The sequence below is a fragment of the Astatotilapia calliptera genome, chromosome 23 (genome assembly GCF_964374335.1).
Source record: "Astatotilapia calliptera chromosome 23, fAstCal68.1, whole genome shotgun sequence".
Classification (NCBI taxonomy): Eukaryota; Metazoa; Chordata; class Actinopteri; order Cichliformes; family Cichlidae; genus Astatotilapia; species Astatotilapia calliptera.
The window spans coordinates 4,048,801-4,171,536 of NC_137443.1; the positions used below are offsets into that span (position 1 = coordinate 4,048,801).

At 42.7% G+C, this 122,736-nt stretch overlaps 9 protein-coding genes across 17 annotated transcripts; 4 read left to right on the forward strand and 5 right to left on the reverse strand.

The window, feature by feature from the left end:
* Positions 1-17,857: 17,857 nt before the first annotated feature.
* On the reverse strand, positions 17,858-30,212 carry LOC113016774 (C2 calcium-dependent domain-containing protein 4C). The gene is made up of 3 exons (XM_026159882.2): positions 28,453-30,212; positions 25,235-25,501; positions 17,858-24,371 (listed from the first exon to the last, which is right to left on the reverse strand). Exon 3 carries the CDS (start codon positions 24,320-24,322, stop codon positions 23,066-23,068), a length of 1,257 nt encoding a protein of 418 aa, XP_026015667.1. The 5' UTR covers positions 24,323-24,371; positions 25,235-25,501; positions 28,453-30,212; the 3' UTR covers positions 17,858-23,065.
* Positions 30,213-31,707: 1,495 nt separating this feature from the next.
* Positions 31,708-45,517, reverse strand: cdc34a (cell division cycle 34 homolog (S. cerevisiae) a). 2 transcript variants are annotated; one of them, XM_026158850.2, is made up of 5 exons: positions 45,063-45,517; positions 36,441-36,527; positions 36,144-36,241; positions 34,787-34,921; positions 31,708-34,632 (listed from the first exon to the last, which is right to left on the reverse strand). In XM_026158850.2, exons 1-5 carry the CDS (start codon positions 45,243-45,245, stop codon positions 34,404-34,406), a joined length of 732 nt encoding a protein of 243 aa, XP_026014635.1. In that variant the 5' UTR covers positions 45,246-45,517; the 3' UTR covers positions 31,708-34,403. The 2 variants fall into 2 exon arrangements, with proteins under 2 accessions (XP_026014635.1, XP_080152896.1); XM_080296770.1 differs by having other exon boundaries at positions 34,787-35,038.
* A 4,014-nt stretch (positions 45,518-49,531) lies between these two features.
* ap3d1 (adaptor related protein complex 3 subunit delta 1) lies at positions 49,532-75,629 on the reverse strand. Of its 7 annotated transcripts, none has more exons than XM_080297516.1 (35): positions 75,293-75,629; positions 71,875-71,970; positions 70,899-70,979; positions 70,605-70,685; positions 70,378-70,485; positions 70,080-70,209; positions 67,993-68,132; positions 67,785-67,858; positions 67,619-67,668; positions 67,176-67,225; positions 66,890-66,938; positions 65,028-65,173; positions 64,557-64,705; positions 64,215-64,445; positions 63,688-63,919; positions 63,406-63,551; positions 63,051-63,192; positions 61,884-61,955; positions 61,682-61,757; positions 61,297-61,496; positions 60,935-61,008; positions 59,759-59,782; positions 56,684-56,852; positions 56,359-56,502; positions 55,720-55,773; positions 54,009-54,113; positions 53,572-53,727; positions 52,814-52,861; positions 52,373-52,393; positions 51,876-52,065; positions 51,278-51,366; positions 50,938-51,023; positions 50,455-50,576; positions 50,202-50,281; positions 49,532-50,099 (listed from the first exon to the last, which is right to left on the reverse strand). In XM_080297516.1, the coding sequence occupies exons 1-35, from the start codon at positions 75,386-75,388 to the stop codon at positions 50,004-50,006; spliced, it is 3,807 nt and encodes a 1,268-aa protein (XP_080153642.1). In that variant the 5' UTR covers positions 75,389-75,629; the 3' UTR covers positions 49,532-50,003. The 7 variants fall into 7 exon arrangements, with proteins under 7 accessions (XP_080153642.1, XP_080153639.1, XP_080153643.1 ...); XM_080297513.1 differs by having other exon boundaries at positions 61,297-61,520; XM_080297517.1 differs by lacking the exon at positions 59,759-59,782.
* Positions 75,630-75,899: 270 nt separating this feature from the next.
* On the reverse strand, positions 75,900-85,266 carry hdgfl2 (HDGF like 2). Its single transcript, XM_080297519.1, has 16 exons — positions 85,016-85,266; positions 84,332-84,408; positions 83,683-83,824; positions 83,122-83,337; positions 82,545-82,667; positions 81,558-81,626; positions 81,274-81,454; positions 81,034-81,118; positions 80,611-80,908; positions 80,399-80,532; positions 80,229-80,296; positions 80,032-80,102; positions 79,835-79,936; positions 77,935-78,094; positions 77,708-77,825; positions 75,900-77,027 (listed from the first exon to the last, which is right to left on the reverse strand). Exons 1-16 carry the CDS (start codon positions 85,085-85,087, stop codon positions 76,928-76,930), a joined length of 2,016 nt encoding a protein of 671 aa, XP_080153645.1. The 5' UTR covers positions 85,088-85,266; the 3' UTR covers positions 75,900-76,927.
* A 991-nt stretch (positions 85,267-86,257) lies between these two features.
* Positions 86,258-88,517, forward strand: fh (fumarate hydratase). Its single transcript, XM_026158728.2, has one exon. It carries the CDS (start codon positions 86,463-86,465, stop codon positions 87,960-87,962), a length of 1,500 nt encoding a protein of 499 aa, XP_026014513.1. The 5' UTR covers positions 86,258-86,462; the 3' UTR covers positions 87,963-88,517.
* Positions 88,518-88,604: 87 nt separating this feature from the next.
* Positions 88,605-91,566, reverse strand: fam32a (family with sequence similarity 32 member A). The gene is made up of 4 exons (XM_026158731.2): positions 91,230-91,566; positions 89,760-89,904; positions 88,914-88,967; positions 88,605-88,787 (listed from the first exon to the last, which is right to left on the reverse strand). The coding sequence occupies exons 1-4, from the start codon at positions 91,301-91,303 to the stop codon at positions 88,719-88,721; spliced, it is 342 nt and encodes a 113-aa protein (XP_026014516.1). The 5' UTR covers positions 91,304-91,566; the 3' UTR covers positions 88,605-88,718.
* Positions 91,475-94,706, forward strand: mrpl54 (mitochondrial ribosomal protein L54). The gene is made up of 3 exons (XM_026158730.2): positions 91,475-91,702; positions 91,891-92,047; positions 94,054-94,706. The coding sequence occupies exons 1-3, from the start codon at positions 91,576-91,578 to the stop codon at positions 94,184-94,186; spliced, it is 417 nt and encodes a 138-aa protein (XP_026014515.1). The 5' UTR covers positions 91,475-91,575; the 3' UTR covers positions 94,187-94,706.
* Positions 94,707-94,970: 264 nt separating this feature from the next.
* On the forward strand, positions 94,971-103,883 carry malt2 (MALT paracaspase 2). The gene is made up of 17 exons (XM_026158727.2): positions 94,971-95,112; positions 95,563-95,717; positions 95,891-96,057; positions 97,176-97,306; positions 97,466-97,610; positions 97,692-97,879; positions 99,014-99,110; positions 99,317-99,367; positions 99,662-99,751; positions 99,842-100,045; positions 100,189-100,366; positions 100,448-100,522; positions 100,653-100,780; positions 102,302-102,451; positions 102,539-102,696; positions 102,859-102,996; positions 103,174-103,883. Exons 2-17 carry the CDS (start codon positions 95,581-95,583, stop codon positions 103,615-103,617), a joined length of 2,481 nt encoding a protein of 826 aa, XP_026014512.2. The 5' UTR covers positions 94,971-95,112; positions 95,563-95,580; the 3' UTR covers positions 103,618-103,883.
* A 389-nt stretch (positions 103,884-104,272) lies between these two features.
* Positions 104,273-111,934, forward strand: safb (scaffold attachment factor B). Of its 2 annotated transcripts, none has more exons than XM_026158888.2 (21): positions 104,273-104,784; positions 105,082-105,178; positions 105,432-105,496; positions 105,581-105,796; positions 105,883-105,942; positions 106,029-106,068; positions 106,876-107,302; positions 107,689-107,732; positions 107,818-107,927; positions 108,027-108,176; positions 108,490-108,578; positions 108,803-108,852; positions 108,954-109,039; positions 109,156-109,298; positions 109,448-109,598; positions 109,739-109,935; positions 110,037-110,205; positions 110,589-110,662; positions 110,745-110,803; positions 110,886-110,940; positions 111,032-111,934. In XM_026158888.2, the coding sequence occupies exons 1-21, from the start codon at positions 104,632-104,634 to the stop codon at positions 111,150-111,152; spliced, it is 2,556 nt and encodes an 851-aa protein (XP_026014673.2). In that variant the 5' UTR covers positions 104,273-104,631; the 3' UTR covers positions 111,153-111,934. The 2 variants fall into 2 exon arrangements, with proteins under 2 accessions (XP_026014673.2, XP_026014674.2); XM_026158889.2 differs by having other exon boundaries at positions 109,448-109,553.
* Positions 111,935-122,736: the final 10,802 nt, after the last annotated feature.

Below are 122,736 nucleotides of genomic sequence, written 5' to 3' on the forward strand. Positions count from 1 at the left end.
ACTGCACATGTATTCAGTCTGCAGGTGTTTGGTTTAGTATGAAATTTTAACCGTTCTGGATGCCTTGTGAATTAAATAGAAGCCTACACAAGTTCCAGAGCACTACGGTTTGCTCTTCCAATTCCTGTTTTTACTTTAAGGTCACCTCCTTTGTGTAATGTTTGCACAGGAGTATTATTACAACCTGATGTCTGCGTCTTTCCTGCCTCATTCCAGAAAGGAGAAAGAAGGAGGAGGTGGAGAACACAAAACCAAAAAAGGTTGAAGGTGCTCATTGTCATTATCACATTATCATCACAGTACTTCTGTGTTTTTTGCAAAATATGACAGGTTTGTGGTGAAATGTTAACTTCACAAATTACAGGCACGGCGTGATGGCATGGGATTAAGATTGCAGAAAACCTGATAAATTACTAGAGATTCCCAGATAAGAGTAGTCCTGTGTGAAGAGCTTTTATCGCCACATCTCCTCTTGTTTTATTTGTGTGCAGCAGACGTTTGGAGAGATTTGAAGTGTGCTTGCAGTAGTCGATAGATGTTTCTGGGTTGGGCACAGTTTGAATTTTACTGTCACAATCTAGTGGTTTCAAGAAAAATAAAATAGAAAAGAAATGCTTATAGAGTGCTGTGCAAAAGTTTTGAGCCACTCCTTTCTTTCTTTTTTTGTTTTCCAGGCTTTCTGGAGCTCTTTTTCTTTGGACATTGGCTGCTTTTTCACTCATTTTAAGTCCAGTCTTTGCACCTGAACATTTTCATTTTTTGTTTCTTACACTACTTAAGACTGACCTGTGAATCATTCAAGTATAAAAGAAAAGCACCATCTGCTGTTCACTGAAGCATCATCTGAAATAATCTCACAGAAGGGTTGCCTGTCAAGGAGTCGTTCTTAAGGAGGGTGTAGCGGTCGCAAGGTAACGTGAAGGGGACCAGACGGCAAAAAATAACTACACGAGCCCTCAGTCGTTTTTCAGAGCTCTGATTATATTTCTCTTACAGGTACACACGGTTTCACACTCTCAGCAGCAACACATCAAAACACAAACAACCCAGCCCCCCAAGATCCCTCCTCCTTAAATAGGCACCGGTCATACCACCACCAATAAAATTTAAACAATTTCCCCCAACACACTCCAGCTACAAATAAACATATACAGTCAAACACTACAGTCATTTTAACACACCTCACATACATCTGACTACAAACAAACCCCAGTTAAATAATACACAAACTAACTAAATCAAACTAAAGATTCACCCCACTCCCACCCTCAGCCCTCATCTGATGGTTTACCCCACTAACAGTGGCTAATTAGGGAACTCCTTTCAGGTGAACATCATTAGCCTGTAATCATGGGTGAACTCCATGAATTAGACCTTCAGGAAGTTGACCTCAAAAGAGAGAGAGGACTTCAAAACAAAAACATAACAAAACCAAAACTTCCTGTTAGACATTGCAGGTGTGTGCTTCACCTTAGTGAGCAAGATGCTTCCCAGCACCCTCACACTGGGGAAACTGGGAGAAAAGGCTGGGGTATGGCAAATTACAACTGGACTGAAAATCAGTGGCAATGGGATCAAGTAATGAGTTAAAATTTACACGGAGGAAGTCAGGAGAAAGATACAACAGCCATCTGTAAAATAAGCTGGAGGCTCTGTCACCAGTTTGGGGCCAGTGCTGCTGGGAATCTTGTCAGACTTGATGAAACGCCAAATTGATGGTACCATTCGGTTTTTAATCGACCATATTTTGTGGAAATTGTCTGACTGGCAGTGGCTTCAGTCATCCTAAACTGTCAGGGATCACAGGTCTAGAGACGCTCAGGGTAAGACTCCAAAAGTCACAGTTGATTGTGTTTATTTACTGTGAAATGTACAACACAATATGACCAACAGTAGTGACCGTCCCCTCGAGGCAGGGTTTTCCACAGATCCATTTGATTCGACAGACACAAAACAGCTCACTGCTCTCCAGCGCATGCTTCTCCTGGAGGATCTGTACACAGCGAAAAGGCTGGTGAGCAGTGACATCACAAAGATAGAAGCTGGACTTTACCAACTGCAGCAATTCAATGATTCAGCAAGGACTGAAGGTCTGAGAAGTGGCAACAACAAGTTTGGAGGCAGAGTCCTGGGCCCTGTTTCAGGAAGCCGGTTTGGAAAACTCAGAGTGAAAAACGACACTCACGGTTGAGTAACCCCGAACTGTCCAACTCGGAATATTCCGTTTCAGAAAGGCTGATAACAAATAGTTCAATCAAGGCGGAGTTGCTTTAACCCCAAGTGAAGCGCGCGGACGAGGATACATAAAGCCCTGATAAGCGGAGCACAGATTAAGCGAGTCACCATGGAGACGGAGGGAAAGAAGGCGCGGTCAATGTATTTCACAGCGCTTGAGGCCGAAATTCTGATGGCAGCATATGCCGATAACATGCAAATTCCGTGGAAAAAAGTAACACAGCCACAGCTGCAAAAGAAAGGGAGCATGCATGGCAAAACATAGCCGACAGAGTCAATGCGTGAGTGTTAATATAAACATTGATCTAGGGATTTCCACCCATTTAACACGTTATTTTATCATATGTTATTTTATTTGTTATTTTATACATTTTATTTTGTGACGTGATGTGAGCGCAGGTGCAACCCAACAGGCCCCAAACGTTCCTGGCAGCAAGTAAAAATGAAATATAAAAATATAGTCCAAACAGGTAAGGTGTAATTGTATTATGAGCCATAGTGCTTGGTCTGTTTGTCCCATGTAAATCAATTGCAGTTAGAGGCTACATTAATTTTCTTTCTGTAAGCACTTATTGAAATTATCTGAGCACATTACAAGTACATATTTGCTTACTCTGTATGCTCAAATGTGACCCGTTATAGCCAACAGAAAAAAAGCGGAGGCCCGAAAAACAGGTGGGGGTCCTCCACCACCACCACTCACAGAGGCTGAGCAGTTGGCCCTCAGCCAAAACAGTGGGCGCCCTGTGGCCGAAGGCATCTCTGCGGGGACATCCTCTGAGTCAATAACCCCGCAAGACACAAGTGCCTACATAGGGGGTAAATTCAAAATAATACATGATGTGCATACATCCTTTCTTCACAGTCACCTTTGCAGTGCTGCTCATTCATTTGATAAACTCTTTACCATAATGGATTATTTTGTAGTGAAGTTATTTTCCTACTGATTTTGCCTTCCCTCAGTCTTGGTTGTCTTTGAGAGCATAATGACAATGAAGTGTAAGGTGATTGGTATGTTTGTTAATTGCCATTTGGTCCCTTGTAAGTTATAAGTGACCTGTATAAACCTCATATTCTATCAGTTGATGGTGGTGGTGTACTGCATCTGGTGCAGCCTCCTGTTGAGCCAGACCAACATGCAGTTGTGAGTAATACTCCACAGATTACATGAGTTTACAGTAGAACAGCAATGTTGTTTATTTCTTTACTACAGGAAAATAATGAAGAAACATTGACAGCTGTTACAGAGGAGGAAGCAACAGAGACACTTTATGAGGTTTACATCTTTTAATACTTTGTGTACAGGAAATACAGGCGACCAATAAAGCCAGTTGAACAAAAAATCTGTTTTTTCGTCTTTCAACATGTTGAGATGATGGGTCAAAAGAAATGATTGTGACATATGGTGTCTCTGACTGCGCTTCCATCTTGTATGTCCGTGGGAGGGTCAGGATGTTCATGGTTTGGATCACTGCTGATGTTTGGTTCAGAAGGACAGTGTTCTCCTCTAATTGTGGCAATGTTGTGAAGAATCACACATGCCACAATAATGTCACATGCCCTTTCTGGGGTGACCCTGAGTCTTTGCAGGCACTGGAACCGGGCCTTAAGCATTCCGATAGTCATTTCAATTCTGGCTCTTGTCCTGCAATGAGCCAGATTATATCGCTGCTGTGGGCCCGGTTCAGGGTCAGGGTAAGGGGTAAGCAAATAGGGTAAACATGGATACCCCCTATCACCAAGCAAGTAGCCAGTGAACTCTCCTAAGACAGAAGGATACACTTCAGTTCAAATGTCCCCGAAGCAATTGGTCTTTATATATTTTAAAGTATTCTCAACTCACCATGTCCAAATTTTGTGCTCAGTGTACATTCACGGAATATTTGTGAGTCATGGACAGAGCCTGGCCACTTGGCTTCCACATTTGTGATAATGTTGGCAGCATCACATATGATCTTCACAGTGCAGAGAACACAAATTAGCATCCATTACTATAATGAAATAATTTGTTAGTTTGAAATGCTACAGGGAACTATGTACCTGTACATTAATGCTGTGGAAAGACTTCCTGTTCACATAGTCTCCTTCATTTACTGAAGGAGCAATGATTGGAATGTGAGTGCCATCTATACAGCCAATCACGCCTGGGAACCGTGAGAATAAATGTAAAATTTAAGTAGTAGTTCAAGTATCACCACATCATAAATTAAGTTTTGGTCATCCTGATACCTGCAATTTTGTGGCATCCCTCTTTGATAAATCTTGTGGGTCTATGACCGGGGAACACCACAAACGAGTACAGGAGACGTTTCAGTGCAACTGTAACATTCCTGACTGCCCGACAGACGGTAGCCTTGGAAACGTGCTCAGCGTCACCAATATTATACAGAAAGCTCCCGTTTGCAAAAAACCGAAGTGCAATACAAATAATATGTAATGGACTGAGCGCATGTCCGCGATGTGTCACATGCGTAATATATGGCCTGAGGATGTTATTCAAATAACTTATTGATTGTGCTGAGAAACGGTGACGTTCGCACAGGAAATCATCAGGAAATGATAAAATGTCCAAACGCGCTCTGATCACTCTCTCCCGGCGGAGAGCTCTGCGGAGAATTTGGGCTTCACGATCTACTGGCTCTTCAAGGAAGGGACACGCCATGTCCGACACTTCCTACTGTCAGGTTTCCGACAAAGGGGCGGAGACAGTCAGGGTTAGTTGTAGTAAACCTGCTAGGGGGCAGGTTAGCTTCACGGAGTGTGTCGTCATAGTGACTCACTGAGGCTTCATCTGAACTCGCTTTCTGAAACCGAAAACCCAGAGTTTTCGTTAACTCACGGTATACTTACTCAGTTTTTCCACTAAACCGGCTTCCTGAAACAGGGCCCTGTTTCAGGAAGCCCTGAAACAGGGCCCTGTTTCAGGAAGCCTGTAAGTATACTTACTGTAAGTATATACTTACAGTATATATATACTGTATATATACAGTGTATATATATATATATATATATATATATATATATATATATATATATATATATATATATATATATACTTACAGTGTATATATACAGTATATATATACTGTAAGTATATATATATATATATATATATATATACTTACAGTGTATATACTTAAGTATATACTTACTTTCCTGTAAGTATACCTGTAAGTATACCCTGAGTTAACGAAAACCCAGAGTTTTCGTTAACTCAGGGTATACTTACTCAGTTTTTCCACTAAACCGGCTTCCTGAAACAGGGCCCTGCTTCTGCACTAAAACCAAACCCCACACATACAGACACGCATGAGTCAACCGGTGAGGACAGAGGGACTGTGACACAAACTCACTACCATGGTCTGTGGGAGTGTCTGGGAGGTTTTCCACCTATGGCAGCTGGTCCTTCCCTTTTTGCATGGGACCTCCAGCACCTCACCTGCACTTCATCTCCAAGCAATCAGCAGGAGAGCTTCTTAAACCTGTGCAACCTCCTTTCCCTTGCCAGTAACTAGGCTGACCTCCTGAAACTCTTTCTAGTTGTCTTTCTCTGTGTTTCCCTGTGTTCAGAGGTGGTTGCTTCCACGGTTTTAACTCACCTGGATATCTGTTTCATCTCCCTGCCTGCTTGCCTGCCCGTCAGCCTTCCATTAAACCTCGGACTCTTTGGAAATTCCCTGGAACCTCCCCTCCTCAGAGCTTGTAAACCTGGACCTGGATAATCACTCACCAGTAAATGTCTCCTGCAGTAACTCCCTCTCCGTCTGTTTCAGAATCCCTCAGGTTCCTCTGTCTCTCGCTGTGACCACTCCAGTGACCCAGTTTGTTTGGACAATCCTTCCCCCGCTCCAGTAGTTGATTCCCCGTGGCCCTTATTAACCTGACTCTTAACCTGTTAAGCATTTTCTGTTATCAAAATAAACTTTCTTGTAAATAGTTATTTTACGTGTGATGGTGTCTGCATTTTGGTCCATTTTGAACCTTGAGTTCATGACAGGAACACTAACAGGCGTGGATTGGGAACAAAACAAAAGTCACTCAACTTTTACTGTTGCTCAAGAAGCCTGGAGAACTTTCCCAAAGACTGCTTTAAGAAATTATAAGAAAGCTTAAGAGAGTTCAAAGTTCAATTCATTGACTTTTAAGTTCGTTTTAAATATACAAACTTTTTCTTTCCCGTTTTCTGAGTAAACTAGAAACAGTTGAGGAGTGGCTTGAAACCTTTGCACAGTATTGTTAAATTTTTTTTTTTCGAGAATACTGTGCACATGTAATATCTTTAGAGTAATCAGTTACAGAGCTGGTGTCCCGTTGAAAGCAGACAGCCAATTAAACAGGCGATGAAGCTGAGAGTCTGTATAGACCTGTAGATTTTTCCACAAAGAAAACTGATCTGTTATCTATATACCAATGGAGTAATATGTTATCCATTTCCATTCACAGTAAAGGGCAGCATTTTTCCTTCTGCTTCCACTTTCTCTAACTGTAGCATCACTGCAGCAGCATCATCTATGCAGACACCACACAAAGGCCAGCTGCAGCAGTTCAGCAGGGTGACCATCACACACACACACAGAGGTAGGTGGTGTGACCCTGATATTGTTCTGTGCATTTCCCTTCCAATCATCATTTCCACTGTGTGTCCTACATGCCTTCGCTATCTGGCTTTTTTTCATTATCGTGAATACTTAAGTTTGTCTACATGGGGCGACCGTGGCTCAAGGGGTTGGGAATCGCATCTGTAACCGGAAGGTCGCCGGTTTGATCCCTGGGCTCTCTGTCCTGGTCGTTGTGTCCTTGGGCAAGACACTTTACCCTACTTGCCTACTGGTGTTGGCCAGAGGGGCCGATGGCGCGATATGGCAGCCTCGCTTCTGTCAGTCTGCCCCAGGGCAGCTGTGGCTACAACCGTAGCTTGCCTCCACCAGTGTGTGAATGTGAGAGTGAATGAACAGTGGCATTGTAAAGCGCTTTGGGTGCCTTGAAAAGCGCTATATAAATCCAATCCATTATTACTTTTACTCCAGTGTTTAAGTTTCCTGCCTCGACGCGACTGTTTTATCAGCTTAGAATTAAAGCTTTTTAATATGTACTTTGATGGTTAAAGGATATTTACACAGGAAAAGATAAAGAGTAATGTGGTGACCGTGCCATGGGAGGTCAGTGAAATTCAGTGACTTGTAAGAAGTGAGCATATCCAAAGGTAAACTTTTCTAGGCTGTGTTTGCCCAACATTCACTCTGCAGTAAATCACAGGTTGGCAGGTCATTATATATCAACTGTACTGACTTCAGCAACCCTACAAAACCTCCATAGACCCCTAGAAGGAATGCTTTTATTAAACACCCAGAGAGAAAAGCTAAACCCTCAGCGCTGCCACAGTGTTCACTTTTGCAATCTGAAGGAACATTTGGACTCCAAAAACAGCTTTTACATCAGATTTGAAAAGCAGATGGACTCTATCACACAATTTAAAAAAACAAAAGCTACTTTTTATCTGGATTGCACAATTTTGTCTGTGCAGCAGCTTTTGTCTTTGAATATTCTGTGCAATCAAATGCGCAAAAGGAGCCTCTTTTATCTCAGCTTGTGCGGACATGCCCACAGCTTACAGACCGGCCTCAAAGTGTTAATCGGAAAGCTGTCGTTCTACACGGTGAGAAGAAATAGAGGTTTAGAAGAGGACGCATCGTAAAAGGTTGAGGGAACAAGAGTTGCAGAGATGAAACTGTGTAGTGTGCTTTTGTTTATAAGGACATCGCGTCAGGAAGAGGTGAATAATGTGCTGCTTTGTGAGAGAACAAATGCTACAGCACTCCCCTTGATATCACCCTAATATGATGAGAGATTAAGGAGGAAAATAGCCCTCGCCTTGTCTCCAGGGTGTTGATGACTATTTAATGTAACTGCCTTCATTTCCTTCCATCCAGTTCATTGTGTTTTCTTAGTGAAAGGGGAAGCTTCGGCCGTTTTGTTCCCTTAATAAAAATCAATACTGGCTGTCAAAGAGGTGGGCATTTCCTGTCTTTTATGACAAATAAAGGAAGATAAATGCAAACATTGTTTTTCATCACTGCGCCACTTTTATCCCCACAGCGATGTTGGTAAATACAGGAGTGGGATGGATGCAGGAATACTGATTGCGCTTTCTTAAAAGTTGTAGCCCTCAGTCGTCAGATTTCACACATGCACCTTATTAAGTTTCATCATTTTACGAAACCTAAACATCAACATTAAAAATTCCGTCTCCAGCTTCTCAAATGTGAATATTTAGATTTTTTGAAACTTGCATCAGACATTTTCCATTTTAAGAATTATTAATAAAAACACTGATTTATTCTTTTATTTTCTTTATAGATACCAGATGCAAAACCTGCTACTACAAACTAATCACTCACACTGACCGTATGATGGGTTTTCTCTTGTTCTTTTTTTTTTTTTTAAACAATCTTCAGTTCCCTCTCACCTGTGACAAACGCTCCCCGTGTTGCCATGGAAACAGTGACATGGTAGGTTTGGTTTGACAGCACATTTTCTCCAGTTTTCACCCTAACAGAGTGTACAGCTAAAGTGCCTCTTGAGTTCACGGCTGCTGAGCCACAGCGCTTTTGGATCAGGCGATATAACTGCTTCAACCAAGTTTGTTGAGTTAGTTTTTAGAGACCTGTTCTCATTGGCTGCCACTTTTAAATCTAGTTTGAATCAATAAAGGATAAATAAAGAAAAAATGTGCACACACACACACACACACACACACACACACACACACACACACCTATAAACAAGCAGCTAATCAAGACAAAGCAGACTTTTATTACAGATCCACCTACAGTAGTGTTGGTGGATCTGTAATAAAAGTCTGCTTTGTCTTGATTAGCTGCTTGTTTGCTTCCAAGACTTTGTGCCGGTTAAAGAGACGATAAAGGAGCAACGTTAAGGCCAGATTTATTGTGCATACAGTAGCCAACAGTTTGCTCATTCACAGGCCAATCAGGGTAAAGTTTTAAGAGAATCACGGCAACAATCAGTAAGACCTGATAAAGGCTGCGATTTATGATGCAGTGTTACAGCATGATGACTTACATAACAGAAAGATCCTAATAGCTTTTCACTGGCACATGGTCTAAAAAAAAGCATTTAAAAAAAATAACAGACTAATAACCGGGTATTTTACTGGAAGTGAGAACTAAATGATGCTCAGAACATTTTAAAATAGGATACAGTAATGGGTAACCATACAGAAACTTGGGGGAAATGATGTTAACAGGATTGACATTCTGCAGAAAATCACAGGAGCAATATAATGTTTTTCTATGGTAAGATTGCTGTAATTACACATGTGGGAAGTCGTTTTTGACTTTTGTTTTTCCAAACCAGAACGACGATGACGTAGCAGCTCAATCGACTCATCATCCATCACAATTCACAGGTTCCTGTCATGTGAGAAGTGCAGGAAAAACAAGTGTTCTTGTCCTTGGCTGGCTGTATTTCACAAACGGCTCACCACCACACTGAGATTTAAATAAACACAGCAGCCAAAAACGCCCCATTTAAGTGCTACTATAAGCACTTTTATTAATTATATCAATAAGTAAGAAGTGCAACTTGATTAATAAAATTAGAAAACAAGACGAAAGGTAAAAATGCAGCACTGTGTGAAGCACCATTACGATTCGTTTTATGAATCATTGCATTAATCTGTGTACATGAAAAATAAGCAGCAAGCCCATTAGCACTAGTGTTTAAAACTACATTTCATAGCATACATCTGTGGAACATTCAGCCCCAAGTTATCAGTTAATCAACTATAACAGCTCATGCAAGAGATGCATTTGTTTGGCTTTTGAGGACAAAATGTGATTTTCCAATGGTACATTTACAGCTTGGAGGACCGTGTTGAATCAGCTTCCTTCATTTAACAAGACAAAGAGGCCTACTACACCTGGTGCTTCGTCTGTTATTACCTGAACAACCACTAATCCCAGTACTGCTGAACCTCTTGAAACCTAAGAAATCCCATACACTACATAATGAGAATGAAAATCCCCTGGTAGGTCAAGAAGGCTTATTCAGTTAGAACAAAAGAATCTTGTTCACCACCAGATGGAAATGCGAAAAAGCGTGAAAATATGGGAAATCATCAGCATTGACCGTATTACTGATGTTAGCATAACCGTGATAGAAAGGACCTAATCACACCAACCAACAGGACCACTGCCTCCAGCATCCTGATCAATAAGATCCTGATCAGGACTGTCTAACAGCATGTAAGTGTGTGGCCAAGTGATATTTCAAGCTATCACATCATTTGGTATCTTATGGAGTTCTTTCCTCGTCATTTTGTGCATTTAAAATTGACCAAGAATCTCATATTAGCGACTCTGATGTTGCTCAGTGCTTTAGGAACGAGAATTTGTGAGTTTGAGAGCAAACAAACGCAGTGAGCCTGTAGTGTGATTTAACTTGGGAAACACACGTATAGGCCAGCTGTGTGCAAACTATTCTGTGATGAACTACAACATGTTGCACATCCTGAATGTGTCTCGGTTTTGGAGCTTTAACCCAGTGTTTAGAGTTCATTATTTTGTTGTTGTTGTTGTTTTATGGACCGCTTGTGTCTCAGTTTGGTTCTTTAAAATACTAGTAGCATAGTTATGTCATTATTATAACCTCTTTTTTTAGTCCAGTGTGTTTTCTTTCTGTCCTGTCCCCTTGTCTCGGGTCGCTGTAGTCAGTCTTGTTTCCCCGGTCTGGTTATCTTCATGTCTGAGTCAAGATCACATCTTAGTTTCTGTTCCTGTGTTTCCTGTTTTATTTTGCAAAGTTTCTTGTCGTGGGTGTGTGATGTTCACTTTTACTCGCTCTGTCTCATTGTCCCTCATTTGTTCCTGTCGTGTTTCCCACCTGTTATTCCTTAGCCTCATCACCAGCTGTGTCTCCCCTTCTTCTCTATCACGTCCCTCTTCTGCCTGTGTGCTTCCTCCTTCCATGTCTTTTCTTAGATTATGATTTGTTTTGTTTTTTTTGGCTCCATGACACAGGTCATTTTTGTATTTTATTTCCCCTGAGTGTGCCAGCATTAAAGCTAAAGGTAAAAGGTCTGTTTTCCATGCTCTGCATTTGGGTTCACACTCTGCCTGCCACACAGCAACACACAACAGAGTGGCTGATAAATATTTGTCCTTTACGTTGTACATTCAATATCAGACATAAAGGACATTTTGGAGCAAAGTGTGTAGAGCAGTCGGTCTTGATTACGAGATCAAAAATTACAGCCTTTATTTAAGGTTACTGATTTTGGCACTTTGTCTTAAAATTCTGGGAGTGTCCAGGTATCACTCCCAGAATGAGAACCAGGAGGTGTAAGCATCTCTGCTTAGACTGCTGCACCCAGGAAGTCAAAGACCTTCTCGATGCTCCATCTATCCATCCAGTTAACCAGTCATTCCTCCTAACAGACCCCTCCCTTGTCAGATAAAAGGGCACAAAGCAGTGTGAGAGCCCTTAATACATTCTGCACATATTTGTGCATATGGTCACAGTAGTTTTTCTCATAGTTTTGTCATAATTCTAACAGAGCAGAAACAGGAAGAGTGGGGCAGTTGATGACAACTCGACAGCCTGCAAAAAGGCTTGCAAACAAGCGCTGAGACATAAAAAAATGCTGTTTTCTTTTGCACAGCATAAAACAATGAAACTAAATTTAAATTAAACAAAAGTGTAGCCTGAAATCAAGTCTAACAGTAAAAGAAGCAGTACTTACAGGACGGTGCTTTTGTGTTACCTAACAGCACTGGATCTGTGGCCTTTAGTTTATGTTGCTTGTAACTTTTGTAGGCTTGTGCAGTAATCTGAATCTCCACCGAAACCCTACTGTACATGTGGAAACTGAATCCAAACAAAAAGTTATTTTATCTGCACACAAGCATCTGCAGAAACCAAGGATAGCATGTTGTTCTCATGATACTTTTTTTTGTAATTCACCTGGAAGAGACAAGCATAGTCGTCGCAGTGTCCAGAGGTGAAGGCCATGCATTCAGGCTCATCACTAAATGGGAAAATCTTCCAAAAACCTGTTTAACTGTTGGACATCATGAGAAGTCATTGGCAGAAGAAATTAATGATCCTTTTTAATTGTGGCTCGTTCAAAAGTCCATATATGACAAACCACAAGGAGGAACACAAAACAGGGATCCGTGACAAAAACGAGGAGCACGAGGGATGCTGGGAAAACACAGACCAGACAGAGAAGAGGTTCAACAAACTCTAACCATAAAGTCCGAGTGCTGAGATGAGCCAGTCTGAATTTCCAAGAAGGCTGACCGAAGTTAGTTCAATCAACTCTGAACACCGTCAGCTCGAGTTAAAGCCATCATCGGTAGAGCTCCAATACCACGATCCACCATGGCAACAGGTACATAAAAAGCAGAGCCTCCATTTAATCTAATGGAGCGAGGAATATGAATGTGTGTGCGTTTATCTTTTAAAAAAAATAGTGGCGTGGAGAAAAGAGTCATTTCAGTCCGCTCGGTCATTCACAGTATAAGATTTCCTTATTCTGTCTGTGCTCGTCAGTTCATTAGATAAAGCTGTAATCCTAATTTTACACTCGATTTTTAAATGTAATTATTCAGCTGTAACCTGACAGGGTGACAGAAACTGAAGATAAAATATGGAGAAGCAGATGAGACACGGTTTACTGATGGACCCGTGATATTAGTCAGACCAAGTAAACAACATGAAAACACGGATCCATCCTGCCTTGTATCAAAGGTTCAGGCTGCTGGTGGTGTGATGGTGTGGGGGAAACTTTGGGCCTCTTAGTACAAACTGAGCTTCGTTTAAATGCTACGCTCTACCTGAGGATCAAACTGGCTTCTTGCACGATGAGTTCACTACTCAAACGGCCTCCACAGTCACCAGACCTCCATCCGACGCAGCACTTTTGGGATGTGGTCGTGGAACTGGAGATTTACATCACTGCTGTGGAGTCATAAATCTGCAGAAACTGTGTGTTATCATGTTAACATGTTAAAAAGATGAAGAAAAGGGCGCCTGACCCACTGCTGTCGACGTTGCTCTAACAAAGCGTTCAGCGCACAGAAGCTCAAGGAACACGGTTTCATGTTGTTTGGCACTTAAACTACAACATTGTGCAAACAGGTCACAGTGACTTGTGGGGAAATTTATTGCAAAAGAAATTCTGCTATTTGATTTTTATACTAGAATGACACAATTATAATCATTTTTTAAAAAGTGACCAAACATGAATAACCTTTAATCTGTTTAAATGCCAAAAAACTAACAGCTTTGTTTTGACACAACAACAGAAAAAGGCTAAAAGCATTGGAAACAGCAAATGATGCCAAACCGTCCACTAAAAAGAATAATGTATGTACTAAAGCACAAACAAAAAGATTCAAAAAGCTTTGGTGACCCCACAGTGCTCGAATCCAGTATTTAGTTTGATATATCCTTTGAACTGACAGGAAATCGATATTTGGGTATAGAAGTGTAATCGCACATCATGCGCCCCTTCCAGATACAGAAACTACACAAAAGTAGCCAGACAGGCGCAAATTTAAGACTTCACTAAATATTTCATTTTAATGTGGAAATGAAAAACAGAAATACTAAAATCCCCCCCCACACACACACACACACACCCACCCATTTCATTCCTTCACTCAAAGAGGGCTCTCCTCTGTGGTTGCCATAGTAATCCCAAAGCCAATAACAGCCCTAACCCTTTCCTCCTTCCAGCGAAGAAAGCCAGAGATGAAAATTGCCCCAATCAAATTTGCCCCAGCAAGCGTAGGTTCTCATTTCTGACGCCATGTCACACCCTGAACCTTGCACCCAATACCAGACCTTTAGCCTGCACTGTGTCTCCGCCATCATACCCCCACCCACCTCCACCCTTATTCAGGAGAGGACAGCATTATAAATCAATTTACAAGCTGGGAGAGACATTGGGCAGACGATGGAAACGAATGATGGCAGATGAAGCATATTGGAAAACATTTTCTTTCCCCTCACTGTGAGCGGGTGAATGCGTTGGTACCACCTCGTGTGCAGCTGGCCAAGAGAAACCTAATCGTATTTTTGCGTGTGCACGTGCGATGAATTAGAGAAAGGATGGGAATAATAAGGAGAAAGGAAGGGTTAGTGTGAGTCTGCTGCTTGTGTGGATTTGTGAATAATAACTAGTGGAAATGTGCAATCATAGCTGGCAGAGCTGTTTGCGCTAACTCAATTTCTGAATGAGGTGGTGGAGGAGAGGATACAGAAAGTGCTTACACTTGTGATTCTCCATCAGTCACTCTGACACCAGCTTACATGAGTGGATATGTGTATGTCAGCTTGGTGTGCTGTGGCTTCTGTGAATCTCTCCTTAAATCATGAGCAGATGTTCTAGAGCCGAAAGGAGAGATGCTAAAAATCAGACCTGTGACCACCGAGACGTACCGCTCCACTGATACATGCATGAAGGGATCGACCATTAATTAAACAGTATAAAAGGCGGGCGTAGCCACTATGCGATCACCCACTTATTTTAGACTTTTTGGAAATCACCGTGTTTGTTTTTGAGGTCTGAAGTTGGCTTATATGGATAAAAGGGTGCTAATTTATCAGCAGGCTTCATTAGCAAACTGAATTTATAAACCATATGGGTGCAATAGACAGACACACATGTGCTAATTCGCGCTAAGTAAACATAAAGGCAATTTTAGAATTTCACACACCAAAACCAAACTACAAACATCTGGGATTGTCTGCACCGTACAGCAGGATATAATATTATTCCGAGAATCCATTCAAATGTTCCAAAAGGCGCTGACAGCACAAACACAGCGAGGAGGTTTAGTTCGGTGACTCGAAGCAGCAGATGAGCCCAGCGCACACTAATCGGCTCCAACTGCCTTTCTGAGGACACCTGTGATTATCCAGGTGGATGATTTAGGTAAAAACACAAATTCACAGATGGCCAAGGCCAAATCTGTTGGTTAAGACTTTTGTACTGGGCTATAAAAAAAGTATTTTAATGCATTTTCATATGGGAGACTATGGAGATTTTCTTTTAACCATATTAACATAAAGAACTAAGTAGAAAACTTTGGTTTTTGAAGGCTCTCAGTTGGTCTAAACCAGGGGTGGGCAATTCCAGGCCTCGTGGGCCAGTGTCCTGCAGGTTTTAGATCTCACCTTGGATCAACACACCTGAATCACATGATTAGTTTGTTACCAGGCCTCTGGAGAACTTCAAGACATGTTGATGAGCTAATTTAGCCATTTAAATCAGCTGTGTTGGTTCAAGGACACATCTAAAACCTGCAGGGACACTGGCCCTCGAGGCCTGGAGTTGCCTACCCCTGGTCTAAACCATAACAAGTATAAAAGACGAATGTAGCTTCTGGATCTTAAAAATGAAGCTGTAGACAAAATGCTCCTTAAACCTACATCTTTTAATGACCAGCAGGGAGTCACTCCTTAGCTCCTGTGCTCGGTGACCTCCGTAAACACGCTCCTTGCTCATCAGGTCCAGCTTAAAAACACCAGCATGGTCACAGTGATAATGCTCAGCTCAAGCATTCACAGGGGACTTTATTAACTGCTGGGTGATGTCACAGTGGCTACATCCTTCTTTTAAACTATGTGTGAGCCAGGCTTGAAATGATACATCAAACTGGTGTTTGTGACCTGAACAGGAGTTTTAGTATCACCACAGTAATAAAAAGCAGAAACCATTAGTCACAGCTCAATTTAAAGGTAACAGTGATAAGAAAATTGAAATCTAATAGGCAAGAGAGAGAGAGTAGTTTAGATAGCTGCCATAATCCAGACTTTAGTTTATTTGTCTGTCTGTGCGGTGGAAACACCTCAATCGACAATATTTGCTTGCCACCTCCAGTGTCCAGTTACACTTTTCACACAAACACAGCAAGGGTGGCACCTCGACAGGTAGGCAAACAGCTCAAAACAGAGCATGCAATAAACTGAGATGCCTCAGCATTTCACCACTGAGGCCACGGATGTGCTTCTGGGCTTTTCCTTTCATCTTGTATACCTGCCTTAGAAATGCAATGGCAAAAGAGTTTTTAAGAAAACACAAGTGACGGAATAATAAAAGACCTACCAGGCAACAGGTTTGCTCTAATCCAGTATTATTCAGGTTGATGGGTAACCTTCTTGCAGGTTGTTGTATTTCTATAATGTCTGATCTCCCATAATTATCAGGAGTTAAACTAAAGAAATGCTTCAGTGGCTTTTCTCCATCCTGCACTGTTTGTAAGCCATGTCGGCTAATGTTAGCCATTAGCTAAGCCTTGTGTCATAAGGTTGCCAAGTTGGGCGTTTTTTGTTTTTGTTTTTAAATTAGGCAATATAAATTTGCATTTATTTATTTTTTATAAACACTCAGAAATAGCAGTTATATGTCAGTCAAATTATTTAAATGACACGAAGCTAAACAAATTCATTTAAGTTTATTAAAGTACAAACATTTCATTGCAGCTCTGTGGTAAAGACCTATAACACCTGCACGCTTTTTTCCCCAGTTTTGTAACAGACACTTTGATTTACTGTTAATGCTGAAACATCTCTGCAACTATTGACTTAATTATAGGAAAGAATTAACAGTTACAGTGCAGATCTCCTTATTTATGGCATCTAGCAGTGTGTGGTGGTTGGAGCACTCCTGCTCTACATCATTAATTACCATGAAAGTTGCCTTGGTCCTCAGAAGATTCGCTGACTTCTTCCTTCAGTTTCTCAGGGTACTTTTGATGATATGTTCTCACTTCGCTCATCACATAAGATTCAACCTTTGCTTCACTTTCACCAGTTGGGGTGAACAGAAACTTCTAAAACCATCCCACCAAATGTAAAAAATAAATAAATTACTGACAGAAAACTATTTGTAGAGCTGAGGGCAGCTGTAGATTTGTCTGTTGACTCATTCACTTTGGGTTCATCACAACAAGCGACCACTAAGCATGCAGAGGAACACAAATGTGACATTAGCATCACTTATTACCGGCGTATGTAACAGCTCATGTCTCCGAATGTTTCCCACGTGCTTCCTCTCCAAACAAACAAATCCAAGACTGACTCCTCCCTGAGGATAATGAAGATGGAAAGATTGTGCAGTATTTTTACACTGCAATTACAGACAACACGTCAGAGATAAGAGGTTTAATGTCTCTTTCTATATATACCCTATGCCTTCACATATTGCTCATTCTGAATCATTAAGAAGATGCATACAGAGCAACAACTGAGCAAATACGGAGGCTTGAAATCAGGGATGTGGGATTTTAAGGAGGAAAATTGGGATTACTTTGAGAAAGCAGGAGAGTTGGGCACATGCCTTTCATTATTTCATTATTGCATTATAGAGCATTTACTTTGAGGGAAAACTTCAGGACCGTATGGATGCTTTCATTCTTCCAGTCACATGCACCTTGCAAATGAAAGGTCTGTACAAATGTATGAACATTTACTACATCTACTGTAACTAGAGTTGAGGTTTTATTGATCAAGAACCTCAGCCCATGCTCAAATATCACCTGAAGTCAGAGCACTCATTAACATCAAACCAATAACAAGATAAGAAGGAGAATTCATTGAATTTCACTTTTAATTAAAGTTTTTCACACCCATTAACACAGCAACTGGAGAACATCTGTAAGTGGCTGAAGCGTCACAGTATAAAAATCTCTACCTGCACAGGTCCAGAAACACAACAAGAACAACAACTGCACATGGAAACCAACTTCCACCAGAGAAATGAAGGAATTCGATATCAAGTAACGGACCGGCACTTTGCAGCTGCATTTTCCAGAGCGAACCTGTCAAGACAGGAAGACTTGAGAAACACAGTGTATTTAAAATAAAATAAAATAAAATAAAATAAAATAAATATATATATATATATATATACAGCATATTTTTCAAGCAAATCTTAGCAAGAAGTGTGACTAAAGTCAGCGTCAGTATAATATTCAGCTCAGTCTCTCTCTCTCTCTCTCACACACACAGGTATTGACACTTTTCTCAATTCTCATTTTAAATGTCATCAGTCAGGCCTCTCTGGCCTGTGTCTAATTAAACAGCTATTGAGTGCAGAAATATACAGACTGATTTCCACCACAACAGCAGGGTGGATAATGGGAAAGTTAATTGTAGTAAGTTGATTCTGGTAATTCCTCTGCTGATGTAATAAAGGTTAGCTGCACAGGCGCAGTGGCGATTAGAGATGCTGTAGTTTAATACCCTGACAGCTGCTGGGTAAACTGTCGTAACATCTGGTACGTATGGTGTGTTCGAGCTTATTACTGTTGTTTTTTCAAGCTCCATCATCAGCTAGCTCTTTCCTGGTGGTTAACTGCTAAGTTGTGACATCAAGGAAGAATTCAAACAGTGGTCTGACATTTTCCCTGAATGTCAAAGTTAAGATGAATAACTCGAGTCCTGTTGGCCTCAGCTCTTGCCGTCTTTAGGGGTCCCCATCGCAGATCATCTGCCTCCATCTCACCTTATCTCTGTCACATCATCTTTCTGCTTCTCCTTTACTACATCCACGAATCTCCTTTGTATCTTCCTCTTTCCCTCCTGCCCAGCAGCTCCATACTCAACATCCATTGTCCACAATATCCACTATCCCTCCTCTGCTCATGTCCAAACCGCTCAACCCTCTGCTATACTCATTACTAATCCTGTCCATTCTGATTACTCCTAATGAAAATCTTCAACTCTGCCGCTTGTCTTTTTGTTAGACCACACATCATAGCAGATCTCGCTACCATCTTATAAACCACTCGTCTCCACCATTTCCACCCCGGCTCCACGCTCTTCTTCCCCTTTCTTGTGCACCGTTCATTGTTTTGGATGACTGACCCCAGGTATTTACACTCCTCTACTCCTCGCGATTTCAGTTCAAAATATCATCCAAAAGCTGACAAGAAAATGAAGCGAGTCAGATGTGAATAATAAAAGATTCGGGTAAAATATTCTTCAGAAAAACTTTTAAAACCCCAGTTTGTACTTTGGTTTGCATTCATTGTGATAAAAAATAATTAACTGGTTGAATTTATTTAAGTTACAAGATGTATGTACTGATGAGGGTCTATCTCACAATTTGCAGAGTATGAACCTGTGACATTAACCGAGAACAGCACAGCCCATCCAAGCAGAAATACCAGATTAAAGGCATTGTTTTCAACTCTATTAAAAGATAAACCACATGAAAACAGTTATAAAAATTGAACACACTCAAACACACCCTCCATATATTAGCTGCAGTTTTATATACACATTAGTGTCTGCAGGAAATCCTCACCTATAGCACAAGGAGAGCCACAACAGCACAATAAGAATCCACTGAGATTTAGTACTGAAACTACTGGAACATTTTAGGCATGCAAAAGAAACATCGACAACCAAACAATTTGGAAGTTTGAGTAAAAGAAACAACAACAAAGTCTACAAGCAGGCACTGTATGTTGCACACAAGTATGCAGCAGGGATTGCAACAGATCACAGAGTTTCACGCCATAACAATCCAACCAACAGAGTCACTGTATATGAAGCACAACGATAGTGGTGCTACAAGTGAGCTACAAACACCAGGTGAGAGCGGTCCTAATTAAACGAAGCTTTGGGTGGACGTGTGAGGAACTCTCAGTAATTTGCATCAGTCTGATGTCTCTGACTTATTTTCTTTGTGAAGTCGCTCTCCTCTGCTGGGCACTCGAGGTTGCAATCACTTCCAATTTCTTCTAATTCTTCAGAAGGACGACAGAGAACAGCAACAGAAGGCGGGGCGGCTGCTCCCGTTAAAGCACACAAGGTTGTTCTCTCGACATCTCTTTCCTGACTCGTCTGCTTCCTCCCCATCGGACTTCATTAAAGATGAAACTGTATATCTGAAAATGTCTGTCATAAGCACTTCTCCCTCGCTGGTGCATAATTAGCATTTCACAGACAAGTGTATATACACAATACAAACCCAACATACATCGAAGAGTCGTTTCAAAGCATTCAGTTTACAAAATACGACATAGAAAATTAACAACTTTAGACGAAAAAAGGAAAAAGAAAGGAAATCAGGCTCAAAACACACACTCACACACACTCACGTACACCCACAGTGTAAGGCTTTAGGGTTTAATTAATCCTTGCACACATCATGCAAAGACCAGCGCCATGTTCACACTGTGCAGCTGGTACTTGCTGTGACACAAGTTTTCTAATCTGCTCAAATGAGACATTGAATAAAGTTACACAATGCACAATGGTATGATCGTTTGTCTACTGCCAACAAGGCAAATGTACAGTACAGTGCAAAAGTCTCAATCCACCCTTCATCTCTTTATTCATTTGCTCCCAAGGAGACAGGCTTTCGTGTCATTTTTAAGGTGGCCTTGAGCAACAGTTTTCCTTTGGCAGCTTTTTCACTCATCTTCAGTCCAGTCCTTGTACCTGACCATTTTCAGAGTCTGTTAAGCCACTGACCTATGTGTCTACACATAAAAGACGAATTTAGAAATGAGCCGATTTTAAATAAGTATATTTTGGTACTTTGTTACTAGCGGCTGATCACACAAACCATCGTTTGCTCACATCTTTTTTAGTTGAAAGGCATACTGTCCTACTGGGCATGTACGGATACGGGGCTACGTTTTAACTAGGATCTTGTCAAAAATGATGGAAATGTGAACACAGAAAATCACCACTAGGTTTCAATCCACCGTACAGTACTATCTGGAAAGCATCTGATCGTCAAGAGCTTCATTTTTCTACATGACAGTGATCCCAAACACACCAACAACGCAGTGAAAGCATACTCGGGTAGAAAATTAAGCTGTACTATCAGTCATGGGTTGGTCTCTCCAGAGCCCAGATCAGAATTAGTGAAGCAGAGTGGGATCAGTCAACATCCAAAGGAGAGCTTTGAATGTCCTGGAGAACTATTCCTGAAGACCACTTAAAGAAATTAGCAGAAAGCTTGGCTTTGAGAGTTCCGGCTGTGTTGATGAATATAAAGTGTTCATAGCAAATATTGACTTTTAAGCTCCTTAGAATTGCACACTCTCAGTTTTTGCCTCGTATACTGTTTTTCCACTTATGTTTGCACGTTTTAACAAATCGCTGCACTTATTTCCCATTTTCCTTAAAAGGATAAAGAAATGAGGGGTGACTATTGGACAGTACTGTGTTGTTGCATAAATTTATAAATTAAAAAGTTAAAAAGTTCGACTTTCTTGTCCTGCTGCAAACAGCAAATCAACACTTTGTCCAGTGTAAACCTTACATTCACTTGTAATAATCAAACTAGAAAATGTCCTTTACATGCTACTATATTTAAAATGAGTCCTTTTTTCATATCTGTTGAGATTTGGAGTAAACAATGAAGAGTGAAGCGACCTGGAATGAAATTTTAAATGAGGGAAAGACCATTTGAGTATTTGCCTGCGTTTTTTATCTTGTAGTTCAGAATTACCAACTGGTCTTGGAGTCGATGTCGATGTTTAATCAAGGTGCCCACACTGGACTTGACTGCATGTTGACGGACTGTTATTAACTGGAGTGCCCACACCGCTATTTCATCACAGTATAAGGATTTCATCAACCAGATAAATATGTATATCAAATATACTGCAACCAGTTTCCCTTGCTGCTCCACTTTCATTAACTCATAGCTGTGTTTCATACGGTTACAGACATGACTGGAGGCTATTAAAAATATTAAAATCCAAAAACATTACTGCTCACTAATAAAAATCTCATTTTAACAAGTCATTTCTGTCTATAATTAAGCTTTAGGAATATTTTAAGGTGAAGAAATCTGCTTCTAACATAAGATTTTTTTCATGGATAGTGTCCGAATCTTGCTCTGCAATCAAAATAGATGAGAAATGATTTGTTTACACCTAGGCTATTTTTCATATTTTGCATGCTTGTAAGAATACAGGTGGTTTTGCTCTGTTTTGTTCAATGACGTGTCAAAAAGACAGCGACAAATGCTTTCTTTAAAATGTTTGATGCTGAAGGAAAGGATTAAACACGGGTGGTTATAAACTCTACAGACATCGTTTCCCCACATTTGTAAATGTTCTGTAACGTTCAGTTATCCTTAATTGTATCGTTATAACATAGACTTTAGTGTTTCTTACAAGATCAATCGTATTATAATTGTACTTTTTGATGGGCATGTAAATGTGGGCTGCTCTGGCAACTGGGATCAAAGGGTCATTTGCACATCAGGCTCTAGTGCCACTTCAAAGCTCCCACCGTTTCACAAAAGCATCTCTGTGCCCGTGCAGCACATGGCAAGATGGGGAATCGCATCCAGTGCTGCTGCGGATTTCTGCCACATTACAATAATAAAACCGTGGCACGCACAGATGAGCGCAGTGAAGCACAGGTGTCCTCCAACCTTTGAACCGGAGCTGGCTGGGAGACCCGGCCAGAAAGAAAACCTTTCATGTGTCAAATTCAACCGTTGCTGTTCAGCCCAGCTTGGTTTAATGAGTGTTCATTAATGGGAGAGGGAGTTAGGCAGAGCTTGGGATGATAAATCCTTGAGGTGTCCACATATCGGCTACATCTGGGTTATTTAGTGCTCTTAGTGTTTATTTAGATTTATTAAAGCTGATGTTCCTTATGGGATTGGTTTTCATTCTTGGAGGTCCTTCCCTGTCTTCTCCCTTTGTCTTTATGGTCACTGTTAGAATAAATAAAACATAGAAACCAGTGCAAACATCTAATTTAAGCTTAATCTGTATCCTCGCTCTTTGCCCCCCTTTGACCTTCAGTTCCTGGAGCTTTAAACCCCTGAGAGCAACTTCCCCAGAGGCACCTCTCGCTCTCCCAGCAAGGTGTCCCTTTTGAGGCTGGTGCCTTTATTCACCACCTTGAACTTCACGGAGAGGCTCTTCACCTGAGTCGAACTTATGGAGTCGAAGAAGAAGTCCTCGTTAAAGACCGGGTTGCGGCTGTTCTTGATGATGTTGCTCCTTTGCTTCTGCAGCTTGCCCGGGTTCAGATAGACAGACACGCAGCAGTTGATGCTCTTCATGTCGAAGTGCTTGTCGTACAGACTCTCCGCCGCCAGGACGCGGATGAGAAGGCGGGAGGTGCTGGAGTCGTAGTTGACGCTGATCCGCACTGTCCCGCCTTTGTGCAGGTTGATGGTGTGCTCCCGATGGAGGCCGTGGTCCGAAGCTCCAGCGCCGCCGTGATAGGTGGGGACGTGGAGCCGTCGCTGGACGTTGGGGCTGGGCTCGGCCGAGCTGCACTCGTCGGTGGAGAGGGAGCTGTGGCGCGCGAAAGTCCGCTTGGCTTTCACCACTTTGGCCTGCGTCTCATGGGTGAAGATCTTGAGCAGGGACGCGGAGCGAGAGAGCAGAGGGGAGCTGAAAGGGGAGGACTCGGCTGAGGAGCAGGTGTCGCTCTCTCCGCCGCTGAAGTATCGGTAGGGATTCATGTGAGAGGTGTTAAAGTCAGCTGGATTCAGGTGGTTTCCCGTGTCGCTGCTTCTGCCCGGAGTCTTCCTCTGCGTATTTGGGGAGGTGATGGGACTGGTGAGCTCGCAGTGGAACAGCGACTCTTTACGGCGCGTGTGGGGGCTTTCCTTCAAGGTAGCAAACCCGTAGGACGTCTGGGTCTTGGGGACATAAGGCAGAGACATTGCAGTCTGCGACTGGGGGTCTGCGTTAGTGTCTCCAGCCACCACATCATCAGCACTCTCTATCTGTATAATGTGGCGGTTTGCAGCTCTCAGCAAGTTCTTGGTGTCTCCTGCAATCTTGGCTACCAAACGTGGGCTTCTCGGACTGCTGATCTTCCCACTACCGATGGTGTGCTCAGAAGTGGACGGGTGCAGGCCTTCTTTGGGCTTTACGGCGGGGATCTCGGGCTCTGGGGGGCAGCTCACCAACTTCGGAGGAATGAAAAAATCTGGGATCCTGTCGGGGGTGAGGACGTTGCTGTAGGTCGGGGTGCCACCCTTCTTGTCCCCGTTCTCCCCCTGTCGCAGAACACCACTCTCCACCGACCCGCGGATCTTATCCAGAACCCACATGGTCCCCACTGGAAAGTGGGATGTGTGGAGTAGGTGCAGTCAGGTGTGTCTGCAATTAATAACACACATGGGTGGGCGGGGAGAGGGAGAAGGGGGGGGGGGGGGGGGGGGGGGGGTTAAACGATCAGAGCGTCACTCCACGGAGAGAAGAGGGATAAAAATATCACCTGAGTGCTTTCGCGCTGAAACGCAGTCTGTGATTAGGACCGCAGGCGTTTACAGGAACAAGACTTGAGTAAACAGGAAATATTATAGCGTTATCACACTGAACCTGAGCTTAACTTTCTGTTTAGTGTCGAACATACGGACAAACCCTTCTTTAAAAAGGTTTTCTAGGCTTATAAACAATAGGAGAGAATCCTTTGAACGGACAAAAGACAGAGCATTACTAAAAATAAAATAAAATAAATCCATCTACATTAAATCTCCAACACATGGAATAAAGTCTTTGTGTAGTTTTTAAATAACAGAGTGTCTTTACGGACTAACGCAATCAGTCTGCGGATAAATCAGCAACAAAGGATTTACTTCTCGATTTCCGATCGCACGGTCACGTTTTAATGAGCAAAATTTAAAAGTGCATTCTTTGAATTAGAAACTCTCCCTAATGATGTAACTGGAAACTTTTAATTTGCACTTATGCTTTAATCTAATTTAATTTCAGTTCCGGGAAGACGACAAGAAAAGAAAAGCTCACAAATATAAATTATTTTACCAAATGCATTAATAACGCTCCTGCATATAGATATTCGATACGTTTCGACATTGAACGATCACATGAACTCGTTTTTTAAGAGAAAAACTCAGTAATGAAAAGACAGTTCAACAGGTGCCTGCATGTTTCCTCTGGTCTGCTTCGAAAAGCTCAATAATGTTGATATCTGTGCTATGTAATAAAATTATGATACTTACAGCAATACAGAGGAAGACGCAGTCCTCTTTTTTTCCACTTTGCTTTCGTTTCTTCAGTAACAGGTGTGCTTTTTTCCCCCTCTCTCTCAACCTCTCACACACACCTCGGATAAGTCTGTGCGCTCCGTGGCGCTACTCTGCGCCCTCAGACGGTCTCGGCTCCGGAGCGCCTGTGGTGCGTTTTATAGATGGCACACAGATGCAGCTGACCAATAAGATCAAACTGTGCGTTTCCGCAGAACCAGCTAGAAAGAACACCAGTTGCTCCTGTGAGGAAAGGAATCATACAGGTTGGGTTTACATGAGTCCCCAAGAGTCACTGCAGTTAACTGCCGGGGTTTTCTTTTTAACCTTTGCGCACAGCACTGAGGTTTTATGTTCCAATCATTCATTCTCTCTCTCTCTGCATATATCCATATCTATCTCTATAGAGATAGATATGTACATGGGGCTGTTTGACCAGAAAAAAGCACAAGCAGACAATGCAACGTGGAGCATATGCAACTGTGTGCTGGTCCAATTAACTTTAGACTGACCTTTTTTTTAACTCTTCTTTTGTGTGTGTGTGTGTGTCTCTCTCTCTTCGCGTTTAACCCGACCTATTGGTCTCCCTGGAAACTTTGCTATGGCAACAAATACATTTGTCTAAAATAGGGCTGACTTCATTGATCTGCAGCACAAAAGGCACTTTATTTATCCAGATTGCCTGGTTTTGAGTCAAGTGCCATACAGCCCGTGGACTGAGAGGGCTACGGCTGCTGCTGCTTTATCAGAGATCAGTAAATAGGCAGCAACACTAGACTGGCTCGCCAACTTAGAAATGTGCAGATGGAGAGTGTCCGTGTCTGGTGACTCTGACAAGCGCTTTGCAAACAAGTGATTAGCCAACATTTACCGCGCGCAGACCTGGAATAGGTGTCAGCATCTCTGCCTGTCTGTGCCTCAGGCGCATGGAAAACGAGCTTGATTGCCATGGGTCGTGTTGTTGCCCTTCTTGTCATAACTAATTGGGAGCTCACTGAGGGGAAACAGGCGCTCTACAGTAAACTAACAGCTATATTTGAACTCCGCGCTGAGTTCAAAGTGCATAAAAGGTTCTCCGTAGCCTGTCATGGATACATTATTTCTCTTCAACAAACTCAGAAAAAAGAATAATAATAATAATTAGACTAAATTCTCTTGCAATGTCGGTTCTTAATGTGCTGAGGAGAAGCAGCCAAACATTAGCATGTCAACAAGTTCACGGTGACACTGAGGACACAACAGCAGATGCTTTGCAGACAGAGTTCAGCAGATATGAAGTCAAATGGATCTTACTAGCCGTCGAAGTGCTTCCTCAAATTACAGGTCATTTTTACCTGGTCTATATAGCATAGGTATGGTTGAGGGTGACGGCAATCAATAGTTTAGTAAACAACGGATACAATAAAAAAAAAACATGCAACCTTTGCATGGCAGCTGATAAAACGCCGAGGGCATCATCAGATATTGTATTGAATAGTTTTGGAGTGGATGACGCACATTAATCCCCCTGCAAGGATTCAATACCTCATCAAATGTGTGTAATCGGAGTTGTGCAGGTGCTTTTGTTTTAAAATCAGAATTGATCGACACTGGTCTGTCAACATGTCGTGACATTTGAATTTAAATATTGCGGAATCCTTTTGAAACACGGGTGCAAGAAACCGCCATTCTTACTCGAGTGTCGGAGTGGACATAATTATACATCTCGTCTTAGGAGGTCCAGCCAGGGGTCACCGGCTGATGTAATCTGGAGGGGGCACTTACCATATAGATTGCAAAGACACATTTGAACCCTCATCCACTGCATGCCAGAGCTGCCTGATCACCATAGAGACACTTGATGCCTCTTTAAGCAAAGCCCGTATTACAGTGGGAGGCTGTCAGTTTAGTAGGTGCGTAACGGAGAGCGTCAGAGCCTTAAACTACTTTCGATTTATTTTCTTTCTAAGAACTCATGTCTGTTTATAAACCAAACTACATGTCTGCACCATCTGGCTTCAGAGTTTATTTAAATGATTAACCAATTATCACATTTTCTGTCCACAGACTAATCAGGTAACCAAGGTTTGGACACTACAGCATAAATTAAAATGTGAATATATTACCTTAAAAGTGTAATAGAAAACGAGGCTCATTAAAACTGAAACTACCTCTTCTGAATGTGCTACTACTCTGTGCACAACTCCAGCCTCACACTGCGAACAGCTTCCTCTACAAAATAATGAGATCAATACACCAGCGGCGGAGAATCTACTGAGAAAAGGTTAATGTGTCTGTTCTGCTCTCATTAAGGGGCTGAACCCTACAACTCTGTCAGAAAATGTGAGGAACACTGAAGCTATTACAAACCTGACTGTACCAAAGTGGCCTGCCCCACTGAATAATACAGAGCTGAGTCAGTGTGATCGTGTTTGCTTGTTCTCTCTGTGGATGGACAGATGTACCGCCGAGGCTGTGACTAAAGGACAAACCCCCGAGTGTGTTTCAACACTGTGGCATCCTCTCTGCTGACGCTCGACTGGCTTCCTAGAAAGACGGGAGGGAGAAGTTGGAGCTGGTACACAGAAAGCTGCACCAAAGCTCTGCAGGAGGTTCAGTGCTCCTCCTCGTAGAGTCGCTTGTTCCGTCATCGCTTTGAGTGTGTTTACTCTTAGCATGTATGGCAACCCATTAGTGCCACAGCAGACACGCAATAGTGCGGTATGCTTCATCACTGTTCTTTGCGTGAAAAGGTTGCACAGACCTCCTTTTCACTGAAGAAGAAAAACAGCCATTCCCTGTTATTCATTCATCAAAGCTCTGCTGTAAAAGCTTTCAAGCCATCTCTCATACCATGTAAATCAGGATCGAGGAGATCGCTAACATAAGATGCTGCACTACCTTCAGTAGAACTGGCTTCAGATACCATAGATTAGATTTGTTATTTCCTCTAAGAAATGCTAAAATCTCACAATGTTGTTTTTAATACTTTTACTGTCCTCTTCTTCCTGCTAATTACATTCTTGTTATGGTTTCTGGTCGCAGGTCTCTCTTGTAAGAGAAATAAGATTAAGCGGCCCACTCTTTATTGTCGTCATCCATCTTTCTTCCCTCCTGCCAGCCTCTTCCCACCCTACAGACAGCTTCTGCCGCCTTATGCACAGACATAGCATCCCAATAACCAACTCTCTATCCTCTCACTCTCATTTCGTCACCTCCTCCAGGCTGTCCATGCAGGTCACAGACGGCTCGAGCTCAGATGCTTGCCAGTTGGAGCAGAGCAACTGAGTAACGCACGTGGCTCGGGGTCACAGCGTGAAACCAGAGCCACTGTTCGTGGCATCCAGCTCCTGCTCAGCAGCCTGCTTTTTCTGGTCCACTGAACTGGCATTTTGATTGGGTGGACGCAGGGCAAAAGGTCATACCCGTCGCCACAGGAAACACATCTGATCGGCTCGGCAGAAAAAATGGTGTATCACCGTCAGAGGACATCTCGTGATCTAGGAGCATGGGAGAGCGTTAGCACATAAATGAGAAAAGTATACTCCTGTGTGCACTACTCTATTATTGATCGACATTTTTGTCAGCTGAAAGCTCCCGCATGGCATTTCAGATTCATGATTTTCATTTTCAAGCAGCATATTACAGACAGCCAAATGTGGGTCAACTTTACCAGAAAGCATAGCGTGGAGATAATAAACCATATAACTCAAGTGTAGGAAGAGAATAGAAGGGTAGAGCATGTCAGCTATACAGTCCATTTCAACAGGCACGCTGGTTGATGAGAAAAGGGAAAATGACCAGATGATGCATTTGCACTTTTTTAAAGATGGTGAAATATTGAATATGGCACAGATTACTCTCAAGGATGCAAAGTGCCTCCAAGAAAGGTAGAAAAAACATGTCAAAAAACAAGAAGGAAAAAGACAACAACAACAAAAAAAATCAGTTATTTAAAAACAAAAATCTCCCTCAGCTTTGCGCAGACCACTGAAACGGCTCAAAGCTCACAAGAAGCAAGCTGATGCTGCCCCCTAGAGGCATTAAACAGAAACAAACTGAATTCATGGTGGAAAAAATATTGTTCAGATCTGCAAGTGCAGATCTTTATCCTCCCCTATTTGAACATGTGCAACTAAGACAGAAAACCAATGCAGGCTTGAGAGAAATACATCCACCACCACAGGCATCACTGAATGTCAGGGTGTTATTGCCCCACAATGAAATAAAACACCAGAAATAGAGCAAGACGTACTCACAGGAAGCCAGAAAGTAATTGCACTCTGGAGCAGGCACAATTACTGAGTGATTATCAAACACCATTCAGGTACGTGATGCAGTATAAATAATACTGTGATCTGTTTATAAATTAGAAACGTCGTCGCTGAACTCCAGCTCAGGAGCAAGTCAGAATACTTTTATTTCTGGGTTTTGGTTATTTGCACACCTTTCTTTACTGACAGACCAAAGTCCTTGGTCTGAACACTGAATTATTCTCTTTCAGTACGACTGCAGATCACAGTAAACTTTTGAATACAAAGATTATAACATCTCAACTCTGCCAGTAAAGATTCTGCAAATCAGCCACACATGCTTCATATGACCACGGCATGAAAGGATAAAGAGGCACAGCCCTGATATTCCTGAAAGGTTTTAACACAAAAAAGTAAAACCAATTTTAGCCAAAAGCTGAAAAATTACCCTCAAGACATGTCTTATGTCACTCAAGTGTCCTCGTCTTGAATAGAGTGGCGTCTTTTCCTATTAAAAATGACAAACGATCTCAGTCAGTCCCAGAATTTATCAGGTTACCAGAACCGTATGGAAACATTTTATACACTGGTTAAAAAAAAATTAAAGGAACATTTTGAAAGCACATTAGATTTCAATTGAATTTCCATCAGTTCCAATGAAGAACTAAAAAGAATCCACAGATATCCTCCTCACCCTGTGAGGCAGGTGCCGAGCTGAGAGGAAAAGAAGAAGAAATGGGACAGAGAAAAGGAATTAATGGTTCACTGCAGAACTTGTTTGTTTGATGGAAATGAAAGCAAACCTACAGAGGGTTGAATTCAAACATACCCCAAAAATTACAGTTAAAAAATTGACGTGAAAGGCTAGTCCATTTTGCTGAAATGTCATTGCAGTAACTCAGAATGGTACTTACTAGTTTGTATGGCCTCAACATGGCTTGTATACATGCCCATAATGAGATGATGGATGGTGTCCTGGAGGCTCTCCTCCCAGATCTGGACCAGGGCATCACAGAGCTGCTGGACAGCTGAGGTGCGACCTGGCAGCATTGGATGAATCGAGACGTGGTGTTCCACAGGATTTAGCTCAGGTGTAGGGGGTCAGTGACTGGTATCAAACCTTTCATCCTCCAGGAACTGCCTCCTTACTCTCGCCACATGAGGTTGTACTAGGAGGAAACCAGGACCCAGTGGGGCCAAGGATTTTATCCGACACACAGAGCTGTGGAAAGCTGTGCGCCCCTCCATGGGTATGCCTCCCCAGACCATCACTGGCCCACCAACAAACCAGTCATGCTGCACAATGTTACAGGCAACATAATGTTCGCCACACTTTCCTGCTCTCATCTGTGAAAAATCACTGGTTTCCAGTGGTTGCCAACTCTGGTATTCTATGGCAAATGCCAATCTGGCTCAGCAGCCAGGCAGTGAAAATAGGGCCCACAGCCCACACTCACCAAGTCTAATTGTTTAGTCAGAAACATTCACACCAGTAACGAGCTGGGGGTCATTTTGTAGGGTTCTGGCAGTTCCTCCTTGCACAAAGGAGCAAATACCGGTCCTGCTATTGGGTTAAGGTCCATCTACGCTCCTCTCCAACTCTCCTAGAGCAACTGCCCGTCTCGGGAAATTTCCACCATGCTATTGAGCCTGTGCTGGGAGACACAGCAAGCCTTCTGGCAATGGTATGTATTGATGTGCCATCCTGAAGGAGCTGGACTACCTGCACAACCTCTGTAGGGTCCAGGGTCTTTCATGCAACACTGAGCTAAGTTTAAACATAATTCACAGAGCATGCAGCTGGACTCTTACCTCAGTTGGGCTAAGATCCAAAAGGTCCTACACAGAAGAAATAAATGAAAAAGAAAATGCGTCCACTTAGAGGAGACGAAGCTCAAACTCACGTTTGTAACACAAAAACACAGAAAGCATCAGGAAATCCTTTAAAAGTCTCCACCACCCTCTGAGTGTAGCAGGGTGACTACGGGGTACACGCCTCATCACGTGCTTTCCTTACACTTCAACTCAAACAGAAGTTTTAAAATGAATTAAGAAAGGAAACAGGTCTTACCTCTGCAAGACAACTCTGAGTTTCCCTCAAATGGTATTCACTATCATCATTTCAGTGACTGCAAGACGACACAGAAAATGCAGAAACCAATGAGACCGTGAAAATCTCCAACGCACGCACACAAATAAAATAAAAATCAGCCAATATCTAATAAAGAGCTTTATTCAGATTTTAAATAGATTTACAAACCATAAGAAAAAAAAGAAAAGAAAAACGAGGAAAAAAAATATATCAAGTGATCGTCAAAATATCCACATGTGCATATCAAGGTAGATTGTAAACAGTCCTTTGAAGCCAAAAAGTGAGACTGCCAGGGGTCAGGTTCACTCAGCTGGAAAAGGGTTTGTTTATTGGTGGTTGTTTTGTTTTTTTCCTGAGGTTCTTGTTGTTTTCTTAACTGCTGGGTTTCCCTCAGTGAGGCTGCCACCAACCAGAGCTCAGAGTGTGGGGAGCAAGGACGATAAAACAGTAGTTTGACCCAAAAAAAAAAAAAAAAAAAAATCCCATTCTCACAAACCATTACAATAGAGAGGCAGGGGTTCATTCATAAACTATGTAACAAACACTGATCAATTATACAGTAATGACAACTCTGTGGCGTAAACAGTAGCGGGTAACGATCCCTGCATGGTGTGCCGACTCAGTTTGGCTCTGTTCAACTTTTCCGTTTCATATCTGTGTAACTGGTTCATATCTTTACTCAGTCTTATATGAACAACAAAAGGGCTCTTAACAATAAAGTCAATACATATAAGAGAAAACATTGCAGCCTTTACCACAAATTACAAAGAAAAAAACCAACAACCCTGAAAACAGAAAAGCAGCCCCCCCCCTTCCAAATGCAGCTCAGATAAAATTGAGTTAAGAGGACATTTTTCCTTGGACACAATCCCAACCCTTATAGCAGGTCTAAAACCACAAACACATCATAACAGCATGCTAGTGAAGAACCACATTCTCCTGTTCATGCTTAGAGATAAACCCCATCCCAGTACCTTCCCATTTTTGCTTTTCTTTTCCACATATTTCAGCTCATCTAAAAAATAAAATAATAAAAAAAACCATCAGCAAGTATTCTCTCTCTCTCTCTCTCTCACTCACACACACACACACACACACACACACACACACACACACACACACACACACACAGAGTCAGGATTTCATCAGAAATACTGTTGGGTGGTGGTAACGGGGGTGTATCAGAGCACTCTTGGCAGTTAGGAGAGGGTCTGATGGTGTACAGTAGACTGAAAACAAGACGCCCCCCCCCCCCCTCCTTCCCCCATCTGTCTCCATTTTTAATTCTTCTGAATCACATCCTGCATCAAGCTGCCACCCGTTTGCCTTTGAGGTAACAGGATTCATTGATACTGATGAGTCAAAATGGCTGGCGCAAAGAAATATGCCAGTACACACAGCCGCCAGCAGGGGGCGAGCTCTGTGAAGGGCAGTGAACAATGCAACTCTTCAGCTCTGGAGACTTGTACTACTCAGGAGTTGGGATCTCAAACCACAGACCGACACAGCTTCACATGTCCGTCTCTGACCAAGGACACGTGGCTGGCTTGTGAGACTCGAGCTGGAGTTTGGGACACGCTGCAAAGCTCAGCTTTACTGACACGCTTAAAGCACTGCATATTGAGTAAGTTCAAGCACTGACTGCATAGGTTTGTTAAATACAGTACGTTAAATTTCACGAGCAGCAGTGAGCTGGGCTGGCGGTTTCTTAATGCATCCGAGCCACTAGTAGCGCGTGCTTGTACGACGAAGGCCGTGTGGCAGTCGGTAGAGGACGTTTCTGGGGTTCTGGTCTACATGCCATTCTTTAGTTCAGCTGTTCGATCTTACCTTCCTCACTCACACCTCGGACAAATCTGACAGGTGCCGCTATAAATAAGTTCCCTCCATCAGGAGGGCGCCATTTACACAATATCGCCACCTGAGAATTAAAAGAGCAGGGAGGAGGGGGGGCTGACTGACTCCTTATGCCACTTTCCTCTTGCCTGGCTGACTGGGGTTTGACTCATGGATCCCATTGGACAGTCACATGTGGAATATTAGGGAGTGAGGGAAGGCACAAGAGAGTGTGAATGGCAGACAACTTTCATGTGTGGAGCAGCACAAGCCTTGCGGCTTAAAAGGTCAGAGGTGAGGCATGGCAGGGCTTTGAACAGCCTGCAAACTAGAGTAGAGTCACACACACATCCGGGGCTCAGAGGCGGAAACGACTCCGCTTTAGAAAAAGAAAAAACAAAACAACAACTCGCGCAGACACACATACGCACAGCAGGCCAATTATCCTACGTTAGCTTTCTTCACAAATCTTGCTTTACTCCGACCTGAACCTGTCTCCTGATGACTGTGATTAAGAGCAGGTGTGACCATTCTGCACCAAAATTAACTCAGACATCAGATTTGTTCCACTCAAAGCCTGCAGAAGAAATAGGACTCGAAGCTAAAAGGCTAAGCTAATTTTTAGTAAGTGCAGATCAACAGGAGGTGAGGAAACCAAAACTATTACTTTGAAGATTTCCTGCTGAGTGTGCATATTGTGTGTAACCTTTACTAAGAACAGATAAATAAAATAAAACATGTAAGAAACAAGCAGAAAAAACTCTGTAGCCTTCTTTTCTTCAATGCATCGGGTTTTAGTGCGCACGCTGTGACTGCACATGTAACAGAAGGTGGACGGGGGCTGTGCTAAGTGAGTACTGGGGAAGAAGGGGGGAGAGGGGGATTCAAAGTTCAGTTCATGACAGAAGAGGGCGGTCAGCGGTGGGATGGGGGTGTTGAGAACAAGAACAGCGAGCAGGGGGACGATATCGCAGGGCGGGCGAGGTCAGGAGTCCTCAGTGCCCGAGTCGTCCTCATCATAGCAACAGTCCTCATCGTCATCCTCGTCGTCATCATCATCATCCAGCTCCTCGTCATCGTAGTAGTCATCGTATAAGAGGTTGGAGCCGTCGTCCGTGGGTGGGACTTGGGTTCGGACGCAGTACTCGTCCAACGTGACAGGAACCTTGACACCGTCCCGCTCTGCATCCGCTTTGGTAGCCACCACCTGCTTTCTGTAAGACGCAAGGAAGAAACAGAAGAGGTGAAAAAAATAAATAAAAATGAGGCTATGAGCAAGTTCAGTTGTGGCGCTCTGTTTCTACTGTACAGACAAGCAAACGTTTGAAGTGAGGAGACAGCCGAGTGCGTTTTTCTTCCTTCCTGTACCTGATGATCTCGATGTATTCTCTGTCCTTGCCCTTGCTGTCCCTCCACTTTCGGTACATGACGGAGGCGTCCACGTTGGCGGGGGAGAACGTGTTGGGTTCATTCAGCAGAGAGATCACACTGAGCAGGATGGTCCTGAGAGAGAGGCCGACAGCGGAACGAGTGATTAAAATAGTTGAAGGCAATACAGGATGAGGAGAAGGAAACGGGGCGGAGAGTAGCAAAGATGGAGGTAAGACGAGACAAGAGACACTGAGTGCAGGAAGCAGAAGTGTACAGAAATGGAAAGGCAGACATACACAGACAAAAAGAGGGAGAGAGGGTGAGGGAGGGAAGGAGGGAGATGAAGGTCAGGGTCAGACGAGCAGCCTGTTAACCCTCTGATCATCTGCCTCTGCTGCTGCGTTTGACTTTATTGGCCTAAACACAGCTGTGATTAAGAGACCAGTCACACAAACATGGGTGGGCAGTTTGTTTTATCCTCCAAAACATTTTTACACACTCTCCTCCTGTAAATAATATTAAGCTGCTTTTGTATCTGTCGCTTCTGTCTGCAGCAGTCGGAGGATCCTTTATGAAAGACACATCCGTAGTAGATTTTGTCTACGCTGAGCACAGAAAAAAAAAAAAAAGACAACTGAGAATCTGGAGGGACCAAGTAATTCAATCTGTGTCACGCAAATATCAGAAATAAAGACGTATGAATTAAACATCATGTTTGGGTGTTTGCTGCATTTAAACTGCAGCAAGCTGAGAAAAGGCCTCAAACAATCATCCTGTTTTCATGCTACAGGATCTGGACTCAGCCATCTACATTTTCTGCTCTGTAGGCAAAAATGCAGCACTGCTTTTGTAATATTCAGCTCTGAGGCTTCATTACTGTGGACAAAATTGCAGTAAAGAAATTCATTTTCCAAAGTACATAATGTAGCTGCTGTCTTGCCACCACACTTGAGTAATGGTGAAGCTGTTTAGAGGCTCACAAATGTACCCATAGAGCTGGTATTACATCCAGTAGCAAGGAAAGACAACAATGCCGCCCGAATGTAAGAAAATGTCTGTGCCCGGCTACAAACATTGTCTAGCTCCTCCCCTGATCCTCCATGATCAGCATGACTGGCCACGGCCAATGACCTTCTTTAGCAGGTGCACAGCCAGTGCATCTCCAGATCTGTTCAAACGTTCCCACTCTATGATTAAAGCAAAATCCCGACAGACACAAAATGCATTATGCATCTAAATGAATCAATTAAAAATTCATTATGGTCTCGCTACAAGCCAGAAAAAAGAAAAAAATCTCTGCAGATCATCATCTTTTTTTTTTTTTTCTTGAGTTGTTCCAGAGCCTGACGTGTACCTGACGTTCTGTGTGGGGTTCCACCTCTCCGATGGCAGCTCACCGCTCTGTGGGTCGTCCACTGGTGGATGAAGGATGGAGATGCACACATCCCCGTTCTAGGGACATGAGACAGTAAACAAGCATGTTCAGACAAGCAGTCACCTTTAAGAAGCGCGAAAAGATTCAAATATTAGGGCTACATGTTGAAAAAAAAAAAAAAAATCTACTTCGAATCACAAAAATGTCAACGTTTGACAGTCACTTCTCTCTCTCTCTCTCTTTTTTTTTTTTTTTTTTAAAATTGTTCAGATTTACCTCGTAGATGTTCGGGTGCCACATTTTGGTGAGAAAGCGGAAAGCTGGTGGAGAGTACGGGTAGTCGATGGGAAACTTGATCCGAGCCTTGGGGTGAGAAAAGACACCTATTAGCAGCGTACTGACAGGACGAGTGTTTACCTCTCTCTCTCTCTCTCTCTCTCTCATGAACAGACAAGTTGTGACCAATTTCCCTTGTCACCGCCTGGTAACCATTTCAACTAATTAGTACAACCGAGCAACAAGATGATTGCTTTACCCACAGTTTGTCTTTAATTAAAGACAGTCTTGGCGCCATTTGCTTACATTGTGTAATGGATCTACGCACACGCACGGTCAGAAACAACTGCAAGTCTGAATGATTCTGCAGAAGAAATAAAAGCATGCATGTGTGTGGCTCTCTGTCGGGGTACTCACTGACATAATGCACGCCCTAGGCGTTACTTTAACCATCAAAACCCAACCTAACACGTGCCCCAAACAGTCCTGTGTCAGATAAGCCAAGCCATAATGTTCTCTCTTCCAAGGTCTAAAACTCTGAAGTGGTCCTCAAAAAGATAACCACACAAGTACAGACACAGCTGCCAAGGAGAGAGGGCTTTATTTTGACTGCTTCTCTTCACAAAGCCCTACACTGCAGCGCTGGTGCCAACGCGCAGCAGCTGATTGAAGACCTCCACAATCACGCTGATCAGCGTCAGCCGTGATTGAAAGAAACCTCTAAATACCTACTACAGGGTCAGTGCAAAACATAGCTAATGACAGTGTAATGTAATACGGTGTGGAGGAAGGGAGGGATGGAGGCTTGCAGTCCGTTCAGCTGCAAAGCGCGTGGAGCTTAGAGAAACACCGGAGGCTGAGGGGGGGGGGGGGGGGGGGGGGGGGTGGTAATGGTGCTGGTATAAAGACATTGTGTTTGTCCTCTCCAGCTGTCACTGCAACCCAAGACAATCCACTACTCACACTCATGTTCTGCCATTATGTGTCCTCACACTGAAAACAACCACACAGACACACACTGTAAATCCTGTGTGGAAGACCACTCCTCCGTTTTCCATAAAGCGTGCCATGGGAGAGACGGTGACGGAGCACACACACACCAACAGGACTTATTATACACGAACGCATCACTCACATCATGAAACCTTCTGACCCCCCCGCCAAAGTCTCTCTCACACACACCCGTGTACATTTGCTGATTCGGCATGGTCAGCTGGTCCTCGCCACAGTGAACCAACTAGCAGGAGAGGGAGTGAACTGGCAGCAGGGGTGTTGGAGGAGCAGTAGTTGGAGGAGGTCGAGGGGGATTTCATTTGAACTAAAGGGGGTTGGGCTCTATATAATTTTATAAGCTTTGAGCCTTCTTTGACCGCTTTGCCTAATTTAACCCTCGAGCATGCAGCCAAATGTTTTATCTGTGCAAAACACTGAGTGACTTGTTGATAGTCACAGAATACTCTGCATTTAAGAGTCTTTGTCATGAAGGAGTGAGTTTGTACATCCCGACTAACAACACAAGATAAATTCAGTCAGCCTGCTTATCCTAACCTGCGCTCTCCATATCATAGCAGGGCAGAGAGGAAGTGTTGACAATCCTGAGAGAAGAGGGCCTGAAAAAAATAAAACCCCCGAGTTTGACCGGCCTTGCCAGATAACTGGCGACCCATCAGAGTGCAGAGTTCAAGCCAACATTGTACACATTACAGCCTAGCAGCAGTGCAACACATAGCAGCTAGCCAGGCGGGCGGAGGAAGGGGGAGGAGGCCATACAGCAACAGTGATTGCTTAGTTTTTAGTCCAAAACAATATAAGCAGTAAGATCATATCAGTCCCCTGGCTGGAAATGGGGCAAAGGAGACATTAGTTTGTATATTTTGGAAAGCTGGCCCTCCGTTGCTCCCCCTTTCCACAGCATGTCCATAGATAGTCAAATATCTGCTGTAATTTAGAGCTCAATAAATAAGCTGACAGTGACAGCATTTACCGGTAAGGATGTTTTAAATAAACCACACTAATCATCAGCAGCCATTCAACAACACTTTCGGTCACAGTGAGAAAGTTCTGGGTTTCAATCTCCTGGTCAGGTGGGCCTTTTGGGAGTCAGCTTTGCATATCCACAGCCAAAATGCAAAGACTAAAGCACAGTATGAACGTATGGGGAAATATAGCTTGTAGCCTAAAGCACTTTCAGTGGTAACGTAGACAAAAGTGTTATGTAAATGCTCCTTCATTTTCATCTGTTCTGACTCAACAGATAATACAAGGACTGGTTTTGGCCGAGTGTGCCGAAACATCCTTCCAGTGCCCGTTTTTCCCCAAACAAACAGTGAATGAGTCTCTAACATGCTTCTTTAAGATGGTTGCAACTACTTCACAGGACATATCATGGATTAAAACTACAATTACTCCCCAAACCACCATTAAAATTTGTTTTACACCTCTGGCAGAGAGCCTTCCATCTAAGCAGTTTCATCCAAATCTATTCAAAGCCACCGAGATACCGTGAAACCAAAAGGTGATGAGATGTGGAAGAAATCTGATACTCTATCCAACTGTGGGGAAGTTCAAAAGAAGAACACAGCTCTGTGGTGAGACAAACTCACCCTGCCCGTCAAGAAACAGCCAAATCTGTACGTCTGAATAAATAAGTTGAATCAATATCTCAGTTTTTAACCTCGGGCTGAGAGACCCATGTGGCAACCCTTCCCATAAAATAGTCCCATTCATCATAACCCTGCGAGCCTGAGAGCAAATAAGAAAGCAGGAAGGTAGGGATATGCATTAACAATAATCATGAGCGAAAAGGAAAGAGTGCGATTTCACATTGCAGCTTAGCAAGAGGCTTCAGACTGTTTTCCTGTTCTAAAACAGCTCTTTGACCTACCTTACATATGACTACCTATTATACAGCTGATGGCTGCAGATGGATGTGGATAGAGGAGATAATGCATAGATGAGGTAAAGAAGTGGCCCAAGCAAAGACAGGCTGCTTGGTTGGCTTATTTGCTCTGCAGCTGTGAGCCGCTTCAGCTCCAAACAGACAGAAGATAAGAAACACGGGAGGAGAAGGAGCGAGGACACTGCAGCAGGGTCTTCGATGCCCAATATCAGCGTTCTCTTTTCAAATGCATCTACGGTCCTGCTCCGAGTCTTTACCTCAGTCTCTTCCCATACAGCTGCTCAACCAAGACGTTTACCCAAAACAGAGTGCTATTCTCAGAGTATCTGTTGAAATATGCTGGTTTGCATGTCATGCCTGATAATTGGCCCGAGAAGCCAATTAACAGCCTTAATTCTCAGAAGGAGATTCACTTTGAACATCTCATCTGAGAAGCTGACAGGAAGTGCAGCTGATTTTTCTTTTGCCAGGCAAACCCCCCCCCCCCCCCCCAAAAAAACTTATAAAACACTCCCCTTGTTATTGTCGCATCATAGACAGTGAAGATCAGTTTCCTCTTTCTATGAAAATCTTTGACTGTGACCTGAAAAGCTGCCTCGAGGAAGGAACGAGTCAGAGAAAGAGCACGCCCACCCTGCCGATAATGACAAGCGAGGCGAAGTAAATCAGGTCAATGCAAAGACCCTGAACAGAACAAATCATTCTGCTCTCCCTGTGCACCTCTTCACCGTCCCCACAGACCTTATCCTTTCTCACGCATATGCAGGACAAGGAAAACGGCCCCGGCACCGAGCAGATTCCACACAGCACGTGCAGATCTGTGAGACTAACAGGTTCAGATCCAACAGACTCCCCTTTCTCTTCAATTGTTTTTAATTCTCATCCTTCTGAGTGTTTCAAACTGTAATACAGATATATTTCAAACAACTCTTAGGTGATCTTAGCACAAGGACATTTCAAGAAGCCCACCGAGCCACGTCTCAGAGATGATTATTGCACCAGTGGCCCAAACAGGAAGAGGAAGAGAACACACTGCCAGGGCTTCAGGGGATGGTTATAACCGTCTACCAGAGCCTCACACTCACTTCTGCTCACAGCAGGCTGCGCCTTCAAAGCGGGGGGGCATTGCAAGGAAAAGGGCTGTGCCTGCTCTTGATCTGGCCCCTTCAATATTCCCTGTTTTTTGGAGGGTTTTTTCCTCCCCTCTACCCTGCTCTTGTTTCTCTGTGACACAGCCAGAGGGGGAAACATGACTCCAGCAGCTCAGCCAGGCACACTGCAGTCAGGTTAGGTTTTTTTTTTTTTTTTTTTTACACTCTCTTCTATTGCTACTGCAAGGCTAACAGAGAACATGTACAAATTCTGTAGCATATTAGGAAGGTGCAACTACAAAGTCAGCTTCTTGATCGCAAACAGCGTCTGTCATCTGATTGTCAAGTGCTTTAAAACAAAAACAGACAGCCCCGGGCAAAAACCAAAGGGCAGCTCTCCTCTCTCATAACAGCTGTGAACATGGGGGTCTGTCAGTCGAGAAAAACGCTTGACTTGAAAGATTAAAGGTATTTTCTTTTAGAGTATTAGCTGCAGATCCCTCATTTACACTATGACCTCAAGTAAGAAAGTTGACACAGCCCCTCCACCCAACCTTCAAAAGACCTGTGCCACTTGACACATAGTGAGAGATCTACAAGTCACCACAGGAAACTTTCCTGCGAAGCATAATTAGATGACGGTATCTGTGGACATAAATAGTGAATGCTGCATCTTTTGCTGCTTTTGAAGTGGAGGGCAAAAAACAAAAACCTCCTCCTGGAGAGTACAGAGCTACGATCAGTTCAATGCTTTAGGTTATTCCAACACAGAGGTATTAGAAGCAGTACAAATATACAGAAATGTAGCAAATGGTGAACTAACTATTTTGTTTCAGGCAAAGTAAAAATGTCTCTGTCATACGACTTGGTGACCTGGCCGACCCCGCCTCATGTCAGTGTGTTCTAGAAAACGTTTGGCAAAATTAAAAATGTCTGGGCTGTTTCACTTGTGGCTAATGGTTACGGTTTTCGGCAGACATCAAATGTACTGCAGACAGCAAAATTAAACCCACAGCTTTAAATACACTTGTGGAAGTGGTGCACTTTGTGATGCAAACTGTAGTGTTTGCACGTGTTCAGGGTGGGACAATAGCTTAAAGTCCTTACAGAAGCAATTCTTGCCGCACTAGCCATCTTAAAAACACTGATTGTTAAAGCCTGAACTTCAGTGCTCACCTGCACATAAAACATTGCACTTTTATATTTGAACCACCAGTCAAAGGTGAATAAAACTCTTTCACTCTTTCATGACGTCTCTGACTGTCACAGCTGTTAAACTTTGCTGAATTTGTATTGTGTCCATGTTCTGTAACTAATTTTAAAGGACTGCAATTCAAGTTCAAATCATCAACAAGTCGCTGCTCACTAGATAAATCTGTGAATACGCAAACATCTAAAGTTCTGCAGCAGTCACACTCGATACGTGATACTATGCTTCCTATGATTTGGGCTGGTGAGTAAGCTGTTAAAGACGTGGAGTGTTTTTAGCTGTGTGACTCAAATCTTATCCCCGGGGACAAACAGATGTGAGGAGAAAGAAGAAGAAGAAGAAGAAGAAAAAGCAGAGTGAGAGAGTCAAACACTCATTACACTCAGTGTAATCTACACACAGTTTCCTGCACTGAGAATATTTTTAAACTCTCTGCATTACCAAAGTTTTCATATTTAAGCCTCACGGTGCAATATTATCACAATACTTCACTCCTGATACAATATTAATGCAACTTTTAACATTTTGCAAGGTTTAACATTTATCACCTTTTTTTCCAACCGCAAATTACATCCTCAAACTTTGTCAGTTTTAAATAAGATAACACTATCTTGCTTTAGTTTATCTTTTGCTGCGAAATGAGATCGTCAATGCTGCTATCAGTCTGTGGTTGAATGGGGTCAAGTTGCCAATACGATGCAATCAGTTTCTGATAATACAGCAATTACTGTGATAAATTGTCAAAAAAAAATAAAAATATCACACACATATAATTCCATTTGCACTTAGATCTTGGCCGTTTGCCTGCATTTATAAATTAGACATCAATTATTTCTGAGAGTGATTGCCGTCAGTACAACTCAGACTGCAAACATTTGCAGAAAGAGTGCCTCCTTTAACCTGTGCAATCACCTCGCCACCAAAACTGGTCGTGAGCGTGAAACACCATGAGGGTACGGGCAGCCTAGTCGCCAATCAATCGGTTGCAGAATGTACAAAAAAAAAAATGCAATCACCAGACAGCCACCGTTTTTATGCTTTGATTTGTAGTTGCAAGAAGGTTGCGGCCCTATTTCTACTCCTGTGACTGAGCCATTAGCTTAATTAGGAGATAATTAAGTTTGTCCAGTGTTGGATGGTTTTTCAGTTGAGCTGATTTAATGCAAGCTTCCTCAGCTAACATTATCACAGGATGGTGGAGCATGAGATGTGCCCTCTTGTTTCCAGTATTCCCAAAATATTTGATATCATTTAAGAAAATATCAATAATTGGTGTCCCTGTATCACTTCAATACTGCCACAAAAAATACTGATGCTATGCTGTATTGATTCTTTCCCCCCACCACTACTAATTATCAGTCCTTTTCAGGTAGTGTCGTTAAATCCCCAAGCACACCTTGACCTTTCTCAGCACCTAGTATGGGAACCACTGCTCTGGCCAACTCAGCTGTTCATGTCCCAAGACCACAGCTTACTACAGGCCAAAGTCAGTAAACGTCAGAGTCTCAGAACCTAAATGGATTCCTCACATGAATACACAGAAATGTCAGAGTCAGCAAATGGGTGTTAGCACCAGCGAGTATATGAAAGTCACAGGTCATGGTCAGCTTATCATTATCAGGCACTGTGTGTTTACTTCTGCACCGTGTGTTTACTAAAGCAACCAGGACAGTTATCTAATCCTGTGTGAGTGACACTTCAATACGTCTCGGTCCACTCTGTGCGTGCCCGCCTGCATGCATAATGTGTTCGTCATGGTGTGCCTTTTTCAAAGAAACACCCATGTGAAATAAACGCCTGAGTCAGCCAGGTTGCACGTGACGTCAGTATCAGCCCCGCTTCAGATGAACAGGCCTCACAGCGAGTCATAACTCTTTGTTTGTTTTGGGAACACCAAAAAGAGGTGGTTCTTTCCCTCTCCTCTTTTTTCCCCCCTCCCTTCTCTCTTCTGAATATTGCAAACTGGTCGGATAGAAACCCAGCACAGAACAATGAGTCACAGCCATGCGGCAGATTTCACAGCCAAGCTGTGCATTCCTGGCCCAACAAAGGAATCCTGTACACGGCAACCACACAGACCCACTGAACACCGTCTACGGGAGCCTGGTCGGGCCCCTCCGTTTGCGCTTACAGGCTTTAAAAAGAGCAGAGGCAAAATGAAGACTGCTTCTTAGGAACTGGAACTACAAAAAAACCTCAGGACAGCTGAAGGGACAGTGTGCAAGAAGGGTGGTGTTACATGAGGTCTGCAGACAATATTAATCATTTACAGCTTAACAACTGTTGTATGGATACAAAACAGGCTTAGCATTGGGAGGAAATAAAACCAAGTCATTGTAAAGCAATCGTGCAGAATTTGTTACTTTGCTTTTCTGCAAATTATATTCGGGTTTCAAGCAAACATTATTGTGCCACGTCAATAAAAGGCTTGTCATCTGTTTGTTTTGTTTTTTTTATACACAGTAAAAAAAATTAAATTAAATAAAAACAAAAAAAATCTGAAGCACAGCTACTTGGGGCTTTATTGCACTAAACATAAACAAAGTAATGAATCCAATCGCCCTCCAGGATGAGCATCACAACACCAAAAACAATGACTCCAGTGAGTTGCAACGTTTGAACGTTAGAATTAGAAAACATGACATGCCAATATAAAAACTTGTACTAGAACTTTAAAACACTACTTAATGGTCAGTACTCAGGGGGTTAAAGGGCAGAGAAATGGCACACTCAAACATCAGCCGCAGAAATCTTCTGAAGACGGAAATACGATGGCGGCGGTTTATAATCAGCACAAATTCTGTTAAACAGGAACAAAACCAACGCATCTTTACTCTCAAGGGAGGAAGTAGACGAGAAAACAAATTATGAGTCACTACACAAGTTAGACAAGTTAAGGCTGGAAGCCATTTAGGTTAGTACCATGCATGTATGTATGGTACATTTGAATAACCAACAAAAAAAAGTACTCAAGCCAGGGCTGCTAAATTGTAATGATGAACACAAAGAAAAGGATTGAATTAGCGAGATAGATGATGAGCTTAACTATCAAGGTAGTGCTGGAGGCGGTTATGCTCAACAACCTTTTGTTTCAAGCCAACAAAAAAGTAACTCGGGCACATGTCAGATCTGTAAGAGACCTAATCTGTGTTTTGATGGAAAAATATGCCCAAGCAACAAAGTTCTCATGGAGTCTTGTTGGTTTAAAGTTAAACAAAGAAGTATTTGTCACAATAACGCTAAACAGGGGGCAATTAGCCAAGTTAACGTTATTAACTATTACCTGCTGCTGGTGGAAACGGTTACATGAAGGGTGAGGTTGGTCGCTTGGTTGCCCTGTATGATCAAATTACTGAAATATACAGTAAAACTAACCAGTTAAAGAACAATAGACGGACTGCTAGCTAACATTAGCCACTCACCTTAAAATAACCACCCTCGTAGTGTGTATTCGGGGGTCCGAATATCGCTACTTCCCAGTTGTACAGGTCCGACTCGTCCACCAAAGTTATTTTGAACCCTTCGACCGGCTCATCTTGGAGACTTTTCATCTCCAACATTAATGCTTTTTGGGAACTGGCTACATGATGTCTATTCTGAGCCATATTCCACGGCGATTTTTATATAAAAAAAATATATCAGCGACCCACCACAGCTGTGACTGCGAAGGACAAAGCTAGCTCGTTACAAACAACAGCTAACAGTAGAAGAACGGCGCTCGTCACGCAGGAACGGTTGGTTTCCGTTTGTGTGCGGTGCCAAAACGCGGCTGGGCTTTATTTGGCCGGAGCTGGTGCGCCTTCCTCTCTGTTGTTGTGAACAATCCAACGGAGCCCCAACGACCATGAACCTACCGTTATCAAGTCGAAGGCATTACTTGCCTTATTTCCGGTGACATTCTTCAAAATAAAACTCTAAAGTATCAGTAGCCCATATCAGACAGCTGTGACCCCCCCTGAATTCTTATTTTTTTGCTAATTTTTCAAACTTGTCTGTTTGAGATCGTCAAACAAATTTGTGATATTATGTCATTAATAAAAGTATATATTTATCATAGTTTAACCCATATAAATACAAAACAAAGTTTTTAAAATATGCTTTCATTTTTCAAATCACAAGAGCAGTTGCCTCAAGGCACTTTATTCTGCAAGATAAAGACCCTACAATAGTACAGAGAAAACTGTAACAAGCAAACCACCTCCTGTGAGCAAGCACTTGGTGACAGTGGGAAGGAAAAAACCCCTTACAACAGGAAGAAACCTCAGGCAGGGGTATCCATCGAGTGGTTGGGGGTGAGAGAAGGAAAACGGAACAACACAAACATTTGTGTTTGTGCCAGAGATTAATAATAACTACTGATTAAATGCAGAGTGGGGTGTAAACACATAGTGAGTGAATAAGGTAAGTGAAGAAGAAACATTCAGTGCATCACAGGAAGCCCCCAACTGACTATTGGCCTGTTACAGCATAATTAAGGGAGGAGTCAGGGTCAGCTGATCCAGCCCCAACTAAATGCTTTATCAAAAGTTTTAAACCTTGAAAATAGAAAGGGTGTCGGTCCACGGAATCCAATCTGGGAAATGGAATTGACCTGGGCGACTTGCTGTAAATGATAGACCCATGAATTCTGCTGTCTGCCAGAAAATCCTGAAGGAGAATATCTCACCAAGTCCACCTTTGAAAGAAAAATTAAAGTTTTGATTTTGTGGTTGCCTAATCAAAGTCCAGGTCGGATAAACTTACTTTCTCATGACCAAAATTCCTCCACAGCAGTGTGAAAGACTCATTGCCAGTTTTCACAAATGCTTGATTGCAGATCTCACTGGCTGGCACAAACAGTTATTAGGTTACTAGCTCTTTCACACAGGGCAGGTTTGGATAGCTTTTCTCCTTTAATAAATGAAACCATCATTTAAAACTGCATTTTGCATTTGTTTAGCTTGCCTAACATTTCTTTAAACTGAAACATGTTAGTGAGACAAATATGCAAAAAAAAGAAAAAAAAAATCAGGAAGGGGGCCAATACTTTCTCACAGCACTGCACAATTTACCCCTCTCTCTTTTGACCTTTACCCTAGTTGCACTCTCTCAGGTAAACAACTTCTTAAGACCTTACAGTTAGGATGTTCATTGTTTATGATGAAGGTAGAGTCTTTATTTTTAGGTTTTGTGTCGTTTAATGTACTTCTAGTTAAACATACATAAGTGTCCATTTTTGCTTGCTCAGAGAAAAATACAGTTCGAATCGCGAGCTTTGTTTTGAAAGTCTATACCGGAAATTCATTTTGATCTCGGTTATCTTTGCTACCGAAAGCTTTTCAGCCTCCTCTTTTTATCGGGTGCCTTAAGGAGGAAAGGGAGGTTGGCCAAGCGGCAATTTCGATAAAACAATCAATTTTTTCATAAAACTTCAATCTGAGGCTTTGTCTGCTCAACTTTTCTCAACTCAGCTGCTCGCTGTCAGTCAGGGGTCTCGATTACTTCTGCTGCTAGGCTTTCTGGGAATTGAAGTTCAAAGCGGCACATCTTGCTTTATTGATAAAGAGACGGGTATTAATTTGCCAAGAACATATCTTCATCTACACGTATACACTCCAGGTTTCTATCATTTCATTCAAAACTAGTTTTTTGTATGCTTATTGGCTCACTTTAACACGCGCACACACACACACACACACACACACAAAAGGACTACAGCATCTTCTTACAGCTTTTATTTATTTATTTATTTTTTTGTTGAGTGGAATTTCTTTGAAGGAAATGTAATTTATGTTGTCCCCTTCTGAATATGACATTGTAGAGTTGAATATGAAGAAATAAAAAGACAGGACCTTCAAAAATCTGTCATATGAGAGTATATTTCAATGTCACAAGCCAAACTTGGTAGAATAAGTCATTACAGCTGAACCAACAGAGCATTAAGACAGAGCGGGTTTGCCTCTCAGTACACTGCTTCACGTAACCTGTTCTACTGTTATTGTGAGCCCCATGTCCTCAGTGGTGCGACACCAAACAGAACCCCCTTCCTTCCCCTGTGACTAATAATTTTAAAACATTCAATGGTATCACTTCTTTTAATTGTCTGCACTTAGAATAGATAAAAACACAATACCATCAAAAATAGAGAATGGTCAAGAAAACCTCATTTAAAAAAAAAAAAAAAAAAAGTAGGAAAAACAAGAGAAAATGGAATGACATCTTTGTCTGTGTAAGCATGACCATGGGAAAGAAACAAGGAAAATAAAAGTGTACATTCCTAATCATGCAATATACAAATTTTAATCTAACAGTATGCACAGAATGATCAGTATTAGGACAGCGTGTGATTAGAGAAGTCGTTTCTCAGATTCATGGATATCATTTTCAGGAACAGGGAGCGCGTACATAATTTTTTTCTACTGACGTTCCTGAAAAACAGCTGATCACCTCTGATTTCAGACTTTACTACTGAAAATCTAGTGGAATGGCTGACTTGACCTTCAGGCCAGACATCATTATATTTCTTATCTACAATAGCAGACAAATGCAAGAGAGGAGGGCCTTACCAGTATATATATGAACAGAGACGCTACCAAGTCTTTTTTTCCTTTCACTCTTGCTACTACAAGGATTAGTTGAAGTGGACGGGGTGGTTGCTTTAAACATGAATGATCCAAATGAAGACATCAAACAGAGTTCAGCAGGAAGTCGGGTGTTGTGTTTTCTTTAAAGACTCTCCTAACACACACATACACACAAAGTAGCAAGGCAGTTTCTGGAGGGAAAAAGAAACATGGGGGGGATTTATATGGGTGGGTCAGCTGGCTTTTTCTGTGATGCATGAGAGGGAGACGGGCGCAAATATTTCACGAGGACAGACAAAAACCACACAACTGCTGCTGCTGACGGAGGCGACGCTTCCTTACTGTGGAAGCCGTGTTGATTAATACTGACTCACAGGGCGCCTCAAGCCACTGACCAGTTAACAGCGTCCGCTTAGTAGTAAATGACTTTTAGCAATCTCATATGCAGACCAGCAGTTTTAAAAGAAACAGTACAGGCAGGCTGAGAGTATAAGTGTGGTGTCCTTTAACTTGTCACAGGTTGTCTTTCCCCCCCCCACAGAGGACAGTGATGTCAGCTCTTTACGTCAGATTATTCCGTGAACACGTTGGCCAAGTGACGACCTGCCTTCAGACAAAGAACAGCATCCTGCTTTACAATATTATTACATCTTCTATACAATAACTAAACCATCCATGCGTGGTAGAACACAGGTGGCTTTGTCAGGTGTAATAGAAACCTCACATTGCACTGGATTTGCCAAAGGAATGATATGTTCAAAGTCCTTGGGGAGGGTCAATCTGCAGTTTAGCACTGTTAGATCAGTGCACTCAGGGGAGAGGTGGGGGCTCTACAAGACTTATGAAGTGCCGGAGTAGGTCAGACTGCAGGGCTAAGGCACAGAGCAAAACTACTGAACTACTGTACAATCACCCGTAGAGACACAAGGATTCGGTTCAACTAAACACCAGCAGATCTGCTCTGAGCCTCGCCAAGAGGCAAGTAGGACAAAAGCACCCCAATACAAGCTTAAAACCCATGCCTTATTTGTAGCTTTGGTTTCACCTCTGCTCTCCTCTCATTACACTTGCCCAGTGTCTGGTCTTCTCCAGGCACCAGGTCAGTGGTGGGTGAGCAGGTTATAGCGCCCATCTAGTCCGAAAAAAGAGTCAATCACCTGATTTATCTTTTTTCAAGGCCTACACAGATGAGCAGCACACACAGATTTTAGTGAGCAGTAAAGAAGGGGATTAGATGAAGGCGCAGTCAGGTTTCAGACAAAGATAAAGAAAAAGAAAAGACAAAACAACAAAACAAACCAAAGACAAAAACGTCAAAACAGTAAAAATACAATTCAACCATTAACAGCAAAAGTCCAGTTGTCAACATTACATGACGCAACCGTCACAGATTGAATTCCCGACAGAGTGGAGGGCGGAAAGAGACGCAGGAAAGAGAAGAGGACGCCAGGCGTCCAGAAACGGGAGCTCAGTCAGAGTCGGGGTGCAACAGGGCGGCTGTTCGAAAACTAGGAAGTAAAAATGAAAATTACACTGCAGAGAAGATGAAGCATGTACACAATGAGTCTGTAAAGCAACATCAAGTGTGAGGGAGTGACCACAGAGTGCAAAGAGGGGCAAAGTGTGGGGCGCTGGAGAAGCTGAGAAGGGGAAAGAAATCTTGCAAATCTGCAGACTAATAAATAGGGCGATACTGGAAGTGCCAGTCGCAGTGTTTCGTAACGTGATTATGTTGTGTTTCAGTGAGGGAGGGGCGGGATGGAGCGGTAGGGTGGAGCACCCTTCGGCTGTCAGACACAATCAGCACTGAGAGAAGGTCTGCTTGATCTCATCCAGCACATTCCCAAGCAGCGTTGGCTCGTCACATTTAGCGTCAATGGACACAGTCTGACCAGACTGGGAGAGAGGGGGAGAGAAGTGGGGGACAATGTCAGCATCACCACCTGAAAACTCTTTTCATCTTCGGTTTTAACTCAGATTTATGTTATTGTCGCTTACAGTTTTGACCAGCAGACAGACATGGTGACCCTGGATAGACCTGCTGTACATGGAGGCACAGGAGTCGATCCTCTCCACAACTAATCAAAGACGAGAAAGAAGCACAATCACAAATGCAGCGCATCAGAATTAATGTCAAAATTACCCAGCATTAATACACTTTTCAAACATTCCCCTCTGATGATTGTAATTTCCTGCATGTGAAGTAGCACAGGTTTCAGGTCCCCCGAAAAAAGTGATAATGTAAAGGTACCAGAAAAGTGGTGGTGGAAGCAGATCCTGGCCAGAAGGTGATGGAAGGGCATGTTAACTCCCTCCAGTCTGACAGAGCTGCTCTTCAGATCTCCCGACTCCAGCAACTTTGCAAACGCATCACTGAGAGAGCAAAAGAACAAAAAGAAGTCAGTTTTAGATTTCTCCATTACTAAAATCTAACGAACATTCAACAGATTTTAATGATTCCCAGACCGTGGTTCTTGATCTTTTTAATTTAAAATTTCACACAAGCTCTATCTTAAAACAAGTACAAGTGAAATTTACTGATATTTATTCTTCCTCAAAGATGGCCATTTTCTACTGCCACGCTTAAACCACAGTCTCACCACTCAGTCTACAAACTCTCCCACTCCAAAGATTTCTCCCTGGAAACACTTTGAGAGGAGTTTCAACAGCTTCTTTAAAAAGTTTAAATGACTCACTGAAACTCTGATATGAATGGAGGAGTGGCATAACCAACCTGTAACAAGGAGTAGTGATCAGGTAGGAGGTGCAGGTAAAGTGCAGTTTGAAGTCCAGTTTCTCATGAGTGGAGGAGTCCTCGTTCTGTGGGAATGGAGCAAAACGGCATATTAAAAACACCTGTTTGATTCCTTCATAGGTCTCAGAATTAACTCATCTGCTACTAGGCCAACTCTAGTATTACAAATACAAAAGATGAATTAATTAAGCCGCAGGTTTAATAATAATGTATAAAAAATCCTGTCAATCTTGTTTGCGTTTCATTTGGATTTCAGCTTTTTCATTAGATTTTGTTTTCTTTTTAGTATACACGGCACTTGTTTGCTTTTCCTACGAACCTTTACAATAAAGGTGAGGGTTCCTTTCAGCTTCTGCGGCATTACGATGCTCTGCACAGTGAAGACAAATCGTGCTTCATTGGACACTCCTACAAGAAAAAACAGAAGCTCTCAGCATCAAATCATGGAACTCAACAACTTTAAAAACTCATATAATACAATTTTTTAAGTTGCTGCTTGAATCATCTGTAACTCAGTAAAAAGGATGGACATTTATTCTGAAAAGCCCCACTACAATTACCAGGAAAATGCTTGTTTTATTTTATTTTTTTTAGTAAGCCAATATTATAGCAAAGGATAACTATGATGCCCATTTCCAACCCCATATTTTCCATCTTGGGTTATGCTAGACTAGCTTTACATGGTTTAAGTAATATTAATTTATCTTATCCTGGGCCTCAGATAATAATCTGCCTGAACAAAAGAAACAAACAAAAACTCTTTCAGCTCAATTCAACCTCAGTTTAAGCTAACTTACTTCTGATTGGATGCCCCTCCAAAATATGAATACTAAAGATTTGAGGGGGGCTATGGGCTTTTAATTCACAGTCATGGATGGATGGATTCATACATGATTTTTCTTTAGATAATAACTGACCAGGGGGAAGCTGGAAGGGGACGGTAAGGCCATCATGTGGACCTGACCCTTCTGGCCTCTGCAGCTTGGAGTTCAGAGAGTCCAGCACATTGAACTCCATGGATTTGAGGAAGCTGTCACTCTTATTTTCAAAGATGACAGACACCACCACCTGACTGCCATCCTGTAGGTTCCCCTGGATGTCACACACCTTACGGGGAAGAGGGAAAACAAGGAAAGTGCTAAACGTGGATTTTGGAACAGTGAATTACGGTCTCATCTTTCCTCTCTTTTACACAGTGTTAACAAGGCAAATCAGAGTCATTACCCAGATCCAGAGAACACATCACCATTTCCAAGAAGTGAACACAAGGAGATAATCACAAGGACAGAATCATTCTCAGAAACCGAGCGCTGCTGCGCTAGAGAAACATAAATTAGTCTGCCCAAGGAGGAAGGCCTGTAAAGAGCAACGAGACCAGAGAGAAACACATCTAGGACAAAACTTTAACCAATACCTGATCAGCATCCTCCATCATCTTTAAAGAGAGGAAGAGAAAAAGAAATCTGTATATGATAGTTCTTTTTGGGTTTTTTTAACTCTAATTACTCCACATGCTGGATCTTAGAAACAACAACGTTTCTCTTTCTCAGCATCTAGAAAGAAATGTGCGCTATAATGTAGCAAGAAAATTATTTTATTTATTGTCTCACTAAAGTAAACAGAAGAACCCAACATGTCGAAATAAAGCAGAATATTTATCACAATCTGGTTCCCTTGGTGCATTTTAATTAACAATGCAAACTATTAGATTGGAGAAGGCATGAGCAGCTTTGGATGCTAAAAATTAAATTCGAAAATTAAATGTTTCCATGGCCAAAATGAGACCGGAATTATTTTAACAAATTGAGAGCAAAACAAATTTCCAAAGCCTGGCATCGCAGTCACCATCACTCACCATCTTGATGTAGGAGTTCTCAGCCAGCAGGCAGTAATTGGACATGGGCTGAAAGGAGAGAAGAGCTCAGGTCAGAGGAGGCGTTCTCAGCCACTAAGCATGCTAACTAGGCAACAGGAGCTCCTACCTAGCTGCTATATAACAAGGAAGGCAGTGTGTGCTGGCAGCAGTAAGTGGGTTTACCCAGTGGAGCTCAGATGAATGATGATAAATTATACTGCCTACATGCGGCTTTGAGTTATTCGTGTCTTTGAGGTCAGTAAGCTTTTGTTTGTCTGTTTTCAATCGAAGAGGAATGACACAAAGATGCCAATTTAATTTTTACTTCACTCATATCATCTCTACTTTAACATCCATCAAATGCTAAAACCAAAGAGTGCTGTACATAATGTTTTGTTGTACGTATCAATATGGTATTGTACATACCTATACATCTATATCATCAATTCCTCATGTATATACTGTATAGTAACCAGTTATCCATCCCCAGCTTGGTAAATGTTTTATTCCAAGATCTTGGCGCACTGCACATTTAAATATGCTATACAAATTGCTATTGTCTGTGTCGTGCTTTTATCAGTAATGTTTCTTATCTATTCTGTTAAGTAAATTGAGAGCAACGAAGAAAAAGAATGAGCCTAATTCTTTGTACGTGTACATTTTGCTGTACCGATTCTGATTTAGGAAACATAACCCATAGTTTACAAATTAAAAGTAATGATCGGTTAAGTTTAATGTTGTGGTTGTTCGACACTGACCGGCAGAGGCTCCTCCTCCTCGACGGTGCCATTCTGCACAGACTCCTCTCCACCTCCATCGCTGTGGTGGTGATGGTGATGATGCTTCTTTTTCTTTTTCTTCTCCTTCTCTTCCTTCTCTTTTTTCTGCTTCTTCTTCTTGTGCTTGGAGGACTTCTATAGAGAAAAACCAAAGAAGGCGAAGGAGATAAATTTCCTGAAGTGATGTTTAATCGCCATTGAGTGTTAATGCTAATGAAAATAAAACACAAAGTGGCAGAATTACTCCCCCAGAGCCCACAGAAACTGGCAGGTCTGCGACACATCGTTCACACAAATGTATCAGAATTAGAGTTGCCAATTCCCCGAGTCCAGTCGGGGTTATTGTAAACTGGAATCTCAAGCAGTGCTGTCAAACTTTGTTCCTTCCAACTATTGCCTCGTCTGCGTTAACTCACACTCTCCTCCGTCTCGGTGTCTTTGGGCTCCTCGGGCTCAGAGTCGGCCGCTGTGCCAGCAGGCGCCTCGGGCGCTGGGGCTGCTTCTGCTACTGTTGCTGCTTCCTGTTCAGATACACCAGCACGCCACCAAATAAACACACAAACAAGAACAACCACAGCGTTTAACACATGCAAAACTTTCTACCACTTCTGTGTTGACATAGGTAAGTGAGGTTAGTGAGTTCACTCAGTCATTCATAAGAGAAGTCATTCATGATCACCTGCAACCTACTGAGCTGAGTGACACCACAAACAAACATCAGGTACAATGAGCCAAGAGTATTGCATGGAAGAATGCTAAACATGAGCATATCATGTTTGTATGGACCTCTACACCTACAGCGGTTTTGCTGTACAACTGCTGGATCCACTGCACTAACCAGCTACACTGGGTGCTGCTCGAAACTGAAGCAGGCTGACTGACAAGCTAAATATATGCAACAGTATGATCTGGGACGCTGGTGTGACAGCCAGAACAAAAACAAGCGTTCCACCAAGACATCGATGCATATTACTGGGGCAGCTTTAACTCTTGGGCTGACAGTTCAAATGATTAATAACAGAAATGCCCAAAGGGAAAGTTAAAAGGCCTGACAGATCTGAGCGTACAGTCATGTTACATGTATAGCTAAGGAAACAGTGTGCCTGTTATTCAGTCTTTTCATGGAACAGTCAGGATGAAATAGTGGAGCAACTGGATAGCTTAGCTTATTTAAACAAGCTGGAAATGGTGTGAGAGCGCTGTCCTGGCATGACCACAGGCCACATAGATTTAATTTAAAACAACTGAGAAAGTAATTTTCCTATTTTTTTTAAATGAAAGAAAACAGTCATCAAAAAGTCTATTAGTAAAGGTGAAGTTTAGCAGCTGATTTGGGAAATTCTACTTTGTTTTCAAACAGAAACAAAGATAATTATGGCCCCACACTGAAGAGATAATGGAGAGTGGATATTGTGCTCATACAGTGGTGACGTAAGAGGAAAGGACTCTGGGCCAATTTCTGGGGAGCCGTTTACCCCTCTTCCACCACTGCGGTGCTGGTGTCCAACCTAGAACCATGAAAGGCTATCCCAGCAATAACTGTTAGCTGAAGCTCACATATCCTGTCTACCACTAAAATAACTCCAGCTTCTGTTTGGAGTTTGTGTGTGTGTGTGTGTGTGTGTGTGTGTGTGTGTGTGTGTGTGTGTGTGTGTACCAGGACCACACTGGTTCAAAGACATATTAGTGACATTTGGTCCATTGTCACTTCTTCAAAAATAAAGAAATCAATAAATAAAGATCACAAAAAACAAAAACAAAACAATAAAAAGTAACAGCACCTGTTCTGACATCATGGCTGACACAACACAAGGCAAGAAGAAGTGCGAGACAAATACAGATACATACTGTGTACACACACATGCTAGAAAGCAGAAGGGTGCTGGAAAATGACAGAATATAGTGTTGTGAGCCCTGTGAAAGAGAGGCAGTGTCAAAAGATGCAGAGGGGAGGAAAAAAAAAAAAAAGGAACAACTGAAGGGCAGCAGAGACAGAATGTATGGTTACACCAATGTCTGAGGCAGGTTGATTGAAAACCGTGTCATGAAACTGAACAGATGTGGGCAGGACAGGGTGAGAGAGACAGAAAGAGAGCGAGAGAGAGAGAAAGAGGGGCGTGACTCAACCTGGGTGTTAGAGGGCACTGGAGCATTTGAGAGCCAGAAATCCAGGTCCGAAACCTAAAAGAGGAAGGGAGGGAGAGGAGCGCGAGGAGGTGAGAGGGGTGAGGGCCAAACAGGTTCTGTGTCTTACTACTATTCATGAAAATGGATACAGAGAATACACTGTCCTGTTTCATGAATAAATCAAGTATTTGGCAAGAGACTGCACAGTCGGCTACGAGGAAACTGATACTTGATCGCTATAGCCGATTGAAAGACAGGCTGGGAAAAAGCAATGGAAGCGCCGAGTTAATGAACATGATAAAACGTGTCTGCTTGCATTTAACCATTTGACAGAATTTGTAGAGCACTCCTTAAGGCAGACCTTCCCAAAGTGTGGGGCCCGCCCCCTAGGAGGGGCGCAGAGCCATTGCAGGGGGGCGCGGTACGAAAAGGAAAAACAAAACAAAAAAAAACATTTTTCTTGTAAAACAAAGGGGGACCTAGCAAAAAAGTTTGGGAACCACTGCCTTAAGGTATCCTTTAAGCCATTTTAATTATAATTTTATAGATCTGGTAATTAAAACCAGTGTTTGGATGTTAGATACAAACTGCGGCGCCGCGTAGGAAACATCCTCGGTCCAACATGTTATAAAGGCGTACCTCAGCACTAGTTGAAGTGGGCTGTGCTTCCACCTCCTTCGTTTCTTCCGATTGGACCACGGGCTCTTCTGCTTGACCTCCAAGAAGATCCTCCTCCTTTTCTTCATGTTTGTGTTTTTTCTTCTTCTTCTCTTCTTTGCTCCTCTGTGAAAACAGGAGAATATATTCCAGTCGGTGTCAGTCAGGTTAAGAAATGCAAACACTGAGTCATCAAATTGTGACGGCGCAGCTGACAGCGCACTACTGTTCTCCCCTTGCTCTGAGTGCTCCGTGAATCTGATTTATGACCAGAAGGTGGGAAATGTTTCCAGCATCTTAACCTCACCTTCCTATCCCTCTCTTTATCTTTCTTCTTGTCCCTCTTTTCTTTACTGCTCTTCTTCTTGGGTTCCTGTGGCGTGGCATTTTCTGCCTCTCCATCCTCAGCAGAGCTTTTTGGAGCCCCCGCTGCACGATGTGACCTGACCGGTAGCTTCTCGCTGTCTGCAAGCGGCCTGCACAAACAAAACATACAGATACATATTTTAACTCTAACTGGGAGGTGATTTTGATCCTCCTGGGCTACATCATCTGAAAGATGCATTCCTTGAGTATTAATTGTTAAAGGTGAACAAGGCATGTAGGGTGCAGCAATCCACCATTCGCAAGCACATGTTCTGCACTGTGAAGCAGCCAGGTCTCATTCAAAGCACAAGACATTCCTCTAGCAGAGCTCCACACGGTCGATTGATCCTAATAACGTCCTCCATACTGAAGTGATAAGAGCTGGTAAACTTACAGTGGGGCAAAAAAGTATTTAGTCAGCCACCGATTGTGCAAGTTCCCCCACTTAAAATGATGACAGAGGTCAGTAATTTGCACCAGAGGTACACTTCAACTGTGAGAGACAGAATGTGAAAAAAAAATCCATGAATCCACATGGTAGGATTTGTAAAGAATTTATTCGTAAATCAGGGTGGAAAATAAGTATTTGGTCACCTCAAACAAGGAAAATCTCTGGCTCTCACAGACCTGTAACATCTTCTGTAAGAAGCTTTTCTGTCCCCCACTCGTTACCTGTATGAATGGCACCTGCTTGAACTCATCATCTGTATAAAAGACACCTGCCCACAGCCGCAAACAGTCAGACTCCAAACTCCGCCATGGCCAAGACCAAAGAGCTTTCGAAGGACACCAGGAAAAGTATTGTAGACCTGCACCAGACTGGGAAGAGTGAATCTACAATAGGCAAGCAGCTTGGTGTGAAAAAATCAACTGTGGGAGCAATCATCAGAAAATGGAAGACATACAAGACCACTGATAATCTCCCTCGATCTGGGGCTCCACGCAAGATCTCATCCCGTGGGGTCAAAATGATCATGAGAACGGTGAGCAAAGATCCCAGAACCACACGGGGGGACCTGGTGAATGACCTGCAGAGAGCTGGGACCAAAGTAACAAAGGTCACCATCAGTAACACACTACAACGGCAGGGAATCAAATCCCGCAGTGCCAGACGTGTTCCGCTGCTGAAGCCAGTGCATGTCCAGGCCCGTCTGAAGTTTGCCAGAGAGCACATGGATGATACAGCAGAGGATTGGGAGAATGTCATGTGGTCAGATGAAACCAAAGTAGAACTTTTTGGTATAAACTCAACTCGTCGTGTTTGGAGGAAGAAGAATACTGAGTTGCATCCCAAGAACACCATACCTACTGTGAAGCATGGGGGTGGAAACATCATGCTATGGGGCTGTTTTTCTGCCAAGGGGACAGGACGACTGATCCGTGTTAAGGACAGAATGAATGGGGCCATGTATCGTGAGATTTTGAGCCAAAACCTCCTTCCATCAGTGAGAACTTTGAAGATGAAACGAGGCTGGGTCTTCCAACATGACAATGATCCAAAACACACCGCCCGGGCAACAAAGGAGTGGCTCCGTAAGAAGCATTTGAAAGTCCTGGAGTGGCCTAGCCAGTCTCCAGACCTCAACCCCATAGAAAATCTGTGGCGGGAGTTGAAAGTCCGTGTTGCTCGGCGACAGCCCCAAAACATCACTGCTCTCGAGAAGATCTGCATGGAGGAATGGGCCAAAATACCAGCTACTGTGTGTGCAAACCTGGTAAAGACCTATAGTAAACGTTTGACCTCTGTTATTGCCAACAAAGGTTATGTTACAAAGTATTGAGTTGTATTTTTGTTATTGACCAAATACTTATTTTCCACCCTGATTTACGAATAAATTCTTTACAAATCCTACCATGTGGATTCATGGATTTTTTTTTTTCACATTCTGTCTCTCACAGTTGAAGTGTACCTCTGGTGCAAATTACTGACCTCTGTCATCATTTTAGGTGGGGGAACTTGCAGAATCGGTGGCTGACTAAATACTTTTTTGCCCCACTGTATGTCTTAAAAGCCGGAAATTAGGAGTTAGTAGCGTGCACTATAGCCCCCTGTTGGAAAATCTTTATATATAATATAAAATCTAATATAGATATTATATAAAACCATGCTGTGTCATCAGTCTCCAATTTAAGTAAATTTTCTTTTTTGGTTTTATTCTTTCAGCTTTAAATTCCTAGAATTAAGTAACCTTGCTTTTGTGGTGTCATTTTTCTTTTAGAATTACAATCCAAAAGAAAGACTTCCACATGTGTTTTTGTAAGTAAACATTAATTTATAAGACCAAAACTGTTTACAGCTTGTCCTGCATGATCTCATCAACACATTATTCAAACGATCCACATTCTATCCTTGGCTTAAGGCCACATCTTTTTCCACTGAGGGCAGGCAAAGCGTATCCACTTAAAAACAGCTGGAGACAGTCTGGGGGCATGCCAAGTCTACTAAACTCAGCTGAGCAGATCTAAGAGAAAAGAATTACACTATTGCGTCGAACCGCTGGGATAGGTTTCTAAAAGCATGTTGATGCCGATTGCCCAGTACAAGAAAAAGAAGAGCCAACATGCTTTTAGGAAACTATTCTGGGAATTTAAAGGGTGAAAGATTAAGTCCTGAGAACATCAGCAGCCAGTTCTTATTTTCTTTCTTTCTAGGAAATCATTTTGTTTCCCTTTCTTTAAGGACAGATAAATCAGAACTGCTTGTTCAGAAATAGAGATGCTGATATTTTCAAGAACATTAAAAAAAATAAAAAAGAAGAAGAAGCAGTTTTAAGAGAGGCGGGATACTACAATATCGTTATGCATCACTAGGTCAAATGCTACAACTAAAGAACAGATCGAAGGGAAGAAGAGCAAAAAGAGAAAGTGGACATTACAAGCTTCAGATAGGTAAGGAACAGACAGCTATATTAGTTGAAAAGAGCAGGACAGCTACTTGGAAAGCAAGACAGAGAGAAAGACAAAGGTGACCTGTGCACAGTCAGAGGTCAGGCCCTATGGCTGGGGTGCTACTCACCTGCGCGCAGTTGTTTCCAATAAGCTGCCCACACAAAGAGGCAGTAATGGATGTGTGTAGGCACAGAAAAGAGGAAGCAGAAAGCATGAGGAGGAGTGCGAGGAGGGAGAGGGTCGGTCACACTGGCTTTAATGCTGTGACTGGAAAGCTTCAGGAATAAATGCTAAAACTACACTTTCATGAAATGTTTGGAGAGCAACAGTTTTTATCTCTCTGCCTCAGTACACCAAAACAACAGGTTTGAAACAAAAGGATTAAAATGCAACTTTTAGGTTAAATTTGGAGGATTTAAGAAAAATATTAGCATTGACCACAGTGGTCATTTTTATACAAAGTCCTCCATTTTCATCAACTCAAATATAATTGGACAACTTGACATAATTGCAGGGAATCAAAGTTCATGGCTTATTATTTTTTAAAGGCGTTTTTGGCTAATCGTGTGTCTACATTGTGGAGATTAGTGTCCTGCCTAGATGCTGTGATGTGTTTTTTCTTTACCATGGAAAGCATCCTGCGATCATGCACCACTGCTGACTTACATCATGGCCTGGGCCTTTTCATGTTCACAGGTGCTTCATTTTTTTCTGAATGTTCCAAAATGCTGATTTGGCCACTTCTTATGTTCCCACACTCTCTCTAGTAAATTTGTTTTATTTGTGCACGCTAGGTTTGGCTCGATTCATTTGAAATAAGATCCCCTTTGAGAACGGCTTTTGCATTTGAATTTGAATGAACTGCTTCCAAATGCAAACGCTACACTTGGAATCGACTGCAAACCTTTTACATGCTTAATTCAAAAAACAGCCTAAATCTGTCCACAAAACAGCCCCAATGACACAGGACTGTAAATAAGCTACATCTGGTTGTTGATACGATTTCTTTGTTCAACCACTTGAATTTAACCTAAAGTCTGCTTTTCAGTTTGACTTTGATAGATTCCTTTCAAACAGCTCTCTGTTGAACTCACTATTCAGTTATTTTCTGACATAACTGGACTTCAAACTAGAAATCCTCCAGCTTTAAAACAAGGTACACAACACAAACAACAACTTTGGGTGGAAAATCTTAAATTTCAGTGCCTGGCAGACTAGTTTAGATATAAAAATGATGACTTCAGCATCTTCAAAATCAGCAGTTAAAGTGATGAAGGTCGAACACATGTAAAATAAAACTCACTTGTCCAGGTCGATGTCCAGGGCTTTGTGAGGGTCATTGGGGTCTTTGTCATCGTCATCGCTGGGTAAGGCATTCTGTAGGACAAAACACAAGAGATTAGCTGAGCTACTGACTTCCAGTGATCTTTGTGATGATACAGTAAAAATATATTTATAAAAAACTGAGTGAAAATGATTTTCCTTGAACATGTCAGTGTAAAATAATTAACATTAACTAAATTAAATAATAAAGTAATAAAACTTTCAACACTACATAGAAAGAAGGACCAGGCGGAAAAAGAAGGCTTCAACAACAACTTACAGAATGTTTTAAACTTAGTATTTATAAAAAGTCTTCTTCCATTGATGTCACCACATGCCTACCTCTGGCATCTCCTCTGTAACAATGTCGACCACATGTGCAGGTGTGATGTCCTCCTCGCTCTCTGGGCCTGAGTCGTGTTTCTTCCCTCGCCCACTGCGTTTTTCTTTCCTCTTCTTCTTCTCCTTCTTCTTTTTCTCTGCTCTCTCTTTCTGCCGACGCTCCTCCTCTAGTTTAACGTATTGGTCAGACATAGGCAGACCTGTGGGGTGGGAGGGAGTTGTAGCTAAGGGTAACGTTGATAATTTTCAGTATACGAATAGAAAAATTGTGACACAACAGTATGTTTGCAAGTAAGGCTGCACTTAGATTCAGGTGAAGTTATGATAGTTATATTGGGGTTCCTTTTTTTAGTTTTTGTAGTAATATAAGGATTGCGTGTCCCACCTGGGACTTTGAGAGGCACGCTGAGATCAATCTGCACGACTGGGATGTGTTCCACTCCTGGAGCTTCCTGGTACACCTACACATAAAAGAATTCATCTCAAAAAGGGTTTTGCCATACATGAGCGTAACTACTTTTACTAAATACCCTGTGCAGTGAAAATGACTACCAACACAAAGTAATTACTGAAGACGGTGAGCATACCTTCTGAGAAGATGGAGAGGCCTTGATGTAGAATGGGTTGTTGGCTTGCTCCTGCTTTCTGGCTTCTCTCCTCTTGTAGTGGAAACAAGAAATATAATATGAATTCACGAACAGCCTACGTCACTTATAGCATGAGCTGGGATCCAAGGGGGAAGCCAGATTTACTAACTGTGAGTCTGAGGAGATTAATATTGATTCTGAGTCAATGGCAACTTTAATAAACAGTCACAGACCATTTTATCACATATGTTACCGTTCATTTAAAAAAAATAAAAAATAAATAAAAAAAATCAACGATGAAAAAACCTGAAGGCTTTGGCATATAACAACATTTAAAGTAATGTACCGAAACAATAAATAATTCATATCCAAGACTAGAAACAGTGCTGGCAGCATCGTCGGTCTGTCACTTTCTAAAACTAAGATCAAACCTTACAATTCTGCTTCAAAGTCTTGATGCGCGTCTATGACTGCTACAGATCAGAAGAAGTGCACACGGTGGGATTTCCTACTGTTGGAATTAGTGCTTACAGGACCGGATTCGTCCAATCTGCAGACAGTTTCCTCCCCAACCTCAAACCTCTGTCTTAGGTGGCAGAAGAGCCACAGAGCAACACTCAGAACAAAATTAATTCAGATACGAAAAGTTATTTCAGAGGGGAAGATGGAAAACCAAATGTCAATTTCCCCTGATAAAGAAAGCACAAGTCCAACTGGTTTTAAGGCTTTTTTAAGGGAAACCCATCTGCTGAGGTGGCATTAACATGTAGTGACTGCAGGGCCAACATCTCTGTTCCTCTTTTCCTCCATGATCACTTTAAACCATACTCTACTCTTTCTATTAGTCAGCACTTTGTAAAAGAAAACGGTATGAAAATGATGAGACTTTTACTAATCCTGTCCGTTAAAACAACAACAAAAAAGTCAGAGTTGTGTACTGTTTTTGTTCTATGTTCCATCAGTTAAAATTGAGAAGTTGCTTTGAAACTATTTCTTACTCATGGTGGCAATTTTTTCAGCTGACATTATAAAAATTTCAGTAACAACACAAAAAGGTTAAACACCTCAAATGTTACAAGCTAAAACAAAAAACTAATTTGGACATGGAGTCCTGGATCATAACTGCTCTTTGCAGTTTATCAATGATACAAAGACCAACCTACGCACCCTTGCCAGCTCTTTCTCGTCCACCTCTGTGTGACGGGGGCGTGAGTGTTTGGGCTCCTCCTTGGTAAAAATAGCCTTGGGTTGCTCATCCTCAGACTCGCTTTCAGAAGGAGGCTCATTGATCCAAGCATCCAGGTCCAGCCTACACACACAAACATGGTTGTTGTATTCCATTATGAAAAACTCAAAAGCAGACACATGCAGCATAAATGCTGAAACGTTTTAGTTACTCTTGCTGCTACACCTCAAAGGTGAGAAACAAAAACACTGCATTTTAAGCAAAAAGATTATAAACTGTAAAAATATGTGATATTGCAGTTTTGTTTTGTTTATCTCATGTGCTGAGCCAACGTACCCTTCGGGAACAGGCACTTTCTTCTGTGCCTTTGGAGCTACAGGATTGAGTTCTCCAGCAAACAACGCGCTGACTTCTTCTGCTACTTCTACATCCTTCTGCTGCAGTTTCTGGATGTATTTAACTAGCTGCAGGATGCAAGACGCCTGAGGAAAAAGGAGAGGAACTGTAGATTGCAGGTATTTATCCGATTTGTATGCAGTAGGTAACCTTGTAATCTGTGAAGCATTAAAGGTCAGGCTCTGTAAGGACTCTGGCTCTTTCAGTCTTCATTTATCTTACCCTCTCCTGCACCTCGAGGTTAGCACTCTGGACAAACAGTGGTAGCCTGTCTATCATCATCTGGCTGGTTTCCTGTGCAGCTGTGCTGTCTGTGTTCCCCTCTTGGTTCTTCAGGATGGTGGCAAACAGCTTGGCTGCATTCTGCACATATACAGCCTGGATGTGACCAGGTAGGGTCGCGACCTTAGGACGCAGCATGGCCTCCAAAGTCTGCACGGGATTCTCCAGGTGTCTAAAACGAGGGGAAGATTTCTGTTATTTCAGGTTTGGTACTCTCAACCCTCAGGAAGGTTCCCAAACAGATACAGCAGTACAGTGTTTGGGTTACACACATTTGTGACTGTGCAAAATAAATACACACAACACACTACATACTACATATTATATGACTGCATTAACTCTGTCCTGACTCATCTGCTCTTACAGAGTAAAACGGTATTTGCTCTGTCTCTTCTGTTTGCCAAACCTTTAGCGTCAGGCAGAGAGTTTAAATATACCAACTATACTGACTACTTCTAATGACTTACTCTGAGAATTCCCCACAGATCCAGGCTGCAGCATACAACACTTCACAGATGCCGTTTCTCTGCATGTTGCCTGTCAGCAGGTGGGCGTTGTCCAGCAGGGTAGCCATCTGGGCAACAGCAAAGACCCGGATGGCTTTGACTCGTATGGCCACATCCAGCATCTGAGAGGCAATGAGGTGGCCGTGCCGTGTGCCCTCTAGTCGGGTCAGCTCTACTAGGATACTAATGTACCTGTTGGGCAGACATGGAGAGGGCGTGTATATAACTACAACAAACAGCAAATGTAAAGCAAACTGACACACCTCAGAGTGAAGCACAGGACAGTGCTGCTGGTAAACTAACCATTCAAAGTTGGTGATATACTGGTAGTTGCTCTGACTGCAGATGTCAATGATTTTTGTGAGCAGTTCATCTCTGTAGGTGGTTCCTTCGGCTTTGTCTACATGTATCATCAGCTTCTTTACGATCTCCATCAAGTTCTTCTTGGACACCTGCAAAGAGCAGAACCCACAAGTGACCACAGAGAATTATTACTTTACTAGATCAAACAGCACCATTTGCAGAGTTCTACAGTTGGCAGTAACAGTTTACGGTATCTATTGTACTTGACACTTTAGTGTGTGAGTGCTAGCAAAGCCGTTTTATTATACCGAGCTACAGCAAAGTAGTTACAGCGAAAGTTCTGTTTTTTGTATTGCATTGCACCGTATTCTTTAGAATAGACTGAAACAAGCATAATCCGGATCTAAAAATATTCAACATTAGTTTTCGTGAACACTGAATAAAACAAAAGTCAAAAGTTTGGCTGCATACCATGCCATAGAGCAAGTCCAGAGCTCTCAGACGGATGGACTCATCCTTGTCATCCAGACACTGGAGAATGAGGTCTTTATGAGACTGCACTGATTTGGGGTGGGTCTTCAGGATCTTTGACATCGCCAGCAGGCCCAAATACTTCACTACAGAAATACGCAAAAACACGCTACCTTAGTGTAGTTAAAAAAGGACACACAACAACCCTTGAAATCTCCACACGTTACCAAGTATATTTTGTTCACCTTGCTATATGCCATCACTCTTAAACCTGATTAGCTTTACATTACTGTGACTGCAGTAATAATCATATGTATGTAATAACTTTAATACACTATGAACTCTTTCTATGCTCATCTTCACTTCGCTAATCTATAAAAAATATAAATCACACAGCAAAAACAAAAATAAATTAAAACAGGAAATAAACACAAAACACACAAAAAGATGGAAAGGACATACAAACACGCACACGGGACAACACACACTGGGACACAGTCTTGTTTTGCTTTATCCTTTCTCATACCCCTGGCAGCTCATTCCCCCCCCCTCTCAGGTTCTGTGATCAATAAAAGGGTGTTATACTGACCTTGGATCAGTGAAGCTGATCACTGCAGTGCTTAGATTAGAGAAGTGACCACTGATGTGGACTTGTGGAAGTTCAGTGATGTGCTGAACAAGAAAAAGCTACACACATTTTTGAAACATATTTCTTTTAACCTATGGTTTTAATTGTGACCGTTTTGGTTGCTAGCATGTTGCCATGGTCGCCCTTATTTTGCATGGAAGAGGCAGAAGAAGATGGTAAAGCACAACTTTTACTTTGAAGGTGAAAATTCTCCATTTTCAGCTGGTATTGCATTTTTGAAGACTCATTTAAGCTCACCAAGTATTTATCAATAACATTTATAATTAATATTAATAACTATCATCATCATTATTATTATTATTAATGCTGCCAACCCTGACTGGTTGGCAATAATAACCCAATAATGATACATGCCTAAATGTGACTGAACCCTTAGTTACCTGCACTCCATCTAATGGCATCATCACCAAAAAATATGTGACCTGACTTTTACTCAGTCCTAATTCAACAAGTGTTCTACATGAATTTACTCAGGGCTTTTAAGTGGGCCCTGAGATTAAATACTTTACCAGTTAAGCATCGTCACAAGGGAATCGCTACATATTTACGGCTTTACTCACTGATGTTTTGGAAAGTTTTATACCCAAGTATAACTGTGAAACGAAACAGGGGCACAGCAGTGATCAATGAAAGGATAAAACATTGAACCACAGGTTCACAGTCTACTCTATTAAGGCCATGTCCACACTAATAAGTTTTCCTTTTAAAAAGCATGACTTTATGCCTTTGAATACTCACTATTACAGTGATTTAGGACTGATATGGGAAACATTTTAGAGTGGATGTAGCCTATGACCAGGAGTCTACAATTTACTTTACACACGCACAGTTATCTACGTTTTAAGATCCAGACAACTCGAATACCCGAATGTAGAAATCTAAGCTCCAAATGGCTGTGTGCAAAGAGAATGTAATAACAACTTATAGTATAACAAATTTAAGCCCCTCTAGAGTGAAGCAAAGAAAATATTTTTAAAAAATTAAAATTGGGTAATTTTTTGTGTCTATTCTGTTGGAGACCGGGTGGATGTGACTTAAGTGCAATGGTATTCCAAGCAGGACGCCCAATTGAGAGTGAAAAGGTAGTAATGTTCGAGTTATCCAGAGTCAGGAGGTCTATGTTATTGTCGTCTAAAAGGGTGGACTGTTCCATAGTCAAAAACACGCAGACAATGAGAAAATGACACACTGCAGGCATTGACAGAGGGCTCACAGTTCTGGTCCGAGTCTTCTATCAGGATTCGCAGTTTCTGCACACAGAGCTGTGGGGGAGACAAAAAACAGAGAGTGAGAGGGACAGATCTGTTATCACCACGGAAAACCTTTCCACACCAGGAGCTTTGTGAGACTTTCTGGCCTGTCTGATGGCTGCTGTGTTTCTACTTAAGCTATGTTGGATCAGACGGCATGCACTGTGATTCAACTGGAGTGGAAAGGGTTAAAAATCTGCAACTAAACACGTGAATATGTTGATGAAAGAGAGGAACTGAGGAGATTACCTGGATACTAGCACTGTGGTTAGGCATCCCCGAGGACAAAGAAATCAACACTGTAATGTAGCACAAGGAAACAATTACATCTGAGAACGATTTTTTATGAGCAAGTTTAAAAAAACCAAAACAAATAAAGATCAGAACACGTGAGGAAAAAGACCTCTGCTAAATCTCAAGGATGTTTAAGCGCCAGTATACAAGTTAAAATTTAACTTGTACAAATTCCACTTATTCATTCAAGCAAAGCTAAGAAAATGTGGTTTTAGCACGTAGGAGGACTGAAAAGAGCAAATACAGATAAGACACTACACTGTATTTTTTGAAGATCAATGTATAAGCTTATTTCTCAACACAGATGCAAAAATATACTGAAACGATGAAATAAACATGGGGCTGGGGCCACTAAGCTAAGTGAGATTTGATGTGACCCACAGAACAGCTGTACTGACCTGCAATCACAGTGTTGACACATTCATACAGCAGAGACATGGCAGAGGTACTGTGAGAGAAAAACATCAGGACGGTGAGAAAGTTTAGAATTATTATCGAGCTGTTTATCAGATTAGACTGTTGTACCGTCTACGGGAAATACAATAAAAGAGAATTTCCTCTCACCTGTGGATTAGATTTGTTAGAGGTTCAATCAATTTCTTCCCCAACCGTGGCTCCAACGGTGTGAGTGCACCAAACTACAAGATACACAGAATTTCTGGATTTTGTTTGTCCACAATCACCTTTCAGAAGCTGGTACACTAAATATATAAAAGTATATATTTAAATCTATTCAGTTACTAACTACTAAAATGTAAATGTAAAGTCTTACCAGCTTTATGATCTTAATGAGAACCCAGTTGTTAGTAGAGGAAGTCATGAGTTTGAAGAAAAGCGGGGCCAATGACAGGTAGTTCTTAGGATTTCTCCTGGCCAGCTCACATATGACATTTACTGCTGCTGACTGGACGCCTAAAAGGAGAGAATATAACATCAGGAAACAAGTATTGAAAACTACAAAAGCTTAATTTCTTTAAAAGAACATTGAAAAACTATGTAGTCTGTTATTAAAGAAAAAAAATGTAATGTCCAATGACTGCAGTCCAACATACAAAACAAAGCATGTAATAATAAAAGAATGGAATTTGTACTGTCGTCATAACTGGATAAAAAAGTGAGATATTAAATAGAGTAGAGTAGTAAGTATGAAACCATCTAAAACCAGAAGAGAGTCAGCAGTATTGTCTTGCAGTCTTGGAAGTCCTGGCTCAGCACCATACCCAAGCCTTCTTTAATCACATATTCGTTGCTGCTGAATCATTTATGGGGTTCAGTTAGGGGATCTGATGTCTTATATTGTGGACAGTCTTAATTTGTAATGCTTTCTGGAGTATACTTTATTGTAAAAGTTCTGGTGTTGCTAACCATTAGCTGCTTCTCCACCGAGTCTTTCGACCCCTGCAAGTCCAACTGTAGTGTCTTGGACTGCAGCTGGTGACAGTATCGCTTGCTTTGCTCTGCAGCCTTAGACAGCTTAGTGGAGTGACTCACAAAACCACTTCTTCATCTGGTGCAAGCTCTACTTGCAGCTGCTGTCCAGTTTGCAGCAGATAACAATACAAGGACTAACATTCCCAGCTGGAGTCTGTTGGAAGGATGTGAGACTCACAGAAGCGGTAGCTGAACGACGCGGTGAAGTCCACGGGAATAGCTATTGCTGGTACGGAAACATAAGACGAGCAGGCCAACTTTGGCAAATTTACCAAAAAGCAGCAACCTGATAATCTAGAACTCAAAACCAACACAGAAGGGCTAAAAAAGCCAAGGCTCCATCTGCTGTGGTGTACCCTTGTGAATTTAGCTAAAATGATGCTTCAGCAGTGATAACACCTTGGTCGTCCACTAGCAGTCCATGGACAGCCTGTCTGCTTGGAGACAGCGTCTGCTGTGGATGGGGGCACTGCACAACATGTTACAACCAGTATGTGGGCGACTCTTGCTTATTCTGTCAGCCAGCCGCTGAGCAAAGCAAAGTTATGACATACTAAATGATGAAGTGAAACCAAGTGTTACAAACAACGAGAAGTATCCACTGTAGCCACAATCTGTACTTTTCATGCTGTATTTTTGGATCTTTAAATTTTTTTCCCAAGCTCTTTCAATTCCCAGTGAACTCTGCCATCGATCCCTTTCCTGTTCTGGCCCATTTGTCAACCAATCAGCATTTGACCAACACGGAGCGTCATCCATGTCAAGCACAGTCAAGTTGGCCTGAAAACCCCTTTTCGTACGCCGTCCGTAGGGAAATAAATATGCCAGTATTTGACACAACTGCGTTAAATTAATTACACATAAACCTGAAAGAAGCTTTATTGTCTTGTTAAAGTATCCAAAAAAAAATGTGCTTCAGTGGTGGTGAGTCAAATTCTAGTGTTTTCTTCAGCAGCCACCAAACAGCTAATCTTGGGTAAAATGTGACATCAAGGTGGCTTAATCCACCATTTATATACACAATCAACAGTTACTAACAACTACACTTAAAAAAATACTTAAAAACAGCACCTTAAAAATAATAACACTGTCCAAATTTTTCTGTACCTTTTGTAATTTTTTCCAAATGAACTTAGGAAAAGCTTGATTGGCTCACGATGTGATTAGTAAAAAAAAGACAGTCATCGCCCAAATCTGAGAGTATGATTTTAACCAAAAAAAATATCATGTGGCGCTCGGTTCATGTACACAGAGGCCCCAAAAGTTCCAGCTGTGTCTATTAAAGCTCAGTGAAAACAAAAGGTTTGTGGACATGGGGCACAAATCAAATGTACTAGAAAAACCAGCAAATGATCTCTCTTTTTCATGAGCGGAAATGAGAAACAAACGTTCCCTAGCAGACTGGATAAATACTGTGTTTTCTGATACCTGGGTCTGGGTCCTCGAGTTTCTCCTTGAGCCTGGGAAAAGCTGGGCGCAGGGACTCGGGATACTTGAGAAACACCTTATACATGATCAACACAGCTTTTTTTCTGATGTAAGGTTTAGTGTGGGACATCTGCAGTAGAAGACAGTAAATACACATTTTTAAAGATGTAAAAAAACAAACAAAAAAAACAACAACCCTGGAATGACAGCTTATTTGACTGAAGTAAATGGTAACGAGCAAAAAAAGAAAAAGAGAAAAGAGCAGAAGTCATGTGGGTACACCTCAGGACTTACTCACCAATGTCATGATGTCATTAGCTAAGTCCCGAGCTAAGTCAGGGGTCACAAAACAAGACAGACCAGTGAGGGCAACACCTGTGTCATACTGGTTGGGGCTGCTGAGATCCTGGGAGAAATAGATTAAAAAAATAGGAAGAAAAACAAAAAAGAAAGAAAATATTAGCTGAGGGAAAACTAACAGTAAGGAGATATTTACAGAGTTCACAAAACATGTGCATCGCTGACCTTTCGAATTTGATTGGTTGTCAGCATGATGACGTCTGTGTTCTCATGAAAGCACTGTGAGGCTGCCAGGTAGCCAATCCTCTGTAGGAAAGCAAGCAAGCATAAAGAACATACTGCTATTATATTACATTACTACAAACATTCGTCAGCCTGTTGCAGCACCACAGAGATCCACTTATACAGCTCACTCAGCTGTGACTACATCACTTTGTAAATTCTGGGTGTGCATCTTCCTTTCCATTTGCATTACTCTGTCCTGCACTTCCACGACCAATCCTGACATCCCAGACTTACCTTGTACGTGAACTTTGAGGAACTCATGACTTCAACGATGTTGAAAGCAGCCCAGCTGACGTCATAGCCCAGCATTTGAAGCTGCAACATAGAGGAGACAGACATAGATTGTGACTAAAAGGAAGAGGGTGAGCTCTAAGCTGCTCCGGCGAGGTACAGAGAGAGAATAATTGATTTGGGCTGAAAGCTCTCAAAGTGAATACTGATGCCGGCCACAACAAGACATCTAAATCTAAATGTGTACCTTGACTATAAATAGACAGAGCAATTTCATTTCAACGGGAATTGGACAATGTTCTCAGTAAGTGTCACTTGCTCGACGTTTGGCTGTGAAGTGACTAATCTTAACAAAAACAAGAAACACACACACAGCCTTGAATGTGTTTTTGTAAAAATGCACTACTTTACTTTGCGAAATAGTAGCACTTCCATTTGATCTGATGAAAGTATAAGAGGAAATAAGGCTTTATTTGACTCAGCTTGTTTCTGTTTGGGTAGAAAAGATACTAACCACAGATTTTTGTGTGGTTTTCATCTACAGTGTCACAGCAAGTCGCAATTTTCCATTGTGTGCATGTCAACAAAATATGTCACAATATGCTAGTGGAGCTGATTTAGGACAGATGAAGGATTCATTTGTGAATTAAAATATATGCCAAGTATTCTTGCACTACAACTAAGTAGTTGTTATAAACAGAGTCTCGTCTTTTTATTGTGTTTTTTCGTTTTTTCCTTTGTTAATTTTAGGTGTGCTGTAAAGAAAAGTACAACAGCATAACTTGCTACTAAGCTACAGCACAACGAAGCCACATGGTGGGCTTATGTTGACAGGTGTATACAATAGCTCGTGTGTGTGTGTGTGTGTGTGTGTGTGTGTGTGTGTGTGTGTGTGTGTGTGTGTGTGTGTGTGTGTGTGAGAGAGAGAGTAGATTTGACAGACAAAGTCGGTGAATCCGTGGCGGGTGAGAGGTCTTACGTAGGTGAGCTTGCACACAGCATTGGCTTTGACAGCGATGTTGTCCTGCTTGAGCTCCTGTTTGATCTCATCGATGCATGTGGAGATGTACTTGGCCTGGGGGCAGACAAAGGAGAGGGCAAACAACAGACACCAGATCAGATTAGGTAGACTGATATCTGGAGAGGGAGGCTGCGAGCAGGCTGGAAAATTCTGATCTTTCTGCTGTCGCTTTCCAAGACACTAACCAAGAACTGAATGAGTGTTTTTCCCAAGTTTAACTGCTTCTTTCTTTCTACCACTAACCTACAAGATTATCACATGTGGCTTGATGTATGTAGGTATTTACAGGGCCAGGTATAAATATATTTTGATAAACAGTTCTGAAAATACATTCATCTCGTGCACAAAGCTCACACTCAAACTTGTGATGAATAGAGAGTTACCATTAATTTGGGACATCACACAGCAAATTAAACCCTTACACTGGAGCTGTTTGCCGTGTGGATTTATCCGTTTTCAAATCTGCTAGATGTTTTCGGTCCACCACCCATACTAATGAACAATGAGGTGTGCTCAGCTCTCTCTTCCACGAAAACATTATCTCAGTTATAATGACCAACAATTAAAAGAAATTAAATTAAAAAATCCTACTCAACGTAAAAACATTAAGAAATAATAACAGCCACTTTTATATATCATTATTACTACAATTACACAGTTAAAGAGATCTTCAATTGTATTTATTATGTTGTAGGATGCTAGCATCAGTAGCACCATCATCTATATATCTGTTTATCAAAGCATCCATCCATCTATCCACTTATCTTTAAATAAATTAGTTTTTTCCCAGAAAACCATTTCTGGGAAAATGAATAACAATGAAATCTCAACTCTCATAATGACTGCTAAATCACATCAGTTCTCCTAAAATACTGGGAGCACATTTCATTCAACGGTGCAGAACAAACTGAGGTCAATTTTTTTTTAACCATTATAGAAAGGACCAACCTTGCTAAACAAACACATACACATATAGCTCTGTAGTGTGTGAGAGTGTGCTGGTCATGTGTGTGCAGTCATGAGACAGCACAGTGACAGGAGGTGGTGTTAGAGGGGGGGGGGGACACTATGCTCTGCTACTCCCGCTCCTGGAGAAATTGTAGCGATCAAGAGTGAAGGCCTGAACACACCATCAGCAAACAGACATACGCATATACAGAGTGCTTCTCCATCACAATCGTCTTCAGTTATCCATCCAGAACCAATTTAAATAACTGAAATAGTTGACATAAGGCCAACACAGACAACCTTCCTGCCAGTAACACATACTGGGGTGGAGATATATTTGAAGGCGTGCACGCTCCAAGAAACGAATGACTGGGCTTAGATGAAACTAACTAGTGCTATATTCTTTTTAAAATCTGATCACTATCACAAAGGCGAGTAAAATTCATACTTCCAATCCTCACACCTTAATTCAATACAGATGCTGTTCCAAAGACGTGGGAGAGACAGTGAATGAATGAACTATGCAGAAACTTTGCACAAACTCTGCACACATGTGTAAAACAAACAGAGAAACTGTGGGATATTCGGCACACACTTCAGAGTACACACAGAGGCGTATTAATATTTTAGCAGACTGCCCACTGTTGACTGGGTAACCACCACCTTATCTAGGCTGCCTGGGTTGGGTTTCCACTGGTGAACAGCTCAGACTATACAGCGAAGCAAGAGATCAAACGCTAACGTCCTGGAACGACAAAACTGACCCACATGCTTGTTTTTCCATTTCCAAAAACTCAAATATAGACACAGACAGCATTTGTGTCTTAATACAAGTAATATAATGTAAAAGTAAAGCATCTATAAAGCCGGTTTAGTGCTTCTAGCTGAACAATACTGAGAAGAAATCAAATCTCAAAGTAGTCTTGAGGTCAGACGTGCCACCTTGACATTTGGCATCTTCCCTACAGCAACGATGTAGGTGCGCGCACACAGCAGTACAGCTTGAAGCAATCAGGGATCGTGCTTCACAGTAAAAGCTACTTTCAACTGCTCCATTGTTCAAAAGGGTTTGCTGTGCATGTTTGATTTGGCAGATTTTAGGTGAATAGTTCACCTAATAACGGAGCCAAAGTCAATGTAGTTTTTAAGGAAGTTAAACAAAACCCCCAAACATATATAGTGTGTAACAAACATATATGATATGGTATATATGGTATGGTATGATATACTGTATTCTGGCCAGAATGTATATGGTATGTTAGAGTTATAGATAAAATAGGGATATGATGTGCTTATTGTTTGTTTATGAATTTTACAAACTAGTTAAAAAGTTAAGAAAAGATCTGGCTGCTGGACCCAGGATGGCAGCCTCCCCATGCACTGGTGGAAACTTGGACAGACTGACATTCATAAATATGCTGCAGACAGTCCTGAGAGTATTGTAAACAACAGAATTGGAGCATTTTGCTCGACAAACTGTGTGATGACTATTTCCGAATTACTCCAAGCATCTTGTCTGAGACGGGCCAATATCAGTATCTGGCTCTACTTCATACCCACCCTGCCTTACTACCTGACATAGCATTTCACAGCATCAATATGTTTAGATGCAGCCAACGCAGAGCTTATAGGAGAGATAGGATGATGTGACAGATGTTAACAGATGGCTAACCCCCACACACACCCTCTGACTGCCCCTTCAAAGCAAGATGCTTTGATGAGCCTGTCATCACCCACAGCTCTGTGGCAGGGATGAGGAGCCGTTTCACGGCACATGTTGAATGACTCATTTCGAGATTATATAAAGGCTCAGATTTAATCTGCGAATCCAGAATAGTTACAACTAGAATTTTTAAGCTAACCCTCGAAACATTAGGCCTCTCTTCACCAACTCATCACAGCATTCATTCAGAGGCCAAGTGGCTGCAAAGTCAACTCAAATAAGTGACTGCATATACTTCTCACCAAACGGGCCTGACAGTAAAAAGCCTTTAGCTCACAATATAAATGACAAGAGCCTAAATATCTGCATATCTGGTGTGCTCTCGGTGAGTAATCTACTGGTAAACTTTAATGATCTAGCGAGATGCTTCCTCTAACTGCCTGTTAGCTAGACTAGCTAGCTGTCAGTAACGTTGGCAGCATTTTTCTATTAAAACCCGAGAAGTTGTGTTTCTACCGACTCAGTAACAGGTCGCAACCAATAACATGTTAGTAAGCAAAGGACAGTTTACCACCCAGCCAGCAAGGCAGCGGCGTTAGCCGCTGACGATAACGCTAGCTTTCCAGCCTACCTAACGTTAACTTACCCAGCGCTAGCCCGCTGGTCAGCGATAACGGTAACGGCACAGTGTGTGTGCTGGACTTATAAAAACGTTAATGAACGTAAAGCTTAAAACACCCCGGTGTCACGGTTTGCTCGTTTTACCTCATCTTCCTTGTGATTCCTGATGCCACGTACTAAATCCTGGAGATTTTTATCGAACATCCGATCGATGCTCCCTTTGACAATCTTCAAAGCCATGACTGTCTGCGACTTTGTACCGCTTCTGTCCTGCGGGGCCGAGCGCCTTGCAGAGATCTAGGGGGTGCCGACCGACGCGCTACACCGTGTCTCATCCACCCGGGTGCCGTGATGTGCTGCGGGGTCCGCTGCTGTTTACTGAGCCCGGGCAGATGAAGTTGAGGCCAGACGGGGCCGTCCTGTGCTGTGCAGAGACGCTGGCAGTGGATCGGTGTAGGAAATGGCTGACAAAATGGCGTCTAAAGTCAGCTGACTTGGAGCATTATGCGAGATTCTCATGTGGGAATCAGTTGAGTTAAAGGGCTCGTCCTCCCCACCCACCCCGTCCTCCCCACTTAGCGTCTGTTGTGAGCCAGAAGGTTTATTCTCTTAATCCTAAAAAAGTTAAACAACTCCACTGATATTTTAACCACTTATCAGAACACAGTCAGTGTAGCATGTGAGAATAATGACTCACTAACGACTGTCAATGTGGCAGGTCAAAACACCAAAAAATGTAGTAGAACCAAAACCATGCTGATATTTTTATTCAAGTCTAGTGATAGAAATACTTTACCAATTTACATAGCACTAAAAACACCGGCTGTATGCACATGACAGAAAAAAAACATGTCAAAAAAAAGGCTGCAGCTACATGAGATCTCATTAGCTTTTAAGGGCAGTTTTTGTTTTTAATGTGTGCGTTATTCCATTTATTAAGCAGACACTAGGGGAGAGGAGAGTACAAGGTGTTTAACTCCACATAGATTATTATTTTTAGACAAAACTGTATCTATCTGAAAACGAGGCTATAAAAACAGTAGGTGGACCTCAACCAGAAAACAGTTTTAAGTGACTCTTTACATTTCAGACTGGATTCACTGGGTCAAGACCAGAGAATTAAAAAAAATACTTAACATAAAAGACAAGTAGCATTTTACCCCTCCCACTATGGCAAACACACAGATAGGAGGCCTTTGTGATGTTTTGCAGGCTTTATAAAAAAAAAAGAAAAAGAAAGAAGCCAACAGATGTAAGAGCTACACACACACATACACACAAAAAAGCATAACTCATTTCTTCCCATTTTCTTCATCAGATTCAGTTTCATCTCATATTACCCCGCTCTATATAGAAGAGCTAAAAATGTAATCATTTGACATACACACAGTATGAAAGACCAAAGTTCAGATTTTAGAAAGAAGAAAGCAGCCAGGAGCTGGCGGGAGTTTGGAGTGAGGATCCAGGACGGCCAGAGTGTCGTAGAAAAGAAAAAGTACATCTCGGAAACCAACGAGTGTTGCGTGGTGCCGTTATCTAGCTCACTAATAAGCATGTCGTTTCTGATGTGATGAACAAATGGACTAAAAATGGGCCTTTTCTGGTTTGGTATGGTTAGAGTACAAAAATGTCTAAAACATGAACAATGAAGTAACAGATAAGGTAGGAAATGCTGGGTGTGTGTTGCAATGTTGTTGGGCCAGCAGCACTGCGTCATGTTAAACAGAGGCCACCATCTTTTAGCACTTGGTCCACTGCAGTGGTCGGTGAGGGATGCTTTCAGCTCTCGGCGGCAGGTTGTTCCGTCTCCGCAGAGATCGAGTTGTCCTCTTCTTCATACGTGTGCGTTTGCTGTTCGGCCGAGCTGTCCGGGCTTCGCCTGAAGAGGATCGCAGAGTCGTAACAATACACGTAAAACAAGATTACGCCCGATAATGTTTACTTAGTAAATATCATGCATCCAACAATGCAGGCGCCTCTTTAGGAGTTTTCCTACACTTAACCTGACGGCACCATAAGACCTCTTACCGAAGGTGTCTTTAAATACTTTGTGTAGCGTGCTTTTCAAAAACCTTTCATACAATTTAATTTATTTTATATAGCAGACACATAGTGAACGAGTGAGTAGGTTTCATGTGTGTCCAACCAAATGTATCGAGTTTTATTGTTAGACGTTGCCTGACACATGTTTATGGTAAATGGCCTGTATTTATATAGCGCTTTACTAGTCCCTAAGGACCCCAAAGCGCTTTACACATCCAGTCATCCACCCATTCACACACACGTTCACACACTGGTGATGGCAGCTACATTGTAGCCACAGCCACCCTGGGGCGCACTGACAGAGGCGAGGCTGCCGGACACTGGTTGTGGTCCTGTGACCAATTACAGGCAATTTAAGATGGTACCCCCCTCCCTATGTTTAATTGTCTAACGAAGAGCAGGCATGCTTGAAAACATCATACATGACATCATCCGATTATAGCAAAAATGTGTCTCGTTTGCTAATGTGACCCAAGCTCGCATCCTGTCACAGGTGGGTTTACGTGTGACGCTCACCTGTTTGGACTTGAAGCCGTATCAACGTTGTTCTCGTCTTGTATGGGTGACTTTGGCTTTTCCTCTCCCTCTGTGTCATTTTTTTTCTGCTCTGATTCCCCATTCACAGGTGTGGAGTCTGCTCACGGCAAAATCAGATTTAAATAAGCGAGCAGACAAACCCAAAGAAAGTGCACTAGAAAACAGTAGAATCCAGATTTTAGTAAATCCAAAACGAGTGCTTTTACCTGTGTTTTCTGTCTCTTTCTCCTCATCATTCTCTGGCTCCTTGTTCTCAGTTTTAGGTTTGGCTGCCACCTCCGCCTTGCCCACAAAACGCAGTTTTAACTTGTTGTAGACGTCGCTAGCTTTTTCCATGACTGCAGTGCTGGCTTTATACCGCCGGATCTAAAATGAACACAAACATGTCAAATAAGTCCGGTAACATTTTTTATATGAATTTGTTCAAATAAAAAACACGTAGATTGCTAAACATACGCTTGCTGAACATTTTATTAGGTACATCTGTTCAACTGCTCATTAAAGCAAATATCTAAATCAGCCAATCGCATGGTAGCAACTCGGCGCATTTAGGCATGCAGACACGGTCAAGATGACCTGCTGAAGTTCAAACTGAGCATCAGAAGAAGGCACTTAAGTGACTTTAGTTTTTTTAATTGTTACTGTATGGAGGGCATCTACTAGCGGCAAGATTTAGGAAAATCAGTACAAGTATTCCAACAAAAATAGTAAACCTTTTGAAAGCAGTTGACTCTCAGTCTGGTAGATGTCCAAAGTCTCAATAAACATGACCATTAAACCCTGATGAGGCTTTAATGGTCTAACAAAAACTAACAAAGACTAAACATAAGGATATTTTCTCTGTTTTCCAAATTCTCAATAATTTCAGTTTTAATCTTTCCAAAAATCCAGTTTTTATTTTTAACTACAATGTTTTTCCCCATATACAGTTTCTCCATATTTAGTACAGTTTTAGTTAACTATAGTAACTTTGGGTACTGAATGAATTTGCCCAAGTATTTCAGAAACTGCTGATCCTACACATCTATCTCTATGGTTTACAGAGAAAACACACAATATGGCTGCTGAACATGCTGTACCCATCTTCTGAGTTCACAGTCATCAAAAGTCACCACATTTCAATCCATTTGAGCACATCTGCTGAGGATTTGCATTACAGATGTGCAGCAACTGTGTGATGCCATCGTGTGCTGCACCTTCAAGTTCAAGTTCAAATTTTATTCGCCACATGCAGGTTGCCCTGCAGTGAAATGAACCCGACCATGTCATATCCATAGCAACAACTTCACCAATTTCCACTTGAGCTGTGACTTAACCAATTAACCTATTAACCAATACCAACCTGTTATACGTCAGCTGGTTTACCCGTGAAGGTGTGATTGGTTCATTTGAAAACATTTTTCCCTTTTTTCTGTTTCCTGTACTTTATTTAAACACAAATTTGTTTCTATGTTATTATGACCCTGATGAAAGCCACAAGCCGAAACACGCTGGTCAGTTAATAAAGTTGTTCCTCTTTACCTTTAAGTGTTGCTGGAGTTCCTGCCTTGTTGTATCTATGCCATGTAGAAGTAAGGCGGTTTAGAAAGCAGAAGAGTATCCAGCACTGTCATAGCAAGTTGTAACTAACAAAGTTGCCAATGAGTCTCCCAAAAAAAGACTCCTGCCTTTCCTTTTATTATTTCCCTGTCATGTACATACTTTTACAGAGATGGATACACATGAACAATTGATCAAACTTCAAACAATTGATGTCAGCGTGTGTGTAAGTAATCCCTACGAGCCAAAGCTTCACACTGCTTAAAGTTAGCCAATCAAATATTTAAAAACTGGCTTAAAGGCAGAGGAACCAAAATGCCCTGTTTTGGACAGACTGCATCAAAGCCCAGTGTCAAATAAATAAGTATTATTGTGAACGGTGACTTATGCAAAGTTACTCTACAAGTGTTTAAGAATAAAAACACAAGGGCAAAACAGTTACTGCTCAACCAACCTTGTGTTGCGTTTTGACTACTTGAGTAAATTTTAGCACAGGTTTTCCAGCTTAAACACCAAAAGGAGCTGTGGACCTAGAAAGAACAGTGGAGCAATACAAAACAAATTCACCTTTTTTAGTGTGGCAATAACTTCAGCGTTCTTATGTAGGATCTGGCTGGTGACAGGAACAGCCTCGAGCTCTTCCAGTGCTTGTAGACATCGCTCTATGTCCTGAAAACCACACAAACCAAATTTTCACGCCAGAATAAAAAGAAACCCAAAACATTTATGTGACCATATTAATCATCGTCTTAAGCGTTACGTACTGGGTTGTCCACTTTAAGTGCAAACTTTATATCTGTATGAAGCTTCTGTAGCCTTTCTCCAGGTGACGGCTCTGCAAATAAACACACAAAGTACTAAATTATATCTTTATCCGTTCTTGATAATGAAAACTGAACTTGTCTCTCTCTCTTATATAAATGACACTGCATGTTTTCAGCCAACAGCGTGAGTCACTGACCCTTTTTCTTCTCCACCTTCTTCTCCGGCAGCTTCTCTGGTTTGCGTTTCAGCTTTTCAGGCTTGGACCTAAGACAGAGAGGAAACTCTGTGATCCGTGTACATTAATGTTTGATCACCACCTCCTGATGAGCTGTGCATGCAGTAGTCTGTTCCCCATTGAGCACTCACCTCGCTCTGGACCTCTCCTCTGACCGTCTGGCTTTCTTCTCTTTCAGCTCTCTCTCTTTTCGTTCTTTCCTCTCCTTTTCTTTCTTTATTTTTGCTTTCTTCTGGTTGTCTAGCTTCTTGGGTGGCTTCTTTACCTTTTGATGGGAAAGTATCACGTATAATCCCATTTCTTTAACAAAAGCAAAAACATTACTCTATGTTAACAGACGTACCTCAGCTGGTGGCGGAGAATCAGAGTCTGAGGGCGCAGGGATAGGTGGTGGGGGGGGTTTCTTGGACTTCTTCAACGGGTGATCGTCTATACCTTCATCTGAGCTACTGCTGCTGTCACTGTCACTCTCTTTTTTAGCCTTATCTTTGTCTTTTTTCTTCTTCTCCTCCTCCTCTTTCTCTCGCTCACGTAGCCGGCGGAGCTCTTCAGCTTCCTCCTTTTTTCGCCGCTCCTCCAGCTCTCTTCTGCGTTCTTCATCTCGTTTCTTCCATTCACTGATGCGGTCGGGTTCACTATCACTGCGAGAGGTGGGAGGGCAAGGCAACCTTAATTATGCCAAGCTAATGTATGGAGTAGAATTTCTCTTACTGTATTAACCTGTGGTGCATAAATCGTTAAGAAGGAATCCTGGGAGCAGCCTGACCTTTCGCTGTCGGAGGACGATGAAGGCGCTCGTTTTGCCGGCGCAGGTTTGGGTTTACGTGCTCGAGGCTTTGGCGCCGGCTTCTCTGTGAATCAGAAAGACACGAGCACAGACTTTGAAAAACTCTGCACTAACTCACGAGCAAAGAATTGCTTCTAAACATCCTTCTAAACATCTATCTGGATCGCTACGATTGTAGATGAAACTGTAGTAAATAAAAGAGCAAAACTAAACTCGCACCTTTCTTGCGAGCCTGTGGGCCCTTCCGCGGGGGAGGATCTGATTCCGATTCAGACTTTGAGCCAGACTGGGATTCTGAACCAGACAGAGCCGGTCGAGGCTTCTCGTCCTCCGAGTCGCTGTCTGCTACTTTCTTCTCCGATGCCGATCCAGAGTCTGAATCAGAGTCGGACGAAGCCTTCTGCAAGGTCACAGAGAAAAAGTAACGAAAGCTGGAAACGCAAAGAGAAGACACCGAGTTTTGTGACAGGTAATTCTTTCTGTGACGGGGCCTTCTGGTTCACCTTTTTCTTCCCTCTGCCTCCTGCTTTCTTCACACCTCGTCCACCAGATTTCTTCTCTGGAGTAAAATCCTGTTGAAGAAAAACAAACATCAAATGATTTGCAGCTGAGACGTTATAAGAGAGACACGAAAGAAATACACAACAGCGGTTTGTCTCCTCCCTGCCCTGAAAAGGCCAATCAAAAGCCATATTGGAAAATGGGAAGAAAATTGGGAAATTAATTGATATAAAGCTGTAATTTACTGCACCTTGCACCTAAAAAAAAAGCTTTAAAACCTTACTTTGAGGCAAAACCCACCAAACTCTGACTGGTCGTTCTGTATGTGCAGTTTTTATGCCACCATGACCAAAGAAATTAATTTCATCCATCCATTTGCTTCCGCTTATCCTTTCAAGGGTCGCGGGGGGCGCTGGAGCCTATCCCAGCTGTCATAGGGCGAGAGGCGGGGTACACCCTGGACAGGTCGCCAGTCCGTCGCAGGGCCAACACACAGGGACAGACAACCATTCGCACTCACATTCACACTCACATTCACACCTAGTGGCAATTTGGATTATCCAATTAACCTATCCCCACAAGCTGCATGTCTTTGGACGGTGGGAGGAAGCCGGAGTACCCGGAGGGAACCCACGCAAACACGGGGAGAACATGCAAACTCCACACAGAAAGACCCCGGCCTGATGGTGGAATTGAACTCAGGACCTTCTTGCTGTGCAGCAACAGTGCTAACCGGCTTCCTCCCACCATCCAAAGACCCGTGAATGCACCGTGAATTCATTTCATTTCATTTGTAAATAGCGACTACAGAGGTGCTACCAAGTTGGCAGCTGAGTGGTGAGACTTGTGTCAGGAAGGGCATCCAACATAAATAAATCTACCAAATCAAACACGCGGCTATAGCAACCCATTTGCGAATGAGAGGCAACCAAAAGTGGCTTTGAGCATCAGACTCCTCCACAATCACGCGCGTACGCACATGTTATTACCTGATCACTGTTTTTCCCAGAGTCAGACTCCGAAGGTGTGGGTTCTGATTCAGAAGGAGATCCACTCTCTTCTTCATCTCGGTCGCTCGATGAGCCTCGTGCCTTTTTTGGAGGAGGAGGCCGCTGAAACAAAAAAAAAAAAAAGTACTTGTGAGAAAACAGAAAATTTGAACAGTTATAGGTCACTTGAGATATAAAAATAATCTCACTGCTCAAATATTCAAGTCATGCAGACAAATCCCTTAATTTCTGGCTCATTTAGCTTTCGTCACTGCTGCGACAACATCGGCTATAAAAAAAAAAAGCCACCAGAAAATGTGTGCTCTTCTTTCAACTCTTCAAATTCTCGGTAACTATTCATGAATGACAAATTGTTACAGTAACTTGGCTGCTGCTGATGGTAGTTGGTCACGTATGGTGCCAGAAAAACCTTCTTTGTGGCCCAAACTGTGACCAAGGAAACCATTTATTTTAATCAAGCTCAACATCAAAAACAACAGGAGTGAATCTTAAATCAAATCACTGGACGAGTTGTAATGACACACATCCACTAACAATATAATCCTCGTATAATTACCTTAGGAGCCTGTGGCTTTCGCTTCATTCCTCCTCCTCCTCCTCCTCCGCCCCCTCCTCCTCCTCCGCCCCCCCTTCCTCTGTCTTCACTCCCAGAATCTGAATCAACCTCACTTCCTGTTTGTGCTTTCCGAGGAACCGGGGCGTCCTCCTCATCGTCCTCCTCGTCGCTTCCTCCTCCTGCATTTTCAGCCTCGCTGTCAGATGAGCTAGCTGGCTGCAGACAAAACACAATAAAATATAATAATGAAAAATATCTGAACAGGGCGACAAAAAGGGGAGAAGCAGCAAAGATACTGGTGAAGAACAGTAGCTGCTTTGGTGAAGGTCACACAGGCCACAGTCTCTCCAAGTCTGAACAAGGAATTTTTCATGAGAAGGAAAAGTAGATTCATTTGAATCAAACCAGTCGCTACCAAGTACATCCTGCAGATCCTAAATCTATGCTCACAAAAATCACCCAAATGAGGGTTATGAAAAAACAAATGCGCTTCCAGTATCTTTTACATTTCATGCTGAATTATGCCTGCTTCAGGATTTTGGGAAGATGACAGAGACTTACTACAGGTGGGGCGCTGTAGGAGGCATGTGGATTGTTCTGGATCTCCCATAAGCCTTCATTGAATCCCTTCCTTTTGTTGGGTTTCCCATATCGTTCTCTGTACTTTTCATAGGCAAAAAGGTCCTTTGGTGCGAGGAATGCTCTTTGAAAACAGAGAAAATAAAGAAAACGTGAAGCAAACTGACGGGAAACAATCTGATGTCCCAGGCTTTCAATAATGAACAGGATGTTTATACTTGTGTTTAGGAAGGCTGGTGTTCGACTCCAGACTTTGAAGCAGATCACTGTGCCACCTAGTGACAGATTAAAATACTGCAGGTGCCATCTTGTCAAACAGATGGTGTGTCTCACCAGTTCAAATATGTCAACACATCTTGTGGAAACATACTGCGCACTAAGACTGACTCAAATTAACAGTAGTTTCACATCAAAGTAGTTATATGTGCCAACGTCACTCTACCAAAGGGGATTTTTTTTTTAAAAAACAGGTGAGCCAGAGCCTAAATTCAAAACTGGAACTACCAAATTTAACCAGAAAAAGTAAACATGGCTGATGAATTTCAGCCAATGTGCAAGTTTACAACACCTGCATCCACCCAAGATTAAACAGTTCTGCAAATACACTTAACTCTAGTCTCTGTGTACTTACGTTTCATGTGTCCCAAAGAAGAAAATGGGGATTTTATTAGGAGGTGGTTTCACTGCTCCATCAGCCACATCTTCAATCTGTTTAAAAAAAATAATCGTAATTTTTAAAAGCATGATTTTCAATGAAGAGAGCAAACAGATGACATGTCACACATTCACTTGCAGACACAGGACTGAACACACAACTGTGGCTCGAAAAGTTGTTTCTGCTCATCAGAATCCCCGTAAATGTGCCACTTCAACGGTCAGCCCCTTGGCCATTTGTGCAATTAGCAGTTAAAACAACAACAAACGCAACCTGATAGTCGTTTTATCCATTTTAATGCGCAGGGAAATATGCTCTACAATATCAGCAAGTTTTTAAAAAGGGGAGGGGGAAAAAATCCACAATTTTTTTTTAAACGTCATCTCCATAAAAACAACGTTAGCTGGAGTGGTGAACGTCTCCGTGTAGGTTAGGCCACGAGCATCTCATGCAAATTTTGCCGCTCATACGCTGACAGTGGGCCTGTGCACACCTGCAGCCTGTCAGCCCTGCAGAAGTAAGCCTACGCTTTCTGTTTGTCTGTATCCATAAACGTAGTGGAGAACATCTACAGAGAACCTTCTACAGCGTCCCGTGCAGAGCAGCCCACCCCCTCCTCCGCCTCTCAGACTGCTGCTGCTGTTAACGTTGCTTGCTTACCCTGGCTGGCCAATGGGGGTATCCCTTCATCTTAGCAAAGACGAGGTCTCCGGGCTGGAAGTTGTGTGGCATTGTTCTTCTCTTCTGCACAGCCTGGGTTTAAAAAGGTTTAAGATACGCAGTCTTTCTGTGTCTCTCTCGGTTTGATGTTTTCAGGTCGACACGAAACCTGGAAACGGTGGTGTTAGCTACCAAGCTAACAGTATACTAACGTTACCGCGAGAAGCTGCGTGAAGCCAGACGCTACGTACTAACCGTTTCCGCTCCAGGGTGCCAAGTTAGCCTTCAAAAGAAAGACTTTAAAAAACGACTCAATTAAAGAGTAAATTATCTTTTCCTTCATATAAACATTTTTTGGCCGCGATTAAACAAATTTTAGTTTTCCACCAACAAAAAAATCACGAAAATATTGTTTTTAAGAGTGTAGCTTAAATTTACACAAACTAAATACATATATGCAAAATTATACAGTTCAGTTCCACATGTTTACATACTATAGACATATACTTATGACTATGTTATTTGCATATTTCATGGTCTGTAAACGTGCAATATCCTTGAATACATACATGCATTTACATACATATGTGGGGAAGTATGTATCGCTCCATTTTCTTCTGCTTATCCAATCTCCCAGCTGTCATAGGAAGTAAGGCATGGTACATCCTGGACAGATAGACACAGAAAACTATTTACGCACACATTCAGTGTTCAGTTTAGATGTACCTCTTTGGACTGTCGAGCAAAGCCAGTGTACCAGGATAGAACATGCAAACTCAACACAGGAAAGCCCCGGATGTGTGAAATGATTTGAACTTGGGAACTTTCTGCTGTGAGATTATAGTACTAAACACTGCATCACTATTTAAACCTGTGGATATGTGTATGCGTATACATGTCAGTATATTTGGCTGTTACTGAAATTTTGTGCACCATGTAAGGGTGGTGTGGCTGCATTTTCGTTATGCTTGTATAATGACAATAAAGAGTCTTTATAATTTATGCTTTTCAAATAGTAAAACACAGAAACGCGAAGTAAGACAGACATTCTTAAAAGTAAAAATATAAGCACATCAATCCCAACAAGCTTCACACATACCCAATATCACTTATTTCACAACAAAATGTATTTAAAAGTCGTCTTCAGGTTTGATTAAACGCTCAATTTTAAATGACTGAATTATTTAAATTCTCGACTTTTATTCTTTTAAGTCAAACAGACTTCCCTGTCGCACCGGAAATAGAGTTGTGGGATGTTTGGAAAGCTTCATTAATCCGGATGAAGCTGTCTCTTCGTTTTCTCGTGATACGACAGCCACAGCGGAAATCCCGCCTTTCTTGCCTCGCGATTGGCTGACCGCCGATCAGTTTCCTGATCACCCAATGACATATTACAATGTGGAAAGCAACGTTGACCTCCCCCCGAAATCACCTCTAGTGAGAAGCCATGTTTCGGTCTTTAGGACGCGTTCAGCAGTTTAACTGCAACTTCCTGACTCTGCAGAGGCTCAGCGCTACCTCTAAACTCCACATCTGCACGTCCAGAATGGCCAGCTCGGACTACAGGATTGAACGGGACACGTTTGGGGAGCTCAAGGTTCCGGCCGACAAATACTACGGGGCCCAAACTGTCAGATCGACCATGAACTTCAAGATAGGGGGACCAAGTGAGAGAATGCCCATCCAAGTGATCAAGGCCTTTGGTGTCCTGAAGAAAGCAGCTGCTCAGGTGAACAAGGAGTACGGCCTGGATCCAAAAATAGCTGAGGCAATCGTCCAGGCTGCAGATGAGGTTTCAGCCGGTAAGCTCGATGATCATTTCCCTCTGGTGGTATGGCAGACTGGCTCTGGAACTCAGACTAACATGAATGTCAATGAGGTGATCAGCAACAGGGCTATTGAGATCCTGGGAGGGAAACTGGGCTCCAAGGATCCAGTTCACCCCAATGACCATGTCAACAAGAGTCAGAGCTCCAATGACACCTTCCCCACAGCCATGCACATTGCAGTAGCCACTGAGGTCCACCAGGTCCTGCTGCCCGGCCTGCAGACTCTGCACGACGCACTTGCTTCAAAGGCTGAAGAGTTCAAAGACATCATCAAAATTGGGCGCACACACACTCAGGACGCTGTGCCGCTCTCGCTGGGCCAGGAGTTCAGCGGTTACGTCCAGCAGGTGAAATACAGCATTGAGAGGGTGAAGGCAGCCATGCCCAGGGTGTATGAGCTGGCAGCTGGAGGCACGGCTGTAGGAACGGGACTTAACACCCGCATTGGGTTTGCTGAGAAGGTAGCCTCCACCGTTGCTTCTCTCACAGGCCTGCCGTTTGTAACCGCTCCCAACAAATTTGAAGCCCTGGCAGCTCACGACGCCCTGGTAGAGCTGAGCGGGGCTCTCAACACTGTGGCCGTCAGCATGATGAAGATCGCCAATGACGTCCGCTTCTTGGGGTCAGGACCTCGCTCAGGCCTTGGAGAGCTCATCCTACCAGAGAATGAGCCAGGAAGCAGCATCATGCCGGGCAAGGTGAACCCAACCCAGTGTGAGGCCATGACCATGGTGGCAGCCCAGGTGATGGGGAACCACGTGGCCGTCACCGTCGGAGGCAGCAACGGACACTTTGAACTCAACGTCTTCAAGCCGATGATGGTGAAGAATGTGCTGAACTCCGCACAGCTGCTCGGCGACGCCTCCGTCTCCTTCACCAACAACTGCGTGGTGGGCATCCAGGCCAACACGGAGAGGATCAACAAGCTCATGAATGAGTCCCTCATGCTGGTCACAGCGCTTAACCCACACATCGGGTACGACAAGGCGGCCACCATCGCTAAAACGGCTCACAAGAAAGGCTCGACCCTGAAGGCTGTGGCCGTGGAGCTGGGCTATCTGACCGAAGAGCAGTTCGACCAGTGGGTGAAGCCAAGTGACATGCTGGGACCAAAGTAAACTGACAACCCAGGGAAAAGGAAAAAAAACAAAACTCTTTTACACAAAAGAAAAGAGTATTTAAGTAAATCAGATGTGGAACTGAGTAAGCATTTTTTTTTGGATCCTGAACTTTTCATCTCTCAACAAAAAAATCTGGCATACTGTTGTATGACGCAACTTGCGTAATATCTGGCATACTGGTAGAGTTCAAAGTGCACTGTGTCATGGTCCTTTGGTATGGATGAAACAGCTGATGCAGCTCTACACACCTTTTATCTTTGTGTCTTAACAGGGAATGTTTTAAGAAGTAGCAGCAGTAAAGCTTCGTCATCAATATGACTTAATTTTGTACATGTAAACATGTAAAGTCTTTTCTTTTTTTCTTCCAGAGTCAGAATACTTTTAACTCCTCCTCAGCTTGTAGTCGATACCATTGCAGCTCGGAGTGCCATTGTGGTTGCTTCAAAACACTACATAACATTGTACCTCGTGTGTTTTGGTTTACACGATGTGTGCCATTTATGCCATGTGTCCGTTAAATGAAATGCATTTATTAAAATAAATTCAGTCTTATTTCAATTTTTTTCCTTGCTTACATGCACGCACATTAGCATGATTGGTTAAACATCTGCTGTATAAACACCAGGGATTACAACAGTATGAAGTTGAAATTAAATGAATTTTAATTGTAAACAACAAATATACATTTCAAAAAACGTGGTGCAGAAACATTTTGTACAAGTGATGAAACAAGAGTGAACATTTGCGCCGGTTTTATTTGGTCCAGCTGACTTTGGGGATGTCATAATGCTCTGTCAGGTTGTCCAGGTGACGGTTAAAATCCTGATAAACAAGAACATAATGTCACAAACTGTTTCTATTAAGAAATATGCAATTTTGATATTAAGTTTTATGTAAATGTTGTCTTAAATCTATGTCTCTGAAAGGCCGAGTTAAGGAAGCTCTTACCTCGACTCTGTGTTTGTGGGTCTTTGATGCCTTGTTCAAAATCCGCTCCATTTGCTGTTAAAAAGAAATGGAGAGAAATGTAATGCCAAACAATTTACATTAGAACTTTCATTTTACACATTCACAATCTTTAAATCTCTGCCAGAGGGGAGAAAAAAAAAACCCCAAAACACTTAACACAGACTACTGGATTTAGTGGGAGTAAGATTGACTGACACACACACAGTAAGAATTTATTTCAGATTACATAACAAGTCAAGGTTTGGATGCTTCTTTGTTCACAAGTGGTCACCGCAGCAGGTAGCACCAAAGTTGATTTGGCAGATTTTCACACTGGATGCCATTCCCAAAGGGATTTGGGTCTCTTTTCAGAAATGAACTGGGAATTTGCTTATTAGGCAAATGTGTATTTCAAAACTACACTAGTTTGGAATTATTGTACAGTGCTAAGCTTGTTGGCTCTCTCTTAGAGGTAATATTATCAATACCTTAGTGAAACATCATTAGCAATTGATGTTTTTCCACTGGCAGACCTGGTGCAGATTTGTTATTGAAACCCTGCTATAATTCATGATACTGACAATAAAGATGGCTTTAGGAAATATTGCCCTAAACAACAAAAGAGATTCTGAGTTTAGATAATTTACTTCAGAGAATAATAGATTTGGCTGCAGTTTTCAAGCAGCTCAAGTTTGTTTTTCAGTCCTGAAAAGGGCCAAATTTGAACCCAACCTTACAAATAATTCACTTCTCCTAAACAGAAACTTCTACAATCTATTAATACTTATGTTAGCTTTGTTTCCCCTCACAATTCAATCCCTTGAACGCTGGAGAAAAAGAACTCACCCGTTTCTCTTGCATCTTGTCAAAAGCAATCTGTGCCGGTGTCCTTTTGTCAAGATATACTTTCTTGGTTTTCACCTCCTCATCGCTTTGGCTGGTAACGACCTGCTCCATGCGATGCTTGCTCTCCTTGTTCTTCTTTTTCTTCCTAAAAATAAGAGAAACACCATTATTATTCCTCATAATTTATTACCAATTTTGTGCAAGAAAATGTACATGCAGGACAGTACTGTGCAAAGGTCTTGAGCCACTCCTCTTTTTCAAAAAATGTTTTGCCAGAAAAATTGGAAATAGCTGCAGCAATTTTTTTTAATCGAGTGCACCAATGGTGACTACTAATGTTTAACTGTGTTTGGGATAAAAAAAAAAAAACAACCATTTTTAACTTCTCTCCTGAATTCTTCCACACATGTTAACAACAATTTGTACCAAAAATTTCCCTCCATAAGACCTGGTGCCACTGATTTTGTTCCACTTCTTGAGTAATTTGATATACTTTTCCCCCTCATTTCCCTTCTTCGAGACTGGTTACTTGACAGCCACCCTTTCACTGAGTACAATTCTGATGAAGCTTCAGCAAACAGTAGATGGATCCACTGAAGGGCCATCTCTCAGGTTCTGTATCAGGTCTTTGTGGGATGTTCTTAAGGACAACACTTTCAAATACTATTCATCCACTGTAGATGAATTTTCTTTTAGGCCTCCAACTTCTTCTTTTCTATTTGCCTTATTTTTAAGGTGAGATAAAAACCTTTGAAATGCCTTCATACCACCTGGCCAACTATTTTATCAACACAACTAAAAAAAACAATTACAGCAAAAAATAAAAATACAAAGAAATGAGAGGTGCCACAAGACTTGCACAGTACTGCACATACCATTCAAGTTGGGGGGTTTTTGAGTATGTTAGTCAAATACCACTAAAAACAGGTTTCATTTGAATACACAAAGATCCTGTAAGCACTTAAGGCCTGCAAAGTCCCACAACTACAGCAGTAATCATGTATTACGTAACACACATCTGTCTTTAGCGTTCAAAACCTTGTGTCTCCTGTTTTCTGAACAACTAACTAGTCAGTTGGTTTTGTGTATTTTAGATTTTAACATTTAAAAGGAATGTGTATCCAGTGTCGTGCAAAAGAAAGTATATATTAGTCGGTCGTTTTGTTTTTGCCAAGCTAGCTAGCTAGCTACCCCTTCTGTTACAGTCCATAATTCTACTATCAACAGCTGTGAGGCCACGAAGCATGCGTTTAAATGTTATTTTCATATTTGTTGGCCTCTTCAAATATTACGTAATATTACTCATATCCACACACGTTCAGTGAACAAAGAGGTTTGTTTTCCTACTAGCAAAAGGGCTAACCATAGCCTGGTACGAACACAACCACATAATTTGAAGTATTTCATCGACTTGACAGAGATGTCTTTTTCGTACATTTTCTTCTAAGCGCTGATACTACTAAGACTTACTTTTTCCCAGCAGAAATATCTCCCACACCCTTTAATTTCAGGGCACTTTTCTGGACTGTAGCGTACTCAGACATGTTCGAGAAGCTGTTTGTCGTCGTCGTCGTCGTCGTCTTCTTCTGCTTTCTGCTCTGACAGAGACGGATCAGGATCAGTGCTGCCACCTATTGGGAGGTGAAAGGAAGCGACCCAAGTATGCATGAAAATGTCCTGCGGTGTTTCTTCCCAGCCACGGGGGGTGCTGTACTCTACTTCTAACGAGGCAAATACGAGGCAGAAAGCGGAAGTTGAGGCAAAACTGAATGTCAAATTGTAGCATGGTGGAGTTCGTTTTTAAAATAAAGTAAAAATGTTACGGTACAGTTTATTACGGATAGCACCGGTAGCGCGGTGCCTCACCGGAAACAACACGTCGTTTCTGTGCAGGGTGAGCATATTAAACAGAGGACAGACATGTGGATATGCTAAGAAAGTTGGTGAGTAAAGAGGACATCTGTGTGCCAAGCTTGTTTACTTTACTGTGTGCGATTATATAAAAACAAAAAGGGGAGATGTCGATGCATGTGTCATTTAGATCGCATTAAATTTAAAATGTTGTGTGGATTTTTTTTTTCATTCCACATGAGTCTAATTTGAGTCACAAATCTCTTCCTCCATTTTTTAGCGGCCAAGGGAAAGGGTAAAGGCATGATGAAAGAGGAACTGAAAGGTCCAGAGGTGTGTAAAGACCCTGTCAGACTCACATCTCATGCAGTAGGGGTCAACATCTTCAAACAAGGGGAAGACCCCAAGCTGAAGCCTCCTGAGGAGTACCCTGAATGGTGAGAGTGCACGTTATGTTAATGTTTTATTTAATGTTTTCCCTCGTTGTGTCATCATTGTACACACATCCAGTGGAAGTTTCACCCATTTACTGAACAAATAAATGGTGTGATGTTCTGGGAAAAGTAAGTCCACATCTGGCTCCAGAAGCTGGTTGTGCCTCCTTAGCTTAAATTAATTAATAGGCATTTTTCAGAAGTTTACTGGTTTTCAAAAAAATTCCAAAACTGATATAAAACTTAGGAAACTTGTGATTCCTGAAACAAATCTGTCTGCAGGTGCGATTTCCATTTAGTCCAAATGTATAAACCTGCTCCTGAAATGACTGTGAACACCAGATCTTTATAAATATTGAAACACAAAGTGGAAGATCAGTGATTAAATTAAAAGCAGAAACACAGCTGCAGCAGTGATCGAGAGGTACAGAATGAGACATCGTGCCACTAATCAGAGCCACGGTGCGATCCTCTGAAAATGATGGCAGTGAATGGGGAACTACTTACACCAGTACCTCTCAATAAAAGACATGCATTGCTTTATCAAGTAAAATATGAGTTCCTCTTGCAGCTCACAGACTGTGATAAGAATGCATCTGTTCAGCAGTTATACCACAGTACATTTATTCTTAATAGTGAAGCACAGAGTTGGGACTATGACTATATGTCTTTATTGTATTTCGTTTTTTCTCCAGGGAACTTTTTCTAAGTTTTTCTTTGGACATTGGCTGTCCCCCCTCCCCCATTTTTTTTTGTTAAGCCACTTAACAGAGACTCATGAACCATTCAAGCATGACAAAAAGCAGCTTAGGCAAGGGATTCACTATTATATGCTGCATTTGTTCCCATGTCTTTAGCTGAATCTACAAAAAATGCCAAAGATAATACGCTGAGAGGCATAAAATAGTATTTTTGGACCAACATTGGGATTCCAAAAGAGCTATTAGCTAAACTAGCTGGACCAGCTGAACATCTATAGCATATTTCAACACGCTGTGCACTGTGTCCATGAAAGTATATGAAGACACTCGACAAGTGGTTCCAGGTTCAGTGAGTGTTCACAACCATTTGTAAACTATGGGTTAGCAGCTAGCTAACAGATGAGACCTTTTATTGCATGCAATGCAATAAAAGCATATCTGGATTGAAAAATGCAGTCATGGATTGTCCTCCCTAGAGCCCATAACTCAACATTATTAAAACAGTGTGGGATCATCTTGACAGAGAATGCAACAAAAGCCAGCCAAGATCCAAAGAAGAACTTTGAATGTCCTTTAAGAAGCCCGGAGAACTATTCTTGAAGACTGTTTAAAGAAATCTAGAGAAAATAAGCCTGTATTTTTAATATACATAATATAAAATGCATTTCTACTCATAAGTCACCTCAAGCTGCTTTAAACTAAAAGATAAAGGCCTTTCAAGGTCTTTATTACAGAGGAAACCTCAACAATCAGACGATACCGTATGAGCAGCACTTGGCGAGAGCAGGAAGGAAGAACTCCCTTTAAACAGGACGAAACCAGTAGAGCCAGGTTTGAGGAGAGGCAGCCATCTAACTGTGACCAGCTAGAGAATAAAGGAAAAGAGAAGAGGAGGAAAAAAGGAGAGCTTAGCGAGATCAAGGGCAAAACATAAAATGTGTGCAGTGTTTTTAAAAATTTGAGCTTGGTGGATGTTTCGTTTTACAGCAAAAAGTCTGCAATCGGCCAGAACTTGTTAGGAGAAGCTGGCAGTTGTGTGAAATCTGTGCCATTTGTAGGTAATTTTCTTTATATTGAATTAACTTTTACATCTATTTTTAAACTCAAAGGCATCCACAGCCTTTCTACCTGCAGTGATTATGAATGCTGGCCGTTTCCAAAATATGAGTGCTTTTGGTTTTTATATTAGTTGATATTGTATCATAGACATATCGACTCACTGCTTAAGTAATCGGGGAACTTCTTTGTGAGTTGTTGTTGTAGTTGTTATATTTCACTTCTTTCTTTCTTTTCTTTTCTTTCACTCAGGTTGTTCCAGTTAAACCTGGGAGCAGCCAAAAAGCTGAACGAGCTCGAGTCGGACTCTTGGGAGTATTGGAAACGTCTGAGGAAGGAAAACATTTGGCGTTTCAACAGACTACATAAAGGGAAGAAGTTGTAGGGTTTCACTGGACTTACTGAGGGCAACAGCAGTGTTTTACACCCTGGACTGAATTACCATGACAGAAACGGACTTCTGGATCAGTCTATCCCACCTGACAGCTGAGAGACTTTTGTCTCTTCATCGCTGGTTCTGTTTGATGCAAACGTTCTCTTGTGTTAAACAAAGGTGGTGATATAACAGCGTGAACTGCAAAGGAGTCCTTCAAGAAGGCAAAAACTGAACATCATATGAACCTAATGAAGTTATTGTCTCACTTCAGACAAACTCTTCATTAAATCAAATTTGACCAGTTTTCATGAAGTCGTAGTAACAATTTTCAACATTTCTGTTGTATACTAGAACGCTCTGGAGTAGTTACTTTGTGGCAAAAAGTAGAAAAAAAGGATTTCATTGTGTTTAACTTGGATTAAATCATTTGAACATGTGTTTATGGTGTTTTGTTTTCTTTTTGCAAATCACTTTGCCTGTTTGTGAATGTGCAGACTGTCTATAAATAAAAATGAAATTATATTCAAAAGTTGAGTTTGTCCCATTGCTTTAATTGATATTAGGTATCCAGATGTGGCACCACTTTAGGTTGTAATGTAGAGCTGTGTTCACGGTTGGTAAGTCGGTGCTTTTCAGCCCAACCCCAAGTCACAGGAAAAGCTCTGGGTCGCAGTTTGTAATAGTTATTGCGCTGATCTTTAAATACTAGCTACAGTGGTGGTGTTGCCATAAAAACGCTTCATGCAAATGACTGCGCGCAGCAGGGGTTGCAGAAACGAGGAACCGAAATGAGAAGCGACTCATCTGGGGAACAAATCATGCAAGATTGGAAGAGTGATTGTATCACGATGCATCATCTATCTCGTTAATGTAAAAGTAACTCTGTTCCTCTTTCTATGTATCTGAGATTTGAACACCGGTTTGTTGTAAATCTGGTAAGTCGAGCGCTCATTTAACGGCTTAAAATCCCCCCAAAAACTAAGGTTTTAGTAGCGCAAAATAGCGGAAGCGGCACTTGGCGCAGCTATTAATGGACGTCTTGATAGTTTGGTATGAGTTCAACTCAGTTCAATTTCGGGGGGTTTCGTTGTTAAGTCTTCATCCTGCTTCCCGGCGGTGCTATGATCCGCGGGCGTGTGCAGTTATAGGCGGATTTTCATAAAGTAAGAAACGGGAAAACCCGAGGCTGTGTTTACAACCCGTAGGTTAGTGGCGTTTCGGCTCCGTAGGCGAATAAGTAGTGCATTCATTCAACAATCAAAGCAATGTTGTAGATCACCGCTGTCAGTCACACCTCGAGGTAGAAGCGTTAGAGAAACCGCGACTGCGCAGTCACTCGGCGATTTTAGCTCCTAAAGTTTAAATTCGATGTCCTGCTTTGTTAGTAGTGAAGAATTACGAAGATGGAGGAGTGGAAAAGGAGCATCGGTACTCTCAGCGACGAAATCCTAATTAAGCTGGCAAAGATGTTGGACAACTCCACCTGTGGATGGAGGCAGCTAGCTAACGCGGTGTCCGAGCAGCCGAAATTCCGCTGCAGGTGAGACCTTGAAGGCATCACGTGAAGGTGGTAGCTTTACGCTTTATTCACAGTTTCTAAAACTTAAGCCGTGTCTCTACTGTATGGTGTGTGGTTATGGGGGGTTATGGATCCCCTTCAAGACTGACTATGCCACCATCTGCTAACATCACACACTGCCCTGTCTCCTGCAGTGAGCGGGAGCTGACCAGCTGTTCTCTCCAGGTGCTGACTGCTGCAGGCAGCCCGGCACGCACCATGCTGACATTACTGGCTGAGCGTTCCTGCTCCCTGGACTTCCTGCTCCACTGCCTGAGGAAGATGGAGCACCAGGAAGCTGTGCAGTTCCTCACCACTGCAGGTAAAGGAGAAGTCACTGGGCTGTTATATATGCAAAGTCTGTTTCTTACTGCTACTGTTGCCTACTGTTTCCTTATAAACAGGAGGAAGACACAGTCCTGTTTAGACCACGTAACTGTAAAACACACATTCACAAGCTGCTTTATTAGGTACACCTCACTAGTTTTGCCTTCAGAACTACCTTAATTCTAATGACTGTAACTGTCATCTCAATCATGTGACTGTGGAGGCCATTTGACTACAGTAAACCCACTGACCCTCATTTACTAACAGGGCATACACACAAATCTGTGCGTAAATGAATACTGAAATACTACTATTACGAATAATAAGGCTAACCCCAACCCTGATAATTACAGACAGTTTTCCAGAACCCCATAAGCCACAAAATTCCCCAAAATACATCAACATTTAAAAATAAAATGACTTGTAAAGAAAACAGAATGCTTAATGGTAAAGTATAGGCTTTAACCTTTACATTTAAACACATTTAAATGTAAAAGATACATTCCAGTATCTCTTATCTCATCCTATCTTTAATTAAACATGACTTCTGGCTATACTGGATTCGTCACTTACAGTCCAGTTTCATAAAGTAAGTTTATCATCTGCGGCTGACAGATCACATGCTCCTTTCCCTCTACCCATTTTCTTATTTTTCTTATACCCTGTTAGTCTTCTCATATCAAGTTTAACTTTTAGTGAGCATCTCAAGGGAAAAGTAATTCGGCGCCCTCGTTATTTCAGCCAGTAATTGGAGTAATCACGCCTGTGTAACCTCTTTGGAAAGCTGCCCCTTTTCTGGCTACCTCCTCAGACTTCAGACACCATTATTTAAGTTTCCCCAGTCGCATTTTTTCCTTCTTTTTTGCCTCGGCGATGTATGCTTCTCTCTTACAACATCACAACTCTTTCCACTTCATCTTCAGGTAAACTGTTTCCCCTATATAAAGAAATGGGGGTGTGTCCGTATGCAGGTAGTATGCAGATTGTAAACAGCAAGCACGAGCCCACTGATTTACAATGAGTCTGATTTACTCACATATGCACAGCAGTATTGGTCGTTTTGCACGTGTCATAAATCTGATGATTTGCTCATGTTGTGTGTTTGTGTGGTAGTGGCAGAGCAGATTCAGATCACAGTGCAGCCGCAGTCCCAGGAAGCCGCACCTGGGAGCAATGTGGTATTGACCTGCAGGGCCTCTGGTCCCCCCGGACTCGGCTACCAGTGGTTCAAAGGCAAACAGGAGGTCACTGAAATTTTTGTGATTAATGGACTATAAAAAGAAGGGAAAAGATTCCTGCATAAACCCGCAGAGCCAATGAGATAGCTTGCCATCTTAATATCTTAATACAGTTTCAGCTATGAACTCTTATGCATATTGATTTTTTTTTCTTTTGTCTTATAGATTTTGGGGGAATCAGGAAATTCCTCAGAACTGGTTCTTTGCCCTTTAAGCCCCACCCACCAGGGTCACTATATCTGCAGGATAAGCCATGGAGAGAAATTTGTTTTCTCCAAGTGGGCTCAAGTTCGTTTGATCATCTCTGCAGGTTCTTCTTCCTTCTGCTTCTCTGACGTTGTTTTAATTTATCTTTCAGCATGTCATGTAATGTTTTGGTGAATTTTCTCAGGCTGCAGCAGCAGTCTGTTTCCAGGTTCAGTGAGCGGGTTGCATATCATCCAGCGCCCGCAGTCCCAGGCAGCCTCTGAGGGGGACACTCTAGTCCTGGAGTGCACTGCAGAGGGAAACCCACCTGCACAGTATGAGTGGTACCACAACAAAGTGCCCATGCCACAACAAAAGACGAGCTCACTCAGGGTAAGTAAGCAGCACAGCTATGCTGCACAGAGCTGCTTCTCTACTGGATATGAAAACTACTGAATTATATTCACTTAAAGAGCACGGTGGATTTACATGTGACGTCATGCGCACTGGATATGATATATTCACCATTTGCGATGGAAAGACGGGTATTTTTGTGCATGTGGATATAGTTGGGATGGAAAACAACTATGTGGCGATGGGTCCTGGAGCTGTGTGGGGAATGAAATTTGTTGCAGAGAGAATACCGTATTCACCTAAAAGCAGAAGTTATGACTCAACATCACAGATTAACTGCGCAATGCTTGTAGACACATCTGTCATGTCCATCCAAGCAATTTTTATCAACCAGATAAGGAAAATACATTTTTCCCTAGTGGCAAGCGGTTCCTGGGAGTTCACTGACTGGTCTGTGTGACCTGGGCTTTAGTAATAATTTCCCGAGCAACTGATATCAACCTCCACCAGCGCTTACTGGATGGGTGGCGACTGCGTGACCTCTGTGACTGGAACCTCGTTCACTTGATCCTAAATTGGGTGGCTCAGGAGATAGAGCAAGTATTCTAGTTTATCTACTAATCGGAACGTTGCTAGTTCAATCTCTGTCTGCTCCAGTCTGCATGCCATAGTTTCTTTGGGTAAGATACTGAACCCTGAGATGCATTCCTCGGTGAGTGTTGGATAGAAAGCAAAAAGACGTCTTCTACTCAAGTAAAGTATAAATATAAGAATCAGTCCATTTAACATTTGTAACAAAATGTCACATGTCTGCAACACCTTTAATTTTTTTTAAAACTTTCACATTAAAATGCAGCTGATTGTTATATCGGTTATAGACTGTATATAAAAGATGGAGATAGGCACGTGAGCATCTATTGGTTTCTGGGTTCTGCATTTTAAAACCTAAATATTTACATTTTGGCTGTCACGTGATGGCTTTTTGGTCTCCCACGAGGGATGTGACTATCAGTAAGGATCCAAATCACTCCATGTACCGGGAATCACTTTTGTGCCCATACTCACTTAGGAGTTACAAGTTTATAGCACTTCCACATTCATTTTCCGTCTCTGCAAGTTGTAGCTTGATGTCAGCTTAATGCTCTATGTGGCGTATGTTTTGTATCTGTGCAGATCCCATGTGTGACCACAGCACACAGAGGAGAGTACACCTGCAAGGTGTTCAATTTGTATCATGAGGTGTGGAGCAGCACGGCAACAGTCACCATCGGTGAGCCATTGTTTGTATTTTCTAAATTAGGAATGTAAACATAAATGAGAAAATTTAGTAAGCTCTTAATGTTAAAATGTTTATATATTTGCATGAAGTAAATAAGTAAAAGCACATTACAATAAGTCTGACACTTCACATTTGTATAGTTACAAAATCGCAGTACCGTGCTGTGGTAACTGTTCTTGTTTTCCCCTTTCATGCAGGCCCCAGTTCTGTCACTGACGCCTCCTGGGTAGAGGTTGACCGCGGTCTAGGTACTCTTTAATTTCTGGTAGAATATTTAGAGGAACTACCGCAGTATTGTAATTCCTATGTCCTGTCTGACTTTGATTCCTCTTTTTAAATATAACAGGTAATTAAAAAGTGGTATTTATAGATAGTGTGCATGTGTAACCTAAAAAACAGCTACTGATAGCTGTGGTTAATTGGGTTAATGTGAAGTACACAGTAAGTCTGGTTACCAGGCTTTACAGAAGTGAAAACGAGATGTTAAACAAACTGTTAGTTATCAGATAACACAGCATGTTTTTTTCTTTTGGTGTTCTCAGAGTCACAGGAAGTCCACAAAACCTACCTACCAGGAACACATCCGCTTCAACAGATAGCCAGTTCGCCCCCATCTGCCAAGGACGTTTATGGTGAATTTACGCAAGCAAACAGACAAATACCGAGTCTTACTTTTGTCGATTTGTGGTGGATTTCACTGCTCATTCTCTTCCTGTCCACAGCCACAGACAAAGTCGCTCTTCTGATTGGTAACATGAACTACATTTACCACACGCAGCTGTGTGCTCCCATTTCTGATGTCCACGAGTTGACCAACCTTCTTCGACAGTTGGACTTCAAGGTGGTTTCTTTGCTCGATCTCAACTGGCAGGAGATGCACAGCGCTGTTACTGAGTTCCTGTTGCTGCTTGACAAAGGAGTCTACGGTACGTCTGTCCAATTTGAGCGACTGCGCTGCGCTTTACTGATAAAATAAATGCAGCACTGTGTTTGTAAAATCTACTTTTAATTTTAAAAAAAGAATACAACTAGGATAAATAATTGCATCTGTTTTTCTTTACTTCTGAAGGTTTGCTATATTTTGCTGGTCATGGCTATGAGAACTATGGAAACAGCTTCATGGTTCCCATTGACGCTCCGGTCTCCTACACATCAGAGCACTGCTTGTGTGTACAGAATATACTCACAAAGATGCAGGAGAAAAAGACTGGTCTTAATGTATTCCTGCTGGACATGTGTCGCAAAAGGTATGTTTTGTTTTGTTTTTATTTAATGAAATTATAATCAGCGCAGACCCTCTGAATCTGTTTGTCCGTTTTCTTTTTCAGAAACCCACACGATGATGTCATCGTGCAGCCTGGACTGCTGAAGGTCACAGCAAATATAGTGTTTGGTTATGCCACGTAAGCTCCCAGTCCTAAATGCGGTTCAGTTTTGAATTTCTTTAGTATCGGGTGTTGTTTTCTAGCACTTATTGTGTATTTCTACTTCAGGCTACAAGGTCAAACTCATGTGAAAGTTGCTGTCTTTTAGATGCGTAGACGCTGAAGCGTATGAGGTGAAGAGGGAAGACGTGTCAAATGGCATCTTCATACACTACCTCAAAAAGCGAGTTTGTGAAGACGAGAAGGTCACCGTTATGCTCGACAGAGTGGCTGAAGGTAGAGCACTCAACAATCTGTACGATATAATCGCAATATTCCTCAACTAAAAAAATTTAAAAAACATATCTAATTTCAGTTTGGCTTCACGTTCAGAGTAGACTGCTCTGGCAGTGCCGCACTGCTCCTGCAGATTTTCTTAAGTCCTTAGGACAAGACTAAGCTGCACACCTGCACCTAAAGGATAAAGGTCACTCTTTCGAGGATGCCAATGTTCACATTTTGGAACTCAAAGACAGAAGATTTGAAAGAGGAGTAAAAGGGGCCATTTGTGTCCACTGTGAATAACAATCATTGAACAGAGTGGCTGGGTACTGACACCAGCTGTTGGCCACCTACAGTGCAGTCTTGAGATCCTTTGCAAGCTCCCCCAAAATATTGCGTCAGTTTACTATAATGGGTCACATGATAGGATGAGGCAAGGTGTCACTGAGACATGTCTTGGCTAATGTGATAAAGCGCGATTAATAGTGGGTCAACGACCCTTTTAAGGGATAACCCCAACAGGGTTTAAACACCTCCGACGGTTTTAGAAGTGAAGATGTCTCTTGGATGCGCCGTGAAACGTCTTCACAAAACTTACAGTCCATTCGCTTTTCTTTTCAAGTTATTTCAACTGTGAAAACAGTTCAACATCCTTCATTTTGCAGGAATTCTGCAAAGTCGTGTGAGGAGTGAGAAATGATTATTCCTGACACTTACTGAAATGCTGGGATAAATTTGCATATCCATCTCCTACTTTGTGAGCATCAACAACAAACTGATTCCTTTCGATTTTGGCACGATGCTCGAACCCTTGGTGAAGCTTTGTAATGTGTGTGAACTGTGAGCACCGTTATTAAAGCCACTTTTATGTTTTTAACATGCATGTGACCCGGAAATGGCTCATAGAACGAAGGTAAATTTTTTCATGGCTTCATTGTAATTTATCAAAGTTATTGGAGGAAGAAAAGCTGATTCCAAGGGGGTCAGTGGGGAGGTACTCACTGATTTTTCATGTAAGTACTTATCATGCATGTTGACTCATTGGCAACATTTACCAGACTTAGATGGATTGAGTCAAGGTGTAGCAATATGCCAACGTGGATATGAAGAGAAACCTGAAAGACCACTAAATGCTGTTTAACAAGGAGGACGTTGCAGGTCCAGTCATATCCCACTTACACATGCTGCAGCATGAAAAAACTGTGAACCCTTTGGGGTAAACCACACTGAATGGTGCAAACTATAACTGCAAACCGAATGCATCATTTCTATTTTAAATATCTTTACAATTATTTGTTGATTTTATGGCCTGTTTAGTCTTATGACAGATTTAAGATCTAGTGACACAGCCTGCAAGAAAAACTATTAAATTGATTTCTTCCAGTTATTTAAAGCTCTAAGATCATCTATGACCCTTTTTAAAATGCATATTAGTCCTATTATTAAAGTGTTTTAAACAAAAATAATGTCCTGCAACAGAAAAATAGACACGTCACATCTGTGCTCCCAATATTAAAGCTTGTTTTTTCTTCTCAGACATGGGTCGCTGTGTAATCACACGAGGGCGGCAGGCGCTGGAGCTCCGCAGTAATCTCTCTGAAAGACGCTCCCTCACTGACAGGATACAGGTTTCTCAGTGTTCTGCATCCTCTTCAGCTCGAAACCTGCAGTGGGCTATTGCACATGGTAAAGAAAAGTATTAACTGAAATGATGAAATATTTCAAAAGGCACATTTCTACTCGTATTTATTTATTTATTTATTTATTTCACAGTTCTCCCTGAAAGCCGTTACCTCCAGTTTGACTGTGGAGTGAAGGTTCAGCTTGGATTTGCTGCAGAATTCTCCAACGTCATGGTCATCTACACTCGGATACTTGACAAACCCGATGAAATAGTCTCCTGCTCGGCTCAGCTTACCGATTTCCCTGAGGTGTGTGACACATTATTCCACTTAGATTTAAAAAGCTTGTGATTCAATACAGAACAGACAAGATTTTACCCAGGACTAAATTTGCTGCTGCAGCTCCTTAAAGCACAAGCATCTAATTGAAAATGCACTGAGCTTTACAGAGTTTTCATATCACTTTTGCAGGATGTGGACATTGATTTGAAGAAGAGCAATCAGGAGTCTCTACTGGAAGCTGGCTGTTTATCATTGATAAAAGAGGAGCTTCCTTCACCAGAAACCCACAGTCTCTACACGCACATCCGCAGCCTGCAGAGACTCAAGGTCTGTCATTTTTCCCTATTTTTACAATAAGTTCTTCTATTTATGACCTCAGAGCAGTCGTTTCCAATGCCAAGCCTGCTGCAGCTCACTTAAAAATCAGGAAGACTGAAGCCGATACTTTTTCATAACTGCTAAAAAGAACCCCAAAACAAATTGTGCTTTTTACTGTCTTTATAGAGGGAGCTCACATTCACAATATGCCTTCATTACACCTACTCCAACATGGATGAGGAAGTGCAAGAAAGGCAGCAAGTAACAGTCGGCAAACCACTGGTCTCCAAACTCAATCTCCACGAACCCCGAGCAGCTCACGTCAGCTCTGCCTCCTCGTCCTTCAGCCTCGACTCTTTTAACGTTCCCGGATGCTCCTCCTTTGGTGAAGACTTGTCCCTGACTGGTACAGCCTCAAACACATGGTCACATCATGCACAAAGTGCCAGTGTGTCTTTCACCGGTGGCTCCCCGACATCACCCAGGAGTGCCAATGTGCCAGAGGAGACTGACAGTCCTGAAATACTAGATAACCCTCGACCTCTTGTTGCCAGCAAAAGTTTGCCCCACAGTAAAGTAAATGACTCAAACTACAAGTTCAGTGACATGTACAATTTTCATTCTTACTGAGACTGAGATTCAGCCTCTACCCACTAATAAATCGGCAGTACAAAATCATGAATGTGTGGAAAGCTTGACAGACAAGTCCTGTTAATATGGCATTTCTTTAAATTCGGCCCGGACTGTATGGGGGCCGTTTAAGTTCTGATCTTTGTATTAACTATGCATTAAGTTGTGTAATGTTTTTTTTTATTATTATGGATTTGTAACAATGTTATGCAACCCAAAGACTGCCTTCAAAACAGGAGAATAAAGCATAAACTTTATACCTTTAACCTTTTTGTAACATGCATTAGAAAAAAATGTATGAAGACAGTAAGACAGTGGTGAGGTGCAGCTGGAGGGACATATGGGTTTAAGTTGGGGGTGAGATTACATCTGAGATCATTCTTGCTTGCAGAGATGGACTATGACGTTCAAAGATGACACGAATAGGAAGAAGGTGGAAGATGGCCTGGAGAGGTGCAGGTATGCACTGGAGAGAAAAGGAATAAAAGTCAGCAGTGTGTGAATGAGAGGGAGGCAGGTGTAACAGTGAAGGAGGAAGAATTTTAATACTTGGGGTCAACCATCCAAAGCAAGGGAAAGTGCACAAAACATGTGAAAAAGAGTGCAGGTAGGGTGGAGTGGGTGGAGCGAGTGGATATGTTTGGTGTAACAGAGGAGGATGTAAGAGGTAGGGTAAGAAGGATGAAGATGATGGGAGCAGAAAAGAAGAGCTCCTAACTAAAATAGCTGTCTGTGTTTTAACGCTTGCATGAATAACAGCAGCTGCTTACTTTACTATACTCTGCGCTCTCCCGGCCATCAGATCCTTGTCGCTGATTGGTGCCAGTCGCCGCACTATCGCTGCACTGCGCCTGCGCTGTGTCGTCACCACCTCTGCTTGCAGCATCCGCCATTTTGCAGTAATTTAGTAATCCCGCTGCTTCCATTCGTTGTGCGGCGCCAGTAAACACGGCTCTTTGAAGGAATATTATTATTACTATTGCAAGCTGAAGAGATATTTTCCCGTGTCTTGCGATGGCTGACCCATCAGCAGATGTGGAGGTGCCGGAGGGTGCAGAAGTGCGCAAACTGTCGGAGCTGCGGGTCATAGACCTGAAGGCCGAGCTGAAGAAACGAAACCTGGACACGACGGGCGTGAAGAGCGTGCTATCAGAGCGTCTTAAAAAGGTCTGAATTTTACAGTCCCTTAAACAGCCAGTCGCTGAATAACAATGCTTAAAATGCACATAAAGGCCTGCATTATAGAAGTTTAGTTTGACGCTCACACAGCCGCAAAATTTCGAGCGTACTACGCTACGAGGCCGTTGACCCTAAATGTATGCTAAGTGCTAGCATGCGCTTGTACCAAATAACTCGCTAATGCCGCTAATTTGCGTGCATTCACCTATTTGACGTGTTTTTTATTTCAACTGTTGCTTAAATGTACAACCTGTAAAGCGTTTTTGCCGTGCTCTTGACAAACAGGCAATCGAGGAAGAGGGTGGGAATCCGGACGAGATTATCGTCGCTCCGGAGTTGACCACCAAAAAGGCCAACGTCACACCTAAACGCGCTGCCAGAGGTAAGGTTTGCAGCAAGCTCTTAAAACAGCATGTTTTCCGTTTGTTGCTGTGCCCGAGAGGCTTCTGCAAGGCAGGTGGCACGTAATATGTCATGTCGTTGTATTTCGTGCTTGTGCAGCATTCGTGAACAATTACGGTATTTCGTTATAAAAGAAGAGTATAGCAAGAGCAAGGGTAACAGAATATGCGTGGGAGAGATTTAGACGCCTGTCAAAATCAGGCGAAGACTAAACTAAAGTGTATTTTCTTTAGATACCAAGCAGGAGAACGATGAACCGGAGGATGGCACTATGGAGGAGGATTCCCGCGATGGCCACGTAAGTTTATTGATAGGATTATCTTGCTTTTCCTCCAGTTTGGATGCTACGGCTGATGTATTAAAAACGTCTTTGTCTCATCAGGAGGATAATCAGGAGGATGAGCATGAACATGAGAACATGCAGGACATGGACATCCTTGACATGAACATTCTGGATGAGACTGACAATGACAACGGAATACCGGCTGAAGATGACGAGTATGGAAGCGAGAACTTTTACAGAGAGGACGACTCGGGGATGAATGAAGAAAATGACTACAGGGCACTCGAGTCAGAAGAAGACACGAGAGGTCCAGAGGTGAGAGATAATACTAGAAACCTGTCTGCTAAATCTTTACTTGTAACTCTGTTTTAATGTTAGTTTATTTGAATATATTTTAACAGATGGATGAATTTGAGATGCTGGATAAGGATGAAGATGCAACATTTTCAGCAGCCAATGTGGTAGGTTTACTAAGTATTTCTTACGCCTGCAGAGCCTGTTAAAACACGATAACGTTTTGAACGAGACATAATTTTCTGTGTTAAAGGCTCAGGATCCAGAGGCTGACGACACAAAAGAAGAAACAGGTACTGTAAAAGAAATTGGCTCATCATAAGGTTGAGGTGTAGATGTGCAGTGTTAAGCTTGAAAATGCAAACACTTTGTTTAGTTTCAACCAACAAGAGAGACTGGAAGCCCAAAGGGAATTGCTGACTTGGTGTTGAAATTTGTTTAGCCACATATGATCTTTTCTTTGTTCATTTGTAAATATCGGTCAAGTTACCATATATCTTCTCACACGCTCACGTGACTGTGGTTAACAAGTTGATTCACACTGCCAGCAATTCAGTTTCAAGGTGAGGGAGGTTTAAGCTGTGCAGGTGATTGTAGTGTTTCTAGGTTGCCACGTGAAGGTCAAGGCAAAGAAGATGCATCAAGATTTGTCAACTCTTACGACTTTTTAAAGACGGTGAATCATAAATCAGCTGGATAAGAAACTGCTGGACTTGAGCTGAAGGTCTGCTCACTACCAATGGACGCTGGAAAAGTCTCAAAGGCTGAAAGAAGATGGAGTTCAGCGAGCCTCCGGTGTACTGCTGATGTTGTGGCTCTCTTCAGCACCCTACTCTTTGTCTGTCTTGGATCAGGTGAAAAGAGTGAAGTGGTTGAGCTTGAGAAATGAGTTTTAGCCCCTTTAGTTGCTCGGTTGTCCCAACAGCCTTTGGGCCCTTTTCCAGTCTCTCTTTAGGGCCATCGTTTTAATACATAGTTCTAAGAGCACAGGCCAGTGGTCATGACGTTCCTAATCCAGGCCTTGCCAGTTCCTCGTTAACCATTGATGTGTTTCAGAAGTGATTAAACTATGTGCCATTCTATTCCTGTTAAATCCGTAGAAAATGACAAAGTAGCCGGGTCTTGTTTATCTGAGCCGCATAACGAAGATCAACACCAGAGCCACGAGACGAGCCCTGAAGAAGACCAAGGAGCCACCGCCGGAGGGGAAGAAAGTGTGTCCGACACAGGTGCCCAGTCCAACGTGACTGCCGCTGGAGATGCGGAGGGCAGCGGGGATGTTGTGGGGACTGATCCCAAAGAGGTTGGGGAGGAACAGAACGCCCCAGAAGAGACACTTGACGGTGAAAACAAAATGTCGCAGGCTGTTAGTGTAAGCAAACAGGGCGGCGAGGTTGAAACTGTTGATTCAGAAACGGGGGCTAAGAAGGTTGAGGAGGATGAGAAGACAGAAGAGAAAGCTGCTGCGGATTCAGCCTCGACACTGAAAGAGTCCTCTTCTGTAGAGGGCGATGATCAGAAAAAGAGGTTTGTTGCTTTCTGTATACTAGAAACCAAAAATGGTTATCTCTGTTGCTTTGGCCCCTTTGTGCTAGCAAAATTTGGATGCTCTTTTGGAGGTAAAAACGTTTTGTACATTTGTTTTGTTTTGGTTCCCCCATTTTTCATTCCTTGCACTCACCTGTCCCACTTTATTATCCATTAAAAACCTAACTATTCGGATTGCCAGAGGATATAACTCCATTTATTCGCCAATACATCACTGCACTATGGTACATGTTGGGTTGATCGCTGTAGGCAATGAGAGATGCTATATAACAGAAATACAAACATGTGTGCCAGAAGATCGTGGATGTCCTCGCCAACATCCTCACCGTTGTAGGTTGATGGCTTTTTTTCCCCTTCTTCTTTAGCTCTGAGGAGAAAGATGGCAAGACCGAGTCGAAGGATGAAAAGGGTGAGTAAATCAAATGGCTTCTTTGTCTTGGTGGTCTTGTTTTCAGTGGCTGTGTGCTCATTAATTTTATGGTGCACATGTGTAGGTGCTGGAGCTGGGGCCGCAGCAAGCAGCAGCAGGAATCTGTGGGTCAGTGGCCTCTCTTCCACTACCAGAGCGACTGATCTGAAGACGCTTTTCAGCAAATATGGCAAGGTTAGTCGATTGAAAACAGTCTCTCACCAGTGTCACCAGACAGTTACTTTCTGCATGGACGCAAAAATAATATTTATGGGCTTTATAAATTTCCTGCAGGTTGTCGGAGCTAAGGTGGTGACCAATGCCAAAAGTCCCGGGGCTCGCTGCTACGGGTTTGTCACCATGTCATCCACAGAGGAAGCAACCAAGTGTATCAGCCACCTTCACAGGACCGAGTTGCATGGCAGGATGATCTCTGTGGAGCGGGTGAGTGTGGGGAGAAGGAGAAGTAACTAACATTTCATCTGACAGTCTGATCATTTGGAAGCAGCAGTCTGTTTTCTGTTTAGTTGTATTGCAATGCCTAAAACTTTGTTAAACTGATGGTTGTAATCAGACTAAAGTGTTAGCTCTAAATAAAAAAAACATGCAGCAAATAAAATGGTTGGAAATGGCAAAGATTAGAAATGATCTGAAGTAATTAGAAAGCTGTAGAGAAGGCAGAGGTATTTGTTTCTTTAAACACGCTGATGTTGAGCTTGGTCTTGTGAATAAACGTGTTCCCGTTTAAACATTGCAGGCTAAAAATGAACCTGCAGGGAAGAAGCCAGCTGACAAGAACGACCCCAAGAGGTCTAGCACTGACAGGAGACACTCCACTGACTCCAAGTAAGACCGCCAGACCGTTGACTTGTGTTTGAGTGATATCGCTAAAAGTGCCTCTTCTGCTGGGAAAATTTGGCCCAGTGAGGTTTTAAATATCACAGGTGTATTTATATTTTTAGCATGCCATGTGTCTGGGTAGTTTGTCAGACATTTAGCCCTTTGTATAAACCAAGATAAGGATCAGGTTAACTGTTCAATGATTTCTGACAATATGGATGTTTCTGCAGGTCTGATGGAAAGGATGAGAAGTCTGAGGGAGAAGGAAAAGATGGCAAAGGTGTGAGATGTGTTAGAATTTCCACCTGGACATGATTTAAAAAAAAACAAAAAACAACCTTTATTACATACTTGACATTAATAATTTTGATTGTTTGACAGGACGAAATGAGAGGACTGTAGTTATGGACAAGTCCAAGGGAGAGCCTGTTATCAGTGTCAAAACCAAGAGCAAAAGCAAGGAGAGGGTAAGTAATGATTAATGACCCTGTAACTGCCATCTCCCTCTTAATCAGTGTTGTTTTGTTGATGCATGAAGTGGTTAGATCATGCCCGTCTTCACACTCTTCTGCTCTTTCTTCAGAGCACCAAGAGTCGGGACCGAACTTCTTCGAGTAAGGAGAGGAAAGACATCTTGTCATTTGATCAGATTAAGGAGCAAAGGGAGAGGGAGAGACAAAGGCAGAGGGAGAGGGAGATCAGAGAGGTCGAGAGACGCAGATTCACGTAAGGATCATGAATACAGAAATAACACTTAGCCCATCATGGAGCTTAACAACACAGAATGTATTCATAAAGACACTTCTATATATTAGCAGTTAGCTCAGGTTTTGATCGGATAATAAATATCAGCTGATTTTTCTTTTTTCATTCAGTGATCGCAATCGGGAATTCCGACCTGACCGAGAGCGTGAGCGCATCCGTCTCTTCCGGGAGAGGGAGGAGCGAAACCACTTGATGAAGAAGAGACACTGGTTGGAGGTATCGTCACATGACTCCTCTCTGCCTCCAAATATGCGTCCTTTGGTACAACTCTCAATCCGATGCACTCTGCACATAATCACTACATTTTCTTTCATTCCTCCCATATAAACACTTCTCACCTTAATCCCTGTTAGTTCTAAAAAATGTATGAATTAACTGTAATCAAATGATTTCATTTGCAGGCTGAGAAGCAGCGCCTCGACGCAGATCGCATGGAGCGTCAGTTCCTGGAGCGTGAAAGGCTACGCATTGAGTACGAAAGGCGGCGAGAGCAGGAAAGGATCCTCAGGGAGCGCGAGGAGCTGAGACGGCAGCAGGAGCAGCTGCGCTATGAACAGGAGCGGCGCCCCGTTAAGAGGCCTTACGACATGGACGGCAGGTACAGTGACGTGTGTGTGACACTGATGCATGCTGCGTTTATCTGCTGGATACAGCTTTGCTCACTGGTCGATCCTCGTGGTTTTTGTGGTTCCTTTTTAGGAAGGATGACTGGCCTGATAAGCGTATGGCCATGGATGACCGTTACGGCCGCTCAGACTTCGGTCGCTATCAGGATTTTGATCACAGAGAAAGGGGACGTTACCAAGACGACATGATGATGGACAGGCGGGACAACACCCGTAATATGGGTGCTGACAGAGATGGTCAGGTAAGAACCCTGCATCCTCCCCCCAGATATTATTCTGTTAGGAAAAGAAACACCATGAGTTACAAAAACCACAAATATTTATTGTTGGCACCACCCTGACTCCTAAACTCTGCATGTTGAAGTCTAGATGTGGAACATGGACACCGGCAAAGCCACTTAAGTTAAATAAAACACAGTTGAGCTGAGCACTGCAGCTTCACAGGCCTGGCGTGTGGATATCAAACACGAGTGCTCTTTAAAGTGAGCTCCCACAGTATTGATATGTTGCTGTGGTTCAGAGCTTTAACTAACAGCAAAAGCCACTAAACGCTGAACTTTTAGTGTGTAGAATATGCAGACGCATGTGAGAATATGAAAATTTCAGCTGTCTTGTCCTTTTGCAGCACTTCTCAGAAAGACACGGCAGAGACGGAAGAGACTCCTGGGGTGGAGGCTATGACAAGCGCATGAATCCCAGGTGAATATCACTCTGTTGGCTTCTTTTCAAGCGCAATAAGCAACTTTTATAGTCCACTAATGCCGTTTTCCTGTCTTATTAGGGAGGGCGGTCGTGACTGGGATTCTAACCGTAAGATGGATGGAGACAGACCCTGGCAAGGTAGGTCAACCTGCACTTTAAGGTATTAGCTATAAAAGCACTGCTGTCTTAACTTGGATCTTTCTTCTTTTTTTAATTCCAGGTCGGGATGGAGCTATCCCAGGACAGAGCCACATGACACGAGGAGGAATGGCTGGGTGAGTAGCTTCTGCATTCAGTCTTGCTTTGTTTGCAGCTAGCCTCGCTGGTTTCACAACAGAGCTGATGTCGGTGTGTCTTTGATTTCAGAGGCCGTGGCGGCTACATGAACACGGGAACATCTCAGTCTCTGTCCGGAGCGCTTAACAGACAGAACCAGCTGATGCAGGGCAGCGGGCTGCAGGGCGGAGCTTTCGGCCGTCGTTACTGATGCCTGTCTGGAGACGGTTGTGTAATGATGTGGTTATGTTGTTTTTGTAAAAAAAAAAAAAAGAAGAAGAAGAAGAAAAGAAAAAAATCATTTTTTTTAAATTCAGGATTTTTTTTTTCCCTTTTTGGCACAATTCCCATCGATTTTCGATGGAAGTGTGTTTATCCTTTTGTGATACAGTGATAGTGTATTTATCATACAGCCCTACCTTGTTTGTACATCACAGCTGTTATGCATCCGCAAGTTGGCGTGAGTGTGTGTGTGTGTGCGTGTAAAATAAATTCAGATGTTTATTAAACCCTTTTCAGACATGTGATATGTAATATTGCTGGCTTCAATAATACATGGATGTTTCTAGGTTTGACCTAGACAGATTTCCACATTTTTATTTTTTGTCTTTTAAGGACGAGTGATCAGGATGCTGATACGTTGTTGCCGTCAGTTCAATGAAGAAGAGCGCATGTCTGAAAGAGGCTTTAGACGCCTGAGTTCCTGGACCTAACCTCACAAGCCTCCTTTCTGTATCCAAGCCCTTAGAAGGTTTTTTTTCTTCTTGTTGTTGTTTTGTTTTTTGATGAAACTTTATTGAAAATAATTTGAGAGTTTCAGGTTCTCGTCATTTTTAAAAAGATGCTCAGTGAAAGTTTGTTGCAGATGAAAGCGTTTTAAAATTAAATGTCACACTTTGTTTCTCCTTGCTTGTAACGTTTTTGTTTTTCTAGTTTTCCTTTTAGACTTGTGATAAATTCTAGAATTAAATGTGTGGTCGTGATTCAAATGTCTTTCTAGTTTTGTGGATGTTTTTAAAACCTTTTCTGTGCCGCTCGGTGGCACAGAAGCTCGGGCCGCGGGTATAAAACTGTACAATGCACATGCGCATTATCTTTGTCAGATTTTTAAAGATATTGTGGCATCAGTGGTACTCGCTTATTTAGCTTTTGCAAATAAAATTGCACCAACAGTTACTGGACATGGCAGTGAAAATGTCCTGTCCTAGTTTATGAAACAGTCCTCGTGGCTCTCAGAAATGAAGCGGTATGAGGCCTGATTATTATTAAAGAAGGTTATGAATGGAAATTAATACAGATATGTGGTCAGAAAAATTATGTCATAAAACAAGCTTTGACGCCTGGCTAAAATGTGCATTTCCCAACTTGTTAGGTGAAACCTGTCGACCTGAGCAATCAGAAGTTTTCAGAGCAGCATTGTACACTTTGCAATCATTTTAGCAACCACCAACTAGGAGGACACTCAGGTCTGAGTAACTGGGTCCTTCACTAGCAAACAGAACAGTTTTACTGTTGAAATTAATTATTTTTACAGGAGGAAACCCAAGTTTTTGGCTGTTTTATTATTGACTGGATTCATACATATAACCTAAATGGATAGTGGTATAAATCAAACTATCAAATCAATTCAATTTTATTTATACAGCGCCAAATCACAACAACAGTCGCCTCAAGGCGCTTTATATTGTACAGTAGACCCTACAATAATACATACAGATATAAACCCAACAATCATATGACCCCCTATGAGCAAGCACTTTGGCAACAGTGGGAAGGAAAAACTCCCTTTTAACAGGAAGAAACCTCCGGCAGAACCAGGCTCAGGGAGGGGCGGGGCCAACTGCTGCAACCGGTTGGGGTGAGAGAAGGAAGACAGGATAAAGACATGCTGTGAAAGAGAGACAGAGGCTGTGTCCCAATTCAGGGTCTGCACGCTTGAAGTACGCATTTCAAGTGCGGTTACGTCACCGCCACTCGACGACGGCTGTCCCAATTCGAAGTGTGCTTCAAATGCATACTCCAAATGCGCTGTCGATTTCCCCAAATATCAAGCGTGGTCCACTGCACGCTTTGTGGTCCCATATATCCCACAATTCATAGCCCGGCGGTGGGTGTGGATAATTTTGCCGCAAAATACGGCAGAAGGGAGCAGCCGAAGAGGTTTTTTTTTCTTCCAAACTTTATTGAACTTATAAAGCGAACAGTCAGTCATTCCAGTTCAGTTTGTACAGTAGACATACAAGGCAAATAAGAGTAACAATATACAGTACAATGAAATAAGAAGGATAAATAAATAAAGGATAAAAAAAGAAAAAAAGGGGGGAATGTGACAGACTTCATAACAACTTTGTACTTGAAAGTTGTGACAGCTCATTCGTTAAACATTTCTGAATGAATTTCAATCAATGATAAACCTTTTTTATTGGAAGTTAATTTAAGAGAGTTTAAGTAGAGCTGTTAGCTGTTAGCATGCGTCCGTACTACCTGCCCCGGGAGTTCTCGCATGTTATCGCGATAACAGCGTATGTCCCCCCCTCGGCCAACGCGGATGCAGCCTGTGACTCTCTCCACTCTGTGGTCAGCAGACTGCAAACACAATCACCGAGAGCCCTTCTCATAATATCAGGGGACTTCAATCATGCCTCACTGGACTCCACACTGCCCACCTTCACCCAGTATGTGACCTGCCCAACCAGAGTCAATAAAACACTGGACTTACTATATGCCAATGCAGAAGAGGCATACAGTTCATCACCTCTCCCTCCCCTGGGCAGATCTGATCACAACCTGATGCACCTTGTCCCTGTGTATGAGCCCTTAGTGCGCAGGGAGCCACCAGCCACCCGCACAGTACAGAGATGGTCAGAGGAGAGCGAGGAGGCTCTTAAGGATTGTTTTGAGTCGACTGTGTGGGAGGTGATTTGTGATGACCACGGAGAGGACATCGACAGCCTTACTACATGCATTACTGACTATATAAACTTCTGTGTGGATAACACTGTACCTACCAGGACTGTACGGTGTTTCTCCAACAACAAACCTTGGATTACCCCAGAAATTAAAACCGTCCTCAAGCAGAAGAGGAGGGCCTTCAAACCCAGAGACAAAGAGGAGTTGAAAAGGGTGCAGAGAGAGCTGAGGGGACTGATAAGGAATGGGAAGGAGAGCTACAGGCAGAAGATGGAGAACCAGCTTCAACAAAACAACGTTGGTGAAGTCTGGAGAGGCCTCAGAACCATCTTGGGCCACAAACAGCAGAACTCTCTGCCTGGGAGGGATGTGAGATGGGCAAATGAACTGAATCATTTCTTCAACAGATTTGACTCAGCCATGAGGCAGTCTGCAACATCGGCTGCAGACTCACCCACCCCCACTGCTGCTGTTCCACCTCAGACACTTCACACCTCCTCTATTCACCCTGCTCACTCCCCCCCACCCCCAACTGCAGCATCCAATACACACTCAACACAAGGCTCCAGCCTGTCTCTCTCAACCACCCAGGTTAGGAGGGAACTGAGGAGGATTAATGGCAAGAAGGCAGCGGGTCCAGATGGCATCAGCTCGAGGGTCGTCAGGTCCTGCGCGGACCAACTGTGTGGGGTGATGGAGCACCTCTTCAACCTGAGCCTGAGGTTGGGAAGAGTCCCACAGCTCTGGAAAACCTCCTGTGTTGTACCAGTGCCAAAGACTTCACGCCCCAAGGACCTCAACAGCTACAGGCCGGTGGCTCTGACATCCCACCTGATGAAGACCCTGGAGCGGTTGGTCCTGGCTCAGCTTTGGCGCCTAATAAGCTCATCACTGGACCCACTTCAGTTTGCCTACCAGCCTGGCATTGGAGCGGATGATGCCGTCATTCACCTCCTACATCGTTCCCTCGCTCACCTGGAGACCGCTGGAAGCACTGTGAGAATCATGTTCTTTGATTTCTCCAGTGCCTTCAACACCATTCTTCCCTCGGTTCTAAAGGACAAGCTGGTGAACTCTGGAGTGGACCATCACCTCACTACCTGGATCCTGGACTACCTCACCGACCGACCACAGTATGTGAGGACTCAGGGCTGTGTGTCGGACAGGGTCGTCTGCAGTACGGGGGCCCCACAGGGAACGGTTCTGGCTCCGTTCCTCTTCACCATCTACACTGCAGACTTCTCCCACAATTCCACCCAGTGCTTCCTGCAGAAGTTCTCTGATGACTCTGCAATAGTCGGCCTCATCACTGATGGGGACGACAAGGAGTACAGAGGTCTGACCCAAGACTTTGTGGACTGGTGCCAGCTGAACTACCTCCAGATCAACGCCAGTAAAACCAAGGAACTGGTGGTAGACTTCCGCAGGCACAAGCATTCTCCACTGCAACCACTGAACATCCAAGGTATGGACATTGAGGCTGTGGACAGCTACAGGTACCTTGGTGTTCATCTGAACAATAGACTGGACTGGACTCATAACTCAGACGCCCTCTACAGGAAAGGGCAGAGCAGGCTGTACCTGCTGCGGAGACTCAGGTCGTTTGGAGTGGAGGGCCCACTCCTGAAGACCTTCTATGACTCTGTTGTGGCTTCTGCTATCTTTTATGGCGTGGTCTGCTGGGGCGGCAGCATCTCTGCTGGGGACAGGAAGAGACTGAACAGGGTGATCCGAAGGGCCAGCTCTGTTCTAGGATGCCCTCTGGACCCAGTGGAGGTGGTGAGTGACAGGAGAACGGCGGCTAAGCTGTCATCCCTGATGGACAACATCTCCCACCCCATGCAGCAGACTGTGACAGCACTGAGCAGCTCCTTCAGTGGGAGACTGCGGCACCCACGGTGTGGGACGGAGAGATTTCGCAGGTCTTTCCTCCCCACTGCTGTCAGACTCCATAATAAAGACTTTAACTGATCAAGCACACACATCCATACATATGCAATAATATTAAGTGCAATAATCCTTTCTGTCATCGTTGTATTTTTACTCAGTTGTATATAGTATTTGTATTTGTATTCTATTTTTATCTTATTGTATATCTATTTTATTTTATTCTACTGTATATAGTATTTTATTTTATTCTATTCTGTACAGTTGTGTACTGTATTTATTCTTATTGTATTCTAATTTTTGCCTCATAACTTTTGCACTGTCCACTTCCTGCTGTGACAAAACAAATTTCCCACGTGTGGGACTAATAGAGGTTATCTTATCTTATCTTAAGTAATATTCAGTTTCAATCAAAAACAAATTAAATGATGGGGTTGAGTTTTGAAATTTTCATTTATGTATATGGAATTTCCCTAATAAGATGGAGCGGCCGAAGAGTGAACTGTCAAAAGTACTCAATATGACGTCACTTATTTATGTGCGAATGTTTAATAATTAAAGTCAGTCATATATCATATATCTATATATATCTATATATATCTATATATATATATATATATATATATATATATATACATACATATAAATAAACACCCAGCACGCCCATGCGGGCGGTTTATCCTTCAAGCTCGGGTCCTCTACCAGAGGCCTGGGAGCTTGAGGGTCCTGCGCAGTATCTTAGCTGTTCCCAGAACTGCGCTCTTCTGGACAGAGATCTCCGATGTTGTTCCCGGGATCTGCTGGAGCCACTCGCCTAGTTTGGGAGTCACCGCACCTAGTGCTCCGATTACCACGGGGACCACTGTTACCTTCACCCTCCACATCCTCTCGAGCTCTTCTCTGAGCCCTTGGTATTTCTCCAGCTTCTCGTGTTCCTTCTTCCTGATATTGCTGTCATTCGGAACCGCTACATCGATCACTACGGCCGTCTTCTTCTGTTTGTCTACCACCACTATGTCCGGTTGGTTAGCCACCACCATTTTGTCCGTCTGTATCTGGAAGTCCCACAGGATCTTAGCTCGGTCATTCTCCACCACCCTTGGGGGCATCTCCCATTTTGACCTCGGGACTTCCAGGTTATACTCGGCACAGATGTTCCTGTACACTATGCCGGCCACTTGGTTATGGCGTTCCATGTATGCCTTGCCTGCTAGCATCTTGCACCCTGCTGTTATGTGCTGGATTGTCTCTGGGGCATCTTTACACAGCCTGCACCTGGGGTCTTGCCTGGTGTGATAGACCCCAGCCTCTATGGATCTTGTACTCAGAGCTTGTTCTTGTGCTGCCATGATTAGTGCCTCTGTGCTGTCTTTCAGTCCAGCTTTGTCCAGCCACTGGTAGGATTTCTGGATATCAGCCACCTCCTCTATCTGCCGGTGGTACATACCGTGCAGGGGCCTGTCCTTCCATGATGGTTCCTCGTCTCCCTCCTCTTTCTTGGGTTTCTGCTGCCTGAGGTATTCACTGAGCACTCGGTCAGTTGGGGCCATCTTCCCAATGTATTCTTGGATGTTCGTTGTCTCATCCTGGACTGTGGTGCTGACACTCACCAGTCCCCGGCCCCCTTCCTTCCGCTTAGCGTACAGCCTCAGGGTGCTGGACTTGGGGTGAAACCCTCCATGCATGGTAAGGAGCTTTCTTGTCTTTATGTCAGTGGCTTCTATCTCCTCCTTTGGCCAGCCTATTACCCCAGCAGGGTACCTGATCACGGGCAGGGCGTACGTGTTGATGGCCCGGATCTTGTTCTTACCATTCAGCTGACTCCTCAGGACTTGCCTGACCCTCTGCAGGTACTTGGTGGTTGCAGCCTTTCTAGCGGCCTCTTCATGGTTCCCATTCGCCTGCGGGATCCCCAGGTACTTGTAACTGTCCTCTATGTCTGCAATGTTGCCTTCTGGTAGTTCAATCCCCTCAGTTCTGACTACCTTCCCTCTCTTTGTTACCATCCGACTACACTTCTCCAGTCCGAACGACATTCCAATGTCATTGCTGTATAGCCTGGTAGTGTGGATCAGTGAATCGATGTCTCGTTCACTCTTGGCATACAGCTTGATGTCATCCATGTACAGGAGGTGGCTGACAACTGCTCCGTTCCGTAGTCGGTATCCGTAGCCAGTCTTGTTAATGATCTCACTGAGGGGGTTCAGGCCTATGCAGAACAGCAGTGGGGACAGAGCATCTCCTTGGTAGATCCCGCACTTGATGGTGACTTGTGCTATGGGCTTGGAGTTGGCCTCTAGTGTTGTACGCCACATCCCCATTGAGTTCCTGATGAAGGCTCTTAGGGTCCCATTGATCTTGTACAATTCTAGGCATTCCAGTATCCAGCTGTGGGGCATTGAGTCATAGGCCTTCTTGTAATCAATCCAGGCAGTGCACAGGTTGGTCAGTCTGGTCTTGCAGTCTCGGCTGATTGTTCTGTCTACCAGTAGCTGGTGTTTTGCGCCTCTGGTATTCTTGCCAATTCCTTTCTGTGTCCCGCTCATGTATTGATATATATATATATATATATATATATATTAGGGGTGCAACGATACACAAAATTCACGGTTCGGTTCGATACTTTGGTGTCACGGTTCGATATTTTTTCGATACAAAAAAATGTTCATGCCTTTTTAATTTGTCATTTATTAAAATTATAAATATATATTTTAACTCAAAAGTACAGTTTTTAAATTTAATGTTGCTGAAACAAAAGTAATTAAAAAAATAAATATATCTCAGGGCTCTCAAAATTTCAAAATCCCTGGTAGCCCTTCGGGCAGGGACTCTTCAGTTTTTGGTAGCCCAAAATAAATGTAAGTAGCCCGAATAAAAAAGAGAGCAATTTTTTGATTGATGTTTTGTTTCCTTTACAATATTATACATTAAAGTATAATATTGTAAAGGAAACAAAACATTAATCAAAAAATTGTTGAAAAACAAATTACAACATTGTATAAAAATTACAATCATCAACTCAAATACTTGGTTCTAATTGAACAGAAATTTCTATGAACTTGTAAGAACTGTGTAGGACATGAATCAGTCTGTGTCAGATCCTGAATTTGAAATTTCCGCTGAAGTCACGGGTAAGAGACAAGTGGAACCAAGATCGAGGCCATTTGCTTTTTGAAGTTTGCAAAGACTGCTAAATTTTGCCAGTGGTAGTTCACTCTTTGCAACATAGTACGCTGTTATAAACAGATTTTTCAGGTTTATTTTTAGTATGTTATTTGCAATTGGTGTTTGTTCTGGGAAAGATATTGCAGACTGAGCAATAATGCATTTCTTGCATTTCTCATGGCTTCTAATGGGGGCCTTTCTTAAAATGACTGGTCCCAGTAACAAAGGCGCTTGTCGACTCAGAAATCGAGAGAAAACCAACAACACACCCGGCAGAACATTATGTTATTTACACGGGTGCACATAAGTGGTCCGCATGTGCGCATTCGCTGTCAAAATAAAAGACACGCACCAGATAAGAAGTTGCAACGCGCGTTTGCGTCCATATAAAAAGCACTGTTTTTGTCCGCTAGAGTGGGATTTTCACGGCACATTCTGCACCACATCTCTGTGCGTTCATCATTTGTTTGAAGCCAGCTCACCTCCTGCAACCACTTTTCCGAGAATAGCCCCACTGCGAAAATCGCTAGCCCCGGGACATCGGGCTAGCGATTTTGCAAGCCCTGTATCTGATTGAGGAATCACTCATCTTTGGAAAAGAGAGTTTATTACAGAGAAATGGCTCTTTCCAAAATAAAAGCTATACTATACGCTTCTTCTGGGCTATATTCTCAGCAGCATATTGTAGCGGGTCAGGGCTGTTCGGGGTTCTGTTTGTACAGTTATGTTTTGTTTATGTTGCCATAGTGACGGGTGACGCCCTCTCGCTGCGACGGTGTGTCCTTCCGGGGTCAGAGGGCGCCTTGTGTGTTGTTGTTGTTGCTATGCGGTTGCTGAGCAGTTAGCTAGCGGCAGTGTTCTTCTGCAGATGTCAATAAACGGCTGTGCTCCCTGGCTAGCTCACGGGAAGCAAGACCAAACGACACCTCCGTCTCCTCCTTGTCTGAGCTCGCCACATTGGTGTCAGAAGTGGGATGATGATGGCACCCCATGTTCTGACCCGAGTGACTTTTCCCCCGCCGGTCGTGACTGGCCGGTGCGCCAAAAGAAGGCACCTGGACATTTGCAAAGTGAAAGCAAAAAACAAGCGCAAATTCAAACGCGATTTCAATATGTCACATATTGACAGTGGCTCACCGATGCCAATGACATAATTACCCAGCTACATTTCCGAAAGAATGCAAAAGCATTGACATATATTTTTCCTTCCTACAATAGCCCGACGGGCAGGGCAGAGATAGATTTTGGTAGTACGACTGGAAAAATCGCTAGCCCCGGGACATCGGGCTAGCGATTTTGAAAGCCCTGTGTTACAGGCATGGCCCTTTAAGGATGAAGCCTGATGGGAAATGTATTCGGGATGTGTGTAGCGGGACTGCCTGGTGTGTGTGTGTGTAAAGAGAGAGAGCGGAGCAGGGGAAAAGTAACGGTTAGCTACAGAAGAGACGAAAAGAAAATAAATAAAAGGAATATAATAACTCCCTCGACAGCCAGAGTTGTGTCGGCGATGCTCGCTGTGAGTAAACTGTTTCAGCCCACTGTACGCGGTGTCCGTGCCTTAGAGAAGAAATAAAGTTCGGTGAAGCAGTTTCCTACGCCTCCTTCGATCTTTTTGCTAGCGGAGTTGACCTGTATAGTAAGCTGTTGTCGGCTACGAGTCAGTTATGGAACCTTCAAGTAACTGCCAGAGGTTTCCTTACTACGGTTCGGGGCCGCGGATCTGGCGCGGTAACACCTGTATCTGATTGAGGAATCACTCATCTTTGGAAAAGAGAGTTTATTACAGAGAAATGGCTCTTTCCAAAATAAAAGCTATACTATACGCTTCTTCTGGGCTATATTCTCAGCAGCATATTGTAGCGGGTCAGGGCTGTTCGGGGTTCTGTTTGTACAGGTATGGTTTGTTTATGTTGCCATAGTGACGGGTGACGCCCTCTCGCTGCGACGGTGTGTCCTTCCGGGGTCAGAGGGCGCCTTGTGTGTTGTTGTTGTTGCTATGCGGTTGCTGAGCAGTTAGCTAGCGGCAGTGTTCTTCTGCAGATGTCAATAAACGGCTGTGCTCCCTGGCTAGCTCACGGGAAGCAAGACCAAACGACACCTCCGTCTCCTCCTTGTCTGAGCTCGCCACATTGGTGTCAGAAGTGGGATGATGATGGCACCCCATGTTCTGACCCGAGTGACTTTTCCCCCGCCGGTCGTGACTGGCCGGTGCGCCAAAAGAAGGCACCTGGACATTTGCAAAGTGAAAGCAAAAAACAAGCGCAAATTCAAACGCGATTTCAATATGTCACATATTGACAGTGGCTCACCGATGCCAATGACATAATTACCCAGCTACATTTCCGAAAGAATGCAAAAGCATTGACATATATTTTTCCTTCCTACAATAGCCCGACGGGCAGGGCAGAGATAGATTTTGGTAGTACGACTGGAAAAATCGCTAGCCCCGGGACATCGGGCTAGCGATTTTGAAAGCCCTGTGTTACAGGCATGGCCCTTTAAGGATGAAGCCTGATGGGAAATGTATTCGGGATGTGTGTAGCGGGACTGCCTGGTGTGTGTGTGTGTAAAGAGAGAGAGCGGAGCAGGGGAAAAGTAACGGTTAGCTACAGAAGAGACGAAAAGAAAATAAATAAAAGGAATATAATAACTCCCTCGACAGCCAGAGTTGTGTCGGCGATGCTCGCTATGAGTAAACTGTTTCAGCCCACTGTACGCGGTGTTCGTGCCTTAGAGAAGAAATAAAGTTCGGTGAAGCAGTTTCCTACGCCTCCTTCGATCTTTTTGCTAGCGGAGTTGACCTGTATAGTAAGCTGTTGTCGGCTACGAGTCAGTTACGGAACCTTCAAGTAACTGCCAGAGGTTTCCTTACTACGGTTCGGGGCCGCGGATCTGGCGCGGTAACACCTGTATCTGATTGAGGAATCACTCCTTTGGAAAAGAGAGTTTATTACAGAGAAATGGCTCTTTCCAAAATAAAAGCTATACTATACGCTTCTTCTGGGCTATATTCTCAGCAGCATATTGTAGCGGGTCAGGGCTGTTCGGGGTTCTGTTTGTACAGTTATGTTTTGTTTATGTTGCCATAGTGACGGGTGATGCCCTCTCGCTGCGACGGTGTGTCCTTCCGGGGTCAGAGGGCGCCTTGTGTGTTGTTGTTGCTATGCGGTTGCTGAGCAGTTAGCTAGCGGCAGTGTTCTTCTGCAGATGTCAATAAACGGCTGTGCTCCCTGGCTAGCTCACGGGAAGCAAGACCAAACGATACCTCTGTCTCCTCCTTGTCTGAGCTCGCCACAATATTAAACATATCAGGTCCCCATAAGGAGAATCATGTGCTAACGGCTGTCTAAATGACTCGGGTAAAGTTTGTAGCATGCATGCTACAATGCTGTCTGTGTTGAATGCTCAGTGGATCTGCGCTCGACAGTGCAGCCTAGGCGGAGTAGTCGAACGCAGATTCACTGAGCGCTCAACACAGACAGCATCGTCAGAAGGAAAGTTGATAAAATAAATTACAAATTTTGTATTGTTCATACATATGCGTACCGAACCGAAAGCACTGTATCGAACGGTTCAATATCGATACGAGTATCGTTGCACCCCTAATATATATATATATATATATATATATATATATATATATATATATATATATATATATATATATAAAAGGAGAAAAACATTTTTCTCCTTCATTTCTGTCAAACAATGCTGTCTCGCTAGTATCATGTGTTAGTATCATGGTTGCTAGGCAACCTGAACAGCGCGACGAAGCGTATACCATCCCATTTCACAAGCCTCTCACTTCCACACTTCTCGTACTTATAGTACGC

Bases quoted from the DNA above. Each gene is read 5' to 3' on its own strand.
- hdgfl2 (XM_080297519.1), bottom strand. From the start codon at position 85,087: ATGCCACACAACTTCCAGCCCGGAGACCTCGTCTTTGCTAAGATGAAG. The intron at 84,409-85,015 runs GTAAGCAAGCAA...TTTTTTAAACAG, and splicing joins ACCCCCATTGGCCAGCCAGG to ATTGAAGATGTGGCTGATGG. The intron at 78,095-79,834 runs GTGAATTTGTTT...TGTTCATTTTAG, and splicing joins TTATTGCCACACTAAAAAAG to ATCCGGCGGTATAAAGCCAG.
- malt2 (XM_026158727.2), top strand. From the start codon at position 95,581: ATGGAGGAGTGGAAAAGGAGCATCGGTACTCTCAGCGACGAAATCCTA. The intron at 97,307-97,465 runs GTCACTGAAATT...TTTGTCTTATAG, and splicing joins GGTTCAAAGGCAAACAGGAG to ATTTTGGGGGAATCAGGAAA. The intron at 100,046-100,188 runs GTACGTCTGTCC...TTACTTCTGAAG, and splicing joins GCTTGACAAAGGAGTCTACG to GTTTGCTATATTTTGCTGGT.
- safb (XM_026158888.2), top strand. From the start codon at position 104,632: ATGGCTGACCCATCAGCAGATGTGGAGGTGCCGGAGGGTGCAGAAGTG. The intron at 105,797-105,882 runs GTGAGAGATAAT...ATATTTTAACAG, and splicing joins AAGACACGAGAGGTCCAGAG to ATGGATGAATTTGAGATGCT. The intron at 108,579-108,802 runs GTAAGACCGCCA...ATGTTTCTGCAG, and splicing joins AGACACTCCACTGACTCCAA to GTCTGATGGAAAGGATGAGA.
- mrpl54 (XM_026158730.2), top strand. From the start codon at position 91,576: ATGTTACGGTACAGTTTATTACGGATAGCACCGGTAGCGCGGTGCCTC. The intron at 91,703-91,890 runs GTGAGTAAAGAG...TCCATTTTTTAG, and splicing joins TGGATATGCTAAGAAAGTTG to CGGCCAAGGGAAAGGGTAAA. The intron at 92,048-94,053 runs GTGAGAGTGCAC...TCTTTCACTCAG, and splicing joins CCTGAGGAGTACCCTGAATG to GTTGTTCCAGTTAAACCTGG.
- fam32a (XM_026158731.2), bottom strand. From the start codon at position 91,303: ATGTCTGAGTACGCTACAGTCCAGAAAAGTGCCCTGAAATTAAAGGGT. The intron at 88,968-89,759 runs GTGAGTTCTTTT...TCTTTTTAACAG, and splicing joins ACAAGATGCAAGAGAAACGG to CAAATGGAGCGGATTTTGAA. The intron at 88,788-88,913 runs GTAAGAGCTTCC...CTTGTTTATCAG, and splicing joins CCCACAAACACAGAGTCGAG to GATTTTAACCGTCACCTGGA.
- cdc34a (XM_080296770.1), bottom strand. From the start codon at position 45,245: ATGGCTCAGAATAGACATCATGTAGCCAGTTCCCAAAAAGCATTAATG. The intron at 36,528-45,062 runs GTGAGTGGCTAA...TCTCACCCCAAG, and splicing joins ACGAGGGTGGTTATTTTAAG to GCTCGGATCAAGTTTCCCAT. The intron at 35,039-36,143 runs GTACACGTCAGG...TCCTGCACTCAG, and splicing joins AACCCCACACAGAACGTCAG to TGTCTCTTGTCTCGTCTTAC.
- fh (XM_026158728.2), top strand. From the start codon at position 86,463: ATGTTTCGGTCTTTAGGACGCGTTCAGCAGTTTAACTGCAACTTCCTG.
- LOC113016774 (XM_026159882.2), bottom strand. From the start codon at position 24,322: ATGTGGGTTCTGGATAAGATCCGCGGGTCGGTGGAGAGTGGTGTTCTG.
- ap3d1 (XM_080297513.1), bottom strand. From the start codon at position 75,388: ATGGCTTTGAAGATTGTCAAAGGGAGCATCGATCGGATGTTCGATAAA. The intron at 61,521-61,681 runs GTGGGACACGCA...CGTTACCCTTAG, and splicing joins CGTGCCTCTCAAAGTCCCAG to CTACAACTCCCTCCCACCCC. The intron at 52,066-52,372 runs GTATTGGTTAAA...CTTCCCCGTAAG, and splicing joins TGATGGAGGATGCTGATCAG to GTGTGTGACATCCAGGGGAA.